At 43.4% G+C, this 144,179-nt stretch overlaps 3 protein-coding genes across 5 annotated transcripts in view; 1 reads left to right on the forward strand and 2 right to left on the reverse strand.

The window, feature by feature from the left end:
* Positions 1-3,959: 3,959 nt before the first annotated feature.
* NLRP11 (NLR family pyrin domain containing 11) lies at positions 3,960-49,387 on the reverse strand. Of its 2 annotated transcripts, XM_033224527.1 has the most exons (10): positions 49,262-49,293; positions 39,320-39,660; positions 27,682-29,251; positions 26,790-26,951; positions 20,487-20,654; positions 14,680-14,850; positions 11,119-11,289; positions 7,735-7,905; positions 7,326-7,496; positions 3,960-4,416 (listed from the first exon to the last, which is right to left on the reverse strand). In XM_033224527.1, exons 2-10 carry the CDS (start codon positions 39,594-39,596, stop codon positions 4,170-4,172), a joined length of 3,108 nt encoding a protein of 1,035 aa, XP_033080418.1. In that variant the 5' UTR covers positions 39,597-39,660; positions 49,262-49,293; the 3' UTR covers positions 3,960-4,169. The 2 variants fall into 2 exon arrangements, with proteins under 2 accessions (XP_033080418.1, XP_033080419.1); XM_033224528.1 differs by lacking the exon at positions 39,320-39,660 and having other exon boundaries at positions 3,961-4,416; positions 49,262-49,387.
* Positions 49,388-53,375: 3,988 nt separating this feature from the next.
* On the forward strand, positions 53,376-95,767 carry NLRP4 (NLR family pyrin domain containing 4). Of its 2 annotated transcripts, XM_033224529.1 has the most exons (10): positions 53,376-53,763; positions 64,819-65,163; positions 70,931-72,506; positions 74,762-74,923; positions 75,367-75,534; positions 81,056-81,223; positions 84,461-84,631; positions 90,491-90,661; positions 92,439-92,609; positions 95,387-95,767. In XM_033224529.1, the coding sequence occupies exons 2-10, from the start codon at positions 64,884-64,886 to the stop codon at positions 95,523-95,525; spliced, it is 3,006 nt and encodes a 1,001-aa protein (XP_033080420.1). In that variant the 5' UTR covers positions 53,376-53,763; positions 64,819-64,883; the 3' UTR covers positions 95,526-95,767. The 2 variants fall into 2 exon arrangements, with proteins under 2 accessions (XP_033080420.1, XP_033080421.1); XM_033224530.1 differs by lacking the exon at positions 90,491-90,661 and having other exon boundaries at positions 53,696-53,763.
* Positions 95,768-110,819: 15,052 nt separating this feature from the next.
* Positions 110,820-144,179, reverse strand: part of NLRP13 (NLR family pyrin domain containing 13) — a 44,299-nt gene continuing 10,939 nt past the window's right edge. Inside the window, exons 5-11 of the mRNA XM_033224526.1 lie at positions 129,976-131,563; positions 127,842-128,012; positions 124,625-124,789; positions 121,020-121,190; positions 118,111-118,281; positions 114,655-114,825; positions 110,820-111,010 (exon numbers count right to left, since the gene is read on the reverse strand). Of these exons, the coding sequence (XP_033080417.1) occupies positions 110,836-111,010; positions 114,655-114,825; positions 118,111-118,281; positions 121,020-121,190; positions 124,625-124,789; positions 127,842-128,012; positions 129,976-131,563 (2,612 nt within the window). The 3' untranslated portion in view covers positions 110,820-110,835. The remainder of the gene's footprint in view (positions 111,011-114,654; positions 114,826-118,110; positions 118,282-121,019; positions 121,191-124,624; positions 124,790-127,841; positions 128,013-129,975; positions 131,564-144,179) is intronic.

The raw sequence follows: 144,179 nt of genomic DNA on the forward strand, positions 1-144,179 counted from the left end.
ACCCTATCTTCAAAAACAGAAAAGAAAATGTGACATATATACACAATGGAATAGTATTATCCATAGAAAAGAAGAAAGTCCTGTCATTTGCATCTACAGAAATGAACCTGGAATACACTATGCTTAGTGAAACATAGAGCCACAGAGAGAAAGATATCACATGATCTCATTCACATGGAGAATCTTAAAAAGTGATCTCACAGAACTAGAGAGCCAGACTGGGTGCAGTGGCTGATGCCTACAATCCCAGCGCTTTGGGAGTCTAAGGCAGGTGGGTCACCTGAGGTCAGGCGTTCAAGACCAGCCGGCCAACATGGTGAAACCCCACCTCTCCAAAAAATACAAGAACTAGCTAGGCATGGTGGTGCACACCTGTAATCCCAGCTACTCGGGAGGCTGAGGCAAGATAATCGCTTGAACCTGAAAGGTGGAGGTTGCAGTGAGCTGAGATTGTACCACTGCACTTCAACCTGGGGGACAGAGTGAAATTCCGTCTCAAAAAAAGGAAGAATAAAAAGAACTAGAGAGCAAAATGCTGTCACCAGGGGCTGGGGCAGTGAGGAGGGAGGGTTAGGGAATGGTTGGCCAAGATACACACAATTTCAGCTAGGCAGGAGAAATAAATACAACATGGCAACAATAGTTAATATATTGTAATATTCTTGAAAAATGGTAAGGGAGGCAATTTTCAGTGTTTTCATAAAAAAGATGACAACTTTTCGAGGACATGCATATATTACCTAACTAGATTTACCCATTTGGCAATGCATCTACATTGCAAAACACCACGATGTACACAATAATTACATATAATTATTCTGACAATTTAAATAAAACAAAATAAGAATCAAAGTTTACATGTTAAAGATGTTCCATTTTACCTCAGTGAGATCTCAAAAATTGTAATAAAAAATAGTTCTGTTGAAACTCTCTCGTGAATTTTCCTTTCAGTTATTGTACTTCATTGCCCCTAAATTGCTTACTGGTTCCTTCTTACATTTTCTCTTTATTCATATTCTCTATTTGATGAGGAGTCATTCCTCTGGTTTTAGTTCTTCTGCCCTTGGTTTTCTTGAGTTCTTTGTGCATATTTAAGACAATTGAGTATTTGGAGAGGAAGCCCAACGTCTTGGCTTGCTCATAGTGTTATTTTTTCTTACGACTATTATACTTCCTTGTGTGTGCACCTCATTTTTGTGTGAAAAAGTGGACGTTTTGTGTGGCAAACCCTGGAAATCAAATTCTCTCCCCTGAGCAGGCTTTTTTTGTTGCTGCTGGTTGTGAGTTGGCGTCTTGTTTCATTTTTTGTTTTGTTTGAACCTTTGTAAACTCCCGTGTAAAGGTTTTCCCCTTTCTTCTGCATGGCCACTGAAGTCTTTGCCTTCTGGTCTATTAACAATTTGATGGAAATAAAAAAATGCCTGAGCCCAAACCCAAAATTCTCTCAAGCTCTTTGCCATGGGATCCCTCTAGGGGGCTCAGCCAGGATTTTTTCTGGAGACGGAGTCTAGCTCTGCTGCCCAGGCTGGAGTGTAGTGGCGCGATCTCGGCTCACTGCAAGCTCCATCTCCCGGGTTCACTAGCCGGGATTTTTACAACTCAGCCTTCATTTCCTGCTTGCCTGGAGCCTCGGGTTCATCAGGGGTAAAACACAGGGTTTCTCAGGTTTTTATAATCTTGCATCCAGTAGTGGGACATGTGTGATGAACTCAATCCTTGGTATTCCTCAGTGCTTTTCAAAGCCCTTATTATCTCAGGTAATTCTTCCCCCAGATTCTTCCTTAATAGGCTCTTCATTCTGCCATCTGTTTTCCCCGTTAGCCCTTACCTAGGCAACTTCAGCAAGTCTGTTAAGTGCTTTTAATGACACTGGCAACCCCAAGAAACTGGCTTTCGTCTGTGTAGATCTGAAAAAGGTGGCATAAAGGCAAGCCCTTGTGCCAGCCCTTCAAGGAACCACTAAAATAGATGGAGGCACACAACCACAATTCTTTGAGAACCAAGATCCTTCATCCTGTGGCATCAGCCGGCCTGGGAATGAGGGATGCCATGTTCTCAGCAGCCATCAAGCTTCAGAGTGGGCAAGAGTAGGCGGGTGAATTAAAATGCCACAACTCAGCCGGGCACAGCGGCTCACGCCTGTAATCCCAGTACTTTCAGAGGCCGAGTTGGAAGGATCGCTCAAGACCAGCCTCGGCAATACGATGAGACCCCTTCTCTACTAAAAGTACAAAAAATTGGGGGGGGGCATGGTTGTATGCATCTGTGGTCTCAGCTACTGGGGAGGTTGAGGTGGGAGAATCACTTGAGCTCAGGAAGTCAAGCCTGTAGTGAGCTGCGATTAGTGCCACTGCACACCGGCCTGGGTGACAGAGTGAGACCCTGTCTCAAAAAAAAAAAAAAAATTGTGATGATCTTATTTCAAAAACATGTCAGAAAAATCAAAGAATATGCCCAGTTGAAACTACAGTAAGATCCTTTGATTCACCTTCAAGGTTTCCTTCCACAGCTGATTATGACTTGATTCTGAAGTCAGAGTTTTGAAAAGGAACATAGAAAACTCTCAGCCCTTTTCTTATCAGGATCTTCACATCATGTCCAGAAGTTGCATTTATCAGAAGTGGCTGAGGTTTTGCATTGGGAATAAAATATTCTCATCAGAGAAGCCCCAGACTCACTGAGGTAATGTCACTGAATACTACAGATGACAGGATCATGGCATCTCTGTGGAGAGATCAGGTCCAGGAGCCTGTCTCTGTAACTAGGGACTCAGGTGTCCCAGCTTATGGTGACTGACACTTCCCTGTACAGAGCTTTTTGCCAAGACCACCCCAGTGAGTGCTTCTGTATATTTAGAGCAAAAGGCAGAACATAAAGATCTCAAACAGGAGAAGACCTCAGAGCTGAGGATGAGCAATAGCATTGGGCAAAATAGGTTTACCCCTGCCTGGCTCTGAGCCACACCATCCATGCCCCGGCTGGACCAAGACAGTGGCACATTGAACCAGGTGCTTGCCTTGAGCTCCTGGCTCAATGTGGGACCAGAATGCTCAGGTTTACTGTATATCCCTGTGTCCTAGAAACACTGTCAAAGGAATAAATTAGGACAGTCTCCTTAGAAACTGAGCCAAGGATCACTTGAGGTCAGGAGTTCAAGACCAGCCTGGCCAACACGTTGAAACCTCATCTCTACTAAAAATACAAAAATTAACATAGTGAGGTGGCGGGCGCCTGTAGTCCCAGCTACTCGGGAGGCTGAGGCAGGAAAATTGCTTGAACCCGGGAGGCGAAGGCTGCAGTGAGCTGAGATCGCACCACCGTACTCCAGCCTGGGCGGCAGAGCAAGACTCCATCTCAAAAAAGATTTTCAGCACGTAAAGACCCTAAAACCTACCCAATCTGAGTACGTATCCCCTCACCTATGGAGGCCTATTAGGTACAGCCACCAGATGCTTAGCCATGGGGCATGGTAAACACAGTGTCAGGGTTGGAAACATTATCAGAGGATGCCCAGTTCGACTCCCTGTTCTGAAAGAAGGTGAAAAGGAGAGGCTTTTTCTGAGGCCACACATTTCTTACATTTCTCCACTGCTTAGAGAGGTCACCCTTCACCCCATGGAACACACACAAGTTTGTGAGCAAAGCTGGCTGAGAGAGAGGGAGATACAGAAACGAATGCCAGTTATGGCGTTAGGTAGATCCGGGATGAACATGGTGCAGCAGGACTACAAAGCCAGGAGAGAAGAAGAGATAAGGATTTCATTTCAGAGGATTCCTAGAGATACCTTCTAACAACTCTCCCTAGACCAAAACAAAAACAATAACAAAAACCAAAAACCAAACCAACAAAACCACCAAAAACCAGAACAAAAAACAAGCAACAAACAAATCATGAAAGGATCCTAGTTTCTTTCGTGTTACTCCACAATGCCCACTGAGAAAAGAATCATGCCTCACACTTTTTTCCAATGCATTTTCTCATTTATTACTTTATATAATCCTTTAAATACTCTTGAGAGAGTGTAGGAATTTTAAGAAATGGTTGACTGGATCAAGGTCACACACACACACACACACACACACCCCAAATAGGACAATTATAGCCTTAATTCTCTTTCATTCCAGTCACAGTAATAATTTATAACAAATATGGTTTACGTAGAACATGATCAAAGGCGTTGCCTAGATCCTGTATTTGACATTCTCATGGCTGTAGACATTCTGGGAAATTTAAAAAACATGTAATCCAAATTAGAATTAGGTATTACTGAACCTGGCTGAGAAGCAGGTATCACACCAATTTCTCTGCCTTCCTTTACAGACCAAGTTTCAGACAGAAAGATCAAATTGGGTTTTCTTTCCTTGACGGTCATCACCATCCGCTGGGTTTCTGCGCTCACGTTGTTTAACGGAAGCCTGAGGGAAAGCAGAGGGCGAACTCTATTAATGCTCCATGTGAGGTCTCGGGTTTGTGGCATCAATGACTAATTCCCCACATGGCATCCTTCGGGCATTCTTGGGAGTGTCTCAAGCCATCTGAGGAAAGAAAAATCTGCTCCAGACTAAAAACCCTGAGAGCGTGATTTCTCCGTTAAGTATTAGAAGGTAAGGCAAGATTTCCATTGGGAGAACCGTTTGAAGTCATATTAGCAGTAAGCAACACTACTGTGCACTCAGTGCTTTACATGCATCTCACAGTACATCCTCACAATGGGGAACGCCATCCAAGGCTTTATAGGTTCCAATACTGAGGGGTCAAAGTTTCCAACTGAAATATGTTTACAGGCTGGACCCAGTGACCCACATCTAATCCCAGCACGTTGGGAGGCTGAGACAGGCAGACTGCTTGAACTCAGGAGTTTGAGACCAGCCTGGGCAACACGCCAAAGCCCCATCTCTACCAAAGATATAGAAACTTAGCCAGGTGTGGTGGTGCGTGCCTGTGGTCCCAGCTATTTGGGAGGCTGAGGTGGATTACTTACACCTGAGAGGTCAAGGCTGCCGTGAGCCATGATCTCACCACTGCTCTCTAGCCTGAGAGAACAGGACCCTATCTCAAAAAAAGGAAAAACAAAATTTACATAGCTAGAGAACAGAAGCACACACCACCGCCCATGCTCACGTTTCTTTCTCCAAATCGAAGAGGGGGATTCAACCACTTATTTTGTGCCTTCTTTATATGTGAGTGTCCCAATTAGCACGTAGGTACAAATACCTTTATAACCTGAAATACAGTCATTTCTGCAGTTTACTTTTGAGCACCTATAATACTGAAAGAAACATATCCCTGGCATCATGGAGCTCATGTTCTAGTGGAAGGAATTAGATAATAGAACAAATGCATTATACATTTGAAGGTGAAAAGAGCCCTGGGGGAAAAAATAAAGAGAAGAAGCAATTTGGAAAATTTGTCATATTGATGGATTTTTCCATGCATCTGAAAGTTGGACTCCATATCCACATTTATGAAAAAAATCATCATTTGGAGATGACAAGGGAAAATAACTCATCGTAGGGTCTCCAGCATATTGAGTCTGTGAGCTCATTTAGGCTTTAAGAGTTCTGAGATGATTATCCCCATTTTCCATTGAGAAAAATTGGCTATGAGAGGGAAATGAGTTACCCCGCCCGTATTTTATCAATGGGTCACCAGGAAGCTTATACTTCATCTCGAATGCTCAGTCACCTGAATATGGTTTTCCTTTAATAAGGCAGGGAGAAACGGAATGCTAGATATTGCCAGATGTTTCTACATATGTGGACAGTATGAATGGAAACTGATAGGCAGCTTCTAAATGGCTTCTAACAATCCTCACCTTGTGTCAATCATACCCTTGTATCAGCTTCCCCTCTAGCGTAGGCGAGGTCTGTGATTTGCTTCCTTTGAGAAAGAGTCTCGCTCTGTCGCTCAGGCTGGAGTGCAGTGGCGTGATCTTGGCTCACTGCAAGCTCCGCTTCCCGGGTTCAAGTGATTCTCCTGCCTCAGCCTCCCGAGTAGCTGGGATTACAGGTATGCACCACCATGCTGGGCTAACTTTTCTATTTTTAGTAGAGATGGGTTTTCACTATGTTGGCCAGGCTGGACTTGAACTCCTGACCTCAAGTGATCTGCCTGCCTCAGCCTCCCAAAGTGCTGGCATTACAGGCATGAGCCACAGCACCCGGCCATATTTGCTTCTATCCAACAGGCAAATACGGTGAGATGTCACTTTTTTGGCAGGCCCACATAGAATGGCTACTTCTGCCTTGCTAACAAACTCACTCTATTGCCTTGAAAAACTTGACAAAGAGTCACTGTTTGAGAGTTGGAGAGTGAGTCTCTTTGGTGTTTCATTGCCGATAACTGAGGGCCTCTTCCAGCCAACAGCTGTCAAGGTACTAAGACCCTTAGCCCAACAGCACTACAGGAACTGAATTCTGCCAACAACTACATGATCTTAGAAGCACACTGATTTTTCCTTTCCCAAATAGACCTTCAGATTTGACCCTAGCCTTGGATGACATCTTGGCTGCAGCCTCATGAGAGATCCCAAGGACGACCAACTAAGCCGGGATTGGAGTCCTGACACTCACATAGACTGAGATAATCTGTCATTTAACCCCCAAGTTGGTAACATACTTGGCGACAGTTAGCTAACACAGAAAGGAAGAGGACTTTTCTTTATGAGAGGAATCTAATGGATCTGGAAACATGAAATAGCAGACTGAGAACTGCCTATTTTTCTTCTCTGGTAATGAGGGGCACATCCAAATGGAGGAAAGAAAATAGAAAATATTCAAACATAGAACCCTTTTTGTCTACGTCAAGTATAATATCAATTGTCATCTTTTACTCACCATTGAATATGCCCTCTGCTGTAAGAACTAGCCATACATTTTCAGTCTCCCAAAATGAAAGACTTTTTTTTTCTTTTTTGTATTTGAAGTTGGCAAGAGGGTTTCTCATCATCTCATAAGTCCTAGACCATCTCAACACAGAATTTTCCCCATCACAGCTGGGCGTGGTGACTCATGCCTATAATCCCAGCACTTTGGGAGGCCAAGGTGGGCAGATCACAAGGTCAGGAGATTGAGACCATCCTGGCCAACATGGTGAAACCCCGTCTCTACTAAAAATAGACAACATTAGCTGGGCGTGGTGGCAGGCACCTGCAGTCCCAGCTACTTGGGAGGCTGAGGCAGGAGAATCACTTCAACCTGGGAGGCGGATGTTGCAATGAGCCAAGATCAGCCTGGGCAACAGAGCAAGACTCAGTCTCTCCAAAAAAAAAAAAAAAAAAAAAAAAAGAATTTTCCCCATCACCAAGGAAAAATAAGCAACTTACCCAATTATCTGAAGTACACAGTCTGGGAGGATCAAGCTCTCAAGAAGTTTTACAATTCCTTCATCACCCAGTTGATTTTGAAGTATGTTGAGTCTTTCTAGTGTTTTGTTGGTGGTAAGAACAGAGGCAAGAGACTCACAGCAAGCACCAGTTAACATGCACTCTTCTAGCCTGTAACAAAATGCACAGGTAAGATGGGGCCAAATCCTTGAGGAAAAACGGCAGATGAGATGGGTAAGAACTGGACGTCTACTAAATCCCTCCCAAGTTTTGGTCAAAAGAACTAACTGCGCCATAACAGCCCCATTTCAAACATCCGAGGTATCGTATTTCCCAATCCACTTCTTCTTGTGCTTTACTTCAGCTGTTCCTAGCTAAAAACAAGGATCTTTCTCCACCAGGCACCTACCCAATATTCACCAACATACAGTCGGGATGTCTCAAACCACCGCATAGCAGCTGCATTCCTGCATCTTCTATGCTGTTGCTCCCAATCTCCAGGCTCCTTAGTGTTTCATTAGTAGCAATAACTATGGCAATATATTGACAGATATCGTTGGTAAAGAAACAGCCAGACAGACTGCAAAACAGAAACATGAGCTCGAGTCATGACCACCTGTCTCCAAAGGTTTATTTCACAGTGTTAAGCATTTTTGGACCCGTCTTGTGACATTCATGACTAAGGGACTGGTTACAGAAACAAGAGCAGTGTTAACATCTGCGGGTCACTTATAACATACCAGGCATTATTCAAAACTCCTAATGCACATTAAACTCACAATGACCACAAGGCTCTTATCCTGCTTTTACAAGCAAGGAAACTGAGGCCAGGATGTTTTAAGCATTTTGTCCCAGAAAGCCACACACATTCAACCCACACCTTTGCGATACTGAGCTTGAATTCTGAAGAATTATGTTAGGCAACCTCCTCTGAAATTCACATTTCTACCTGTCAGTACTCACGTCAAAAATCCAACATTGAGAAGGGCTAAATACATTCTTTCTAGAAAGAGAATTTTACCAAATGGTCCTTCCTCTCAAAGCAAGCAAAGTACTCACGATTGTCCATGTTCTCCCATGTGACGTGCCATCTTGTTTTTCCATTCACATCTCCCCCATTGTCTGCTCCTACAATCCTACTTCGTTGCCTCACCACACTGGCTGGCCTTCATGCTGATTCTCAAGCATAGTTGGCTGTTTCTATGTTAACAGCTCTGCACTGACTATTCATTCTGCTTGGAAGCCTCAGTCTAGTGATCTGTATGACTCCATCCACAACCTTCTCCCAGTCTTTGCTCAAATGTCTCCTTGTCAATGAGGTGACATTGACCTTGCTTAGAGATGGCCACACCCTACCCTCGCACTCCCGATTACGTACCCCTAGTATTGAATAAAAAGTTTCCATAGCACTTTTTACTGCCTGATACGGGAGTTGACAACCTTTTTCTATAAGGGGCCAGATAATAGTTTAGGCTTCACGGGCCATGGTGCCTCTATCACACCTACTCAGTTTTGCCATTGCAGCACAAATGCATTCATGAAACACATGTAGATGAATGGTTATGTTCCAGTAAAATCTTTTTTTTTTTTTTTTTTTGAGACGGAGTCTTGCTCTGCCGCCCAGGCTGGAGTGCAGTGGCCGGGTCTCAGCTCACTGCAAGCTCCGCCTCCTGGGTTTACGCCATTCTCCTGCCTCAGCCTCCCAAGCAGCTGGGACTACAGGCGCCCGCCATGTCGCCCGGCTAGTTTTTTTTTGTATTTTTTAGTAGAGACGGGGTTTCACCATGTTAGCCAGGATGGTCTCGATCTCCTGACCTCGTGATCCGCCCGTCTCGGCCTCCCAAAGTGCTGGGATTACAGGCTTGAGCCACCGCGCCCGGCCTCCAGTAAAATCTTGATAAAAACAGACAAAGGACCAGATCTGGCCCCTGGGTAATGTCATTTGCTGACCTCTGGCCTAACAATAGGTAAGTTTCTTATGTCCCCTAGTGCCAATACAAGATCCATTAATACATGGATATTTATTCTGTTCACTGAGGCATCCCAGCCACCTAGAGGAGTGCCTGACATTTAACATACACTCTACTTTTGTTATAGAATGTATATTAAATACTGAATAATCAGAGATTAAAGCAGATTCCAGAAAATCCTATTTTTCATTGAGTAGTTATGAAAGCTGGGTGGTCCATGCCTGTAGTCCTAGCTACTCAGGAGGCTGAGACAGAAGGATCACTTGAGCCCAGCAGTCAGACTGGCCTGGGCAATATAGCAAAACCCTGTCTGTAAAATATATAGGACATTAATGATGTGCCAACCACATCCATACTTTAAAACTTAGAGGAAAATAAAGGCTGATAAATAATACGGGGCTTCACCTGCCCTATGGGAGCTCATAGAGAGGGTCCCTATCCAGGTTTGGGTAGGTAATAGACAAAATGGACAGTTATACTTAAGATAATTCTTGAAGGATGACAAAAGAATGTATTTGGAGTCTACAGCAAGGTTCAAACTATGGTCTGAGAGCTAAATCTAGACAACTTTGTTTTTATAAATAAAGTTTTATTGGAACATAGCCACACCCATTTGTTGACATTTTTCATGGCCTCTCTTGAGCTATGGGAGAGTTAAAAATAGTTACGACAGGGACATTATGGCCCACAAAGCCTAGAGTATTTACTGTCTAACCTGTTATAGAAAAAGTTTCTAACCCCTATTCTACAGTATGAGTGAATTTGTCTCAACCTACTAAGTACAAACTAAGGTCCATGGGAAAAAAAAGGAGGGTGTGTTATATTATTTTCCCAAAGGCAGTTTTCCCTAAACTACCTTGTCAAAGGAAGCAAGATTCTAGAAAGAAAAGATATCCCTAGAATTTCCTATTTCACCTGCCCATTTGTACCAAATGACAATGGTAACAAGGATTTAACTTATAACGAGACAGAAATAAACTTAAAATAAGATACCATACTGCTGAGCATATTCTTATACAGTCTCGTAAGCACTTCAGGAACTCACAAGCCATAGTGTTGCTGTTTTATAAACAGGAGATGCTTTTAGGATATCAGTTTCTTGTATTTGAGCCAAAAAAAAAAAAAAAAAAAAAGAGACATTTGAGGTAAAACATTTTCAAAAGAGTTCAAATTAAACAACTCCAACGAATTTTTTAAACAATTTTTTTTCAGGCAAGTGGGAGGCTCATTACTTCTGAGAAAATATGAGAAGTTTGATTATTCAGCATCATTGATGAGGCACACTCAGAAAGCTGTAGTGACTTGTTACATATTTTTTTCTGAAAGTTGCACCAGAAGCCATTGCATCATGCCTAAGTTAGAGGACTTTGGCCAGTACCAGGGGCTTGGATATGGCCACCACCCCCAGTGCATCCCTTTTCCAATAAAGCTATTTCCCAACAAAAAGATGCCCCTATGATTGCCCACCCCAAAAGATATTCACTGCCTCAGACATTGTAAGCCAGGCCAGGGCGGGATCTTTGGGTCCCTTCTCCTGTGGCATTTTCCCATACTATGTCCACCTGGGAGCAGGGAGAGGAGCCTGGTCCAGGCACCCTTCTCTATGTGATAAGGATCAGAGATTTTGTGAACTCTGCTCCTTCTGAGCTAAATGGTTTTGCCAACGAATCTTAGCGTGCTTTCATATCTTGGAGAGCCCATGCTCCCATACCCCTCTCACCCATGATGCCATCATTGGAATCTTATCCCTGTCACCAACCCCACCACCCGAGGCCTTACTGCAGTAGAAACATGGTCATCCAGGACAACTGTGGGAGACTTACTACAGCTCCTCTAACTGACAGGTTGGAAACATCAAGGGAAACGTCACGTGCAACGCTCCGTAGTTTTGTAAGTGATTCACACACAGGTCTAGTTGTTTTAGGGTTGGGCTGAGCAGCAGCACTCTTCCAAGGGAGCTGCAGCATTTTTCAGTGAGACAGCAGAAGACTAACCTGCATGGGGACCACACACACACAGAAGAGTGAGTCAGTAACGCAGTGTGAGTGCCAGACAGGGGAGCACCCGAGACCACCCACCCCACGCCCATGAACGCCTCGATGCCCTCTGTTACCATTGCCCAAAATCTCTACCAATGACTTTCTTATTTGGAAAAGGAGATTAACAGTACCCCAAAGAGTGCAGAGGACAACATATAGAATGGATAATGCAGAACAGGACATGAGAAAAATCGAACTCCAACTTCCACTAACGGAATAACCTTATAGAAGTTACTTCTAGAACTTGGATTCTCCCATTGTTTGATCAAGTATATTTGGATCAATTGAATCCTAAGATTTTTCAGTTTAAAAACTCACATTGAAAGAGTTACTTTGTTATTTATAAGTGAATATAGGAACTGTTGAAGATTGTTTAAACTAGGAAAAAGTAAAGACAGACAACACACCAGAAGCCCTTTTGGAAGCCCATTTTGTGGTATCCTGTTTTGTCTGTCCAGGTTTAGCTTGTTGCCAATATATGGAAGTTTATTCAATCCTAATCTGGATTTCCAGCTTCTATTTTTTTCCATTATTTATTTTTAAATGATTTTTTAAATAGAGATGGGGGTCTCACTGTGTTGCCCAGGCTGGTCTTGAACTCCTGGGCTCAAGTGATCTGCCTGCCTTGGCCTCCCAAAGTGCCGGAATTATAGGTGTGAGACACCATACCTGGCCAATCCTCTATTTTTTTTAAACCGTTTTCTGTTTGCCCTGGGAATACTGCATTTTTCTAAACATGGAGAACATTTTTCTAAAATGCAGTGAGCTGCATTTTTTTCTAAACACGGGATGGGCTAAAAAGTTGGAAATAGGCCAGGCATGGTGGTTCATGCCTGTTATCCTGGCACCTAGGGAGGGGGAGATGGGAGGATCACCTGAAGTCAGGAGTTCAAGACTAGCCTTCAACATGGTGAAATCTTGTCTCTGCTAAAAATACAAAAATTAGCCAGCATGGTGGCACACGCCTGTAGTCCCAACTGCTCTGGAGGCTGAGGCAGGAGAATTGTTTGAACCGGAGAGGCAGAGGTTGAAGTGAGCCAAGATCTCACCACTGCACTCCAGCCTGGGCAACTCTGTCTCAAAAAAAAAAAAAAAAAAAAAAAAAAAAAAAAAAATTGAAAATAACCAATTTATTGGTTGGAAATACTGAATCTTGGCTCTGGTATGGGAAAAGGGTAGACTAGACCAGAGGTTGGCAGCAGACCAAACCTAGTCCCTCCCTGCTTTTGCATAGCCTTGTGCAAGCTTAGAATGGTTTTTGTGCTTTAGAATGATCAAAAAATGTATATGTAATTCTATTAATTTGGGTTTGACAAGTGAAATGAGCTATGTTTTCCTTTGTATACTAATGCGTGCTTATTTTAAATTAATATGTACAAGTTAAGACTAAGAATGAGCTAGAGAGGTTTCCCTGTTGTCCTCGTAGAAACCAGTCCTACCAACTCATTTGCATACTATTTTCCAGCTGTCAGATTTGGTCACGACCATAAATTTGGCCTTTTATAGGCATTTTCCTCAGACTACTGATTTCTTTCATGTTTAGGCTTAGAAATTCCTTGCCTACTTAAAATATGTTACCAAAACAAACATTTTTTGCTTAGTATATCGGGATTATTTTAAATACAGGTATGAACTACGAAAAACTCCACACCCAACAATCTAAGGTGATAAAGATGTTCTAAAAGTTATATCGTAGTGTTGTGCAACTCTAAATACACATTAAGAAAACATGAAATGTGTACCGTAAGTGGATGGATTTTCTGATATGTAAATTATACCTGGAACCAGTAATAAAAAAAAGACAATCTAGCAGGTTTTGTCTTGTAGATGTGAAATGAAACTTGTAGACATGAGATGAAAAAAAAATACCTACTTGGAGTCTGGTGATTGAGCCAATGGTCTGTCTTTTCATGAGATCTTTTACAACAAAATTAGCTCATATTGACAATCACTTACTGCATTCATCTGGGGCCAGATAGATCCTAGAACAATTTGAGATTTTAAAAACATGGCTGGGACTCTGTCTCAAAAAAATTAAAAAAGAAGATAAAAACATATATAATGCGATATTATATAATATGAACAGGAGTTTGTGGTGTCACCCTGCAATCAAACAAGTATTTTTACAGAAAATATATAAAGAATATTATATCAGTTTGTGTGTTTTGGAATCTAGCAAGTCCTAAAAAGGGGCTAAAGGGGGCCAAGAAAAATACGGGCCAAAAAAGGGCAGAACAAAAACAAAAGATGACCTACTGCATTCTTGTCTTTTTGGAATTTGGAAGCGTGAATGGGGAATTGTGTCCTTAAATACACTGAACTGCTTACTCCGTTTTGTTTTCTGACCATGTTTTACAGATCTCCACCCTTCGTTTTTGTACCTTTATGCCTCACTTGTCCCACTTTTTTGCTGTCTTTCATTGTGTTTGCCGCACCCGAACCTTCTGGAAGACTGCCTTTCTAGCAACTTTCCCAGAGCAGAGACAGAGCTTACCTACGAGTAACCCACAGGAGGCACAGATGCAAGGAGAGCCTGTCTTCCACCTTCTTGAAAGGAGACTCAGGGAAAAAAAAAATCCTATTTCAAGGCAATCTAGCATCACACCTTTCCTTTGCTTTTCGTCCTTTTCGTCCTTGTGTTCTCAGTTACGTCTCATCCCACATGACACCCAGTTCACGTGTTCATTGTGAGAACAATATAGGTTCCCTGCTCTTAGAAAGTCAGTTGCTATGGTCTAGGTGCTGTGTTTGGAATGTGGTGACTTTTTTTTTTTTTTTGAGACAGAGTTTCGCTCTGTCACCCAGGCTGGAGTGTAGTGGCGCAATCTCGGTTCACTGCAACCTCCGCCTCCCGGGTTCAAGCAAGTCTCCTGCCTCAGCCTCTCAAGTAGCTTGGACTACAGGCACCTGTCACCATGCCCAGCTAAATTTTTTATGTTTAGTAGAGACAGGGTTTCACTGTGTTGGCCAGCCTGGTCTTGAACTCCTGACCTCGTGATCTGCCCACCTCGGCCTCCCAAACTGCTGGGATTACAGGTGTGAGCCACTATGCCCTGCTGTGACCACCATTTTTAACTCTCTCTCCAAAGATGGACGTTTGGTTGTGTTATGACCCCACTGTCCAGATTGAGAAACTCAAACTGAAAAAAAATCCAGAAACATTTCTGCCAACGTTTCGCAAATCAACTGTCAACCCAGAGGATGAACCCAGAGCTACTGAGCTCCAAAGACCGTGCTTTCGGCTGCTTTCCTGTCCCTTTCCCTGCCAACCACTCTTTGATCGTGTGTTTAGACAGTCAAGTCAATCTGAGCTGCTACGTGGTGAACTTGTCCGAGCCAACTTACGCCAGGGATGTAAGAGTGCAGTTGGGATGAAGCAAGGCATGGCACAGTATGTTCACCCCGTCGTTCCTCAGCGGATTGTTGGTTAAAGTCAGTTTTCTCAGACTCCCGCCGTTGACAAGGAGCGAGGCGATTTCTCCGCATTCGCTGGCTCGCAAGTCACATTTCATCAAGCTGTAAGAGGAATCCAGAGATGAAAAGAGGCTCCCCCGTTTAAGCCATTCCCTCTTTTAAATTAAAAAAAAAAAAAATCAGACCCAATGAAGTGAGATGATATCTACTTGGAAATCAATAGATCGCTCTGCTTCTAACCTTCCTCTCCCCATGCCACTTCTCAGAGTTCACATTTGGGCGAGGTTACAGATTCAAGAAGGGCTTTGAGTAGGCAGTTCCTTCCCCTTCTGCATTCGTCTCCACGTGGCTTCCAGGGTGATGGTTCAGAACGGGAAGTCAGGGATCAAGCAGCCCCCCTGACCACGGGATGTGGGTACGATCACATTTAGAAATCTGATCGAGATCCTCAACTTACCATCACATTTACAAGGACTTCTGATGTTTTTCTGCATAACCTTGGGTGCCCCACATGCTCTGGTTCTCAACTATCTGTCTACTTTTTTTTTTTTTTTTTTTGAGATGCACAGATACAACCCAGGCTGGAGTGCAATGGCATGATCTTGGCTCACTGTAACCTCCGCCTCCCAGGTTTAAGCGATTCTCCTGCCTCAGCCTCCTGAGTAGCTGGGATTACAGGCATGCATCACCACGCCTGGCTAATTTTTGTATTTTTAGTAGAGACCGGGTTTCACCATGTTAGCCAGGCTGGTCTTGAACTCCCAGCCTCAGGGGATCCACCCTCCTCGGCCTCCCAAAGTGCTGGGATTACAGGCATGAGCCACTGCACCCAGCCTAACTATTTGTTACTCATTCTGTACCATCCTCCCTGATGTCCTCACTCTCCCTCAAGTCCACAAGCACATTTTTACTTTAGTGTCTAGTACCCTCATCTCCACTTAGTGATTTTCCCCATGGGACCCTCTTTCAAAAAAAAAAAAAAAAATTTTTTTTTTTTTCCTTAAATTATCCAGGAGTGGTGGTGCACATGACTGCAGTCCCAACTACTTGGGAGACTGAGGTGGGAGGATCTGTTGAACTCGGGAGTTCGAGGCTGCAGTGAACTATGATCATACCAATGTACTTCAGCCTGGACAACACAGCAAGATCCACTTCTTAAAAAAAAAAAAAAAGAGAAAAAATAGGTAAAATAAAAATAAATGATCTTTCCCCAGATAGCTGCATGGTTTGCTGTCTCGCTTCCTTCAACTTGTCATTCAATATTCTCTTCTTTAATGAGGACTTTGCTAACCATCATTCAACTAATATTGTCTACCATGTTTCAGGCATTGTACGAAGTTCCTGGGATACAGCAGAGAACTGGAAGAAATACGATGGAATTCCAGCATTGTAAAGACAGGGCTGAACGTATAATGTGCCTAGTAGATGATCAATTCTTTATAGAAAGTAAATCAGAGTAGGTCAGAGAAAGAAAAGGATGTATTCTACTTCCTTACGGGTCAACCACTGAGAGAAGTCTGAACTCCTGTCTCACTGAGCCATTGTACCTGGCCTGTGTATTCTATTTTGAATGAAAATGGAAGCCATTGAGGGTTTGAAGATTCGAGGACAGAAGAGGCACAAGATCTGACTTAAATAAGGTAGAATTTTAGCAGAAACTTGAGAGAAGAGGGCAAGCTCTGAACCTCTAGGACAAGAGAATTTCTGTTAGAGGAAATGAGTGGAAAGAGTCTGAAACAGGAGGTTTGGTGTTTTAAACATCTACCACAAACAGCGCAGCCGCAGCACGGTACATAGACAGGAAATGGGGAGAGGGTTAGCCAGGGCCACCCAGCGTGAAATGGTCTATTCTACATTATTTTTTGAGACAGAGTTTTGCTCTTGTCACCCAGGCTGGAGTACAATGGTATGATCTCGGCTCACCGCAACCTCTGCCTCTTGGGTTCAAACAATTATCCTGCCTGAGCCTCCCGAGTAGGCATGCACCACCACGCTTGGATAATTTTGTTTTTTTTTTTTATTTTTTTTATTTTTGAGATGGAGTCTCGCTCTGTCGCCCAGGCTGGAGTGCAGTGGCCGGATCTCAGCTCACTGCAAGCTCCGCCTCCCGGGTTTACGCCATTCTCCTGCCTCAGCCTCCAGAGTAGCTGGGACTACAGGCGCCCGCCACCTCGCCCGGCTAGTTTTTTGTATTTTTTTTTTAGTAGAGACGGGGTTTCACCATGTAGACCAGGATGGTCTCGATCTCCTGACCTCGTGATCCACCCGTCTCGGCCTCCCAAAGTGCTGGGATTACAGGCTTGAGCCACCGCGCCTGGCCAATTTTGTATTTTTAGTAGAGACGAGGTTTCGCCATGTTGGCCAGGCTGGTCTCGAATTCCTGACCTCAGGTGATCTTCCCGCCTCAGCCTACCGAAGTGTTGGGATTACAGGCGTGAGCCAACGCGCTGACCTGTGTATTCTATTTTGAATGAAAGTGGAAGCCATTGAGGGTTTGAAGATGAAAGGACAGAGTCATCAGATCTGACTTAAATTGCCACTATCCTTAGCAAACTAAGGTAAGGACAGAAAACCAAATACCACATGTTCTCACTTATAGATGGGAGCTAAATGATGAGGACACATGGACACAGAGAGGGGAACAACACACAGTGGGGCCGACTTGAGGGCTGAGATTCAGAGGAGGGAGAGGATCAGAAAAAATATCTATGAGGTACTAGGCTTAGTATGTAGGTGATGAAATAATCCGCACACCAAACCCCCATGACACAAGTTTACCTACGTAACAAACCTAAACATGTATCCCTGAAGCTAAAAGTTAACTAAAAAGAGTTAGTCTACCCTTGTAATAAAGCTGCTATATCAAAATATAAACCTATGTTTTGCTTCAAACACAGACACACACCCCCCCAAAACAAAACAATACAAACTAGATGAAAGTTGCTCTTCTACACTCTCTTTTCCATGTAGCAAGCAAAGGTATGGACGGGTAGGAAGTTCTGAAGTACTGCAGGTAGGTGGGAGATGGGCTGGTCTACCGTGCTTAGCAGTAAAGGAAGCAGGAAGGAGTCAGATGGATCTACTCTAACAGACCTAGAAAAGTTGTCTAAGCCAAGCCACAAGAAAATCTGTATTTGAAATGCCTATTTAAATATCAAAGTAAGAGGCTGAGGTGGGCAGATCACGTGAGGTTGAGAGTTTGAGACCAGCCTAGCCAACGTGGCAAAACCCTGTCTCTACTAAAAATACAAAAGTTAGCTGGGTGTGGTGCTGCACCCCTGTGGTCCCAGCTACTTGGGAGGGTGAGGCACAAAAATTGCTTGAACCCAGGAGGTGGAGGTTGAAGTGAGCCGAGATGGCCCCACTGCACTCCAGCCTGGGCGACAGCAAGACTTCATCTCATAAATAAATATCAAAGTTGATATCTCTACAAGTACTTCATTGAGTCTGAATCCAGGAGAAATGTTTATAAATAAGCACCTGAGAGTCTTCATCACACAGAGGCTACTTAATGCCATGAATAAGAACACGTAGAAGGGGTATAGAGAAGACATTTAGAACCACTTGGAAATACCCCAAAGATAAGAGTCCAGGAAGATGAAAAATAAGCAAAGACAGCTGAGGAGGAACAATGAAGGTTTGGCAGAAACCAAAGACCCAGAGGAAATGTGTTCCAAGATGAAAGGAGTTTGGGATGGGGAGGCATTGAGGTAGGGGAGAAGTTACCTACAAAGTGGCGAGAGTTGGGATTTAGCTGGGAGAATGTGATATGGAGAAAGGATGCTGAGTGAGATGGAAGGCGATGACTCTCAAGAACCATGGAATCTGAAATATGTCAGAAAGAAAGTGAGGGGCTGGGTGCAGTGGCTTCCAGCACTTTGGGAGGCTGAGGTGGGTGGATCACTTGAGCTCAGGAGTTTGAGACCAGCCTGGCCAACATGGTGAAACCCCATCTCTACTACAAACACAAAAATTAGCTATATGTGGTGGCAAGCACCTGTAATCCCAGCTGCTTGGGAGGCTGAGGCAGAAAAATCGCTTACACCCGGGAGGTGGAGGTTTCAGTGAGCTGAGATCACACCACTGTGCTCCAGCCAGGGCAAAAAGAGTGAAACTCCATCTCAAGACAAAAACAAAAACAAAAACAAAACAAAACAAAAAGAAAGGGATGAGGGAGGTGAAAGGGTGAGAAGCTGCTGCTCAAATGGAGGAAGGACCCAGTAGGATTAAAGGGTGCGAAGATTTGCTTATAAGACAAAGTAGCTTGAGAATACAGGAGGCGCTGTTAGAGCATGAGGTACTTGAAATTCAGAGTACAAGCGAAATGCACTTATTGGAGATGAGGTCTAGCAAGTGGCATTATCCAATATTGAGTCACTAGCAAATAGTTACTGAGCACTCAAAGCATGGCTAGCATGACTGAGGCACTGGATTGTTAGTTTTACTACATTTACATTGGTATTTATTATTTATTTATTTATTGAGATGGAGTTTTGCTCTTGTTGCCCAGGTTGAAATGCAGTGGCGCCACCTCAGCTCACTGCAACCCCCGCCTCCCGGGTTCAAGCGATTTTCTTGCCTCACCCTCTTGAGTAGCTGGGATTACAGGCACCTGCCACCATATCTGGCTAATTTTTGTATTTTTAGTAGAGGCAGAGTTTCACTGTGTTGGCCAAGCTGGTCTCAAACTCTCGAATTCCTGACCTCAAGTGATCCACCCCCTCTGCCTCCCAAAGTGCTGAGATTACAGGCATGAGCTGCCAGGCTTGGCTAGTTTAAATTTAAAGGTTGATTTCAAATTATTGGAAGACTTAAGTACGTTTAGGACATGGGCATGTGAATTAGTTCTCTCAATTGTAAATTTTATGAAATCCATATGGAGGTCAAACAATTCTGATGAAAATGTGCCTGAGTGGTGATGTTCTCTGAAATACTGGGTTCTGCAGCCTTTATACAAAACGGAATATAAAATCACATCAATAGCTTTTTGTACTAATGACATACGGATATAATTTGATATGCTTTGTTAAAATACTGTTAAAATTAGTTTCAAGGCTGGGCACGGTGCCTCACGCCTGTAACCTCAACACTTTGGGAGGCTGAGGCCTGTGGATCACCTGAGGTCAGGAGTTCGAGACCAGCCTGACCAACATGGAGAAACCCCGTCTCTACTAAAAATACAAAATTAGCTGGGCATGGTGGTACATGCCTGTAATCCCAGCTACTTGGGAGGCTGAGGCAGGAGAATCGCTTGAACCTGGGAGTCGGAGGTTGCGGTGAGCTGAGATTCCAACATTGTACTCTAGCCTGGGCAACAAGGGTGAAACTCCATCTCAAAAAAAAAAAAAAAGAAAAGAAAATTAGTTTCACTTGCTTCCTTTTACTTTTTAATGTGGCTACTAGAAAATTTCAGTCTGTGGCTTGAATAATTTCCACTGGACAGTGTTTTAGGGTTTGACTAGTAGTCTGTACTTCAGAATGACCAGAGGAATTAGATCATTAGAGAAATATCAGTCAAGGGAGGGAGAAGCCATGTTATGTGAAATATCAATATAGAAATTCAACTCAAAAGACAGGAATAATGTTGGTGAGAGAAATCACATGCTAAAAAAAAAAATTGAGGAATGAATGACATGAAAAGGTAGGAGCAGGTAGTGTTATTGAAGGGGCACCTCTCTCCACCAACACCCAGCCATTCCCCTCACATTCACTGAGGTTTCAGCCGAGCAACGCCTCACCTCAGATGACTTATTTGGCATGTGGGCTTGTCCAGAATCTCACGCAGAAGTGAGAACATATTTAAGGAAATGGACGTACAGTTGAGGCTCAGGTATATCACGCTCCGGTTACGAGCCAAAGCCTTGAGTAACTCTTCAAAACCGGAAGCAGTCGAGATATAGGACAACCTGTGGAAGACAAAATAGCAGGAAAGCACCAGTGAAGGTTCAAACATCTTCTCCGCAATTTCTCCTGCCTGCCTCACTTCCTTCTGTAACAAAGATTCTCAGTGGATTACATCCTCACACGTGGATCCCGATCTTAAATTTTGAGTCAGGTCAGAAGACTAGTGCTAATTCCAAGGTCAGCTTGTTGACTTTGAAGTAATCCCCTGGGTCTTTACGCTGTGTTCACCTCATGACCTTTCTGAAGCGGGACCCACAAGTGGGATACTCAGAATACATCCACATGCACAAAGATACTAAGATACATCCACATGCACAAGTTTAACCATGTTTTTCTATACTGAGAGCAAAAGCCAAAATATGCTGATGGCTGATACAGCACAGGATCAACCACATGTAAATTATTCAGTTTCAGCAGTCCTAGCCAGAGCAATCAGGCAAGAGGAAGAAATAAATGGCATCCAAATAGGAAGAGAAGAAGTCAAACTATCCCTGTTTGCAGATGACATGATTCCATATCCAGAAAACCCCATAGTCTCGGCCCCAAATCTTCTTCAGCTGATAAACTGCAAAAGTTTCAGGATACAAAAAGAGAAAAATAAAATCAACATACAAAAATCACTAACATTCCTATACACCAAAGACAGCCAAGCTGAGAGCCAAATCAGAAGTGTAATTCTATCCACAATTGCCTCACAAAAAATACCTAGGAATACAGCTAACTAGAGAGGTGAAAGATCAAAAGGAGAATTACAAAACACGGCTCAAAGAGATCAGATGACACAAACAATGGAAAAAACCTTCCATGCTCATGGAGAGAAGAATCAATATTGTTAAAATGGCCATACTACCCAAAGCAATTTACAGATTCAATGCTATTCCTATCAAATGACCAATGATATTCTTCACAGAACTAGAAAAAACTATTTAAAGTTCACATAGAATCAAAAAAGAGCCCCAATAGTCAAGGCAATCAATCCTAAGCAAAAAGAACAAAGCTGGAGGCATCACGCTACCTGATTTCCAACTATACTATAGGGTTATGATAACCCAAACAGCATGGTACTGGTACAAAAACAGACACATAGACCAATGGAACAGAATAGAGCGCCCAGAAATGAGGCCACACAAATACAACAGTCTGATCTTCAACAAAGTTGACAAAAGACAAGCAATGGAGAAAAGACTTCCTTTTCAACAAATGGTGCTGGGATAACTGGCTAGTCATATGCAGAAGACTGAAACTGAATGCCTTCTTCACACCACATACAAAAACCAACTCAAGATGGATTAAAGACAAAATGAAATGCAAAACTATTAAAACCTTGGAGAGGCTGGGCACAGTGACTCATGCCTGTAATCCCAGCATTTTGGGAGGCTCAGGTGGGTGGATCACAAGGTCAGGAGTTGAAGACCAGCCTGGCCAACATAGTGAAACGCTGTCTCTACTAAAAACACAAAAATTAGCTGGGCATGGTGGTGGGTGCCTGTAGTCCCAACTACTCAGGAGGCTGAGGCAGGAGAATCGCTTGAACCTGGGAGGGGAGGTTGCAGTGAGCTGAGATCATGCCACTGCACTGGGGAACACAGCAAGATTCTGTTTCAAAAAAACCCAAAAAACCAAAAAAACAAAACAAAACAAAAAACAAAAAAACAAAAACTAGGCAATACCATTCTGGACGTAGGAATGGGCAAATATTTCAACATGAAGATGCCAAGAACAATTGCAACAAAAGCAAAAATTGATAAATGGAATGTAATTAAACTAAAGTGTTTAGGCACAGCAAAAGAAACTACCAGAGTAAACAGACAACCTACAGAATGGGAGAAAACCTTTGCAAACAATGCATCTGACAAAGGTCTAATACCCACATCTATAAGGAACTTAAATTTACAAGAAAAAAATAACCTCCTTAAAAAGTGGGCAAAGGATGTAACAGTTTTCAGAAGGTGACATACAGGCAGACAACAGGCATAGGAAAAAGAACTCGATATCCCTGATCATTAGAGAAATGCAAATCAAAATCACGAGATACTATCTTACACCAGTCAGAAGGGCTACTATTTAAGAATCAAAAAATAACAGGCCGAGCGTGGAGGCTCATGCTTGTAATCCCAGCCCTTTGGAAGGCCAACGTGGGCGAATCACTTGAGGTCAGGAGTTTAAAACCAGCTTGGCCAACATGGTGAAACCCCATCTCCACCAAAAATACAAAAAATTAACCTACTTGGTGGTGCATGTCTATAACCCCAGCTACTCAGAAGGCTGAGGCAGAAGAATCACTTGAACCTGTGAGGTGGAGGACCAGTGAGTCAAGATCGTGCCACTGCACCCTAGCCTGGGTGACAGAGCAAGACTCCACCTCAAGAAAAAAAAAATATGTATATATATATATATATATGTGTGTGTGTGTTTTCCATAAATAAAACCGATCCTGGCAAGGATGTTCCCATTGTTGGTAGGAGTGTTAATTAATTCAACCATTGTGGAAAGCAGCGTGGTGGTTCCTCAAAGAGCTAAAAGCAGACCTACCATTTGACCCAGCAATCCCATTACTGGGTGTATACTCAAAGGAATATAAATTATTCTACCAAAAAGATACATGCACATGAATGTTCAATGCAGCACTAGTCACAATAGCAAAGACATGCAATCAACTTAATGCCTATCAACAAGATTGGATAGATGTGATACATACATACCATGGAATACTATGCAGCCATCAAAAAGAACGAGGGCATGTTTCTGGTGTTTTTTTTTGCCGGTGGAGGGGGGCCAGGAATATGGATGGAGTTGGAGGCTCTTATCCTTAGCAAACTAACACAGGAACAGAAAACCAAATACTGCATGTTCTCACTTGTAAGAGGGAGCTAAATGATGAGAACTCATGGACCTGAAGAGGTAAACAACAGACACTGGGGTCTACTTGAGGGGAGGAGGGAGAGGATCAGAAAAAAAAATAGGTACTAGGCTTAGTACCTGGGCATACAGTCTTACAGTCTATATACAAAATATGTATGTCAAACCTGTGACCCGCGCTTACCTGTATAAACAAACTTGCACATGTACCACTGAACCTGAAGTTAAAAAATAATTCATGGCTGGGTGGGGTGGCTCATGCCTGTAATCCCAGCACTTTGGGAGGCTGAGACAGGTGGATCACAAGGTCAAGGAATCGAGACCATCCTGGCTAACACAGTGAAACCCTGTTTCTATTAAAAATACAAAAGTTAGCCAGGCATGGTGACGCGCACCTGTCATCCCAGCTACTCGGGAGACTGAGGCAGAAGAATCATTGGAAGAGTCAGAGCAAGACTCTGACTCAAAAAAATAACAAATAACAATTCACAGTTTCATTGAGGAAAAAAAAAGTTGTCCTAGAGCCCCACCACCACCACTGGCCCTCACTCCCCACCCCGGAGTGAACGTTTCTCATCACTCCCTTGGAGTTGAAGCAGGACATCAGGGCAACAGCTTTGGTCATTGTCTCTAAGGGCCAGCTAGAGAAAACAGGAATCTCCAAGTCAACATTAAAGGAGACAGACAGGAAGGGAAATGTGGAAGCTGGCCAACCCTTGGAGGAATAACTGAGGACTGAGGATCCTATGGTAAATCCAGACGTAGAACACACAGGCAGCCCTTTTAATTTACTTCCCAGCCTATGTGGCTACTTGGTGGAAGACTGGATGTTTTCCATGTTGCTGTATTTCCAGAGTCCTTTACCCAGTGATTCTCTTGATCCCTGTTTTACACCAACAACTTCTCTCCCATGTCTTTGCCTTGTGTTGCAACAAAACTGTTTAAGGTTTTTTTAAACACACACACACACACACACACACACACACAAAATGGAGTCTCACTCTGTTGCCCAGGCTGGAGTTCAGTGGTGCAATCTCGGCTCACTGGAAACTCCGCCTCCTGGGTTCAAGCGATTCTCCTGCCTCAGCCTCCCAAGTTGCTGGGATTACAGTTGCATGCCACCACACCTGGCTAATTTTTCTATTTTTAGTAGAGATGGGGTTTCACCATGTTGACCAGGCTGGTCTAGAACTCCCGATCTCAAGTGATCCATCCGCCTCAGCCTCTCAAAGTGCTGGGATCACAGGGTTAAGTCACTGTACCTGGCCTAAAATTCTTCAGTTCTCCTCTCCATTTTCAAGTAGGCTTTACAGCTCTCACTATCCTTCCAGAACTGTTGTTGGCCAACAATGACTTCCACCTTGCTAATGTCATTGGTCAATTCTCAGTCTTCAGTCTCCTTGAATAAGGACCGCCATCTGACACAGTTGACCTTTCCTTCGTTAGTAAACGTGCCTCACTGGGATCCGAGGATACCACACACCGTTTACTTTTCCTTCTAGCCTAATGACTCCCTCAAAGGCCTTCGCTAGTTTCTGCTTTTCTCCCCAACCACTTCATGTTGGAGAACTCCAGGCGACAGTCTTGGGATCGTTTTGCTTCCTGAGCAACATTCCTATCCTTGGTGAACTCAGTCCTTGGCTTTAAATATACATGTGTGTCATACACATGTATCTATGAATGACACTCACATTTTACCTTCAGTTCAGAAACATTCCACACTGCTCTTTGGACACCTAATAGACATCGCAACTTTAGCTCAGACAACTTTAGACTGACCTTCCTCAAATTCTTGCTCCCGCCATCGTTTCCCATCTCAGCGGCAATTCTCACGTGGCAGTTTCCAAAACAAAGATCTTGGGGCCATTCTTCTATCTCCTAGTCTAGATTTAATCAAGGAATTATCCTTTATCAACATACGCCCCAGAGTTGGCACCTCACCAACCTCTACTATTCATACCCTCAGAGGCACCACTGATCCGTACCTGGCAAACACCAAGAAAAGGAGCCTCCTCTGAGCTTTCAGATTCTGTCCTACGGTCCCTGATTGGCCATTTTTAAACATAGTATCCAGAATGAGCTTCTTAAAATACAAGCTAAATTATGGCATGTCTGCTCAAAACCCCTCAAAACTCCTCACCTCTCTCCAGAAAACCCAGTCCCGACACTGATTTACAACACCATGATCATGCCATACATACTTGTGAGCCATTTCCGTCATACCCTTCCTGCCTCACACTGGTCTAACCACATAGGTCTCTGAACACAAAGCCTTCGTTTCATGGATCCCCACCCCTCCCAGGGGATGACCAACAGTTTATTTGGCTAATTCTTTCACCTCATTCAAGCCCTTGCTCAAATCTCACTTTCTCTATGGAACTTATTTCTACGGCTTGTACCCTCCCATACCCCTGAATACCCATTTATGCACCCTGACCTTGCCATTCTTTTCCCCATCACATCATTACCCTAAAATACTTTAAAATGCATGTACTTATTATGTCAGCCTATATTCTGTCTCATCAGATAGCAAGCAAGGAAATTTGTCTTTTTTCCCCATCGATATATCCTAGTGCTTAGACAAGCACCCCAAACAAAGTATGCATTCTTCTCGAATGAAAATAAAGCTAATTCCTGGGCTTCCGGAATCCTAAGATCATATATGTTGATGTGTACTGAATAATTTAGTGACATTTCCTATAGAGCTATTATAAACTCAGATAAATACTCATTTTCCCAATGACTGTTTAGGCAAGTACAGCTGTTTTTCACCTGATTCTAATGCATTCCCTAGGAAAGAAACTGCTGGACTCCTACCCTGACCCATTTTTGCTTTCTTCCTTAGGATAAATCCAGTTGTTACTATTTCTTCCTGATTGCAAGAGACTACTTTCCCAGTCCACCTTTGTAGTTATATGAAGCTGCGTGAGGACAAGGTAAACAGGTCAATGAGATGCAAGCAGAAGTGATACAAGAAAGAGTTTTGAAAAGGCTCCATCAAGGAAGCTCCTGAAGCTTCTAGATCAACCTTTCCTTCTCCCTTCTGTTGCTTCCTGCCTTGAAGGCAGCCATGATGACTGGGACCTCAGATGCCATTGTGGCCCAAGGTCATCTTTATCATAGACACACTAAAGATGGTTGAGAAGTACAGAAGGAGCCTAGGCCCCGAAGAGCCTGACCTGAAAGTGTGTTTTGTATATTATCTTCTCCCAGAGAAAGAAAAAGATCACTGTTATTCCTGGGGGAACCTCTAAGGCAGAAGTTGATATAGTACTTACTTGAGTGTACGAAGTTTACAGCTAGAATGCTCCAGGGCTTTAGACAGAATCCTTTCTGAAATATCATTAAGGTCACTGTCAAAAAGATGCAGCTCCCAGAGGGTGTCCATTGTACAAAAAAGAGAGCAGATCTCTCTCCAGTAGACAAGGCTCTTCATTTGACTACATAAAAGAAAAATTGAGTTTTCCAATGGAATTGATTCAACTCCAGCAATTTGTAAAACACGTATCTTTTGAGAGTGTCTGTTGTCTGACCCAGACTTAATACCAGGCAGCAAGAAATAAAGTAGGGTCAAGCATGAAAAAACAACATTCAGATCCACTAAAGTAGTTGGTGACTCCATATTCAGGTAAGATACATCTGAGTGCAGGGCCTTTAAATACAAGAATATTTTAAAACTTCAATATTAAAAATCAATGTTGCATGTTTTGTGCTATCATGAACATTCCTATAATGTAACAATACAAGGTTTATTTCTGTTTAATCTATACAACAGATCTGAAGAAATTAGGTTAAACCACTGGTTTGCAATGAGGCAATTCTGCCCCTCAGCAGACATTTGGTGATATAGATTTTTGTTGCTGTCACAAGTGGGGAAAAAGGGACCCTACTGGCCACAGGAGAGACCAGAGATACTGCTAAACCACTTACAATGTGCAAGATAGATCCCCCCACAAAGAATAGCTGGCCCAAAATGTCAACAGTGCTGAGGCTTAACTCAAAGTTTGAGTTTAAACAGAAGCAGAGAGATTTAAGTCACTGGTCTAATTAGAAGCGCGATTGGAAATGAAGTTCATGGCGCCGAGTTTGTCTTGTTCTGGTCAACAAGCTCTAGAATTATGGGCAGGTCTTAGGAAGACAGAAAAGAGGATTTATTTTTTAAAGACTCACCTAGCAGTTGGCCTTACAAGTGGCTCTTTGTATTCAAAGATGCGCTGAACACTCAACTTAAATGTCCTCAGGTGACAGCAGTACTCCAGACAGTATAATGAGACCATCATATCCTTGTTCGATTGAAGGTAAACGGTAACCTCCTTGAGAGGGTTCACAACCTTCTTCACAAATTCTTCTTCCTGATTCTCAAAGAGACAGTAAAACAAAGACCCATGGTGCGTCAGCTTTTCCTGGTCTCGGCCCAAATGCTTCATGTATTCCACCGAGTACCTCCTGAAGCTCTCTACCATGGGTAACTGGTAGCCAAAGGTTGTCTCAAGAATCTTTCTCCTGTTTTTATTTAGAAGACCAAAAATGAAAGTAAACACTTGATTAAAGTCACAGTATTGTTCTCTCTTCTCTTTGTACTCTCTGCTGCCCGAGGGGATCAGACAGTTGGGTACTGCCATCAGAAATGCAATGGCTGCACAAAACTCCTGGACGTTCAAGTGTATGAACTTGTAACGGTCTTTATGAGTGCTGCTCGGCAAAAGAATATTCACGGCCTGCAACACAGAGACATCAGCCTCGGTAAACCCAACACATCTGAGGTCTTCACCACTGAAATTGAGGGTGCTCAGAAACAGTCCTCCTGCAGCCAGCAAACACAGACGTTTTAGGAGACCTAGGTGATACTGATTGGCAGTGAGTCTAGCCTCTGAGGTCAACGCATCAGCAAGAAAGTGGGCGTGTAGATCAGTGGGTGTTTCACAGCAGTGTTGGGGGTCACGCCCCTTGTCCATCTGCCGATTCAGGACAGTACATGTGATCCAGCATAGGATGGCGACTCGGCACAGACTCGTGAGTATTTCATTGTCATGTACAAGCATGAGGGCTGTCGACGCTCTCTGGCGGTCGTTAAAGAAAGAGTGAAAATATAGCTCCCTCTTCTCATTTGAGAACTGCAAGGTCACGTAGCAATCTGTGGTTTTCAAGAACATTTTGATGTTTTCCTCCCTCGTGGGCCTTGAGGAGATGAGGAACCAGCAACCTGGAGCCATTTGTCTCTTCAGCAAACTGACCAGGAGAACTGGAATTGGAACTTTCTGGGTGCTGTTACTACACAAAGCATGTTCATTGACATTTAACTCGAACCTTAGGTTGTCCACGTCCTCGAGGATGAAAAGGAGTTTCTTGGGATCAGACAGGATGTCTGCAATGGGAGCCTGGCCATCAGGCCAGTCCTTGGCGATCAGCTCAGCCAAGCTGCTGTCGGTCATCTGGTTTATTTCGTGAGAAGTGAGGTGAACGACGTACGAGATCATGTTCTGCCACATCTCGCCGTTGATCCACTTCATTACAGCCAGGTTTATAGTCATAGTTTTTCCAGATGCTCTATCTCCCATCAGGAACACATTGAGATCGTTGGCTGAATAACAGCTGGTAGAATCATAGGCTAATTGAAGGATGTAGAACACATCTGATGCAACGTTACAAAAAAAATTATAATGAAATTCTCCAAAAGTGTGATTTTCCCATTGCAGGGTGACTTTTCTCCTCATGAGAGCCTTGCATGCCTCCTGATTACCTAATCCAGTGAGTATGGGGCAGAAAATAGAACAAAGATAGAAGTTCAAGATGTAACAACAGTTTTAGCTTCTTTTCATGTTTACAGGAAAAGTGTAGTAGAAATTTTTTACTTACTATATCACAAAGATATAGGTACAAAGATATTTACTATCATGTTGATTTGTTTTTGAGATGGAATTTTGCTCTTATTGCCCAGGTTGGAGTGCAGTGGCACGATCTGGGCTCACTGCAGCCTCCACCTCCTGAGTTCAAGCGATTCTCCTGCCTCAGCCTCCCGGGTAGCTAGGATTACAGGCATGCACCACCACGCCTGGCTAATTTTTTGTATTTTTAGTAGAGGGTTTCGCCATGTTAGCCAGGCTGGTCTCGAACTCCTAGCCTCAGGTGATCCACCTGCCTCGGCCTCCCAATGTGCTGGGATTACAGGCATGAGCCACTGCACCTAGCCCATGTTGCTTTAAAGGAAAAGGGTTGAATAAAACCTATTCAACCCATACAATGGAGTTGACAGATCAGTTTGAGCATTGCTCTTTATCCTGCAAGGGCTTCCCTCTCGTATGTTGGCATCAAGGACATATTTCTTTCCTTTTTGGGGGTTCCCTAGCATTTTATGTAGCCTTCAATTATAATGTTTCGTTTCACAGCCAGTTTTTCCTTTGAGGCAATAACTCGAGTTTAGGGACTGTTTCCTGGTATGTATTCAGCTCAAAGTATCTACCTATTACATCTTGGCCTGTCAGTCATGAGTTACACATTCATCTTTCCTTCTATTTTCTTGTTTACGCATATTATTACTTAAATCCAGATCATTTAATGAACTACTTAAGATAAATGAAGTGATACATGGAATAAAGTTAAAATGTATCATAAAGGGAGTCTTATTTCTTGAGAACACACAAGAGTACACTCCCACTGCAAAAACAAAAATGTTAAGACATAAGTATAAAGCTATCAGAGGTACGATACAGAAATGATCCAAATAAGTGAATTCCTAGAAGAAGATGACTTCTTCCTCAGTGAACAGATACCTGAAAATGTTTTTATCCCTGGGTAAGGGCAGGCAGAAGAGGGAGCCCGGCAGCCTGGAAGACTTTAATGGGATAAATAAAAGCCAGCGATTAACAGCTGCAGCAGGGCTGGTGAGGTGGACCCGAATGTAATGGAATGTAACACACTAGCTCCCCGCTGTGGAGATGAGCCTGATGGATAAACGAACCTGATCCCACCCTCAAGACTACCAGGGCTGCCCAGTTCCGATTCATCACATCCCAACAGCCTGGCAGACACAGGACTTTCTCCTTACTGTTTTTATATACGATGTTCAGTATACAATAAAAAACAGAAAACCATGATGATGATGGTGAATATTGTTCGTAATTATAAACCATGATTTACAATCAAGAAAAAAATCTTTGGAAGATGTCTATTTAGGGGTTTTTTTTTTTTTTTTTTTTGGGCCAATTTACTGATTGGGTTATCTGCTTTCCTGTTACTGAGTTCCTTATATATTTTGGATATTAGTTCCGTATCATACATAGTTTACAAATATATATTCTCCTAGTCCAGGGGAGAATAAGTATGTGAGACAATAGATTTGTTAGCTTCATGTCAACATTCCGCAATGGAAGCATATCTAAACATCACATTGTCCCTTATAATTATGCAAAACTATTTGTCAAAAGTAAAATAAAAACTGAATAGAAGCATACGTACATATAACCCAGCTTTTGGAATTAGGAGGTAATAATTTTATACGTTTCATAATATATTACATATATAGCCCCATATATTATGTATATAGAGTATAAGAATCAGATGGATGCTCTGTAACTTAAAATATACACTCTGCAAAACAAAGAATTCACTGGAATGGTTGAATGGCAGATGGCACACACAGAAGAAACGATGAGGGGCACCAGCACAGATCAATAGAACTGACCTGACAACCACAGCGGAAAAACAATCACAAAACCAATCCGACCATCAGGGAACTGTGATACAATATCTAAGAGTGAGTATAAAATACATGTAATTACAGTCCCAAAAGGAGAGGAGATGAGAAGGTATTCAACATCACGAATCAGAAATGCAAATAAAAATCACAATGAAATATTCCCTTCACACCTGTTAGCATGGATATTATCGAGAAGACAAAAGGTAAGTGTGAGTGAAGATGTGGAGAAAAGGGAAGCCTTGTGCACGGTGTGTGAGGCACTGTCAATCAGAGGAGTCATTACGAAAAATGATGTGGAGGTTCCTCAAAAAATTAAAAATAGAACTACCCGATGACCCTGAAGCTCTTTCCTGAGAATGCTTTGTGGTCAGAGAAGCCTGTCAAGGACCTTTGTATTTTCTACAAACTTAGTTCAAAACCTTAAGTTTATTCTTCAGTCCATTCCTCCCTCGTCACTTTTTATGATGAACAAAACCACCACCACCAGGCTGCATCTTTATTCTCTCCCCAAATCTCCTTATCTTCTAGTTCATAAATGTGCATTTTCTACTGTTATTTCGGGGAACAACCTTGCTAAACTTTTCACCTGTTAAGGTTCCCACGTGATCAAGTCCACTGAAGGTCAAAGGCATGTTGAAAACTTATTAAAATGGTAGAGGATGGCCAGGCGCAGTGGCTCACACCTGTAATCCCAGCACTTTGGGAGGCCAAGGCGCGTGGATCCCTGAGGTCACGAGTTCGAGACCAGCCTGGCCAACATGGTGAAACTCTGTCTATACTGAAAATAGAAAAATTAGCCCAGCATGGTGGCAGGCACCTGTAATCCCAGCTACTCAGGAGGCTGAGACAGGAGAATCACTTGAACCCAGGAGGCGGAGGTTGCAGTGAGCCAAGATTGTACCACTATACTCTAGTCTAGGAGAAAAAAAATTCTAAAAAGCAGAGGAAAGAAACTATAGGTGAAGTAGTTTCTTGACCCGTAGTTTCCTCTACCCTTTAATTACTTGACTTGTAGTTTCTTTCCCCATTGAAAACTTCGAGGCCCATCAGGCATCTACCAATTCCCTGTCCCACATCCAAGTCTCCATTTGAGTTGTTTTTCCACTGGGAGCAATCTATGTAAGTACTAAGACCTTTTGTATTTACTACTGCGATATGTGAAGCCACCCCAGAAGAGGTACTGGGTGAAGAAAGTGAAGAAAAGAAACCACATCTGACATTCTCTTAAATATCTGCAATTTGAAGAGAAGTAAACAGAGCAGGTGAACATGTACCACATGAGGAAGGGACAGCACAACAGTCTTGAGAATAAGATCATCAAGAGAAGCAGGAAGGATTTCTATTTTCTCAGGGCACTGGGCAGAACAGGAAGGGAAGGGCATTGCAATGTCCATGGAATTGAGAAACTCACTGAGTGGACTCAGCCCTGCTATTGACATTTAAAGGGTCTCCATGGAGGACACAGCCATGGTCTCTAGGAAAGACATCTCTCAAACTCTGGTTCACTCCCCCTGCCATGGACACCCTCAGCAGATAGTGGTAAAAATGTAAAGGGTAACAAGAGATTACAATGTGGCCTAGGAAGCATGTTCAGGAGACTTTACGCCAGACCGATATCAGCCTGTGGCCTGTTAGGAACTGGGCCCCACAGCCGATGGTGAGTGGTGGGTGACTGAGCCCTCCTCTGTATTTACAGCCGCTCCCTATTGCTCACATTACCACCTGGGCTCTGCCTCCTGTTAGATCAGCGAGAGCATTAGATTCTCACAGGAGAGTGAACCCGATTGTGAACTGCACATAGGAGGGATGTAGGTTGCACTCCCCTTATGAGAATCTAATGCCTGATGATCTGTCACTGTCTCCCATCACCCCCACATGGGACTGTCTAGTTGCAGGGAAATGAGCTCATGGCTCCCAGTGATTCTACATGATGGTGAGATATAGAATTATTTCATTGTATATTACAATGTAATAGAAGTATACAATAAATGTAATACATTTGAATTATCCCCAAACCATCTACCCCACCCATTCTGGTCCATGGAAAAATTGTCTTCCTTGAAACTGGTGCCAAAAAGGTGGGGGACTACTACTTTACACTATACCAGGACATGCTGTACATTTTGGACACAGTTGTCCTTGATAAGCTTGAGCTAGATAAGAAAAGAGAAGTGAATGACAGGATAACCATGCAACATAAAAGTAAAAAGTTACTAATTCTGGAAGAAAACACTCAAGGAAGGAAAACAAGTTTACCACCATGTCGAGGTACTTAAAGTATAATTTTTAAAATATCTAAAATATAAAGTGAGGCATGGTTAGAGAAGATGGTGGACCAGAAGCTGGTAGCGTGTACTGCTCTCACGGAGAGAGAATAGAGTGGCAACACCAACTGTTCTACTGGATTATCTAGGACACATGAGATTCATCAAGGAAGCCACACAACCCATGGAGAACAGAAGAATGAGACAGGACAGCCACCAGCCCAGGACTGGCACACAGCCCAGGAAGACCCCCAACCACAGGGAGATGGTGGGTGAGCAAGAATCCCCATGGATCGTTATTTTACAGTATATATCAAAACATCAAGTTGCACACCTCAAGTGTATGTAATTTTTATTTGCCAATTACATCTCAATAAAGCCAGAAGCATGTAGGTATGGAAGGAAAAGGTCCAAGAAAATTGTATGGCCTCAAAATAGAGAATATAGACAGAAAGATCAAATTCAGATTACAGAAAAAAATCCTTATAATTATAGAGTATATAAATATGGGTGACAAGTGTTTTAAAAAAGGAGACCATCCTGGCTAATATGGTGAAACCCCGTCTCTACTAAAAGTACAAAAAAAATTAGCTGGGCGTGGTGGCGAGCACCTGTAGTCCCAGCTACTCAGGAGGCTGAGGCAGGAGAATGGCGTGAACCCGGGAGGTGGAGCTTACAGTGAGCTGAGATTGCGCCACTGCACTCCAGCCTGGGCGACAGAGCGAGACTGTCTCAAAAAAAAAAAAAAAAAAGTCACATTGTCAACCTGCTACTACTAATAACCTAGTTGATGTTTAGGAGTCTAGTTAAATATTAATTCTAGTTATATTTTGAAGGTGTGGTTTGAAATGATCTTTTAAAAAGATTTGTCGTAGGTATTTGAGGTTTATAACATGGTGTTATGGGGTATGTATAAATGGTAAAACAGTTACTGTAGTGGGATACGTATAGATGGTAAAACAGTTACTGTAGTGGGAGAAGCAAATTAGCATTATCGCAGTTACTTTTGTGTGTGACAAGAACTGCTAAAGGATACTTATTTAACAGAAATCCCTAATATGATTTTATTAACTACTGTCCTCATGTCTTACATTAGATCTCTGGACTTGTTCATTGTACATAACTGCTACTTGTTGGAATGACCAGTTTAATGAATCCTTGTTTCTTGACTTATTAAAATACTGAGCCTGTAGTGCTTTACATTAGAAGGCATATAAAAAGCAGCTTTGCCAAGGCTCCATACCTGTTAAACACAGCTGGGGTTCGAATGCCAGTATAGGCAACTCATGTGTCTGTGCTCTTAACCAAGAGAGTGTCTGAGCAGCATCAGGCAGAGAGGTTCTTGGGTTCTCTCCTTTTCCCACCACTGACCCTACCCAGGAAGCAGGTAATAGAAAGTGTCATTTGAGGCACTGGCCTGTCACCATCCACACTACATGGGGCTTATGGCCTCACCCTCAGGAAAATGGAGTGTATCAACCTGAGCAAATTGTAGAGTTCAACAGCTGACTCTTCATCCGAGAAGACACCTGACTTCGAGTCCCCAGACTCATTGAAGCAAAAAACAGTAACAACAACAACAACAACAACAACAAGCACCAGGTTATCTAAAAGGACTTACCATGTGAAGGTTTTTATAGATCATACCTCTGTTTCAGTATCCTTTTTTTTTTTTTTTTGAGACGGAGTCTTACTCTGTCGCCCAGCCTGGAGTGCCGTGGCATGATCTTGGCTCACTGCAAACTCTGCCTCCTGGGATCAAGCAATTCTCCTGCCTCAGCCTCCCAAGTAACTGGAACTACAGGCACCCGCCACTACGCCTGGCTAATTTATTGTATTTTTAGTAGAGATGGGGTGTAACCGTGTTAGCCAGGATGGTCTCTATCTCCTAACCTTGTGATCCACCCGCCTCGGCCTCCCAAAGTGCTGGGATTACAGGCGTGAGCCACCGTGCCCGGCCTCAGTATCACTTCTTTATCCATTATAGATTACTTCTTCCATTCCAATTGTTCTCCTATCTAGATATGCTGATATAACTCACTTGTAAAAACCTTGGACAGATACCCATGAAAACTGATAAATCCTTACTCCTTCAGCAGGAGCCCCACAATAGGGATGGCTTAAGATGTTTTTAACCTTATCCAAAAATGCTTAGGTAAAAATTTGATAAATCAAAATGGGCCTAAGTATAGTATAGAGTGTGACTTTTTTTTTTTTTTTTGGATACAGGGTCTCGCTTTGTCATCCAGGCTAGAGTGCAATGGCGCAATCATATCTCACCACAGCCTCTGCCTCCCGGGTTCAAGCAGTTGTCCCACTTCAGCCTCCCAACTAGCTGGGATTACAGGCACATGCCACACCTGGCTATTTTTAAATTTTATTTGTAGAGACATGTTGGCAAGGCTGGTCTCAAACTCCCAGCCTCAAGCAATCCACCTGCCTCGGCCTCCCAAAGTACAAGCGTGAATCACTGCACCTGGCCTGACTATTTTTACACATTTGTATCTGTGACTAGAAAGTTCCTGAAGGAGATAGCTATTAACGTTAGGTATAGCTCAAGGTTGTGGGATTCCAGGTGACTTTAGTTTCTTTTTTTGTACTTTTTGAATACTGTATGCTATGTAATATATTTTTTCTGGTTGTAAATTTATATGGGAGAAGATGTGAAAAAGCAGTTTTCAGCTTTCAAATAAGGTGGGTAAGTGAAGCATGCTGGCCAAATTTCCCTACTGCTCACCGTATTCTGCCTCAGACTCTGTATCCTCTCATTTTGTGCTGGAGGTTTAAATCCGGGACCAAACCTGGACCTGGTCCACGAGATGGTTTTACTTAAATTTCAAGCCATTTTTTAATTTGAAATCGCTGCCAACCATTAAATGTTAAAAAGAGGCAGACACTCCAGATCTCTGGTTTCTCATCACATCAGAAGGGCTGGTAGTCCTGGGGCCTCAGTACCATTTTCAAGTATCAACAGCAGTTTAGTAGATGTTCAATCATTTGTTTTAGGCTATGACTGGCGACAACCTGAAATCTTTTTCTCCATATGACCAATTAAGGGACAGTAGTAAACCTGAACATATATTTTACCTAGAGCTGGGCAGCCACTTTGTACATGTTCAGTACCTGCCTGGCTAGTTCCTATGAGTCCTTCTAGATGGCTAGAGGGTACACAATGGATAGGCCCAGGCAGAGTGGCTCATGGGGTCAGGAGTTCGAGACCCGTCTGGTCAACATGGTGAAACCCCATCTCTATTAGAAATACAAAAAGTTAGCCGGGTGTGGTGGTGGGTGCCTGTAATCCCAGCTACTCGGGAGGCTGAGGCAGGAGAATTGCTTGAACCCAGGAGGTAGAGGTTGCGGTGAACTGAGATCAGGATACTGCACTCCAGCCTGGGCGACAGAGCGAGACTCATAAAAAATTATGTATATTTATGTGTGTATATATTATATATGATATATCATATAAATATATATGTGTATAAATATATATGCACATAAATATATATAATTTTTACATACAAATGTATACATATACATTTATATACATATAAAAATATATAAACATATAACTATAAACACATATATATGTATATTTATATAAACATATATGTATATATATATTTCTATAAACATATGGAAATATATATTAAGATATAAATATAAATAGATATATAAATAAAATAGATAGAAAAGACATGACAAGACAAAAAAGCCTGGTATTTAAAGTCAGTTATGTCCAGGCCTGGTGGTGTGTACCTGTCATCCCAGCTACTCAGGAGGCTGAGGCAGGAAGATTGCTCAAGCCCAGGAGTCAAGGCTACAGTGAGCTATGATTGCACCACTGCACTCCAGCATGGGCAACAGAGAGCCTGTTTTTTTGTTTTTTGTTTTTTTTTTGTTTTGTTTTTTGAGACGGAATCTTGCTCTGTCGCCCAGGCTGGAGGGCAATAGTGTGATCTCAGCTCACTGCAACCTCCGCCTCCCAGGTTCCAGGTTCCAGCAATTCTCCTGCCTCAGTCTCCCGAGTAGCTGGGATTACAGGTGTGTGCCACCACGCCCGGCTAATTTTTGTATTTTTAGTAGAGACAGGGGTTTCACCATGTTGATCAGGCTGGTCTCGAACTCTTGAATTCAGGTAATCCACCTGCCTCAACCTCCCAAATACTACTCTCCATGATCTTTACACAGAGCCCCCTGCATTTCTGTAGCGGGATCTTATGATAGGAGGGTACCCGGGGTGTTAACCCTCCTTGATCTTTCCACAGAGCCCCCTACTTTTCTGTAGCTGGATCTTATGGTAGGAGGGTACCCGGGGTGCTAACTCTCCATGATCTTTACACAGAGCCCCCTACATTTCTACAGCTAGATCTTATGGTTCTAGGACAGAGCTCCATGCTGGGAAATCTGCTCTAGCTTAAATACTTTGAGTCTAATCCTTTGGCTGGCTACTTTCATATAAGCTGGTTAGCATAATAGAAAATAAAGGTAGAATCAGAAAGCCACAAGATAGAACACGACCCTCATCCAATCCATCCCTGGTCCCCACGTGACTTCCAGTTCTGAAGACAGGTTCTTTGGGCTGGAAAAGTCAAGTATCAAAACCACCAAGCTAAACAATTCCATCAGCAAGTAGACTAAGGACAAGAATAGATGCTTCTCAAAAGAAGATACACAAATGGCCAGTATCTGATAGTCCTTGAAAAATGAATATGAAAAAAAAGCTCAACATCACTAATGATCAGGGAAATGCAAATCAAAACCACAATGCAGTCCCGCCTTACTCCTGCAAGAATGGCCATGATAAAAAAACAATTAAAAAGATAGATGTTGGGCCGGGCGCGGTGGCTCAAGCCTGTAATCCCAGCACTTTGGGAGGCCGAGACGGGCGGATCACGAGGTCAGGAGATCGAGACCATCCTGGCTAACACGGTGAAACCCCGTCTCTACTAAAAATACAAAAAACTAGCCGGGCGAGGTGGCGGGCGCCTGTAGTCCCAGCTACTCGGGAGGCTGAGGCAGGAGAATGGCGTGAACCCGGGAGGCGGAGCTTGCAGTGAGCTGAGATCCGGCCACTGCACTCCAGCCCCGGCGACAGAGTGAGACTCTGTCTCAAAAAAAAAAAAAAAAAAAAAGATAGATGTTGGTGTGGATGTGGTAAAAGGAAACACTTTTACACTGCTGGTGGGAATGTAAACTGCTATGAAAACCAGTGTAGATATTCCTGAAAGAACTAAAAGGAAAACCAACCATTTGATCCAGTAATCCTACTACTGGGTATCTACCCAGAGGAAAATAAGTCATTATACAAGAAAGACATGTGCACACACGTTTATAGTGGCACAATTTGCGATTGCAAAAGTATGGAACCAGCCCAAATGTCCATCAGTCAACAAGTGGATAAAGAAATTGTGAACACACACACACACACACACACTACTCAGTCATAAAAAGAAATGAAATAATGGCATTTGCAGTAACCTGGATGGGATTGGAGACCATTATTCTAAGTGAAGTAACTCAGGAATGGAAAACCAAACATTGGATGTTCTCGTAAGTGGGAGCTAAGCTATGAGGATGCAAAGGCATAAGAATGATACACTGGACTGCAGGGACTCAGCGGGACGTGTGAGAGGGAGGTGAGGGATAAAACACTACACACTGGGGACAGTGTGCACTGCTCGGGTGGTGGGGACACCAAAATTTTAGAAATCACCACTAAAGAACTTACTCATGTAATCCAATACCACCTGTTTCCCAAAAACCTATTAAAAAAAAAAAAAAAGGCCCAACACCCAGCTTCCTGTGAAGTGCCCCGATTTCTACCCACCCTTCTTATGACCCCACTCACGATTTCGTCTGCCAATGATCTTCATACAATGATCTTCCTTACGCATCATTAGAAATATGCTGTATAGCATATTCCATATATACTGTCCCTCATAAGAGATTGGCAACAAGTTAGCCAGTTCTTCTTTTGTCGCCCTTAAATTAATCAGCGGAACCTGTGGCAGTTTGAAATCCAGAATCTTGCGTGCCAGATACTTCTTAAAACTCTGAAATTCCTTGTCACTGAGATTCTCCAGATACCACAGCAGGTCGAAGTCAGTAGAATTCGATTCTGCCATCTTGCTTCTCCAGGGAAGGCAGACTTCAGAGAGAAGGGATTTTGAGTCACCAGAAATAGGAGATCTAAAACACAGATGTGGAATCAGACAGTCAAACCACACGGTAATGCCAATTCATCCAAAGCTGACATCCTAGAAAATTCCTGTGGTGTGATAGAAGCTCCTTTCTGATAGACCATCAATGATAGGTCTGAACTCTTTCTGTCTGGGTCAATGGCCTTGTCAACCGATCTTGGTAAATTTCTAGGTTCTGTTAAGGTAGAATATCAGTTGTGTTAGAAGGCAACATTCTTATGGTAAAAGTTATCCCTGATTAGCAAATAGCATATAGGTTGAAAATTGAGTATCATATAGAAACTTTGGAGGGGAAGTGTTTCTTTTGAAATTGTCACCCCTGTGCAGATTGGAAATCTATGCTTATGGTCTGTTATAAGATAGGCTGTTGTATATGAAACTGCTCTACGCTAGAATAATCTGTATAGCAATCGGCTGTATTTACAATGACTATACTCCTTGGAGGTATGTCATTGATACAGATAAGGACTCCTAATGAAGAGGCAACTGTTATAATAAGCAAATAGGCTGTTTGTGGTCTTGTATGCTGCTGAAAAGAAATCTAAGTTATGATGTATTCTGTTCTGTCTCGTTACTATATAAATGAGCCAAAGACAGTCCCCAGGTTATTTTTTTACTGTAGGCTGAAACCTGTTAGTGCATAAAGCCCACTGGCTTCAAACTTTTTTTATACATCCAATTGTTTCAAACACAGCCCAAATAAGCAGATTTTTAGTCATGTACAGCCTGCCTGCTTTGCATACCTCACAGAACTGCTCCCAGCATCTGCCAGCAATAGGTAAGTCCTCAGGGTCAAGATGACTGCAAGGTGTCCTGCCCTTTGGAGCTCTCGGACCCAGGAGCTGCTCCTCCCCACTGTACTGAGTGGTATCGCCTACACACAGACACACAGACACATACACACACAGACACACAAACACAGACACACCCACAGACACACAGATACACACACAGACACACCACACACAGACACACCACACACATCACACACACACACCCCACACACCGACACAGACACACACAGACACACAGACACACACGCACATACACACACACCCACCACACACAGACACACCACACACACACACACGCGCGCACACACACATGCACACACAGACACACACCTACACACATGCACACACACACACCCACCACACACACCACACAGACAAAGACACACACAGACACAGACACAGACACACAGACACACACACAGACACACACACCACACAGACACACACACAGACACACACAGACACACACACAGACACACACACCACACGCACACACACACAGACACACACACACACACACACACACACACACACACACACAGACACACACACACAGACACACACACACAGACACACACACACAGACACACACACGCACACACACACACACACACACAGGTCGCCTCTCCAATTCTACCCCACCTCTGCAGGGGTTCCCCATCTTCCTCTCCTTTCGAGTAGGGACCCACACACTGTAGTCCCTGGACAGGCTGGGGACATGCCCCACACACAACCTGTGAAAACGCCACCCAAAAAAGCGTGTGTGCAACTGCCACCTTTGGTTATCTTTTCCCTTGACCAATTTCTAAACCCTGTGAGCCTCCTACACCTGTAAGTTTCAATGTCAGTCTAATCCTGATATCATTACACTCAGTTATGAGAAGTTGAGATTGCAGAGTTGTGACTGAAGAATCCATACCGGAGCCTTGACCCAACACTGTCAAGGCACTCAGTTGGTGACGAAGGTGGAGAAAGAAGATCTGATCAGATATGAGTGGATGTGGATTGGCCAACCTCTCCATGGGTTTACTGCAAATGCTTTGACGCAGAGAACAAGGGATAAATAGTCCCTTTGGGGGAGTAAATGCCTGTTGGAGAATGGCAGGTAACTTCGAGGCTAGACTGCTCCATCTCCAACCACGAAATAAACCTAACTATATACTCAACCATCACTAGGTTGTTGGACGTAAAGAAATCGCTGGCGAAGCTGATAAGATGTACCAAATACAAGACAGAGAGTCAGTGGTATTGTAGACACACTCAACAGTGATGCCTACCTGAAGGGCAGAAGTAGGCACATTAAGCTTGCAGACCTCACATACCGGGTACCGTGTTAGAGGATAGAGCCACTGGGTTGGACTGGACTACACCATGGCCATGAAGTACCTGGAAAGATACTCATGATCCGCCAAGAAAGGGGTAAAAAAATGAGCCTATGGCACCTGAGTTTTGCAGCAGGGCTATGCAAATCCCCAGTGCCCAAGGTAAAAACTATGACACCATCATTCCGGAACATTTTCACGTCCCCTAAAGTAGGGCCTGTAACTAGTAAGCAGTCACTCCCTGTTTCCCTCTCCTCCCCTAAAGGAGCTTTTAAATGCATGGTTGAACTGGCAGAAAAAAATAAGGAAGTCAATGAGTTTCAGAAGGCAGACATGCACCCAGGGAGTTGCTTTAATGTTAGGTCAGGTGAAGCTGAGCAAACTTTGGCAGCCTAGAGCTCAGTTTTAAGAAATCATATACAATTTTAGGGCAACCCTGGGGCACACTGAGGTGGGAGGACAGATGAAAGGCCACCACTCGGTGGCAGGGGAGAGGCAAATGAGAAGGTTAACTAGAAAATCCCGCTGAACAGAGGGTGGTGTGGAATTCTTACTCTGTTCAGCATCGGGTCTGAGGAGGAAAGGGCAAACAATGGTACCCTTTGAGTTCCTAAACCTGAGCTGGACTTCGGAGTCATCATTTCATAGCTTTTCGTCTCAGGTTCATTTTTGTATTTTGGACCTAAATGCACAAACATACTACGAAATCTTTCCTAAACCTTCGTTTTTCAGAAATGTCTTAATCTCTCAACTCTGAAAAAAAAAAAAAAGTTACATGAATAAAATGGAACATGAAACCATAAAGACTGGTCCTAGGTCTGTATTTGCTGGACCCAGAAAGATATTTATAATACACTATTAAGATGAAAAGCAATGAATGGGACAGTTACCCTGACATATGTACATACAGGCGTCATGTCAGCTGAAGCCAGGATTTCAGGGTATACAGAAGAGTGTTAACATGACAGGTCTGAGACTGCTGTCTTTAGGATCTGCCTGCTGCATTGGCCACTGGCTAGAATCTGGAACATGGATGTGGAGGGCGCTCTCCACCCCCATTCCCAGAGCTGATAAGAGTAGCTCACATGCCTGTATGGCTTATACAGACAACATGGCTTATGCTAAAGCTTTGCTGTCCTAGAAGCCTGGAAGCTTGCGTTTTCCTTCCATCTAAACAGTGAGCCAATTTTCTCAGCACCGTTTAACGCATGTTTTGGAATATGCTAGGGAGAGGATGCCTATGTGACCAGTTCTCTCTCTCTCTCTCTCTCTCTCACACTCACACACACACACACCCGAGCACTGAGTTTGTAATGATCTTCCACAGCAGACAACAACTCATGTGTTTTTCACCACTTGCTGCTGGGGGAATTCCGCATGTCCTGGGTGACTCTGCCGGGAGAGGACACTCGGGAGCCTGGTTTCCTCTGGATTTTGTCCCATGTGCCTCTTCGCTTTGCCAATTCTGCTTTGTAGCCCTCATTGTAATAAGTCACAGTTGTGAGCAGGACTGTGCCAAGTCCCAAATCATCCCACCTAACCCAACTAGGGGATGGCATTCAACACCTGACACACAGGGTAACAGGAAGTAACCTCACAACATTGAATGACGTCCTCCTAAACTCACATGACCATCTCTTACCTTGCAGCAGGCAGTCCCATTAACGTTGTTAGTTATGGGAGATTTGCTTTCAGGTCTAATTACTCCCTTAAATTGAAGTATCCATCAGGGCAGGACCACTGTTTCTTTTTCTCCCCAGTGTTCTCAGCCTCTGCATCCATAATTGGCCCTTAGCATATTTGCTAAGAGGTCAATTCTTTTCATGCTCATATGGTTAACAAGATTGCCTTAGTTGGCCAGGCACAGTGGCTCACACCTGTAATCCTAGAACTTTGGGAGGCTGAGGTGGGCGGATCACCTGAGGTCAGTAGTTCCAGACTAGCTGAGCCATCATAATGAAACCCCATCTCTACTAAAATTACAAAAAATTAGCCAAGCATGGTGGTGGTGTGGTGGGCACCTGTAATCCCAGCTATTTGGGAGGCTGAGACAGGAGAATCACTTGAACCTGGGAGGCAGAGGTTGCTATGAGCTGAGATCGTGCCACTGCACCCCAGCCTGGGAAACAGAGCAAGACTGCCTCAAAAAGAAATAAAAGATTGCATTAATAGTCTCAGTGGAATTTCTCTTCTCTCTCACCCTGAAATGATATCTTTATGTCATGACTGAAGATAAAGAAAAATTTTGGAACTGAGGCTTAGAATTTTATCAGACTGCAAAATTAATCATTAAGTCAATTAAAGTAGATCTGTACTTCTCATGGAGAATACTCATTGCAACAAATTTTAAATCCCATGAGAGCTGCTATGTGCGCACATGTGTAAGGCCACTGCAACCCCAATTAAGTACGTAATAATTATGGTATCACAAATCCACACTGATATGAAATATGCATTAAATGGTGCTGAGAAAATGGGCTCACTGCCTAGATGGAAGGAAAATGCAAGTTTTCCATCACTATGCAAACAAAATTCAGTAAATAAGATTGGGTGGTATTTTTTAAGGTATGATTGGGACTTAATATTTAATTAAGAAATATTTAATCATGCCCTTGTTTCTGATTTTATACTTATAGAATAAGGAATGTTCCATAAGCTTTATGCGTCGTGACTCTGGGGCTTAATGAAAACAGATGTGTGTCTGACCTTTGAAGAAAAACATGTAGACAGAATCAAGGGATGAAGATAACGTAGAAAAACAGACAAGGTTTTAAAGTTATTGGTTTAAGAACTCGGTTCACAATCATTGAGGAAATAGCAATTAGATATAAAACTTTAAGAGACAAGAAGTTATAAATGGCTAACACGTGTGTGTACAATACTGCCACCTTGGAGTTCAGTCAACAGCAACTTCCAGCAATCAATTTAAGAAGCATTACACTGTGGTCAGATGAGGGTATGAAATGTTGGTGTAAAACAGTGTTTTACCTTTCGGGAAAAGTAATAGGAGCTTTTAATACACACTGACTCAACATTGCTTTTTTTTTTTTTTTTTGGAGGAATCTATGAAGCAGAGTCACTAGGCATAAAGCTCATGGAATACTCTTTAAATTATCCTATATAATAGTATAAAATCAAAAACACCTGAAGCCTGACAAGGGCATGATTAAATATTTCTGGTGCACTATTATGTATTATCAACCCACTTAAAAATCATTCTTTAGGGCAGGCACAGTGGCTCATGCCTGTAATCCCAGCACTTTGGGAGGCCAAGGCAGGTGGATCACGAGGTCAGGAGATCGAGACCATCCTGGCTAACACAGTGAAGCCGTGTCTCTACTAAAAATCCAAAAAATTAGCTGGACGTGGTGGCACGTGCCTGTCGTCCCAACTACTCGGGAGGCATGAGGCAGGAGAATCACTCGAATCCCAGAGGTGGAGGTTGCAGTGAGCCGAGATTGTGCCACTGCACTGCAGCCTGGGCAACAGAGAGACTCTGTCTCAGGGAAAAAAAAATTCATAATTTAAAGAACACAAGAAAAAGCTCATACAACAGTGTTTAGAGAAGTGTGAACTGTTTGAGTCTAAAGGTAACTCCACTTTCTTAAACATATTAGAGGGAAATAAAGTTGACTCCTGAACTCAGAAGTCAGTGGTGCCAGCCCCTAGGCAGCCAAAAATCCAGGTATAACTTTTGACTTCCAACACTGATAGGCTACTATTGACCAGAAGCCTTATCAACGAAGTCAATTAACACATCAGTAGACGAACATCTGTATTGTATGCGTTCACGACATATCTGACTTTAATTTTTTAAGTATTTCTAGGCTGCCTGGTTCATCTACAAGTTGTCATACATCTCCCCCAAAATTCTCCAATATATTTATTTTTGAAACGTCATGTATAAATGGACCCATGCAGTTCAAACCTGTGTTGTTCACGGGTCCACTGTGAATTCGTTAAACACATTTGTGTGACACAAGTGTTTTCTTCTTTTAAATCTTGTGTTGGTGTTTTTCCCCCCAAGTGAACACAAGTAGATTAGGGATTAATAAGCCTCACCAAGTCCAACCCTTCCCCAAATTCTTCCCTCCTTTGACTTCTATTTCACCATTGCCTTTCTCTGAGCCCTGTCCTTGTAACCGAGACTTATTCGAGAGACTTCTGAGTTCAGGAGTCAACTGTATTTCCTTCTAGTGATATGTTTGTCTAAGAAAGTGGAGATACCTTGAGACGCAAACAGTCTGTATTTCCCTAAACACGGTTGTATGAGCTTTGCTTGTGTTCTTTAAAGTAGGATTTTTAAGTGGGTTGGTAATAATGCACCAGAAATATTTAATCATGCCCGTCTCAGTCTTCAGGTGTTTCTAATTTTATACCATGACATAGGATAATTCAAGGAAAATTCCAGAAGCTTTATGCCTAGTGATGGCTTCATAGCTTCCAAAAAAAAAAAAAAAAAAGCAATGTTGAATCAGTGTGTGTTAAAAGCTTTCACTACTTACTTTTCCCGAAGAGCAAAACACTGTTTACGCCAACATTTCCTACACTCATCTGACCACACTGCAATGCCTTTTAAGTTGGTTGCTGGAATTTGTTGTTGACTGAGCTATAAGGTGCCAACTGAACTATGAGGTAAGCTCCAACACCTGCACAAAAGCTTCCACAAGTCGGCATTGCATCAGAATAGCTGATCACCGCACAGCTGGACACTTCAAGCACCTTTGACCAGACCTTCCCAAGCACTGAGACACAAGGCAATCACCTGGGGAGTCCTCAAAAACCCCAGTGTCTGGAAATACAGACACTGATTAAATTAGAGACTTTGGAGGTTGGGCCCAGGAATCAGTAGATTGTTTCAGTCCCCACTGTAAATTCAGCACTCGAAGTTAAGAATCAATTTGTAAACTAAAAATAACATGTTAAGACCTCCCCATTCCCCCACCCAACCAACTGAGTGGACCACCTTCCTCCTGGCCAAGGGGACCTGAGAGATACTTGAAAAACAGAATTATTGACCACGGCAGGAAGGGAGGTCAAACCTCCTCCCATCTCTTTCCTTTGATAGCCAGCACAACTCACGGGCATTAACATTAAAATAGAGCTCAGGGCCAGGTGCGGGGGCTCACATCTGTAATCCCAGCACTTTAACAGGTCAGGAGTTCGAGACCAGCCTGGCCAATATGGCAAAACTCCATCTCTACTAAAAATACAAAAATTAGCCAGGTATGGTGGCGTGTGCCTGTCATCCCTGCTATTTGGGAGTCTGAGGTGGGAGAATCGCTTGAACCCGGGAGGCAGAGGTTGCAGTGAGCCAAGATTGTGCCACTGCACTCCAGCCTGGGTGACACAGCGAGACTCCATCTCAAAATAAAATAAAATAAAATAGAGCGCAGAAGATGGACAGAATAGATTCTTTGTGGCAATAAGATACCAGATTATAAACAAGACCTAAGGCAATGCCAGGCAAGGATTAAGTCTTTCTCATGTGAAAAAAATCTCATGAAATGGCTAAGAAGAAAAAAACAAGAAAAACACCTAGTGTAATGTGGCTTATGTTCCAACCTGACTCTGGTATCCCATCACATGACAGACAGCAGCCCAACCCCCTGCCCCAACTGAAGCATTCCTTTCTACTGACTCCAAGTCTCTGGACAAAGCTTAACTCTTTCAACCAATTGCCAGTGAAAGAATCCCTGAACCCCCCCATGACTTGTAAGCCCCCACTTCGAGACATCCCACCTTTTCGGGCCAAACCAATGTACAATCTCCATTTACTGATTTATGACGTTGCCTGTAACTTCTACTTCCCCTAAATATACACAAATAGTTGTGACCTGACTGCCTGGGGACCATTTCCTCAAGGCTTCCTGTGTGCGCGTTTTTCCCTGGGCCATAGTCGCTCACACTGGCTCAGAATCAACCTCTTTAAAGTATTTTACCGAGTTTGGTTTTTCTGTTAACAAATCAATACCTTAGAGTTGAGCATTTTTTTTTTTTTTTTTTTTTGAGACAGAGTCTCGCTCTGTCGCCCAGGCTGGAGTGCTGTGGCCGGATCTCAGCTCACTGCAAGCTCCGCCTCCCGGGTTTAGGCCATTCTCCTGCCTCAGCCTCCCGAGTAGCTGGGACTACAGGCGCCCGCCACCTCGCCCGGCTAGTTTTTTGTATTTTTAGTAGAGACGGGGTTTCACCATGTTAGCCAGGATGGTCTCGATCTCCTGACCTCGTGATCCGCCCGTCTCGGCCTCCCAAAGTGCTGGGATCACAGGCTTGAGCCACCGCGCCCGGCCGAGTTGAGCATTCTTAAAAGCAGGGAAGCTACCTGAGTGATTAAAGTAACCTTTCCTCCCGCCATTTGCAGCCACATGGGTGGAACTGGAGATTATGATGTTAAGTGAAATAAGCCAGGCACAGAAAATACATGTCGTGTGTTACCACTCATGTGAAAGCTAAAAACGTTGACCTCATGAAGGTAGAAAGTGGAGATAGTTACCAGAGGCTGGAAAGGATGTGAGGACGCAAAAGAAGTTGGTTAATAGGCACAAACATGCAGTCAGATAGAAAGAGTAAGTTCTAATGTTAACAGAGAAGGCTGACTATAGTGAAGAATGTATTATTTATTTCAGAATAACTAGACAGAAATTGAAATGTTTCCAACACATGGAAATAATACTTGAGGTGATGGATATTCTAAATACCCTGACTTGATAATTACACATACTATGCCTGTAACATCACATGTACCCCATAAATATTATGTATCAATTTACATTTAAAAAAATTCTTGGCCAGGCCTGGCAGCTCACACCTGTAATCCTGGCACTTTGGGAGGCTGAGGTGGGCAGATCACGAGGTCAGGAGATCAAAACCAGCCTGGCTAACATATTGAAACCCTGTCTTTATTAAAAATACAAAAAAATAGCTGGGCGTGGTGGCGGGCACCTGTAGTCCCAGCTACTTGGGAGGCTGAGGAGGAGAATGGTATGAACCAGGGAGGCGGAGCTTGCGGTGAGCCGAAATTGTGCCACTGCACTCCAGCCTGGGCAACAGAGCGAGACTCTGTCTCAAAGTAAATAAAAAATAATAAATAAAATAAAAACATTCTTTTTGTCTCTAACACTTTATACATCGCATGGAAGAATGGCATCTATAAGGCTACGATGATGAGTTAGCTACGTTTAACCACTCCACCCACAACGCACATACACTTCAAAACACCATGCTGCACACAATACATGCAATTTTATCTGTCACCTTAAATAAGTTTGCAAAAAAAAAAAGCATGACACAAGTTTACCCATGTGAACTTGAAAAAGGTCAAACAGCTTGGCCTGCCCTTAATAACTTTAGTCATTGTATTCCCCCACCATATTATTTCCAGCTCCTAACCAAAGAGAAAGCTAAAGAACCAATATCATGTAATAAAAAAGACCTTAAAATTCAAAGAAGCAAATCGGCCAGAAAGGTAACTCACCACCCCTGCCACCAGGTCTCCTTGGCTGGTCGAAAGCAAACAAGCCAGGAAACGGGAAGAAAAAGGCAGTGCCTGCCCTGTGATTAGCCAGCTGGTTCCTCTCTTGATTGGTCAAGGTGGGTTCTTGATGACCTTCACGATGGAGGGGAAATACTGCTGCACCTGCGTGTTTCTGCCCCAGATGCCCCAATTATCTTTCTCCACCCAGGACTAAACAGGGTCTGCGGATTAGAAGACAGCGCAGACCCCGTTTATGATGTTGGAGCTCATGGGGCATCTGACCAAGAACCTCCAAAACAATTGATTTAGGCAGTGCCGGGGGAAAGAAGTTCTCCACCAATAATCTGCATTTTGGATAACCATCTACACAGTAAGCTCCATGAGGGGAATACGCTGTTCAGTCTACACCACCACCTGGCAAGGATCCTTTCAAATCTGAGGGAGGCCATAAATATTTGTGGAATGAATGCAACCAAAGGGATGTTTAACAGGTGATAGGATTTGCAGAGACACTTCCTAGATCCTCCACCCAGGGCGCCCGGCTTGGCGGCCTATTGGAGTCACCTGGAGGCCTTTAATGATTGCTAACTCACTGCTATGTGCAGGTATCTGCTTTGGTCAGGAGGGAGAATGCTCTGGGTATGACTGATCAATATAGCTCCTCGTATTGAACAGATTAAAGAAAAACATGGCATCTTCACAGGTGCGAAAGGGGAAATAGAAAAGAGTCTACATCTCTTCATGCTTTTAGATGTGTCTTTGTAAATTAGGAAATAAAAACATTTCCTTCACCCAGTAAAGCATTCCAAAGAAGCAAAAGCCACCAAAACTCTCATAATGGATGGGAACATGATGAAAGAATATCTTTTACAATAAGACGCAAAACAAACACGGCCTCCATCCCCATTCTTGTTTCAACATAGTGCACCTGTTCACTGGGACAAGAAAACGGATCTGAAAGAAAGAGGCGAAATTATCATACTGGAGATAATTTGAATATCCATGCAAACTCTCTCCCCTTAAATCTATTGATAAATTGTTAGGATTCAAAGCAGATTTGGTGAATATAAATCAACATACAAATCTGATTGTATTTCTCTGAAAAAAAACTAATTGGAGTTTAAAATTTTAAAGGATGCCATGTGCAGTTCCAAGAAAAATATAAACTAGAAATAATTCTTATAAGAGATTGTAAACCTTAATGAATGTGATATAGAATGTTACTGCCATATACAAGATCCTTATAAATGAAGAATAGCATTACATTCTTGTACAGGAATTATTATTAAGAAGATGTCAATATGCTCCCAAATAGACCTTTATATTCAGGAAAACAATAAAATCCCAATAGAAATGTTCATATCAAAATATAATTCTGAAATGTATGTGGAAAATAGAAGGGACTAGTACAAGCCAAGAGACGCCTGAAGAACACAGGTGGGTGGGAGGTGGGAATGTTGATTGAACTGGATCCACCCTATAAAGATTTAATTAAAAACTATGGTAATTAAGACTTATTGGTTAGCCAGGCACGGTGGCTTATGCCTGTAATCCCAGCACTTTGGGAGGCCGAGGTGGGCGGATCATGAGGTCGGGAGATGGAGACCATCCTGGTTAACATGATGAAACCCCATCTCTACTAAAAATGCAAAAAATTAGCCAGGCGTGGTGGCAGGTGCCTGTAGTCCCAGCTACTCAGGAGGCTGAGGTGGGAGGATTACCTGAGCCCGGGAGATGGAGGTTACAGTGAGCCAAGATCATGCCATGCACTCCAGCCTGGGCGACAGAGCGAGACTCTGTCTCAAAAAAAAAAAAAAAAAGACTTATTGGCACATAGAAGAACAAATAAATAGTGATACAAAACATAGAACCCAGAAACAAATGTAGGCAAATATGAAAAGATGGTTTATAACAGATTTCTGGGCAGTAGAGTAGGTGAGCCGCTCATTAAATATTTCATTTGTATTTAAATGGCAAAAAAAAAAAAAAAAATGGATCCCTTCTCCCTACCTTAGAGAAAAGTCATGACAAGTGACTTAATATTTCTGTGTGAAATTCAAAACTCGATCCTATTTTAAAAGACAATATTAGATATCATCATGAGTTAGAGCAGGAACGATTTTTGTCAACAAGGCCCTCACATTTATAAAACATGAAGTACATTTGGATCAATTTGATTTCATTAAAATAAAAACTGTTCAGTGAATGGTTTTTACATAAAGAAAGCTACAAACCACAAACTGGGAGGAGATATATGAAAATACATAATTGACCACACCACTCTTTCAGAATATGTCAAGGACTTCTGCATGCAAATGAAAACAGAAAACAACCAATAGAAATATAAGGAAAACAATGAAAAGGTATTTCACAAAAGAGGCAACAAATGGCTCACAAACATGAGAAAAATGCTCATGTATAGTAATCACATAAAAGCAAATGAAAACAACAAAATACTTTTTCCAACTAATATTTGGGGACTACTTTAAAATGTTGACAACATCAGGAGTAGGCGGTGAGGTGCAGCTGTGGGAATATTCACCTGGGCCTGATGCTAATATAATTGGTGAAACCACTTGTGAAGAGGCAACTGAAGTCACCTGTGCTCACGGACCCAGCCATTCCACTCAAGTAATCCAAGAGTCCTGTGGGCTCACGGATGTGTGCAAGAAGGTTCAAAACAGCCTTGCTCATATTGGCAAAAACTGAGAAATAACCCAAACATCTATCAGTGACAGAATGGGTCATTAAATGGTGACCGATTCATACATTTAAATACGGTGAGGCAAGATCTAGAAACGAACCGCAGCTAAAACAAATTACCATTGATTAATCTCAAAAACATAGTCAAAAGAATCAAGTCACAGAATGATACATTATAATTTGAAGATGAGGGGAACGTATATCACTGGGAAAAATAAAAAGAAAATCGAAGGGAATGAAGTTCACTTCACAACTGGAAATTCACTTTGGTGGCAACGCCCGAGGGTGGAACGGGTATGCTGTAAACGGCTACAGGAGTCTGCAAAGGTCCCCATCATGTCCACTTCTCAATCTAGATTCTGGATCACGGAGACTTGTGTTATGATTACGGTAATTCCTTAAAGTTTTCATTATGTTTTTCTACACTCCTTGATGTGTATATTTCAAAACCAGGGTCATCACGATCATCATAGCACTGAACTCAGGATTCTTACAAGGAGGAAGTAAAATTGTGGTTGTAAAAGGATAGCTCCTAGGACACTGAGGTTTGGCACGAACTCAGATGACTGTAATGATTGTAGGGAAGCTGGAATAGAAGGAAAACCATGCCCAAGGATGAAATGTTAACCTCGTGTCTAAAAAACTTAGCACCTATTCTGCCTATGCAGAAAGAGAGTAGCCGATATCCATTAAGTTCTTCTTGCACGCCAGGCACAGTGGCTCACACCTGTAATCCCAGCACTCTGGGAGGCCAAAGCGGGCAGATCACTTGAGGTCAAGAGTTCGAGACCAGCCTGGCCAACATGGTGAAACCCTGTCTCTACTAAAAATACAAAAATTAGCCAGGCATGGTGGTGGGTGCCTGTAATCCCAGCTACTCAGCAGGCTGAGGCAGGAGAATCTCTTGAACCCGGGAGGTGGAGGTTACAGTGAGCTGAGATGATGCCACTGCACTCCAGCCTGGGCCACAGAGTGAGACCGTATCTAATAATAATAATAATAATAATTTCTTCTTGCACGATAGGTTTAGTTACGGCAGAAAGATGTTGTGCCACATGGACATCCTTCAAGGAGTTTAGGATGTAGGAAGGAATTAAGCATTTTAAATTATGAACCGAGTCACCTCAACTCTCCAAATGAACCATTTTGCAGAGACTGGTGGAGCATATCTGCAGTCGGGAGCCCTGGGAATCCTAAATAGGAACCTCAGCCTGAAACATCCCCCGCTCTAGAGGACACCAGGAGCCAAGGTCTGGAACAGGCCCTCAAGGGGCGGTGGGAGTTTCGCTTCACATCTTTTCTGGATCTGTTCATCAAAAGCCCTCCTGAGCCAATGGGAAGGGAGCAATTCATTGGCCAATCAAATGGCACCAGCGATCTTTTCCTCCCGCTTCCAGCCGCCAATCATTAAGACCAGGAAGGCGTGGGAGCGGTGAGTCAGCGCCTCGTGCTGGGCTGTGCTTCTCTTCTATTTTCCTTGGTTACTTTGGGTCTTCCTTTTCTTTCTCCTTTTTCCCCTGTCTCCTTTCTTGATCCTGATTGAGCACAGCCAGGCTTCTCCATCCTGTTTACCCAGCATTTTCCTTCTCTCCGGTTAGTGGGGTCGATGAACGCCCTGTGTTTATAAGGTGCCTCCCAGTTGAGCCTGAGACCTGGGAGAAGAACGGGGAGTGGAGGTGGGGGAGACTCGTCACGAAGGGAGACCTTGGAGCTTCGAGAGTGGGAATGTTCTTATTAGATTCTTCATCTCTGTTGACACAAACATGTCGGAGAAGCTGGAGGACATAGACGGGGATGAGGTAAGGGGGGCCCTGCCCATGAACGGTGAGACCCAAGTCCACTCTGCTCTTGGGAGCTTGCTCTCTGACCTAGGGCAGCAACATCTTTGATACTGTAATTCCAGGATGTGATTTAAAAAGAAAATCACACTTGTAGTTGACTCACACTAATTGTGTATATTTATGAGATGCAGAGTGATGTGTTGGTACATGTATAGGTATCATTAAATCAGGGTAATTAGCATATCCATCTCCTCATGTATCGTTTCTTTGTGTTGGAAACGTTCAGAAACCTCAGGTGGGAGGAGGGAGAGGGTCAGAAAAACATAGCTGTGGGGTCCTCTTCTTAGTACCTGGGAGACGAAAAAAATCTGTACACCAAACCCCTGTGATACGAGTTTACCTATGTAACCGGTGTACATGTACCCCTGAACCTAAAATAAAAGTTAGAAAAACCCTTGAAAAGACACATTAAGATATCATTAACTGTATGCAACCTACCGTGCTACAGAACACCAGCGCCCATTCCTATCCCCAGGTGTAATTTGGTATCCATTAGCCAACCTCTTTTCATCCCCCTTCTCCAATGATGCCATTTGTTTAGACTATGAAATAAACGTGTATAGAAAGAGTATCTATCTTTCTATATCAATAAAAGTTGGTTTTTTACTGTTAAGGGTTGAATTGTGTCCTAACCCTGAAAACACGCACACAAAATCAAAAACAAAAACTAAAGTCCTAACGCCTTCATAGGGTGACAAAATAAGGTTGTTGCAGATGTTATTAAGATGAGGTCATACTGGAGTGGATAGGCCCCCTAACTTAATGACAGGTGTCCTTGTGAAAATGGCCACATGCGGCTGGGGGTGGTGGCTCACGCCTGTAACCCCAGCACTTCGGCAGGCTGAGGTGGGTGGATCACGTGAGGTCAGGAGTTCAAGACCAGCCTGGTCAACATGGTGAAACCCTGTCTTTACTGAAAATACAAAAATCAGCTGGGCGTGGTGGCAGGTGCCTGTAATACCAGCTACTCACGAGGCTGAGGCAGGAGAATCGCTTGACCCAGGAGGCGGAGGTTGCAGTGAGTCGAGATGACATCATTGCATTCTAGCCTGGGTGACAGAGGGAGACTCTCCAAAATAAAAGGAAAAATGGCCACAAAGCTGGGCGCAGTGGCTCACGCCTGTAATCCCAACACTTTGGGAGGCCGAGGTGGGTGGATCACCTGAGGTTGGAGGTTCAAGACCAGTGTGACCAACATGGTGAAATACAAAAAATGAGCCAAGTGTGGTGGCACAACCCTGTAATCTCAGCTACTCGGGAGGCTGAGGCAGGAGGATTGCTTGAACTTGGGAGGTGGAGGTTGCAGTGAGCCAAGATTGCGCCATTGCACTCCAGCCTGGGCAACAAGAGTGACACTCTGTCTTAGAGAAAATGGCCACATGAAGATAGAGACAAGCAGAATGGTATGTGACAGTCAGAATGGAATTATATAGCTGCAAACCAAAGAATGACATAGATTGCCAGCAAACCACAGAAGCTGTAAGAGGCAAGGAAGGGCTCCCCTGGGGTTTCAGAGAGAGCACTGCCCTGCCAACACTTTGATTTTGGACATCTAGGCTTCAGAACCATGAGGCAGTAGGTTTCTGTTTGAAGTTACCTAGTTTGTGGTACGTTGTCATGCCAGCCCAAGGAAACTAGTACACTATTAAAAAAAAGTAGTGTGATTTTACCCTTAGAGAACAGCTTCAAGAATATATCCTTTACTTAGGCTCACCAGATGTTAAAGGTTTACCTTATTTAGTGTCTCTCTACACTTACGTGTTTTTCCTGATCTGTTCAAGATGTGTACACATTGTACAAATTTACACCTAGTACTTTACCCTAAATGCTTCAGGGTTTATGTTCTAAAAGTAAAAATAAAAGCAAGCTCTTTTGATAAGCACACTATATAAAACAGGAAATGAATAGTACATTATCTAATGTACAGATCTTACACTTAATGGACTTTAAAAAATTTTTGCATTTGTTTTCACAAGTGGACTTAACATGCGAATTCTTATACTAAGCCTGTTGTGTTTTGTTTTACGTTCTGGGATACATGTGCTGAATGTGCCGGTTTGTGACATAGGGATACATGTGGCATGGTGGTTTGCTGCACCTATCAACTGGTCATCTAGGTTTTAAGCCCTACATGCATTAGGTAGTTGTCCTAATGCTCTCCCTCCCTTTTCCTGCCTCTGCCACAGGCCCCGGTGTGTGATGTTCGCCTCCCTGTGTCCGTTTGTGTTCTCATTGTTCAACTCCCACTTATGTGTGAGAACATGTGGTGTTTGGTTTTCTGTTCCTGTGTTAGTTTGCTGAGGATGATGTAAACTGGTTTTCATTATCCCACCTATGCCTCAGTTTGAGACTGTTGCGTTCTCTCTCACATTCCCACACATACACGTGCTTATGCTCTCTCCCATACCCACACCATGCTCTCTCTCTTAGATTCTGGAAAAAAATAATTTTTATTTAAATTTTGAAATAATTTGCTGATGAAGACGTTTGAGACTGAAGTCTTCTCTGGGGAAAGGATTTCACATGGTTTTTGTTGTTGTTGGTTTTTTTTTTTTTTTGAAACGGAGTCTCACTCTGTCGCCCAGGCTGGAGTGCAATGGCTGGATCTCAGCTCACTGCAAGCTCTGTCCCCCGGGTTCACACCATTCTCCTGCCTCAGCTTCCCAAGTAGCTGGGACTACAGGCGCCTGCCACCTCGAAGCTTTCACAACTTCACACACAAAAAATAGATGAAAGTTGTCATTTTCTAAGAATTTATATATTTGAAAAAAATTACCAGTTTTATTGGCATAAAAATGGTAATAGGCTCTATTTTTTATCTCTGTAGGATACACAGTGGTGTCTCCTCTTCTGTTCCTGGTATTTGTTGCTCATGTCTTCTTCATCAGACTTGTTGGGGCTTATCCAGTTTGTATTATCAAAGAATCTACTTTTGACTGAGTCTTGTATTTTAATTTTTATTTCATTGATTTTTTTTCTACTTTCTTTTGCTGTGTTTTGCTTTTTAGCTCAATGTAGAATTAGCTTATGAATTTACAACCTTCCTTATACCTTTGAAGTAGCACATTTTTCTAGGTCCTGATTTAGCTGCATTTCACTCTATATGTAGCATTAAATATTCAGTTCAAAACCTGATATTCGATATTTTCCCTTTATTCATAGGTTACTTAGAAGTATGTTTCTTAAGTTTGGAATGTCCTTTTCATTGTCAATTTCTGACATAAACTGTGATCCAGAATATTCTGTGTAACTTATTTGAAATATGTTGAAGCTTGCCCTGAGGATCAGCATATGGCTGACATTGGTAGATGATTCATCTATCTTAATGTATTTTTTCTATTTATTGGATGAAAAGGTCTGTGTCCACAAGGTAAAATTTATCCATTGTCTTTAAACCTTTTATTTTCTTTTTAACTTGTTTATTTAATTATGAGAACAAATTTATAAAATATCCTATGATTAGGGACTTGCCTAATTCTTCATATGGTGCTGATGGTTGGGTGGAGTGTGTGTGTGTAGACATATACACATATACACATACATACATACATATACATACATACACATGTACATATATACACACATATACACACATGCACATACACATACCCACATATGCATACATATAAGCATGTGTGTGTGTGTATATATATATATTTATTTTGAGATGGAGTCTTGCTCTGTTCTGGGCTGGAGTGCAGTGGTGCTATCTTGGCTCACTGCAGCCTCCGCCTCCCAGGTTCACACCATTCTCCTGCCTCAGCCTCCCCAGTAGCTGGGGTTACAGGTGTCTGCCACCACGCCTGACTAATTTATTTTTTATTTTTAATTTTTTTTGGTGTTTTTCGTAGCGACGAGGTTTCACTGTGTTAGCCAGGCTGGTCTAGATCTCCTGACTTCAATGATCCGCCCACCTTGGCCTCCCAAAGAGCTGGGATGATAGGCGTGAGCCACCATGCCCCGCTGACCATTGCTATATTTTAAGGCCATGTTATTGTTGCATGTAGGGTTGTAATTGTTCTCTCTTCCTGGTAATTTGAGCCCTGTGGTTATGCAGCATCTAGATTTATCACTAATGTTTTGGCTTGGGGTCTGCTCTTTTCATATTAATATTGTTAAAACAGATTTTTTTTTTAAACCTGGAATAATTTAATATCTTTTGCCTCTAATTCAAGTCATGCAATAAATGGAATGGATAGAGCTTGGTGAGTAAGATTGGTTATAATACCTTATGCATGCATGACATGCTATTTTGTTCAGATTTCCCATTTAAAAAAATTTTTAATTGACACATAATTGTACATATTTATGGGGTATGGTGTGATATTTTGACACATGTATCCATTGTATAATGATCAATTTTGACGTATGTATCTATTGTATAATGATTATATCTGTTTCTTGAGACATTTATCATTTCTTTGTGGTGATACTCAAAATCTTCTAGCTATCTTGAAATATCCACCACACTGTTACTTGCTTTAGTTACCCTCATGTGTGAGAGAACGCTAGGACCTGCTCTTTCTAACCGTCAGTGTGCCTGTTGACCAGTCGCTCCTGGTCTCCCCTACTCTCCCATCCCTTCCCCAGCCTCTAGTAACCGCTATTCTACTCTCTACTTCTAGAAGTTCTTTTTAGATGCCCCACATAAATGAGATCATATGGTAGTATTCTTTCTGTGCCTGCCTTATTTTACCTCATATCCTCCACATTCATCCAGGTTGCCACAAATGGCAAGATTTCATTATTTTTTATGGCTGGTATTCCATTGAGTCTATATACCACATTTTCTTTATGCATTCATTTATTGACGGGCACTTAGGCTGCTTCTATATCTTGGTTATTAGTGATAGTGCTGCAGCCCGGGCGCGGTGGCTCATGCCTGTAATCCCAGCACTTTGGGAGGCCGAGGTGGGTGGGTCACCAGGTCAGGAGATAGAGACCATCCTGGCTAACACGGTGAAACCCCGTCTCTACTAAAATTAAAAAAAAAAAGAAAAAAAAAATAGCTGGATTTGGTGGCGGGCGTCTGTAGTCTCAGCTACTTGGGAGGCTGAGGCAGGAGAATGGCGTGAACCCGGGAGGTGGAGCTTGCAGTGAGCCGAGATCGAGCCACTGCACTCCAGCCTGGGTGACAGAGCAAGACTCCATCTCAAAAAAAAAAAAAAAAAAAATGTGCTGCAATAGACATGGGAGTACAGATATCTCTTTGACATCTGAATTTCCCTTCTTAAAGATATATATACCCAGCAGTGGAATTACTGGGTTATATGGTAGTTCTATTCTTAATTTTTTGATAAATTTCCATACCGTTTTCCATAGTGGTTCTGCTAATTTACATTCCTACCAGTGGAATGTAAGAGTTGCCTTTTCTCTGCATCCTTGCCAACGTTTGTTATTATTTTTTTTTTTTTTTAGTAGTAGCTGTTCTAACTGGGGTGAGTTATGCCAGATTTTTTTAGGTTCAAATTTGCATGTTGTTTAGTCTTTCAACTTTTGTTTTTTCGTTCTTAGTTACCTCTTTAAAGAGCAATTATTTGGTTTTTGTATTTATTCTTACCAGCTTTGCTTCTGTACCATGGAGGCAATTATTTTGTGTAATTACTAATAAGAGTTTAAATTGACCATCCCTTTTTTATTTACCCTATATGTTCTAGGTTCTTATTTCTGTCTTTGTTATTTTTTGGATTAGTTTGACATTTTTCCTCTTTATCTACTTTGGCAGACATACTTTTTTATGGCTATATCAGAATTCTATCAGTGGGTGTATCAGAATTTCATATCAAAGTTTTACTTCTGTCATCTTCCCGGAGAAGAACATTAGATCTCTTGATGTCCTTTCTCTCTCTTTTTTTTTCATTTTATTTACGTTCCAGCTGTGATAAATTTTAATTCTATTTTCTGTCTCACAAGACTGACTCCATAAAACAACTTTTCTTCTAATTCACTGTGGCATCTCTTAATTTTCACCTGGAATAATTTTCCTTTTCTCCAGTGGTCAATTTTCAGAATTTCCTAGAGTGTAAGTCCTGTGTTAGAAAATTTGTCATTTATATGCAAATACCTGTTTTTACTTACTTTATTTTTGAGACGAAGTCTCACTCTGTTGCCCAGGTTGGAGTGCAGTGGTGTGATCTCGGCTCACTGCAACCTCCGCCTCCTGGGTTCAAGTGATTCTCCTACCTCAGCCTCCCAAGTAGCTGGGACTACAGGCACCCGTCACCACGCCTGGCTAATTTTTTAGATTTTTAGTAGAGACGAGGTTTCACTGTGTTAGCCAGGATGGTCTCAATCTCCTGACCTCATGATCCACCCACCTCGGCCTCCCAAAGTGCTGGGATTACACGCGTGAGCCACTGCGCCTGGTCTTATTTCTTAAAGATTATTTTATTCTGGTTAGACTTGAGTCGGCAGCTATTTGTTTTGGGCACCTTCCATGGTTTGCTGCTTTAGTTTCTTCTTTCTGTAGTATTTGATAGGTCAGCTGTCAACATAATGGCACAACCTTTCGAACAAATTATTGCCCTCCCCTTGCCTTAACCTCACTCTGGAATGCTTTCAAAATTTTCCCTTTTGTCTAATACCTTTATGTTTTAATGTCATTAAGTTTCCCTGTAATGTGTCTAGGTATGGGTTTGTTATTGATACTCTTGGACTTTATTGGGCTTCTTAATTAGTAGATTGATTTTTTTTAATTGGTTAATAGAAACATCCAGGTCAGGCACAGTAGCTCATGCCTGTAATCCCAGCACTTTGGGAGGCAGAGGCGGGTGGATCACCTGAAGTCAGACGTTCGAGACCAGCCTGGCCAACATGGTGAGACCCCGTCTGGCGTGGTGGTGGGCACCTGTGATTCCAGCTACTTGGGAGGCTGAGGCAGGAGAATCACTTGAACCTGGGAGGTGGAGGTTGCAGTGAGCTTAGATTGTGCCACTGTACTCCAGCCTGGGCAACAAGAGTGAAACTCTCAGTTGAAAAAAAGTTTTAAAAAGAAGCATCCTAGTAGCAATCTTACATTAGGTTGGTGCAAAAGTAATTGCAGTTTTTGCATTATTTTTCATGGCAAAAACCGCAATTACTTTTGCATCAACCTAATAAAACATACTACATCTGGTCCACAGTCTCTTTTCTCCTTTTGGGGAGCCAGTAACAAGTGTTAGCCCTTTTCATCCTCAGTCTCTTGTCGTCTTTTATGATTTTAGTCTTTTTTCTCTAATTCTCCTTGGATGACTTCTCTTTACTTGTCTTCTAGACCACTAATTATCTCTGTCAAATCTGATACTAACACATTGTATTAATTTCCTGGGACTGCCATAACAGTGTACCACAAAACAGCTTATGCAACAGAAACTTACTGTCTCACAGTTCTGAAGGCTAATAAGTCCAAAATCAAGGTGTTGGCGGTGTAATTCCTTCTGAAGACTGTGAGAGAGAATCAGTTTCGTTCTTCTCTATTAACTTCCACTTGCTTTAGGTGTGCTTTGGTTAGTAAGTGGTATTTTCCCTGTGGCATGATATCCTCTTCCCTCTATTCATATGTGTCTAGATTTTCCCCCTTTTTATTTTTTGAGATGGAGTCTCACTTTATTGCCCAGACTGGAGTGCAGTGGCATGATCTCGGCTCACCGCAAGCTCCACCTCCCGGGTTCAAGTGATTCTCCTGCTTCGCCCTCCCGAGTAACTGGGATTACAGGTGTTTACCACCACGTGGCTACTTTTTGTATTTGTAGTAGAGACAGGATTTCACCATGTTGGCCAGGCTGGTCTCGAATTCCTGACTTCAGGTGATTCGCCCACCTCGGCCTCCCAAAGTGCTGGGGTTACAGGTGTGAGCCACTGCGCCCGGCCAGATTATCCCCTTTCAATGAGGTCACCAATCATATGGGACTGGGGGCCCACCCTGCTTTAGTATGACCTCATCTTACATGTTCCAGGACAGCTAATTACATCTACAAGGATGCTGTTTCCAAACAAGCCCAGAGTTCAGTCGCACTTGATGACCTCCAGTGTGGCTCATTGTATCTACAAGGATGCTGTTTTCAAAAACTTCATACTTCAGCATGTAACTTTTGCAGGGGGACACACATTGGATGCGGAAAATATTCCCTGGGGATTTTTGTGGTGGTGGTGGTGGTGGTAGAGGAGTGTGTGTGTGCGCACGCATGTGTGCCCGTGTGTGTGTGTTTGGGGGAATATTGAAAGTGCGATCTGTAGCAAATCTGAATGCAGTCTTTCCCTTCACTTTCAGAGTATCTCTTCCCAGAGCAGGAGGTATCAATATTTCAGCCTGTGGCAAGAGGCTAAACTCTGATCTTGACACTGTCTCCACATCAAGAAAAGGCCAGCTCTAGTTGCCTGCTTCTCCAAGACGGTTTCAGAACAAAGCACTAGCAATGTTCTTGCCCAACGTCATTCTTTAAGTCAGTGGTTTTCAAACTTGGGCACGTGTCAGAATCAGCTGAAGGTGTAACAGATGGCTCTGCCCTACCCTCAGCATTTAGTATGTCTAGGGAAGGAACTGGGGGTTTCCGAAGCGAGTTGCCAGTTGGTGCTGATGTTGCTTGGAGAAGCATTGCCTTAGGCCTTGCTCAGTGGTGGCCTCGGGACTCGGATACGTGTTCCTATAATTAAGATTTTTACTAAAAGTAGACTTTAAAAAACTATTGGCAAAAGCACCCAGAGGAGAAGCCATGAAGGTCACCTTTCCATCATCGTATTCTCATTCTGAATACTGCTTAATCATTTTCCCTAATTTTTGTTTGGGTTTTTTTGTTTGTTTCTTTGAGACAGTCTCGTTCTATCGTCCAGGCTGGAGTGCAGTGGCGTGATCTCAGCTCACTGCAACCTCCACCTCTCAGGTTCAAGCGATTCTTGGGCCTCAGCCTCCCAAGTAGCTGAGACTACAGGTGCCCGGCTACTTTTCTCTAATTTCTGGATCTTAGATGCTATTAAATTGTTTTTTAAAGATTTTCTCCAAATTACCTAGTTTATTCGGGGCAACATTCTGCCTAATGGCCACCCATGAATAAAACAGTTTTATTTTTATTTTCCACTGTATAACTTAAGCCTTTTATTGACTTTACTACTGAGCTCTAATTTCATTGCCTTTAAGACAAAAATGACCTCGCTACTGTTGGCTTTTCTTTTTGAATTATGATTTGCTTTACAGCTCAGAGCTCAATTGATTATCATGAATGTTCCACGTATGCTTGAAAAGAATGTGCTGTTGTTTGTATAAATATCCATAAGGTAATGTGTTGATTTTTTATTTATGTATTTATTTATTTTTTGAGATGGAGTCTTGCTCTGTCGCCCAGGCTGGAGTGCAGTGGTGTGATCTCGGCTCACTGCAAGCTCTGCCTCCTGGGTTCACACCATTCTCCCTCCTCAGCCTCCTGAGTAGCTGGGGCTACAGGTGCACACCACCACACCCGACTAATTTTTTCTATTTTGGTAGAGATGGGGTTTTGCCATGTTGGCCAAGATGGTCTCAATCTCCTGACCTCGAGATCCACCTGCCTCGGCCTCCCAAAGTGCTAGGATTACAGGAGTGAGCCACTGCGCCCGGCTATACTATATTGTTTAAAAAGTCACTATGTACAACCCACATGATATGGTTTGGTTTTGTCCCCACCCAAATCTCATCTTGAATTGTAGCTCCCATAATTCCCACATGCTGTGGGAGGGACCAAGTGGGAGATCATTGAATCATGGTGGTTTCCCCCATACCATTCTCACAGTAGTGAATATGTCTCATGAGACCTGATGGTTTTATAAGGGGAAACCCCTGTCTTTTGGTCCTCTCTCTTGTCTGCCGCCATGTAAGATGTGCCTTTTGCCTTCTGCCATGATTGTGAGGCCTTCCCAGCCACATGGAACTGTGGGTCCATTAAACTCCTTTTTTCTTTCTATAAATTACCCAGTCTTGGGTTATGTCTTTATCAGCAGCGTGAGAACAGACAAATACCCACACTTAAGAGGTGGGGAGTTATACCGCATCTCCTTAAAGGGGAAGAATCCATCCAGCTAAGCTACTTGGAATTCTTCTTGCTCAAGTTGTTATAGTTTTAGCTATTGGAGGCTCTTTCAGCCTGCGCTGGGTTTCTGTTGTTAGGAAGCAGTCTTAGAAACCAAGATGTGATCTGGACACTGGGTGTATCGATTGCCACTAGGGTATCTGTTGTACTTCCAGGCCTCTGCATGAGTGTGACCATAACAAAGTACCATAGATAAGACTGTACTTCCAGGGATCATTTCTCTAGTTCACTACAAAATACTGCAGACTGGATGGATGACCAACAGAAATGTAATTCCTCTAGTTCTGGAGGCTGGAAGTTCAAATCAAGGTCCAGCAGAGTCCGCTCTTGATGAAGACTCTTTCTGGACTGTACACGGCTGCCTTCTGTGTCCCCACGTAATAGAGTCAGAGGAAGAGATGGGGAGAAAGAGAGCTAGGGAGGGAGTTCCAGTTGTTCCAGCACTGTTTACAGAAGAGACAATCCTCCTTCCCTCCTTCATTGTGACTTTGTCAAAATCAGTTGGCTACATTTGTGGGGCATGCCTTCTCTATTGTTTACTGAGAAAAATGTAATTTCTATATTTACAATGTAATTTCTATATTAAAATGTAAAAATGTAATTTCCCTATTTACAGTGTAATTTCTAGATTTAAAAGTAAAAATGCAATTCCCATAGCTACGGTGTAATTCCCGTGGCTACAGTGTAATGCCTGTAGTTACAGTGTGATTTCTAAAAATGTAAAGTCTATATTTGCTTGGATATTGAGGCCATGTCGTGTGACTATAGGATTCTCGGATCTTCTAGATTATTGGATCTGATTACCCCATCTATTATTGAGACTTTGCATGACCATTTCAATGAAAAGGTGAAATGAACCTAATAACGTTCTGCCTTCATCATCATGCCCCCAATACTAGCAAGATACTATATAAGAAAACGGTAATCTTGATCCATTTATTTTTAATAATTTGGCACTATCCTGAATTTTCCACAGGTTTTATTTATTTATTGTTCCTGGTCACTGTCCCTTTGAGGATTGGTATTGCTGCTCCGGACAAGATGGCGGCCTCTTTCTTCTCTGATTTTGGTCTTCTGTGGTATCTAGAGGAGCTCAAAAAGGAGGAGTTCAGGAAATTTAAGGAACACCTCAAGCAAATGACTTTGCATCTTGAACTCAAGCGGATTCCCTGGACTGAGGTCAAAAAAGCATCCCGGGAAGAACTTGCAAACCTCTTGATCAAGCACTATGAAGAACAACAAGCTTGGAACATAACCTTAAGAATCTTTCAAAAGATGGATAGAAAGGATCTCTGCATGAAGGTCATGAGAGAGAGAACAGGTGAGGGAGTCTGGGAAGGGGGCAAGGCTTCTTTTTTTTTTTTTTTTGAGACGGAGTCTCGCTCTGTCACCCAGGCTGGAGTGCAGTGGCCGGATCTCAGCTCACTGCAAGCTCCGCCTCCCGGGTTCCCGCCATTCTCCTGCCTCAGCCTCCCGAGTAGCTGGGACTACAGGCGCCCGCCACCTCGCCCGGCTAGTTTTCTGTATTATTTTAAGTAGACACGGGGTTTCACCGTGTTAGCCAGGATGGTCTCGATCTCCTGACCTCGTGATCCGCCCGTCTCGGCCTCCCAAAGTGCTGGGATTACAGGCTTGAGCCACCGCGCCCGGCCTGGCAAGGCTTCTTATGATGACTGTGTCCTAATTTGGTAAGTGGTCTCTGCCTGTCTACAACAGGCAGAGTGTGCTATGGGAAAATATTAGTCGGGTTTTCTTTTTTTTTTTTGTTTTTGTTTTTGTAGATGGAGTCTCACTTTGTTGCTCAGACTAGAGTGCAGTGCAGTGGTGCGATCTTGGCTCACTGCAACGGTAACCTCCACCCCCCAGGTTCAACCGATTCTCCTGCCTCAGCCTCCTGAGTGGCTGGGATTATAGGCACCTGCCACCATGCCTAGCTAATTTTTGTATTTTTAGTAGAGATGGGGTTTCACCATGTTAGCCAGGCTGGTCTTGAACTCCCGACCTCAGGTGATACACCCACCTTGGCCTCCCAAAGTGCTGAGATTACAGGCATGATCCACCACACCCAGCCTGAAAATACTGTCCTTATAGGCAGGAAATGGTCTCTTAGACCTGGTGGTTATATGTGGGTAAAATGTCAGTGGCTATTGTGTCCTGACCTGTATTGTACCTTTATCTGGGTCACCAGTGATTTTTTACCCTAAGCTGAGAACTTGCAGCCAAGCCAGAAACTCTCTGAGGTGAAGTTGTAGCATAGGAACTATGCACTTGACTTATTTGCAAGAGCAACCAACACCTGCGGCAGAGGTTACGGTGAACTGAGGCTGACTGTTGTAATCATGCGTTTAGCCAAAGTTCACATCAGAGAAGCTGTGATCTATAAGCAGTGTGGCTTTTAGAGTCACATTTATATTTATCCTGGCATGAGGTGTTCACCGTGACTTTGCAGATTTGTGATATCAATGGCAGGAGATAGCTCTTTCGAATTGACTGCTAAATTGTTTCTCTTTGTCGTTGTTCAGTGTTTTACTGTGATGTGCCTGGATGTGGTTTTGTTTTCATCCCGACTGGGATTCTTTAATATTCTTGCAACTGAGATTCAGTAACTTTCTTCAGTTCTCAATTTCAGCCATTGTCTGTGTATTCCATTCTTTTGTTTCTTCTTCTGGGACTCCAGTTACACCTACTGGACTTTCTTGTTTGTTCAAGATAGGGTCTGGCTCTGTCACCCAGGGTGGAGTGCAGTGGCGTCATCACGACTCCCAGCAACCTCAACTTCCTGGGCTCCAATGATCTCCCACTTCAGCCTCCCAAGTAGCTGGGACTACAGGCGTGTGCCACCATGTTTGGCTAATTGCACACCTGGCTAACTTTTATAAAAAATTTTGTAGAGATGAACTCTCACTATATTGCCCAGGCTGGTCTCAAACTCCTGGGCTCAAGTGATCCTCCTGCCTTGGCCTCCAAAAGTGCTGGGATTACAGGCATGAGCCACCATACTGGCCTAGACTCTTTATGATTATGATTATGATTATTATTTTATACAGAGTATCACTCTGTTGCCCATTCTGGTGTGTAGTGGTGTGATCTTGGCTCACTGCAACCTCCACCTCCCAGGTTCAAGCAATTCTCCTGCCTCAGCCTCCTGAGTAGCTGGGATTACAGACACCCACCACCATGCCCAGCTAATTTTTTGTGTTTTAGTAGAGACAGGGTTTCCCCATGTTGGCCAGGCTGGTCTCGAACTCCCGACCTCAGGTGATCTGCCCACCTCAGCCTCCCAAAGTATTGGGATTACAGGCATGAGCCACCGTGCCTGGCCTTGATTCTTTTTCTTTTTCTTTTTTTTTTTTGAGACAGAGTCTCGCTCTGTCGCCCAGGCTGGAGTGCAGTGGCTGGATCTCAGCTCACTGCAAGCTCCGCCTCCCGGGTTCCCGCCATTCTCCTGCCTCAGCCTCCCGAGTAGCTGGGACTACAGGCGCCCACCACCTCACCCGGCTAGTTTTTTGTATTTTTTTAGTAGAGACGGGGTTTCACCGTGTTAGCCAGGATGGTCTCGATCTCCTGACCTCGTGATCCGCCCGTCTCGGCCTCCCAAAGTGCTGGGATTACAGGCTTGAGCCACCGCGCCCGGCCTGATTTCTTAAATTTAGTTCACATGTTTTGTTTATGCAGTTTGCCTTTTCACATACTTCCGTTTTTTCTCAATATTTATTCCATCTTCTATTTTATTGAGCGTTTTAAATTACTTTAAAATCTGCCTGAAGATTTTAACATTTACAGGTCTCTTTCTACTGTTCCTTTTTCTCTTTATCTGGTCATACAGTCTCCCAGTATATATGGTAATTTTGAGTGCCAGATTTTGACTATGAGACATTGAAAAGATTGAGGATCTGTAGTATCTCATTCCAGTGAAATTGGAATTGGTTCTGGTAGTAGTTGGGGGGAAAGTTCCTTAATAGTGAGGAATTAAAATAATTGGTTTGAAATAAGATAATCTGAGAGTTTCCATTTTTGGTGATGCTAGCCTTTCTTGTACATTTTCTTGATTTGGAACATTACTTGGAAAAAACCCTTCCCAGTCCAATTTTTTTTTTTTTTTCGTTTGAGACGGAGTTTCACTCTTTCACCCAGCCTGGAGTAAAGTAGCATGATCTTGGCTCACTGCAACCTCACTGAGTCCCCCAGGTTCAAGTGGTTCTCCTGCCTCAGCCTCCGGAGTAGCTGGGATTATAGGCGCTGCCTGCCACCACGCCCAGCTAGTTTTTATATTTTTTGTAGAGACAGGATTTTGCCATGTCGGCCAGGCTGGTCTTGAACTGCTGATCTCAGGTGATCCGCTCGCCTTGGCCTCCCAAAGTGCTAGGATTACAGGTGTGAGCCACCGTGCCCGGCCCCCCAGTCCAAATTTTTAAGCAAATTCCCCCATGTTTCCTGGAATGTTTTAGTGTCACATGCTGCAGTCTGAGCTACACTGGAAGCTGAGGCAGGAGGATCACTTTAGCCCAGAAGGATGAGGCTGCAGTGAGCTGTGATCCTCCTGCCTTGGCCTCCCAAAGTGCTGGGATTACAGGCATGAGCCACCATACTGGCCTAGACTCTTTTTTTTTCATCATTATTATTTTATACGGAGTCTCACACCACTGCACTCCAGCCTGGGTAACACAGCGAGACCCTGTCTCAAAAAAGTAATTTATATAAAGAAGAACATTCTTTGCACGTGGAACTATTTTAGAATATTGCTAAAATAAAATGTAAGCAGGTCTGAAGATAGATCTTCCACTGGGTACTTAGGCCTCTATCTCTTCACAGTTGGTTTGAGGTTGTACCCACTTAATTCCCCTTAATGAGCAGTGAAACATGTCACGGAAATCTCCAGAACAGCTGAGAGGACCAGGAAAGCAGGAAGCCACTGGGGAATGGGCAGACAACTTACTGAGCTTAAGATGCTAATGGGATCCTACCAATGTCAGATGGCATTTTTACCAGTTAGGAACTTCAGGGGACTGAAAGATTGGGAGAATCCCTCGTTCTCCCCAATAACTTAAGGTAGCGTTACCTATAGTCACACCCAGCAGTCTATGGGCATTGGATTATATCTTTCACCTGCATCCAATCAAATCCGTAACCATTATGCAGGGGCATAGGGAAAATTTCTCACCTACAACTGCCCCCCACATCTCCAGTCCATCAGCAACCACTCATCTGCAGAATATAAACATCATACTAGTTATTTAAGGAACAGATAACTGTAAGGGAGTTTTCAGCCTGGCTAAAGGATCTGGCTCTAGGCTGGTGCTCCAGAGATGACTCTAAGAACTGTAGCACCAGGGAGCTGCTACCTCTCCTGCAGCAAGGAAGGAGGGAGATGGGAAGCCCTCTGTTAGAACTGTGACTTTAGAAATACACCACAACAGCTATGATTCAGAAATTGGGAAGCTCACCAGTGCAGCAGCTGCCTAAAATCAATGACCACAGAAACTGGTTTTTGTTTTTGAGACAGTCTTGCTCTATTGCCAGGGCTGGAGTACAGTGGTGTTAATCTCTTCTCACTGCAACCTCCACCTCCCGGGTTCAAGTGATTCTCCTGCCCTGGCCTCTCAAGTAGCTGGGATTATAGGCCTGCACCACCACACCTGGCTAATTTTTGTATTTTTAGTAGAGATGGGGTTTCACCATGTAGGCCAGGCTGGTCTCGATCTCCTGACCTCAAGTGATCCACCTGCCTCAGCCTCCCAAAGTGCTGGGACTACAGGTGTGAGTCACTGCCCAGCCAACTACCGCAATTGGAGACAAGGCTTCTGTTACAGAAGAACCCAGTGTCTGTATGTTCATGGAAGCTGGCAGCAAACAGACAGAAGATAGACTTCAGTCTCCTTCTCCTTCACGAGAGTGAGGGCAAATCGCAGAACTTCATCTGTACCTTGATCTTAGCTACAAGGGGTTGTGGGATGTGTAGGGCTTGGTCATATTGTTGCTGAAATTTTTTTTTTCTTTTTTTTTTTTGAGACGGAGCCTCGCTCTGTTGCCCAGGCTAGAGTATAGCAGTGCCATCTCAGCTCACTGCAACCTCTGCCTCCCAGGTTCAAGTGATTCTCCTGCCTCAGCCTCCCAAGTAGCTGGGACTACAGGCGCCCGCCGCCATGCCCTGCTAACTTTTGTATTTTTAATAGAGACGGGGTTTCACCATGTTGGCCAGGATGGTCTCGATCTCTTGACTTCATGATCTGCCCACCTCAGCCTTCCAAAGTGCTGGGATTACAGGTGTGAACCACCACACCCAGCCTGTTGGATTTTTTTGCTTGGTTTTTCTTTTGAGAATTCTGCCATCAAAAGAAAGCTCACTGGCATAAAGTTGGAATGGATGCGAGGTGCCATTCTATCCTATCTACTGCACCTTGTCTCTCTTCTAGAGGCAACTGCCTAGGTCAAGTCCTTCTTAGGTAGACTTTCAGATCTAGTCCCTATATGTGAAACCTATATCTGTATCTAAATCCCTCATTGACACAAATGAGTAAATGCAATAGACACTGTCCTGTTATTTATCCACATGAGATTATTCCATACTTTTAATATCTGTATAATAGTTTGTATAATATCTGTGTAATAGTTTGTATAATATCTGTATAATAGTTTGTAGTTTCATAGTTACTTTCCAGTTATTTTGCTATCATAGTAGCAATGAATACCTGTGAAAGTAGAAGTTGTCAAACTTTACATAGTAGCAGTGAATACATGTGTGCGTGTGTATGTGTGTGTGTACTGAAAGAAGTTGTCAACCTTTTTTGTGTAGAGGACCACACAGTTTTCCATTTTAGCCTTTGTGGGTCATGCAGTCTCTCACAGCTATTCAGCTCTGCTATTCAATCACGAAGGCACCTGTAGACAATACACCCGTGAATGGCGTAGTGAGTTCTCATGAAACTTTATAAGAGCAGACTGACCAGGTTTGGCCTGGGGGCCACATTGTGTAGACCCCTGGAAAGATACATCCTTAGAGGAAAAAAATTTTCAGGGGCAAAGAATATATACAGGAATGCTTAACTTTGTGGGTTTTTTTTTTTCTCCTCTTGCCCTCACTGACTCAGGATACACACAAACCTATCAAGCTCATGCAAAGCAGAAATTCAGCCGCTTATGGTCCAGCAAGTCTGTCACTGAGATTCACCTGTACTTCCAGGAGGAAGTCAGGCAAGAAGAATGTGAACATTTGGACCACCTTTTTGCTCCCACGGAAACTGGGAAACAGCCGCGTACGGTGGTCATTCAGGGACCGCAAGGAATTGGGAAAACGACACTCCTGATGAAGCTGCTGATGGCCTGGTCAGACAACAAGATCTTTCGGGACAGGTTCCTGTACACTTTCTATTTCTGCTGCAGAGAACTGAGGGAGTTGCCAGCAACGAGCTTGGCTGACCTGATTTCCAGAGAGTGGCCCGACCCTGCTGCCCCTATAACAGAGATCATGTCTCAGCCGGAGAGACTCTTGTTTGTCATCGACAGCTTCGAAGAGCTGCGGGGTGGCTTGAACGAACCCGACTTGGCTCTGTGCCACGACGTGATGGAGAAACGGCCAGTGCAGGTGCTTCTGAGCAGTTTGCTGAGGAGGAAGATGCTCCCGGAGGCCTCCCTGCTCGTGGCCGTCCAACCCATGTGCCCGAAGGAGCTCCGGGATCGGGTGGCGATCTCAGAAATCTACGAGCCCCGGGGATTCAACGAGAGCGATCGGTTAGTGTATTTTTGCTGTTTCTTTAAAGACCCGAAAAGAGCCCTGGAAGCTTTCAATCTTGTAAGAGAAAGTGAACAACTGTTTTCCATATGCCAAATCCCGCTCCTCTGCTGGATCCTGTGTACTACTCTGAAGCAAGAGATGCAGAAAGGAAAAGACCTGACCGTGACCTGCCAGAGCACTACCTCTGTGTACTCCTCTTTCATCTTTAACTTGTTCACACCCGAGGGTGCCGAGGGTCCCACTCCGCAAAGCCAGTGCCAGCTGAAGGCCCTGTGCTCCCTGGCTGCAGAGGGCATGTGGACGGACACGTTTGAGTTTCGTGAAGACGACCTCCGGAGAAATGGGATTGTTGACGCTGACATCCCTGCACTGCTGGGCACCAAGGTTCTCCTGAAGTACGGGGAGCGTGAGAGCTCCTACGTGTTCCTCCACGCGTGTGTCCAGGAGTTCTGTGCTGCCTTGTTCTATTTGCTCAAGAGCCACCTTGATCATCCTCACCCGGCCGTGAGATGTGTACAGGAATTGCTAGTTGCCCATTTTGAAAAAACAAGGAGAGCACGTTGGATTTTTCTGGGGTGTTTTCTAACTGGCCTTTTAAATAAACAGGAACAACAGAAACTGGACGCGTTTTTTGGCTTCCAACTGTCCCAAGAGATAAAGCAGCAACTTCACCAGTGCCTGAAGAGCTTAGGGGAGCATGGTGATCCTCAGGGACAGGTGGATTCCTTGGCGATATTTTACTGTCTCTTTGAGATGCAGGATCCTGCTTTTGTAAAGCAGGCAGTGAACCTCCTCCACAAAGCTGACTTTCATATTATTGACAACGCAGACCTGGTGGTTTCTGCCTACTGCTTAAAATACTGCTCCAGTTTGAGGAAACTCTCTTTTTCCATTCAAAATGTCTTTAAGAAAGAGGATGAACACAGCTCTACGTGAGTCCATCCTATGACGTGTTATCTCTTTTCAGAATCTGTCTGTATTTCTGAGTGGGTTTTGCTGATGGAGTGTTTAATATAGGATCATGGTTAGAAACTCCCTTTTTCTATCACAAAACCTCAGCTCACATCCTGGCCCAACCCTTTAGGAGCTCTGTGACTTTGTGAGCCTTGCCCTTCTGTGGCCGCAGTTGCCCCATGACAGACGTGGGAATAATAACACATGTATTGTGAGGAGTGAATATGAGGACCTGTGTGCAATGTTTCCCACGTTCTCAAGTATTAGCTGATCAGTGCTGTAACTGATATTATTTCCATAGCACCACACGCATGTGTCTTGACCTCTTAGCTGCAAATTACCTTTGAAAACTTACTGTAAAAAAAAAAAATGATACAGCCCAGGTGTGGTGGCTCATGCCTGTAACCCTGCCACTGGGGGAGGCCGAGGCAGGTGGATCACTTAAGGTCAGGAGTTCAAGACCAGGCTGACCGACATGGTGACACCTCGTCTCTGCTAAAAATACAAAAATTACCCAGGTATGGTAGCACACACCTGTAATCCCAGCTACTTGAGAGGCTGAGGCAGGAGAATCACTTGAGCCTGGGAGGCAGAGGTTGCAGTGAGCCAAGATGGCACCACTGCCCTCCAGGCTGGGTGACAGTGAGACTCCCATCTCCAAAAAAACAAAACAAAACAACAAACAAACAAAACTCTACATAAACAATACTAATTTTTTTTTTTTGAGACTGAGTCTTGCTCTGTCCCCCAGGCTAGAGTGCGGTGGCAAGATCTCGGCTCACTGCAAGCTCCGCCTCCCGGGTTCACACCATTCTCCTGCCTCAGTCTCCCGAGTAGCTGGGACTACAGGCGCCTACCATCACACCCGGCTATTTTTTTGTATTTTTAGTAGAGACAAGGTTTCACCGTGTTAGCCGGATGGTCTCAATCTCCTGACCTCGTGATCCGCCCGCCTCAGCCTCCCAAAGTGCTGGGATTACAAGTGTGAGCCACCCCGCCTGGCCAAATCATACCAATTTTAATTTATGGCTCATGCCTATAATCCCAACACTTTGGGAAGCTGAGCAGGAGGATGCTTGAAGCCAGGGGGGGCTAAGACCAGCCTGGGAAAAATAGTAGGACCCCACTTCTACAAATTTTGTTTTTAAACTAGCCAGGTGTGATGGGACGTGCCTATAGCACAGCTACTTGAGGGAGGCTGAAGTAGGAGGATTGCTTGCTTGAGCCCAGGAGTTAGAGACTGCAGTGAGCCATGATCGTGCCACTGTGTATCCCAGCCTAGGCAACAGAGCAAGACCCCATCTCAAAACCCAAAAGAATCACGTGTGGTGGATCCTATTATCCTGTTACAGGTGAGGAAACTGGAGGTCAAGTGAGCTGCCAGGATCTCATAGTTAGAACGTGGAGAGTTTTAGGGCTGAGTTTAGGGCTAGGCTGAAGATGTCAACTTAATGGCTGGGCTGTGCTGCCTCATCATTTATTATAAACCAGCCTGGCCAACACGGCGAAACCCTGTCTCTACTAAAAATACTAAAATTAGCCGGGCATGGTAGTGGGTTCCCGTAATCCCAGTACTTCAGGAGGCTGAGGCAGGTGGATCACCTAAGGTTAGGAGTTTGAGACCAGCCTGGCCAACATGGAGAAACCCTGCCTCTACTAAAACTACAAAAATTAGCCAGGCATGGTAGCACACACTTGCAATCCCAGCTACTCAGGAGGCTGAAACAGGAGAATCGCTTGAACCTGGGAGGTGGAGGGTGCAGTGAACCGAGATTGCACCATTGCACTCCAGCCTGGGCAACAAGAGTGAAACTCTATCTCAAAACAAAACAAAACACAACCTGTTTTGGATATAAGATAGGGTTTCTCAACCTTGGCACTGGTGATGTTTTGGGGGCTGGCTGTCCTGTTACAGTGGGGGGCTCTCCTGTGCATTGTAGGATGTTTAGAAACACCTGGTCTCTACTCACTAGATGCCAGAAGCACTCCTCCCTCAAGCTATAACACCCCAAAAAGGCCTCTAGACATCCCCAAATGTCCCCTGGGGGGAAACATCACCCCAGGTTGAGAACCACTAACATAAGGTGAGCTTACCTGAAGGATCTCCTTCTGACTGAAGGAGGCTCTGCCTCAGACGTCTTCTGTTTGAGAAGACAGCGTAGTGCGTGTGCATGTTACAAGTGGCTTGTGTTGACCGCCTGCCCGTGGAAGGCTCATCCTTTCTTGACCACAGGTCGCATTACAGCCTCGTCTGTTGGCATCACATCTGCTCTGTGCTCACTACCAGTGGGCACCTCACAGAGCTGCAGGTACAGGACAGCACCCTCAGCGAGTCGACCTTTGTGACCTGGTGTAACCAGCTGAGGCATCCCAGCTGTCGCCTTCAGAGGCTCGGGTAAGTGGAGAATCGACCTTGACTCGAGTATGTCACGGAGATGACATATTCATCTCACCTCTAGCTTTCAGTCGAGGCTAATTGCACAAGCAGAGAATTAACACCCAGAGCAGCTTCTCAACCTCAGCACTTCTGGACATCTCATTGCAGCTCATTCTTCATCATAGGGCTGTTCGGTGCATTGTAGGGTATTAAGATGCATTCCTGGTCTCTACCCTCTAAATGCTAATAGCTTCCCCTTGTCCAGATAACCGAAATAGTGTCCAGACACTGCCAGCTGTCCCTCGTGGGGCCAAAATCTCTCAAGTTGAGAACCACTGAGCTGTGTCACTGGGCTGTGAAATCAGAATGAGTTCATTACGGATGATAAGAGACAAACATAGGTGTGCAGGCTGTGCTCCCGTTAGATGCGACTCATCCAAACTTTTTTTTGTTTTTTGCAGAATAAATAATGTTTCCTTTTCTGGTCCGAGTGGTCAGCTCTTTGAGGTGCTTTTTTATCAGCCAGACTTGAAATACCTGAGCTTCACCCTCACGAAACTCTCTCGTGATGACGTCAGGTCCCTCTGTGACGCCTTGAACAACCCAGCGGGCAACGTAAAAGAGCTAGCGTAAGTCTCCGTTTACTGAGACCACTGATGCGATTTCAGAGAAGACTATGCATTTCTTTTGGTGGGGAGGGGCTGCATAGTTTTCGCACATCCACCTTTTCCTTCTAGGATTTGTGTGCAAACGTAGTTTCCTGAGAACTTGAATAGGGAGGTTAAAGTTTCTCAATGGATGCAGTCCTTTTGGAAAACTGTGTGTTTGTCTTCAGCCTTCATGGATTCTGGCAGATTGTGTAACCGAGTAATTCCACCTGGAGGTGGACCGAGGGAATGTCTCAGTTTGCTGAAAGACAGGCACTAAAGCATTCCCAGCAGGCGTTCGTAATCTCTGGGAAGTAGAAATACCACTGACAGTAAGTTGGATGAGAAACCCGTGGTTAAATGCTCCTGTTCTGTGAGAATGAATACTCCCGGCCACAAGCAAAAACTGGGATGAGTCTCAGACATTGTTGATGGCCATGAGCCAGACTCAAGAGTACATCCTATGGCTTTATGCCTGTGAAGTTCAAAGATGGGCAAGGCTCTGGTGTTGGAGGTTCGGGAAGTGTATTGCTCCATTCTCGTGCTGCTGTAAAGACATACCTGAGACTGGGTAATTTATAAAGAAAAGAAGTGTAATTGGCTTATGGTTCTGCAGGATGTACAGGCTTCTGCTTCTGGGGAGGTCTCAGGAAGCTTGCAATCGTGGCAGAAGGCAAAGGGAAAGCAGGCATGTCTTATGTGGGGGAGCAGGAAGAAGAGAGAAAAGGGGGAGGTGCTACACACTTTAAAACAAGCAGCTTGCATGAGGACTTTCACAGGAACAATGCTAGGGGATGGTGCTAAACCACTAGAAACCACCCTCATGATTCCGTCATCCCCCCTAGACCCCTCCTCCAACACTGGGATTACAGTTCGACATGAGAGTTGGGTGGGGACACAGCCGAATCATATCTGACAGCAGTTACCTTTGTTAAGATCATGACCCTAAAGGGATACAGGAGATGATGAACCCACTCTGTTTCTTCACATGCTGGTAACTCAAGTACCTTAAATTCATGACAGTCCGTTGGCTGGCACTTAACCATTGTGTGTGCTTTCCAGTATGTATGTTTTAATTCAAGCATTTTTTTTTTTTGCAATTAAATAAGGGTTTCCTCTAAATACTTACCCTCTACTTATCTTTGCTGGTACTCACACATTCAAATACTTCTCTATACTAGTCTTTGTCGGCCATTTTTCTGAGCTTGCATCAACCAAACACAAAAAGACCCAAACCCCTTTTTTTAAAATAACAGCTTTATTGTGATATCCACATACCCCAAAACATACTTTTAAAGTATGTACTTCATATGCTTTATACTTTAAAATGTGCTTTTAAAGTATAATTATATATTTTAAATGCTTTTAAAGTATAATTGTACACTTTATACAGTTTAGTGATCTTCATATATATTCATGAGGATGTACAACCATCATGACTGTCTGATTTTTAGAATGTTTTCATTATCTCAGAAAGAAACCCCATACCCGTTAGCATTCGCTCCTCATGCCCTTATCTCTCTGGTCCCTGGGAATTACTAATAAACTTTCAGTCCTATTGGATTTTCCTATCCTAGGCATCTCATATAAGTTGAATCACTTGTGGTCTTTTGTGAATGGCTTACTTTCACTTGGCAGAATGTTTTCAAGGTTTATCCCAATTACCATGTATCAGTACTTCATTCCTTTTCTTGGCTAAATAGTATTCCACTGTACAGATATTCCCCATTTTGTTCTTCTAGTCATCTAGTGATGAACACTTGGGTTGTTACCACCTTTTAGCTATTCTGAATAGAGCTCTATGAACACTCATGTTTGAACACCTTCTTTCACTTCTTTTGGGCTTGTAACCAGGAGTAGAATTGATAGGTTATATAGTAATTCCATATTTAACTTTTAGAGAAACCACCAGGTTATGTTTTCCTCAGTGACTGCACAATTCTGTATTCCCACCAGCAATGTCTGAGAGTTCTATTTTCTCCACATCTTTGCTTACTTTTTACTTATTTACTTACTTTTTTATTACTTATATTTATTTTTTTATTATACTCATCCTAGTGGGTGTGAAGGAGCATCTCATTGTGGTTTTGATTTGCTTTTCCTGGATGACTAATGATGTTGAGCATCTTTTCCTGTGCGTTTTGATTATTTCTATATCTTCTTTGGAGAAATGTATTTTGAAGTCCTTCACACATTTTTAAAAACTTTTATCTTACATTCAGGGGTACAGGTCCAGGTTTATTATATAAGTAAATTGCATGTCATGGAGGTTTGGTATACACGTTTTTTTGTCACCCGTGAATAAGCGTAGTACCAGATAGGTAGCTTTTTCTTCCTCACCTTCTTCCCACCCTCTGCTCTCAAGCAGGCCCTGTGTCTGTTTTCCTCATGTCTATATGTACTAGGTGTTTAGCTTCTACTTATAAGTGAGAACACGTGATATTTGGATTTCTGTTCCTGCATTAGTTTGCTAAGGATAATGGCCTCCAGCTCCATCCATGTTGCCACAAAGGATTTTCTCTTACTCTCTTTTATGGCTGCATAGCGTTCCGTAGTGTATATGTACCACATTTTCTTTATCTAGCCCACTGTTGACGGGTATTTAGGTGAATAGTGCTGTGATGAGCATACAGGTGCCTATGTCTTTATAATAGAATGATTTCTATTCCTTTGGGTGTATACCCAATAATGGGATTGCTGGCTTGATGGCAGCTGTATTTGAAGTTCTTTCAGAAATTGCCAAACTGCTTTCCGTCATGGCTGAACTAATTTACATTCCTACAAAAACGTAGAAGTGGACACTTTTCTCTGCAACCTCACCAGCATATATTATTTCTTGACTTTTTAATAATAGCCATTCTGACTTGTGTGAGATGGTATCTCCTTGTGGCTTTGATTGGCACTTTTCTAATGATGAATGAGCATTTTTCATATGGTTGTTGGCAACACCTTTGCACATTTTTAATTGGGTTCTTTATATTTTCTAATTACAAGTTATATATGAGACATGCTTTGTGAATATTTTCTGCTATTCTGTGAGTTGTCTTCACTTTCTTAATGGTGTCCTTTTGAAGCACAAAAGCTTCTAATCTGAGATACACTTTATTTTTTAATTTTGTCTCTTGTGCTTTTGGTGTAATTGCTACAAAACCATTGCCTAACCGAAGTTCATTAAGATTAACTTCCTTTTCTTTTTTTTCCCCCCAAATTTGAGATGAGTCTCACTCTGTTGCCCAGGCTGGAGTGTAATGGTGCAGTCTCAGTTGACTGCAACCTTCACCTCCCAGGTTAAAGTGATTCTTCTACCTCAGCCTCCCGAGTAGCTGGGATTACAGGTGTGCACCACCATGCCCGACTACTTTTTGTATCTTTTTTTTTTTTTTTTTTAGTAGAGATGGGGTTCACTATGTTGACCAGGCTGGTCTCAAACCCCTGACCTTAGGTGATACGACTGTCTTGGCCTTCCAGAGTGATAGGATTACAGGTGTGAGCCACTGTGCCTGGCCGTTTGTTTTCTTTTAAAAGTTTTGTTTTGCCTCATATATTGAAATCTGTATGATCCATTTTGAGTAAATTTTTGTGAATAGTGCGAAGTAGGCCACATTGTATTTTTTTCACTCCTTGAAAATAATACTGGGTTGGTGCAAAGGTAATTGCAGTTTGTGCCATTAATGGCAAATTACTTTTGTACCAACATATATACACACACACACACATGTGTATATATGTGTGTGTATATGTATATACATATATATGTGTATATATGTGTGTGGATATGTATATACATATATGTATATACACATATATATGTGTGTATGTATATATATAGAGTTGTTGTTGTTTTTGTTTGTTTTGTTTTTTAGAGGGAGTCTTGCTCTGTCACCCAGGCTGAAGTGCAGCGTTGTGCTTTCTGCTCACTGCAAGCTCAGCCTCCCGGTTCAAGCGATTCTCCTGTCTCAGCTTCCTGAGTAGCTGGGACTACAGGCGCCTGCCACCACGCCTGTCTAATTTTCGTATTTTTAGTAGAGACAGGGTTTCACCATGTTGGCCAGGATGGTCTCGATCTCTTGACCTCGTGATCCACCCTCCTTGGCCTCCCAAAGTGCTGGGATTAAAGGCTTGAGCCACTGCACCAGGCCGCACCAACCTATATCTTAAAGCTAGAAACAACATTAAAAGCATGCATGGCCACAGAACCCTCCTGCAGAGGCGTGAGGAGCCGTGGACTTGGTTACTTGCCAATTCCACGTTTATTTCTTGACAACTCCCATGATGGCTTTCATCTTTATTCTGTTGTCTCTGAGTTTAGTTTATTTTTTTGTGGCAACCAGAGGTAAGGAGTGTGGTTGAGGTAATAGAAAACCACAACTACTGGCAACACAAATCAACTCAAGCCACCAAAAAAGGAGTCCTATGGGACTCAGGTTCAAGGCTTCTTCCATGTTCTTTGAGGAGGTATTACTTGAGCAAAGACCTGAATGATAAGGATGTGTCTAACCACAGGCCAGAAAAAGCATTCCCCTTGGGGTGCACACATGCAAAATAGTCCAAGTTTGGTAAAGGAGCCGCTAAAGATGAGCTTGGGGAGGATCAAACATGAATAATACCTTAGAGAATGAAACTGGTGTTGTCAAGCAACTGAAGAGAACCAGGGTGACTGGGACACGGGCTTGGGAATGGGTAGGACCCTCGTGGATCATGTTATGTATTTTGGGATTTTCTCCAAGTGCAGTGAGATAAGTTACTGGGGGAGGCTAAGCCAGGCATGCATATAACTGAGATGGTGCATCTCAGGTTGGCCATCTCTGTACCCCAGAGACCGTAAGCCAAGCATGCGTATAATTGAGACGGGGCGTCTCAAGTTGGCTGTCTCCGTACCCCAGAGACCGTAAGCCAAGCATGCACGTAACAGATGGTGGGTCTCAGGTTGGCCGTCTCTGTACTCCACAGACCGTAAGCCAAGCATGTGTATAACTGAGACAGTGCGTCTCAAGTTGGCTGTCTCTGTACCCCAGAGACCGTAAGCCAAGCATGCGTATAACTGAAACGGTGCATCTCAGGTTGGCCATCTCTGTACTCCAGAGACCGTAAGCCAAGCATGTGTATAACTGAGACGGTGGGTCTCAGATTGGCCGTCTCTGTACCCCAGAGACTGTAAGCCAAGCATGTGTGTAAATGAAACGTTGCATCTCAGGTTGGCCGTCTCTGTACCCCAGAGACCGTAAGCCAAGCACACGTATAACTGAGACTGTGCGTCTCAGGTTGGCCATCTCTGTACTCCAGAGACCGTAAGCCAAGCATGTGTATAACCAAGACGGTGTGTCTCAGGTTGGCCTTCTCTGTACCTCAGAGACCGGGTTGACAGGGATCAAGAAAGGGGTTGGGAGGCAGTGAGTCTCTGAAGGACGGCAAATGTGGGCTTCCCGACTCTTACAGGATTAGCAAGAGGAACGAGTCCGGGAACTAGAAACCAACAGAATGTGACATTTTCCTTTTCCTGCAGGCTGGTAAATTGTTTCCTCTCACCCATCGATTGTGAAGTCCTTGCCTTCCTTCTAACCAACAACAAGAAGCTGACGTATCTGAATGTGTCCTGCAACCACTTAGACACAGGCTTGCCTCTTCTGTGTGAAGCGCTGTGCAACCCAGACACGGTCCTGGTATACCTGATGTGAGTGGATGTCGGGGGAGGCGGGGGGCCATGGCAGCAGTTCAAACCTGGGCCTGTTGACAACAATCTGCTCATTGATGGAGGCCACATAGCAGAGGTTTAAAAGCTCGTGCTTAAGAATCAGAAAAGACTTGAGTTCTATTTCGGGATTTACCACGTATGCACTGTCTTCTTGAGCAAAATATTTAACTTTGAATGGAGGGAGAGATCCTGTCTTAGAGGTCTTATGGCTATCAATTGAGATTGTCTATACAGAACACGTACTACGTTTCAAAGCTGTGAGGAGGTTGGATTAATGCACCCGCAACACACATGGTATTTCCTGTGTTGATAACGGTTACTTCAGGCATGTAGAGTGGACTCGGTAGGTACTTGGGACAGTAGCAGAGCAAAATGTCTGTGGGCCTCTTGACCCCAGTTAATACTACATGTGATGTTCTTGCAGTAATTGGATGAGAAGAGACTATTCAAGCCAGTTTTAGGGTACGTAAAAAAAAGAGAAGGAAGACAGATGAGTAAAGTGGTAAAGGCCAGTTGATTTACCGATTAATGGAATTCTAATATCTTTAGGCAATACTTATTAAAAAAAAAAAAGCGGGGGAGGACAGAAGAATATATATGCATTTGTGTCTTTTTTTTTTTTTTTGAGACGGAGTCTCGCTCTGTCCCCCAGGCTGGAGTGCAGTGGCGCGATCTCGGCTCACTGCAAGCTCCACCTCCTGGATTCACGCCATTCTCCTGCCTCAGCCTCCTGAGTAGCTGGGACTACAGGTGCCCACCACCTCGCCTGGCTAATTTTCTGTATTTTTAGTAGAGGTGGGGTTTCACCGTGTTAGCCAGGATGGTCTCGATCTCCTGACCTGGTGATCTGCCCGTCTCGGCCTCCCAAAGTGCTGGGATTACAGGCGTGAGCCACCGCACCTGGCCTTTTTTTTTTTTTTTTTTTTTTGAGATGGAGTTTTGCTCTTGTTGCCCAGGCTGGAGTGCAGTGGCGTGATCTTGGCTCACCGCAACAACTGCCTCCCAGATTCAAGCAATTCCCCTGCCTCAGCCTCCCGAGTAGCTGGGATTATAGGCATGTGCCGCCATGCCCAGTTATTTTGTATTTTTAGGAGAGATGGGGTTTCTCCATGTTGGTCAGGCTGGTCTCAAGTGTGTCTATTTTTTAATACACAAATATCATTGGAAGAAATAGTATATTATAGGCTGCCTGTGAGAAATAGAACTGGGAAGCTGGGAGATAGGGGAGGACGGAGATTTTTCCCTCTTTATACTTCTGGGCGTTTTGAAACATGAACAACATGAAAGTGAGACTGTTCTGAAAATGTCAAGAAAATGAGAGGATTGACACCTCAAGCTAAAACAGAGGGATGGGGACAGGACTTAACCTCCCACCCAAAACAGCCAAAAATAACCAACTAAATAAAGCAACTGTTTAAGACCTCAGACATCAGGCAATGAAGGACAGTGACTCCTGAGCAATGAGGGGCAACCACGTGAGTCTTGTATTTGTCCTGGGTTACTACCTGGGGAGAGATTTCAGGATGCAGTTCAGGAAGGGGAACCCAGACGGAAGTGGGTAGACTCCCAGAGTTGGTGAAACCCCGTCTGTACTAAAAATACAAAATACAAAAATCAGCTGGGCCTGGGGGTGCATGCCTGTAATCCCAGCTACTCTTGAGGGAAGCTGAGGCAGGAGAATCGCTTAAACCTGGGTGGCAGAGGTTGCAGTGAGCCAAGATCACACCACCGCACTCCAGCCTGGGAGACAGAGCGAGACTCTGTCTCGAAGGAAACAACAGCAAAAGCCCACAAATGCCTGGATGGATGTGCCAGAAAATTGAGATCCATGGAACAAGCAAGCTGGGTGAGGCCTGCGTGGAAATGCGGATCTTGTGTCTGTCGACAGGAAGCAGTTGCCTGTTCTGTCCTAGCCTGTTGGATTTCCATGTAGGAATGTGACTCCTTATTGCCAGATAGCCCAGTTTTCAACAGAGGTTGAAATCTAGATTTCATATAAAATGTCAATGATGGTTATAGATTGCCAACTGATTTTGTTAAAAAACACGAAAATGCCAGAAAATTTAAATATCTGTAGGCCATGTGTGGTTCATTCATCACTAGCTTTCACCCTCTGCTTTTTTGTTTTTCTCTACTCCACACTTTTTTTCAAAGCAAACATGGATCCTTAAAAAAAAAAAAAAAAATTCATAAACTGGCTGGGAGTGGAGGCTCCCACCTATATTCTCAACACTTTGGGACGCCAAGGCAGGTGAATCGTTTGAGCCCAGGAGTTCAAGACCAGCCTGGGCAACATGACGAAACCCTATCCTGACCAAAAAATAAAAAATTTGCTTGGTGTGGTGGCACACACCTGCAGTTTCAGCTACTCAGTAGACTGAGGTACTGAGGTAGGAGGATCCCTTGAGCTCGGGAGGTAGAGGCTGCAATGAGCTGTGATCATGCCACTGCACTCCAGCCTAGGTGACAGAGCCAGACCCTGTCTCGAAAAAAAAAAAAAAGTTTTGAACCTATTATTATTTTAAAGAATAATGAATTGAAAAAGTTGAGGATACTACACACGAGGTAATCAATACACTTTACCAGTCCATGAGAGAACAGTCTCAGAAGGCCCATGTCTTGTCTAAGGACATCATCAGATGAAGAATTACAACCAAAATTAAAGCCCTATTAGAGTATTAGCTATGCCATGTAACACAATACTTTTTCCTTCTACCTTACCCTCTTTCTAATTCTTCTATCATGCAAGTAAGAAGAAATGAGAGGGTCAGACGCGGTAGCTCATGCCTCGTAATCCCAGCACTTTGGGAGGCCGAGGTGGGCAGATCACCTGAGGTCAGGAGTTCGAGACCAGCCTGGCCAATATGGTGAAACCCCGTCTCTAGTAAAAATACAAAAATTAGCCAGGTATGGTTTTGGGTGCCGGTAATCTCAGCTACTTGGAAGGCTAAGGCAGGAAAATCACTTGAACCCGGGAGGCGGAGGTCGCAGTGAGCTGAGATGGCGCTGTTGTACTCCAGTCTGGGTGATGAGAGCAAAACTCTGTCTCAAAAGAAGAAATGAGAGAGGGTGTTTTTAGATAATCCAGAAGTTCATCTCAGTTGGGGAGTTTGTAAGATTATAGAAATACTACCCTCAATATGAGATTAAGCAAAGCTCCCTGAGATGATCCTTCTTCACTCTCCTTCTTTTCTTCTTGTGGTTTTGTCCCCATAGGCTGGCTTACTGCCACCTCAGTGAACAGTGCTGCGAATACATCTCTGAAATGCTTCTGCATAACAAGAGCGTGCGCTATCTAGACCTCGGCGCCAATGTCCTGAAGGACGAAGGACTGAAGACCCTCTGCGAGGCCTTGAAACGCCCAGACTGCCGCCTGGATTCGCTGTGGTGGGTGTTTTGCTGTTTCTTTGAAGACCAGGCCGTCTTTTCAAGGGCATGCGCTTCTGAAAATAGGGCACCTGGAACTGAGGAAGGCCATAGTGTCTGTGCCTGGGAATGTGAAGGTTTAAAAAATAGTTGCCTCAGATTCTTGTAGAGACGTTCATGTAAACAAATCTGCACCCTGACTTCTGTGTCACAGATTTAATATGTTGTAAATCGTTCTCCAGAGGCCTAAGAGAGCCAGAATTAGGTCTGGGACCTGAGGGGCAATTTTATGGCTAAGATGATATTTGGTGTGTGTTCTACAAGATGAATAAACTTCATCAGGTGCAAAAATAAAGCCAAAATTCCAGGAAGAAGGGTAAAATGTGAAGGCGGGAGATCCAAAAATACACGTGAGTATTAATGTGTGTAACAGATAATGCTTTAGAAGAAGACAAAGGGTAGCATGAGATCAGCAAGAAAGGAGATAGTGCAAAGACTTAATTTCGTGTTATCACATAGAGAAATATCTGGGTAACCCCTGTAGCATCAGTGTCAGTGTTGTAGAGTTACCAGTTAGGATAACATGTTACGCTCTTTCCCTGAAAAATACAGACTTTTGAAATTTGGCAGCATGATTTTTACCTAATCCATTAGGAAATCAGAGTTTAGAGTTTGTATTCCTCACTTAGAGTGTGTTAAATAACATAACAAAAACACAAAATGCATTCATTCTTTCCCGATGGTGTGTTAGGCTATCTGGGCCAATCATTGACCCTAAAAGACACCAAAAATGTCAGATACAATATTAAGAAAAAATTTAAAAGCATCTAGAAGCTAAACAGAAATATTCTTTTTTTTTTTTTTTGAGACAGAGTCTCACTCTGTCACCCAGGCTGAAGTGCAATGGTGCGATCTCAGCTCACTGCAAGCTCTGCCTCCCAGGTTCCCGCCATTCTCCTGCCTCAGCCTCCCAAGTAGCTGGACTACAGGTGTCTGCCACCACACCCAGCTAATTTTTTTGTATTTTTAGTAGAGACAGGGTTTCACTGTGTTAGCCAGGATAGTCTAGATATCCTGACCTCATGATCCACCCGCCTCAGCCTCCCAAAGTGCTCGGATTACAGGTGTGAGCCACTGCACCCAGCCTAAACAGAAATATTCTTAAGTAACAGGCTAAGTAGATAGCACTTAAGGCTCTCCAAAAATCCTTAAGACATATTTTTAAAAAATACAACATAACCTTAAACTAGTACTGAACCAGACACCTGAAAGAAACAAGAGCAAATTATCTCTGGAGGTAGGTAATAGGATGACATGATCCTTGACCTTGGCTTATTTCTAAAAGGAATTTTTAAGGTCAGTAAATACCACACAGTTAAAATAACCCAAACCACAAGGAAATAAAGCACATTGAGCCGAGGACAAGCCAAAATACAAACACCTACCAAACTTTATCTAATTATCTATAAAGCAATTATACTTACTATGTTTACAGAAACATAACCAGTTTGAATCTTAGGGGAAAAGGAGATTAAATGAGCAAATAATACAACTAGAAATTATAAATATAATAATATATGGGGTGAATAGTAGATTAGACATAATTAAAGAAAAAATAGTAAAATAGAAGATAGGTTGTAATTACCTAGAAAGCAGCATGCAAACAGAAAAATAGGTAAACTTAGAATTAGCTTATAAGACTTAGATGATTAAGACATTCTAACACACTTACTGGGAATCCCAGAAAGATAAAATATTTTAAGGCTAAAATTTTTCTATAACTGATGAAAGATTCCAGTTCAGATTCAAGCATCCAAATAAATGCTTAACAGGATAAATAGTGGAGAAACTGCAGAGCACCCAATATAAAGATGTTGGCCTGTAAAGGTTTAACAAGAGGCTGGGAGCTGGGGGAAATGATCTACAAGAAAGGACAGACAGACTTGGGTGTGAGGATAAAACACCTTTTCAAATAAATACCAATTTCTTACCACCAGATCCTTCCTAAAAGTAATTCTAAAGACTGTTTCTTAGACGAAGTTAATCATTCCAGATGGAAGAGAGACAGCAAAGAAAGTGGTAGATGTCTGGATAAATCTAAACAAAATGTGGTTTGTGTATAAAAATAATACAGTCTTGAAGATTTAATAGAAAAAATACACAATCACCATAATAAAGTATAAAGGGGTAGATTAAAGTGAATACTCAAATTAGCAGAAAAGAAGAGACGGAATGATTAAAAATATCCAATCCAAAAAAGAGCAAGGAAACAAAAACTGAAGGAACAGATAAGAAAATATAAAACAAGATATATATTTGAACTCAAATATACTAGTAATTAGATATAAACAGATGAAATGTCTCAGCTAAAAAAAAATTACCATATTAAAACATAACTAATGTTTACAAGTTACTTATTAAACCGTAAGCTCATGGTTGTACAACATTGTGAACTGTAGTAAATGCCACTGAACTGTTCACTTAAATATAGTTAATCTCATGTAAATTTTACCTCAATAAAACGATGAAAATGAAAGGATAGAAAAAAAGACCATGCAAATATTAAACCAAAGGAAGCTGATGAAACTGTATGAATCAGACAAAATAGAATTTAAGACCAAGTATTATCTGATTCATTATTTGGTTCCTGCTAATTTTTAAATTATCTTCCTACTCAATTGAACTTTAAATTTTATGAGGTGAACATAATTACTTCCCATATGCAGTCCAGGAATCCAAGGAGAGAAATCATAATGGAAATTAGAATGTATGTTGAAATGAAAAGAGAATATACTTTGCAACAAACTCGGATGGAGCTGTAGTACATGTATATATTTTAAAAGGAATCTAAAGAATAATGAACTTAAGATTTTTTTTTTAATGGTAAAATAAACCCCCTAAAGGACAGAAGGAAATAAAAATAAGGACAGAAACTAATGAAACGAAAATCTCAATGGAAAAGATGAGAAACCTGCAACGTGGTGCTTTGCAAAACCAATTTTTGTTAATGCCATCCTATAGAGTATAATGCAAGCCACACATGTAATATTAAATTTTCAAGTAGTCATATTAAAAAATGAAAGTAAATATTTGAAACTGATTTTAATGATATAGTTTATTTAGCCGTATATCAAACTTCAATATGTAATTCATATATCACTTCAATATGTAATCAGGACAAAAAATTACCAATGAGATTTTACTTTTTTTGTATTAACTCTTTAAGATTCACTGTTTTATACTATGGCACATCTAGATTCAGACAAGCTACTTTCCAAGTGCACAGTGGTCACACGTGGCTGGCTATCACGTTGAACAGCACAGGTGTATATCAAGAATGGGCAAAGAAACGTTTCTACAAATGCTACAGATATTAAAAAGATTCAATATGAGCAACTTTACACAATAAACTTGAAAATTTAGGTATTTTCAAGACTCAATAAGCTTCTAAAATGTACTCAAAAGAAAAATGTATCAATCAAATCTTTTTATATAGAAAATTTCAGACTTAGACGCTTTCATTGGTGATTCTTACCAGATTTTCAAAGAATAAATAATTCCACTCTTAGAAATCAACTTTTTCAGGATCAGAAGAGAAGGAACTCCCCACCTTTTTTTTGTGACTAGCATAATCTTAATGCCAGAAACCAATAAGAATTTTATCAGTTGTAATATAATCCTTACAATTTTTGTAAGAAAGCAGAATTAAAGGCTAGTGTCTTTCATGAAATGCAAAAGCACTAAACAGAATATTAGCAAGCAGAATCCATAAATGTATTAAAAGAATAAACATAATAACTAAGTTGGGCTTATCCCCAAAATGTAAAGTTGCTTTAACATTAAAAAGATTAGTAAAAAAATCAATGTAAATCACTTGACCAGTTAAAAATAAAAATCATGATCTAAAATGCAGAAAAGTTTGAATTAAAACATAGAACTCTTGAAAAATTATTTGGGAACTTCCTTGATGATCTAAAGATTATGTTCAAAAAAATCTAAAACATTTGTCTAATGATAGAAAAGCTTTCTCTTCAATATCAAGAAAAAGATAAGAATGGTGGCTATAATCACTTCTAGTTAACAGTGTCCTGAAAATCTTAGCAAATGCTTCAAGGTAAGAAAAACACGAAACCTGTAATCCTTGAAGAAACACCTAAGTCTATGCAGATGATTTGAATGTACATAGAAACATCCAAGAAAATCTATAGCTAAATTATCAGAATTAGAGTCTAACAAGGTTGCTGGAAACAATACATCAGAAACGGTTACCAATATATCAACAACAAGTAAAAAGCTAGTGGAATTAAAGTACTATTTACAGTAACATAAAAAAGAAATGACCTAGAAATAGCCACTGTGATATATGTGAGACTTTTGTAGAGAATATGAGCAAATTATGGCATAAAACAATATTATATTCAAAGATTGAAATATTCAACATCTAAAAAGTCAGTTCTCCTTAAGTTGAATTCATTTGCTTTCATGAAATCCCAGTGAAAAGGCAATATTTTTGTTTGGCGATTGAATTGAACTTGAGAAGTAAATTTGACAGTGTGTATGGAATTTGCAAGAGGCCAATAATACCTAAGAAATACCTAAAATATAAAAAGTAGGGCCAGATATGGTGACTCATGCCTGTAATCCCAGCACTTTGGGAGGCTGAGGTGGGTGGATCACCTGAGGTCAGGAGTTGGAGACCAGCCTGGCCAGCATGGTGAAACCCCATCTCTACTAAAAAAAAAAAAAAAAAAAAAAATACAAAATTAGCTGGGTATGGTGGTGGGCGCCTGTAATCCCAGTTACTCAGGAGGCTGAGGCAGGAGAATTACCTGAACCCGGGAGGCAGAGATTGCAGTGAGCCGAGATTGTGCCATTGCATTCCAGCCTGGACAACAGGAGTGAAACTCCATCTCAAATTAAAATAATGTAGGAGCCCTTGCTCTAAATGTATCAAGACTTTCTAAAGTTTTAGAAATTAAAGTGTGAAATTCACACAGGGATAAGCAGATAGACCAGAGACACAGAATAGAGATCTCAGAAACAGACTGATCCACGTGTGTTCAGATGTTGCATCATGAAATAGTTTATCACTGGTGCAAAGAGAGGACAGACCTTCAGTGAACGATGCTGAGGCAATTCCAGTTGTCCATCCATATCTGCAGGAGGTTGGCTACAGATTTCCTCTGAGGATTCCAAAACTGGCAGATGCTCACGTTTTTTATGTAAAATGGCATGTGTTTGTTTTGAGACAGTCTCTCACTTCGTAGCCCGGGCAGCAGTCCAGTGGTGCCATCTCAGCTCACTGCAACCTCTGCCTCCCGAGTTCAAGTGATTCTCCTACCTCAGACTCCTGGGTAGCTGGGACTACAGGCACACACCACCATGCCCAGCTAATTTTCTGTGTTATTATTATTATTATTAATTTTTTTTTAGTAGAGATGGGGTTTCACCATGTTGGCCAGGCTGGTCTCGAACTTCTGACCTCAGGTGATCCGCCCGCCTCGGCCTCCCAAAGTGGTGGGATTACAGGCGTGAGCCACCGTGCCTGGCCCATAGTGGTTGCATATAACGTACAGGCATCTTCCCATAGTACTGTAAATTGTCTCTAAGTTACCAGGATAGGTAATACCATGTAAATGTTGTGTGAAGTGTTGTTATGCTCAATTGGTTTTTTCATTTGTATTTTTTATTGTTGTGTTATGTGTTATTGTTTTAATTCTTGAATAATTTCAATCTGCCTGTAGTTGAATCTGTGGATATGGAGGACTGACGGTACCTAGCCACATGAATGACAAAGGCTGTCATGCTTTGGTGTCTGTTTTCCTGATATTAGACTGAGGTGTGATAGCCTTTCAGCATGGTACCCTTCCTCTTTTGCAGTTTGGTAAAATGTTTTATCACTGCTGCTGGCTGTGAAGACCTCGCCTCTGCTCTCATCAGCAATCAAAACCTGAAGATTCTGCAAATTGGGTGCAATGAAATCGGAGATGTGGGCGTGAAGCTGTTGTGTGGGGCTCTGATGCGTCCGGATTGCCACTTAGAGATTCTTGGGTGAGTATTGCCGAGCTCCTGGTTATGTTTTCATGAGTGGCAAAGATGGAGAGTGGATGGGAAGAAGGAGAAAGAGGAAGACTCCAACAGGACCACATAGCAGCTAGCCGTGGTTGCATAAGGAACCAGCGTGAAACTTCAGGGCTTAAGGCAATGAGCAGTTAGATTGCTGCTGGCTCTGCTTGTCTGGGCATCGCTGACCTCAGCCAGGTGTGCTTAGGAAGCTGGTTTAACTGAGGGGACTGGCTGGTTTGGGTTGACCTTGCTATATGGTATGGAGGTTGGCTGGCTGGGCTGGCTGTCCCCTTGGGGATGACAGGTGTAACTGAGCCAGTCATCTAACTGGTTGGTCTGGGCTCATTGACATGGCATCTGTATCAGTTTGCCGGGGTTTAAAAAGTACTATGGACTGGGTGGCTTAGATAACAAATTTATCGTTTCACGGTTATGGAGGCTGAAAGTCTGAGATCAAAATGTCAGCAGAGTTGGCTCCTTCTGAAGACCATGAGGGAGAATTTGCTCCAGGCCCTTCTCCTTGTCTTGTCAATGACTGTCTGTCTCCTCCCTGTGTCTTCATGTTCTCTTCCCTCTATGTGTGTCCAAATTTCCTCTTTTTTTTTTTTTTTTGAGACGGAGTCTCGCTCTGTCGCCCAAGCTGGAGTGCAGTGGCCGGATCTCAGCTCACTGCAAGCTCTGCCTCCCAGGTTTATGCCATTCTCCTGCCTCAGCCTCCCAAGTAGCTGGGACTACAGGCGCCCGCCACCTCACCTGGCTAGTTTTTTGTATTTTTTAGTAGAGACGGGGTTTCACCGTGTTAGCCAGGATGGTCTCGATCTCCTGACCTTGTGATCCGCCCGTCTCGGCCTCCCAAAGTGCTGGGATTACAGGCTTGAGCCACCGCGCCCGGCCCCAAATTTTCTCTTATGAGAACACCAGTCATATGACTAGGGCCCCCCCGCACAGTGTCCTCATTTTAGCTTAACTGCCTCTATAAAGACCTTGTATCCAAATATGATTACATTTTGGGGTACTGGGGGTTAGGACGTCAACACATAAATTTTGGCAGGGACAAAATGGAGCCTATAGCATCTCAGCAGTTGGGGAGATGAAGTATAGAAAGCATCCAAGATCACCAGGTGTGATGGCTTATTCCTGTCATCCCAGCACTATCAAAGGCTGAGGCAGGCCAACAGCTTGAGCCTAGGAGCTCAAGACCAGCCTGGGCAACATGGTTGAAACCCCGTCTCCACAAAAATTAGCCAGGCGTGGTGCATGCCTGTAGCCCCAGCTACTCAGGAGGCTGAGGCAGGAAAATTGCTAGAACCCAGGAGGTCAAGGCTGCAGTGAGCCATGATCATGCCAGTGCACTCCAGCCGGGATGACAGAGACCCCATCTCCAAAGAAGAAAAATATCCAAGACGGTGGCTCAGAACTCTCCTAACCTCGCTTCCGTTGTGTTATATTATCCAAATCAACGTATGAAGCTGGCTCAGATGTTATATTATCCACAGCAAGGTATGAAGCCGGAAACAGACTCTCTTAGTGGAATGAGCTGCAAAGTCACACTGCTGTAGGCAGGGCTACAGAGAAGAATGGACAGTCATGGCCACTTTTACCACCTACCCACAGATGCATGTTCTGATGTCATAAACACTGGGCTGTGAGATATTGCACTTGAGGCAATGGGGTGTGCCTCATCTAGACGTCTAGCTCACATCCCATCCTATCTCCACCCTGAGGCTGGAGTCACTTCTTGTCATGTGTCTTTTTATTGCAGGTTGGAAGAATGTGGGTTAACGAGCACCTGCTGTAAGGATCTCGCGTCTGTTCTCACCAGCAGTAAGACCCTGCAGCAGCTCAACCTGACCTTGAACGCCTTGGACTACGCAGGGGTGGTTGTGCTCTGTGAGGCCTTGAGACACCCAGAGTGCGCCCTGCAGGTGCTCGGGTGAGCTGGGGTCTGTTGTGCTCTATGGGCTAAGAAGGGATTGGCTGGGACCTGCAGTGTAATCACATTGCATTTAAAGTGCAAATGATGTTCCTTGTCTCAGGGTTGTTGCAGGAGTAAGAATCAAGCAGGTGAGGATAAAACTCTGACCACAGTAAGTGGTGAATGGTGAGTGCCCAACAAATGGAAGCATTTGTGGAGTGGCCTCATTGTCTGGGGTAACACCCGAGGTTCGTTGTCCCGGGGCTGTGGAGATCCAAGGACGCAGACACACAAAGAGTGAGGTTAAGATAAGTTTAATAGGCAAAAGAAAGAAGAGCTGTCTGCTACAGAGAGGGGTCTCAGAAAAATGGATTGCAGGATCCATGGTGAAATGCAGAGAGTTTTAAAGACCAGCCAGTGGGGAGGTGGTGTCTGATCGACATAGGGCATGAAAAACTGTTTAGGACCAGGTGTGCCATTGGCACAGGGTGTGAATTTCTGGCAGCCCCCACCCCAGTCTTTTTATTAAGCAGGCAGGTTCTCTGCCTGAGCTGCACCATGTTGCCCATTTTTTTCTTACTGTACCCATGCTAATAAAAAAGGGAAGATGGTGCTTTCATGGTGAACAGGCCTGGCCCCCAGGTAGCTCTTTTCACTGGTGCAGCTGCTGGCCTTCCCCCCGTGCAATCTTCCAGCTCCCTTATTTATGTTTGCAGCTCAATCTTTCAGGATGTTCTTTGTTAGAAATGAAATGATTTCTTGGGCTGCTTTTTGTTAGAAGGGAAGCTCTGCTGAGGACTCTTTGGCCCTCACTATCTGCTTAAATAATTTTTTTCCTCCTGTATCACTTGTTACTATTATAATACAAATTATGATACATATTTATATTTTAAATATTTATTTGTAAATACAAGTTATATGTATATTTGTAAGTATAACATTTATAAATACAAACATTTTTATATAAACATAATTTATATTTGTTGTTATATTTATAATTACATATAATCCCACAAACATTATTTTACTAGATAACTATAGAATCCTTCCTTAACACTTATTTTTCTCATTCATTTTCCCCTACTGTTTTCAAACCAATATGAGATGAAGGCAATCATAGGCAGTTATTGCTAGGCTGTTCATTTCCAGGAAAGGGAAATATAATGGGTTAAAACTGTTATAACTCTAACACTAAAGAACATTCACTGATTTTTTTTTTTTCCCCTTTTGTGCTGATAGTTTTGTTTTCTCGAAGTCTATCCTTATAAATCTCCACCTGGAAAGGCTGAGTGCTCAACATTATTTCCTTTTCTTTCTTTTTTTTTTTTTTTGAGACAGAGTTTCCTTTTTGTTGCCCAGGCTGGAGTGCAATGGCTCGATCTCGGGTCACTGCAACCTCTGCCTCCTGGGTTCAAGTGATTCTCCTGCCTCAGCCTCCTGAGTAGCTGGGATTACAAGCAGGGGCCAACCATGCCTGGCTAATTTTTTGTATTTTTAGTAGAGATGGGGTTTCTCCATGTTGGTCAGGCTGGTCTCGAACTCCCGACCTCAGGTGATCCGCCTGCCTCGGCCTCCCAAAATGCTGGGATTACAGGCGTGAGCCACCACGCCTGGCTCTTTTTCATTTTAATGTTTGCTAAAGATTCAGAATGTAGACTACCAAAGTAGACACGTGATTAAGGGGAAGGACCCGATTGTCTGCGTTCTGAGTCATGGAGGTCTGTGTTTGTCTTCCAGCCTTGCCATGTTTGACCCTGTAACCCAGGGCAAAGCATTTGTCCTCTTTGATGATCAGCCTCCTATCTAAAAAATAGGGGTGATGATTTGGCATGGTAATGATGAAAGTATGCATCAGATAATGTGATAAATAGGACAGAACTAAATAAGTGAGTTTTCATCTTCCTCCAGCCCCGGACCATAGATCCTCTCACAAAGATGTGTATTAAGATACATAGTTGCACTAAAGAACATAGCTTACCCCAGCGGTGTGGGACAGTTGTAGGCAAACAGCTGCCAAATGGAGACAAGAGGCATTCTCCATGGTGACACTTAATCCTGGTGTGTGATTCAAAGCAATGATACAATGTATGGAGGCTCCAGAAACAAACAGCTTGAATTCGGTATCCAGACTATCACCATCTGGTTTTGTGACCTTTTAACATTGTTTATTCTCATTGTCTTCATCACAAGTTAGGACAATTATGCTACCTTATAAGGCAGTCGTGAAAATTTAATGAGAGATGCATGTAAAAGCCTTAGCAGAGGGCCAGGACCCAGGTACTCAGATAATGGAAACTATTAATAATTTATCTTTGAAAAAAATTGCTTTAGGCTTTCTCCCTAACGCTCACTGACTTCTTGTTGCAAATCCAAATGTTTATGTGGAGTTCATGCTCTCTCTAACCAATTCTGGACACTTATTTCTGTCCAGTGACATGTTGGAGCCAGCTCCTACAAGCTGGTGAGAGCCACTTGTGTGTGTACCTGTCTTCTGTAACTCTGTTTAGTGATAGCAAGTGGGCAGCTCGAAATTGGCCATGATTGGCGTGGAGAATTGACACCACAGAAATTGGCAAAGCTATAAATGGGGACTTTTTAAATTTATTTGTTTTCTGGAGATCCAGGGGTAACATTTATCAGCATACCACTGCATTTGATATGTATGTCTTTCCTCTTGGAGGTAACACCAGGGTTTCCTAGGCTTGTCCTGGGATGAATTAGGGAGAAAGATGAGCTGCAGAAAAGGGAAAAAAATATGTGGATTAAAAATAGAACCTTTAAAAATATTTTACCAGGCTGAGAAAAACTGATTTTGATGAGGAAACCCAGGCACTTCTGATGGCTGAGGAAGAGAGAAATCCTAACCTGACCATCACAGACGACTGTGACACAATTACAAGGGTAGAATCTGATTGCGAGGAACCTGGGCTCTGACTCGAACACCTGCAAAGGACAGGGACTGGGGCCCTTACGTTACGCTGCACCCAGGAGGTACAAATCATGGACACTCTAAGTCGTGAGATTTCTGGCACCCCATTCATAGATTTTATATGATATATGTGGTTTTTATTTGCTCTGTGGCCTTGGACGAGCCACTGAAAGGCCTTTCATGGTCTCTGTCTCACAAGGACATCTTAACCCCTCAATAAAGTGTTACATTTCTAAACATTGGAAAATCCTTTTTTGCCTTATTTGTATACATTTAAGGGGTTTCAGTACGTGTTTTGTTATATGTATATATTGTGTGGTAAAATCTGGGCTTTTGGTATACCTATCACACAGATGGTGTACATTGTACCAATTAGGTCATTTCTCAACCTGCACCTCCCTCTCACCCTTCTGAGCCTCCGATGTCTACTGTTCCACACTTTTTTTTTTTTTGAGATGGAGTTTCACTCTTGTTGCCCAGGCTGGAGTGCAATGGCATGATTGTGGCTCACTGCAACCTCCGCCTCCTGGGTTCTAGCAATTCTCCTGCCTCAGCCTCCCAAGTAGTTGGGATTACAGACATGGGCCACCACGCCCGGCTCATATTGAATTTTTTTTTTTTTAAGTAGAGACAGGGTTTCTCCATGTTGGTCAGGCTGGTCTTGAACTCCCAACCTCAGGTGACCCACCTGCCTCAGCCTTTCACAGTGGTGGGATTACAGGCGTGAACCACTGCACCCGGCCACTCTTTATATATTATGTAGCTGTCACGTACAAGTAAGAACATGCATTATTTGACTTAGTTTCTGAGTTATCTCACTTAAGATCATGGCTTCCAGTTCCATCCATGTTGCTGCTAAAGACATGATGTTATTCTTTTTATGGCTGAATAGGATTCCATTATATATAAATCATGTTCTCTTGATCCACTCATCTGCTGGTGAACACTTATGTTGATCCCAGGACTTAGCTATTGTGAAGAGTGCTTCAGTAAATACATGGATGCAGGTATCTTTTTAGTATGATTTCTCTTGCTTTGGGTAGAACTCGGTAGTGAGGTTGCCGGACAAAATGGTAGTTCTATGTTTCATTCTTTGGGAAATCTCTATACTGCCTGGAAAATCTTGAAACGGTGTTTGCTACTGTTGAATGCCTGGCATAGCAGTGCAGGTTGAAGAAACTGTGGCCCCTCCCCATATTGACCTGGAAAGACGCTGGGCACACTGAAAGCACTAGAAAGGCTGGTCTGACTTGGGCACCCTTCCTTCCGTCGGTCCTACTAGGATTCCAGCTTGGGCTCTTGATCTGTGCTTGGCTGAGGAAAGCACCTTTTTTATTGGTACATAATAGTGGTATGTATTTGGGGGTTCATGTGAATGTTTGGGTAATTTCCATGGCATTGCTAATATTACCTCTCCTCGTGGTCTTGGCCTCTCATTATTCTTCCCCAAACTCCCCTCTGGCTCTCCTTTCCTCACTGGGCCTCTTGAGTTCTGAGGCTACCCTGTCTCGCCTCCCATTAAATAAAGATCTCTTGGGAGTGGGAGCTGAAAGGAAATTTTAGGGATGGGGATATTTCACTTCTGAACTTTTTATTTTATTATATATATTTGCTGAGGATTTTTTTTAAAATTCTAGGGTACATGTGCACAATGTGCAGGTTTGTTACATATGTATACATGTGCCATGTTGGTGTGCTGCACTCATTAACTCGTCATTTACATTAGGTATATCTCCTAATGCTATCCATCCCCCCTGCCCCGACCCCACGACAGGCCCCGGTGTGTGATGTTCCCCTTCCTGTGTCCAAGTGATCTCATTGTTCAATTCCTACCTATGAGTGAGAACATGCGGTATTTGGTTTTCTGTTCTTGTGATCGTTTGCTGAGAATGATGGTTTCCAGCTGCATCCATGTCCCTACAAAGGACACAAACTCATTTTTTTTTTTTTTTTGAGACTGAGTCTTGCTCTGCCACCCAGGCTGGAGTACAGTGGTGCAATCTTTCCTCACTGCAACCTCTGCCTCTCAGGTTCAAGCAATTCTCCTGTCTCAGCCTCCTGAGTAGCTGGGATTACAAGCGTGTCTCACCATGCCCGGCTAATTTTTGTATTTTCAGTAGAGACGGGATTTCACCATGTTGGTCAGGCTGGTCTCGATCTCCCGACCTCGTGATCCACCCGCCTCGGCCTCCCAAAGTGCTGGGATTACAGGCGTGAGCCACTGCACCCAGCCTCATTTCTGAACTTCTATGCCACTGATTTAGGAGTGAAGATTGAGAAAATAAGCAACCTTGAATGTCCATCAATGGATGAATGGATAAATAAAATGGGGCATAAAATGAAATAGAGTCTTCAAAAGGAAGGACATTCTGATGTATGACACAACATAGATGAACCTTGAGGACATTATGCTAAATGAAACAAGCCAGCACAAAAGAACAAATACCATATATTCTCCTTCTATGAGGTACTTACAGTAGTCAAATTCATAGAGGCAAAAAGTAAAATGGTGGTTACCAGAGGCCAGGGGAAGGGGGAGAAAACAGTTATTTAATAAGTACAGAGTTTGTTTTGCAAGATGGAAAAGTTCTGGAGATGGATGGTGGTGATGGTTGTACAATGTGTGTGTGCTCAATGTCACAGGGATGTACACTTTAAATGGGTTACAATGGCAAATTTTGTTCTGCATGTTTTACCACAGTAAAAAAAAGTGGGAAGGCTAGGTGCGTTGGCTCATGCCTGTATCCCCAGCACTTTGGGAGACTGAGGCAGGTGGATCACCTGAGGTCGCGAGTTCAAGACCAGCCTGACCAATGTGGAAAAACCCTGTTTCTATTAAAAATATAAAAAATTAGCCAGGCGTGGTGGTGCATGCCTGTAATCCCAGCTACTCGGGAGGCTGAGGCGGGAGAATCGCTTGAACCCAGGAGATGGAGGTTGCAGTGGGCAGAGATTGTGCCATTGCACTCCAGCCTGGGCAACAAGAGCGAAACTCCATCTCAATAAAAAGTGTGGAAAGAAAAATAAGGGAAAGAAAGAGGAAAATTGGGAAAGTCATTGAGTCTGTCATCTGTAAACTGGTGATGGTTAAGGACTTCCCATCTGGGTGAGATAGATGTGATAAAATATAAAAGCAGCTTGAAGAACCAAATAACCTATTCTCCCAGCTACTTTAATTAGGTTCATGAGATATCCACTTCCACCCCCAGAAGGAACATGAACATTTTTCTCCTAACAGTTTTCCCTCCACTAAAAGTAGAGGTCAGAAAAGAGGGAGAAGGAAGTGCTGACAGAACAAGCTGACAGAACAAGTGCTGACAGAGCTGCCAGGCACAGTGGCTCATGCCTGTAATCCCAGCACTCAGGAGGCCAAGTCAGGAGGATCACTTGAGCCCAGGAGTTAGAGACCAGCTTGGGCAACATAGCGAGACTCTACCTCTACTATATATATATATATATATAATATTTATATATAATATTTATATATTATTATAATATATAATTATATGTAGTATGGGTATATAATATATATTACTATAATATAAATATATAATATAATATTTAATATATATTAATATATTTATATATGTAATAGAGGTAGGGTCTCGCTATGTTGCCCAAGCTGGTTATATATATATATATATATACACATATATTTTTAATTACCCGGGCATGGTGACTCATGCCTGTGGTCCCAGCTACTCAGAAGGCCAGGGAAGGAGGATCACTTGAGCCTGGGAGGTTGAGGCTGCCGTGAGCCACGATCACACCACTACACTCTAGTCTGGTGACACAGCAAAACACTGTCTGAAAAACACTTTTTTTAATCACAAAAAAGAGGTACTAAGCTATAAAAAGTCTAAGTTACAAGTAAAGAATCTTAATGACAGAATTGAAGGAGATAATTCACCTAAGAGCTATTAATACATTGACAGGTGCTTACCACACACTGAATATTTTATATGTGTTCTTTTAATTCTTGCAAAATCTTTGAGATTGATGTTATAAGACCCTTCTTGTCAGGGGAAACATTGGCTTAAAGAGTACAAGTAACTGCTACCAAGCTAAAAAGCTACCACTCTGGCTGCCCTCACCCTGGGAATCCTTTTCCACTCAAGTTTCCTCCATTCCTGGAATTGCATCTCTGTCTCTTCTTCAGAGGATCTCCTGGGCTGTTTCAGCATCGACCACCTCTGTCTCTTATCACCTGCGCTATGCACCAAGCTTGACTCACCTCAGTCACACACTAGTCCTGGGCACATCTAGCCAAGCTTTTAACATTGCATGGTAGGCTGGGTGCGGTGGCTCATGCCTGTAATCCCAGCACTTTGGGAGGCTGAGTCGGGTGGATCATGAGGTCAGGAGTTCGAGACCAGCCTGGCCAACATGGTGAAACCCCATCTCTACTAAAAATACAAAAATTAGCCAGGACATGGTGGCACACACCCATAGTCCCAACTACTCAGGAGGCTGAGGCAGGAGAATGGCTTGAACCCGGGAGGTGGAGGTTGCAGCGAGCCGAGATCGCGCCATTGCACTCCAGCCTGGGCAACAGAGTGAGACGATCTCCAAAAAAAAAGCAAGGTGGTGGGTAAGTGAGGAAGTGAGTGTCGAAAAAGACAGCAAGCATGGTGGGTAAAAGGAGTGGGAGGAAAGGTGAGTGAAGCTGGAGACATAAATAATCCTTCTACCTTCCTCATAAACAGAGGCTTGAAGTTAGACAATTGGTCACAAGCTAATTGGTCTGTCTTGGTTCATGGGCTTCATAATTTGGAGGCAGCCTAGAAAAAAAGTTCAGCAGTCAAGGTACACTGGAATCCCTTCTATCTCATCTCTTCTCCTGAACCACCAATTATTCGTTCCAGACAGGCAAGACCTATTATGAACCCCCTGAGTCCTGCAAAGTAACATTGGCCTGACTGTACAGTGGCTTTGAAATCATCTGACTACTGTAAAAAAAAATGTTGCTTTAAGATACTTTGATGTAACTGAATTCAAGGACAAACTTAGAAACTGTAGAACAACAACAAAAAAAATCCCTAAATACAAAATTTAGTAATTGAGTAGATTAAATAAGATTGAGTTATTATTACTAAAAATTTAGTAATTGAGAATTTGTGGATTAAGCATTAAACAGAGGATATCCCTGTGTTTTGTTTGTTTTTTGAGATGAAGTCTCGCTCTGTCGCCAGGCTGAAGTGCAGTGGCATGATCTCAGCTCACGGCAACCCCTGCCTCCTGGGTTCAAGCAATTATCTTGCCTCAGCCTCTTGAGTAGCTGGGACTACAGGTGCCCGCCACCATGCCCAGCTAATTTTTGTGTTTTTAGTAGAGATGGGGTTTTACCGTGTTGGCCAGGATGGTCTCGAACTCCTGACTTTGTTATCTGCCCGCCTCAGCCTCCCAAAATAGCTGGGATTACAGGCATGAACCACTGCACCCAGCCATCCCTGTTTTGTTTTGTTTTGTTTTTTGTTTTGTTTTTTCTCTGAGACAGAGTCTCGCTCTGTCACCAGGCTGGAGTGCAGTGGCACGATACCTGCTTATTGCAACCTCCACCTCCTGGGTTCAAGCAATTCCCCCGCTTCAACCTCCTAAGTGGGACTACAGGCACGTAACACCACACCTGGCTAATTTTTTTTTTTTTGTATTTTTTGTATTTTAGTAGAAAAAGGGTTTTACCATGTTGGCCAGGATGGTCTCAATCTCCTGACCTCGTGATCTGCCTGCCTTGGACTCACAAAGTGCTGGGATTACAGGTGTGAGCCACTGCACCCAGCCCATCCTTGTTATTTTTAAAGAAACAATCACGAAATCTTGGGATAGTCTTTATCTTGTCAGATTATCAGAAATAACATGGTTGGCCAGGTGTGGTAGCTCACGCCTGTAATCCCAGCACTTTGGGAGATCAAGGCTGGAGGATCAATTGAATTCAGGAGTTTGAGAGCAGCCTGGGCAACATGGCAAAACCCCATCTCTACTAAAAAAAAGAAAATCACATGGTGGCACACACCTGTAGTCCCAGCTACTCGGGAGGCTGAAGTGGCAGGATCCCTTGAGCCTGGGAGGCAGAGGTCGCAGTGAGCCAAGATGGTGCCACTGCACTCCAGCCTGGGTGACAGAGTGAGACCCTGTCTCAAAATAGAATATGGCACATTTTAATAGCTGGCAACTGAATATGAATCAATGAGATGAAGATTAAGGCAATTAACGTTTGATTTTATTTTTAATCTTTATGGCCTTGACAACATTTTCTAGATTAGTTCACATACTAAATTAGTTTCTATACCAGATTTCATCTACAAAGGGCAGTAAAGATAGAGATAAAAGGAATAGAATGAAGTATTTCAAGGACTCTAGGTTTTACTATGTCTAATAGAACATGGATGGATAGAAGGATTACAGCCTTCAACTTATTGAAAGGTCCCACTGGGTGTTGTAAAGTGGGCCAGATCTTAAAATAGAAAAGTTGGATTTGTAGGCCAGTTTGACCTATCTCTGTAATCTGCTGTAAAGCATTTTCTTTCAGTGTCTTTGCTTCTAAATCAGTCAAGTAAGGCTGTCCTATCCTACAGGGCTTTGATGAGGATTTAGACCCTGTGGGAAGGTGTTTTATAAGCTACGAAATGCTAGATGGATCTCCAGCTATTCCGTAAGACTCCTTCTGATTGCGTCTGCTTATTGAATAATAGTACAAGAAAGACTCTTGGTGTTAGGGTGGGAGAGAGAAAATTATAACTTATTGAGATCTTATTCTTCATAGAGAGGTCCATCCGTGACACATCGATTTCACATACCCTGTGCAGGATACAGTTTTATATTTTCAGGTGAGTCAAGTACATTTTAGAAATGTTACACAGCCACAAGGCAGAAGTGAAAGCCAAAATTGGGTCTAATTTAATTACAAATTGTTTCTGCCCTGATCATTTTGAAGATGAGGTAATTAGGTCCAGAGAGGGGAAGTGACCCAAAAGTAACAAAATAAGGAGTTATCCTGGGGTGTAAAGACAGAGTCTGTAGCCAGAGGCAGACCATCATATTTCCGTGCAAATGGGTAGGACAGAGTGGTGGTTAGTTTGTAGAGGAAGGACGGAAGACCACATCGTTGGCATCTAACAACCAAAATGATTAAGAAAAACTATTTCAGCTGGGCGCAGTAGCTCACACCTGTAATCCCAGCACTTGGGGAGGCCAAGGTGGGCGAATCAGAAGGTTAAGAGATCAAGACTATCCTGGCCAATGTGGTGAAACCCCATCTCTACTAAAATATAAAAATTAGCTGGCATGGTGGTGTGCACCTGTAATCCCAGCTACTCAGGAGGCTGAGGCAGGAGAATCGCTTGAACCTGGGAGGTGGAGGTTGCAGTGAGCTGAGATCACACCACTGCACTCCAGCCTGGCATCAGAGTGAGACTATCTCACAAAAGAAAATGAAAAAAATACATATATTTCAGATGGATAAAATAAGCAAAAGGGTGGTCCTTACTTTTGTATTAACCTGAATATTATGATTGCTGTAAACAGGGTCATATTCTACTTCTATGTCCTGCACATCTGCAGAATAGAGAAGGAAGACTTTTACTTTCCAGAGAAAACTTATTTCAAGTCTTCTTGAGCAGCAGTCTTAAGTCTCGACCCATAGCATCCAATCTTTTGTGTATCAGAGGGTTTGCCTCTCTTGCCCTGCGGTTAACTCAGATTGACACTTTCTATGCCTCAGAGCCTTTATTTTTGTCTCATCAGGGCACAGGTGCTGGTAGATGTGGCAGTGGGTACTTGTGGAAGATCCCGATTCTTATTTCTTGAAGAAAGATGTCAAATCAACTGAGTATGAACATAGAGAACTATGAGGAAGACAGAAGTTGAGTAGAACAGGTTAAACCAGGATGTAACGGTATCGTGAGTAATGGTAAGAAAACTCGTAGGATTAGTCATAAATTTAAGCAGGGTTGAACATCCTTCTTCAGTATGTTAGCATGTTCAGATATATGGATACAAGTGTGGAGTACCTAGAACACTGGAAAAAGTTTTGTGGTTTTGTTGAGTGCATAGGACAAAGTGAGAGGGGCAGGCAGAGCATGGAAGACGTTGACTAGACAAATTTGAGGGGCTGTTTGGAGTAGTGTCAGCTAAATAGATAAACTCTAAGTGGGGTGAAGTATAACGAAAAGGCAACTATCTTCAGGAACTGAGAAGGGTTTGGGATTTTATTCTACTTAAGAGCCAAAAAGCTAGCCTGTTCCTGTTTCATGGAAGCTAGCAGAAGATATGAGACTCCTGACTCAGAAACAAAGAATTTCATCCATGACAAAAGCATGAGTCAATATTTCTTGTTGCTTTTAATCAGTTCCTCATACCTCCCAAGTCTCTCAAGTTTGGGCACCATAAGGGATCCATGATGGATGACTGTACCTGCTATAGACTGGATTAAGAGAAGCACACTGAGCTTAGGGAATTTGCCAATTTTCAGTAAGAACAAGCCTGCTTTTTATCTGGGGTAGAAAGTTACCTTATCCCTCAAGTTGGCTCAGTGCAAACACAACCTGGCAAAAGTCCTTGGCAAGAAAACTAAAAAAAAAAAAAAATTAAAAGTCAGGGTTGAACATTTTTTGCATACCCATAAAGGTACAGGGGTGCTTAGGGCCCATGATAAACAGCCTCTTGCTACAGTGTATCAGTGAGTTATCAATGGAATGTACAGATTAAACTGGTTGGAAAGAGTAAGTCGGGAAGATATGAGGTGGTGGTTGAAGAGGCAAATACCAATTAAAAGTGAAACTACTAGGCGAGGCGCAGTGGCTCATGCCGGTAAACCCAGCACTTTGGGAGGCTGAGGCAGGCAGATCACAAGGTCAGCTCGAGACCATTTTGGCCAACACAGTGAAACCTTGTCTCTACTAAAATACAAAAATTAGCCAGGTGTGGTGGTAGGTGCCTGTAGTACCAGCTACTTGAGAGGCTGAGGCAGGAGAACGGCTTGAACCTGGCAGGTGGAGGTTGCAGTGAGCCGAGATCGTGCCATTGCACTTGAGCCTGAGCAACAGAGGAAGACTCTGTCTTTAAAAAAAAAAAAAAAAAAAAAAAGGAAACTACAAAATAATTACAGTCATGAGTAATAATTTCTGGGATTTGAGTATGAAAGAGGCTTATGGCCGGGCGCAGTGGCTCAACCCTGTAATCCCAGCACTTTGGGAGGCCGAGACAGGCGGATCACGAGGTCAGGAGATGGAGACCATCCTGGCTAACACGGTGAAACCCCGTCTCTACTAAAAAATACAAAAAACTAGCCGGGTGAGGTGGCAGCGCCTGTAGTCCCAGCTACCCGGGAGGCTGAGACAGGAGAATGGCGTGAACCCGGGAGGCGGAGCTTGCAGTGAGCTGAGATCCGGCCACAGCACTCCAGCCTGGGTGACAGAGCGAGACTCCGTCTCAAAAAAAAAAAAAAAAAAAAAAAAAGCTATATACGGCAGAAGATACTATCAGTGAAGATGCAGTCATAATCTTTTGGTTTCCCTGGGCCACATTGGAAGAATTTGGGCCATACACTAATGATGGCTGATGAGCTAAAAAAGGAAAAAAGTCCATGCATACAAAAGTTTATAAATTTATGTTGGGACCTCATTAAAAGTGGCTCCAGGCCGTGGGTTGGACAAGCGTGGAGGTTAAAATTAGGTGTAAGGAATACAGGTTGAACATCCCAAATCTAAAATGTTCTTTTTGAACACTGAATGGATGCTCAAAGGAAATGTTCACTGGAGCATTTCAGAATTCAGAATTTTAGATTTGGTGTGTCCAGCCAGTAAGTACAATGCAAATATTCCAAAATCTGAAAAAAAAAAAAAAAAAGCAAAGTCCATGCATTTCAGATAAGGGATACTCAACCTGTACCACTGGATGGGCTGATGGCGGGGGGCCAGGAGCTAAAGTCTTTTAACTGAAGTCTCGTTGGCAGTCTGGAAGTGGCTTTGAAGAACAAGGTCTAAATCTAAAGACATGAGGCTAGAGGCTGAGCGGGAGACAGAGGGGTGGGGAGAATGGTCACAGAGCAGCAGGGGATTAAGAGACCACCCACCCAATTAACCACTAGGCTCCCTAGACAAGACAACCACACCCAAAAGTGCTGTAAGAGGAGCAATGTCCTCCGACGAGACGTAGGTTTCAGAGAGAAGATAAAAGGAATGTTTTCAACCTATTCTCTAAATACAGGTTTGTTGGTTTCCACAGAGCACAGTGAGGTTTCAGGTGAAGAAGGGTGGGAGATGGAATAAACTCAGAAAAGGACGTCGTAATGAGGAGTCGGAGCTAGGAATCAATGCGGGCTGGGCACAGTAGCTCACGCCTGTAATCCCAGCACTTCAGGAGGCTGAGTCAGGTGGGTCACTTGAGGCCAGGAGTTCAAGACCAGCCTGGGAAACATGGTGAAACCCCGTCTTTACTAAAAATACAAAGATTAGCCAGGTATGGTGGCGGATACCTGTAATCCCAGCTACTTGGGAGGCTGAGGCAGGACAATCACTTGAACTCGGGAGGTGGAGGCTGCAGTGAGCTGAGATGGTACCACTGTACCACTCCAGCCGAGGTGACAGAGTGAGACCCTGTCTCAAAAAAGAAAAATAAATGTAGAGTCTAATACTTCTTGGGGAAATCAATATAAGTGAAAATAAAAGCATATTAGGAGTTCTAGATGTCTATGTGGCTTAATCCCAGTATAATAATTATGGAATTATAAACATATCAATCCCACTTCTCAATCCTTGAGAAATAAGGCTTTGGGCTTTCCTGAGGTATTTTTATATCCTTTGCTTTATTGAATTCTCTCAACACCTCCAAGAATTAAAAACATACCAAGGAGGACATAGTCATCTTATGACCTTGGGACCAGACACAGTATTAGACTAGCATTCCAGACCTGGGTGTGTAATGAGCTGCCTCCCACAACTGTGACAAAGCCTCCGGCAGGGAACAGCTCAGTTGTCCCCACAAATGGTGACAGAGTGACACACAGGCCAGGATGTCCTGGTGGCGTTCCCCCAAGATCCATGGTCAAGCCACGTGACATCCGATCCGTGGACTCACCACCACCACTTGTCTTCAAGGTCATTAAAATCCCAAGCACATTTGAGTTTCAGACAGAGCTCCTCCTGTGAGGTCTGTATCTCCTCTCTCACTACGCTGTGCAAGTCTTTTTGAATCCTGCAGAAAAAAAGAAGTACTGAAGTTTAGAAGCAGTGAAGCAATTTAGAAGTAATGATTTTTTTTTTTTTAAAGGTTGAGGGGAAAATGTGCAGGTTTGTTACATGGGTCTATTGTTTGGTGTATGAACGATCCCATCACCCAAGTGAATATAGCACCTGACACGTAGTTAAACTTGCTTCCCTCCCACCACCCTCCCTCTAGTGGTCCCCAGTGTCTACTGTTAACACCTTTTTTTTTTTTTTGAGATGGAGTCTCACTCTGTCACCCAGGCTGGAGTGCAATGGCATGATCTTGGCTCACTGCACCCTCCACCTCCCAGATTCAAGCAATTCTCCTGCCTGTCTCCAGAGTAGCTGGGATCATAAGTGCCTGCCAGCATGCTTGGCTAATTTTTGTATTTTCAGTAAAGACTGGGTTTCACCATTCATGTTGGCCAGGCTGGTCTTGAACTCCTGAACTCAGGTGATCCACCTGCCTTGGCCTCCCGAAGTGCTGGGATTACAGGTGTGAGCCACTGTGCCGGGCTACTGTCACCATCTTTAAATCCACATGTACTGATTGTTTAGCTCAAACTTGTGAGAATATGTGGTATGTGGTTTTCTATTCCTGCATTAATTCACTTGGGCTAATGGTCCCCGGCTGCATCCATGTTGCCGCAAAGGACATGGTTTCATTCCTTTTTAGGGCTGTGTAGTAGTCCATGGTGTATATGGACTACATGCTTTGTGTTCCTCACAGCACTATTCACAGTAGTATTGACATGGAACCAACCTAGGTGCTCACCAACAGCGGACTGGCTGGAAGCAGTGAAGTACAGGCAGGGTGCAGTGTAAAGGGGCTAACTGACATAAAGCAACAAAGGTTGAGGCAAAAGTAATTGCCATTTTTGCCATTAACAGTAATGGCAGCCGGACACGGTGGCTCACGCCTGTAATCCCAGCACTTTGGGAGGCCGAGGCGGGTGGATCACCTGAGGTCGGGAGTTCTAGACCAGCCTGACCAACATGGAGAAACCCCGTCTCTACTAAAAATACAAAATTAGCCGGGCATGGAGAAGCACGCCAGTAATCCCAGCTACTCGGGAGGCTGAGGCAAGAGAATCGCTTGAACCGGGGGGGCAGAGGTTGCAGTGAGCAGAGATCACGCCATTGCACTCCAGCGTGGGCAGCAAGAGTGAAACTCTGTCTCTCAGAAAAAAAAAAAAAAAAAGTAATGGCAAAAACCATTACTTTAAAACCGCTGCATTCAAAGTAACAGCAAACACCACGATGACTTTGGTACCACCCTACAGAAAGACTAACAAATGAAGGTAACTTTTGTTTACCCTTTGATTGGGACCTCCCACCACCCGAGCCTAACCCACAGATGTCAGGGAGAAGATCTGATGGCACAGGAACTCCTTTCCATAGAGAAAAGGCACAACCACAAAGGCAAGGGATGAGAAAACCATGGTGCAGATGACACAAGGGACCTCGTGGGCAGGCCAGGGTAACTCAGGCCATTGTCACTGCATATGAATAAATCCACACACTTCTCAATCTGCATCTAGCAATTTTTGAAAAACAAAATCTGAGCATTCTACAAGAGGAGGTGAGGGTCTGGGCACCCAGTCATGAGTCCCTTCTGTACACATGCATGACAGACAGCAGAGAGGCTTCATCTTTAATGATCACTGTCCCAGAACCCTTTTTAAAACGCACCACTGAAGTGTGAAGTTGGCAACATCAAATCTTCAATCTAAAAGGTGCAGCTTGTGACTCACTTCCAAAGAAGGCAAGGTTCCTTGGCATCTGAGATGACTTCTGCTGAAATGTACCTAATAACTGTTAACTGCTTGGCCGGGCGCGGTGGCTCAAGCCTGTAATCCCAGCACTTTGGGAGGCCGAGGCGGGCGGATCACAAGGTCATAAGATCGAGACCATCCTGGCTAACATGGTGAAACTCCATCTCTACTAAAAAAATACAAAAAACTAGCCGGGCGAGGTGGCTGGTGCCTGTAGTCCCAGCTACTCGGGAGGCTGAGGCAGGAGAATGGCGTGAACCCAGGAGGCAGAGCTTGCAGTGAGCTGAGATCCGGCCACTGCACTCCAGCCCGGGTGACAGAGCGAGACTCCGTCTCAAAAAAAAATAAAAATAAAAATAAATAAAAAATTAAAAAAAACTGTTAACTGCTTACCTTTCTCCATGCCCCCCCCCCCCCAACTTTTTTGTTTTGAGACAGGGTCTTGCTCTGTTACCCAGGCTGGAGTACATGATCATAGCTCACTGCAGTCTTGAACTCCTGGGTTCAGGCAATCCTCCCACCTCAGCCTCCCAAGTTGCTGGGGCCACAGGTGTGTGCCACCATGCCAAGCTAATATTTTTTAAATTTTTGTAGAGATAGGATCTCCCTATGTTGCCCACACTGGTCTTGAACTCCTGGCCTCAAGTGATCCTCCTGCCTTGCCTCTCAAAGTGCTGGGATTACAGGCATGAGCAACCGCAGCCAGCCTGCTTACTTTTCTGATTTCCTTAGAATACTGGATGGGGTAGAGAGTATTCTAATTGTTGTTCTTTCAGTGCCTCAAAGGGGCAACGTAAGGCTTGGTGCCACCTCAGGGCCTTTGCACATGCTACTGAAACATCCGTAGCACATTCCACCCTTCATCTCTAGCCACCTCTCACGTTCCCTTCCTGATGTAGGGACTCCCTCCTTCCAGCTTCCTTGGGGCTCAGGATCAATGGCACCACCTCAGGCAAGCCGCTTGCTATTCTGGTCACCCTCCTGTCTCATGTCAACCTACAGTTTCTTTTGCAGCATTCATGACAACAGAGATTGCTTTTATGTCTCAGACCCGTTATCTCCTGGAGGAGAACTCGAGACTTGTGAGGACAAGGCTCACGTTCATTTGTCTGTCTACCATGGCCATGGTGCTTGGCCTAGAGTCGGTATTGAAAAAGAAGCTATGAGTTAATGGCTGTGAAGTGAAATGTAGAGTAGGTACAAGAAAGATAAAAACGAGCAGGCTCTCAAAATACCCAGAACTCTCCAGGACTGCACCATCCAGTACGATAATCATTAGCCCCATGTGGCTGTTAAGATTTAATTATTAGGTTGATGCAAAAGTAATTGCCCTTTTTGCCGTTAAAAGTGATGGCAAAAACCATTAGTTTAAAACCACTGCATTAAAAGTAATAGCAAACACCACAATTACATTGCACCAACTTAATAAAACTAAACATTTAAATGTAAAGAAAACAGGCCACTAGCCAGGAGCCATGGCTCACACCTATAATCCCAGCACTTTGGGAGGCTAAGGCAGGTGGATCACCTAAGGTCAGGAGTTCTAGACCAGCCTGGCCAACATGGTGAAACCCTGTCTCTACTAAAAATACAAGAACAACAACAATAAATTAGCCAGGTGTGATGGCATGCAGCTGTAGTCCCAGCTACTGGGGAGGCTGAGGCAGGAGAATTGCTTGAACCAGGAGGAGGAGGTTGTAGTGAGCTGAGATCATATCACTGCATTCCAGCCTGGGTGACAGACTGAGACTTCATCTCAAAAAAAAAAAAGAAAAAACACACACAACAACAGTCTGAGCACAGTGACTCACATCTGTAATCCCAGCACTTTGGGAGGCCAAGGCAGGTGGATCACCTGAGGTCAGGAGTTCAAGATAGCCTGGCCAACAAGGCAAAACCCTGTCTCTACAAAAATAAAAAAATTAGTTGATCATGGGGGCGGGCACATGTAACCCCAGTTACTCGGGAGGATGAGGCGGGAAAATTGCTTAAATCCAGGAGGTAGAGGTTACAGTGAGTCAAGATGACACCATTGCACTCTAGCCTGGGTGACACAGTGAGACACTATCTCACAAAAGGAGAAAGAAAAAAAGAAAACTACTAATTCAGTTCCCAGTCACACTAACCATGTTTCAAGTTCCCAATGATGAGATGCTGCTAGTGGCTACGTGGCAGGTGCACAGCGCGGATAGATCACTCCCACTCTTACTGGGAGTTCCATTGGCCAGCACTGCCCGAGGAAGCTGACTGCAATGGAAACCTGACGCGTGCTCTAGAAGCCTAGTCAATCTAGCCTTGTCCCTGTACGTTCTTGCCCGTGGAAAAGTCAGTGGGGATTACCCGAGTTTCTGCAGCCTGCATGTCGACTTTCTCAAAGCCTTACATAGCATCTTGACACCATCAGGATCCAATTCATTGCCTAGAAGGTTCAGACTGACCAGGCTTTTACTGCTGCTGAGAACCGAGGAGAGATGCTGGCAGCAAGCAGTTGTCACATTGCATTTTGCCAACCTAGGGCAGGCAGGAAGAAAGCATAACAGATAATCCTCTGAGACTGGGAAGTTAGAAAAGAGATATCACATCTACAGGAAAACGATTACTAAAACAGACTGCTTAAGAGTGGAGCACTTGCCCCGGCGTGGTGGCTCATGCCTGTAATCCCAGCACTTTGGGAGGCTGAGGTGGGCGGATCATGAGGTCAAGAGATCAAGACTATCCTGGCCAACATGGTGAAATCCCCTCTCTATTAAAAATACAAAAATTAGGCCGGGCGCGGCGGCTCAAGCCTGTAATCCCAGCACTTTGGGAGGACGAGACGGGCGGATCACAAGGTCAGGAGATCGAGACCATCCTGGCGAACACAGTGAAACCCCGTCTCTACTCAAAATACAAAAAACTAGCCGGGCGAGGTGGCGGGCGCCTGTAGTCCCAGCTACTCGGGAGGCTGAGGCGGGAGAATGGCGTGAACCCGGGAGGCGGAGCTTGCAGTGAGCTGAGATCCAGCCACTGCACTCCAGGCTGGGCGACAGAGCAAGACTCCGCCTCAAAAAAAAAAAAAAAAATACAAAAATTAGGGCCCTGCGCGGTGGCTCAAGCCTGTAATCCCAGCACTTTGGGAGGCCGAGACGGGCGGATCACGAGGTCAGGAGATCGAGACCCTCCTGGCTAACACGGTGAAACCCCGTCTCTACTAAAAAATACAAAAAAATTAGCCAGGCGAGGTGGCAGGCGCCTGTAGTCCCAGCTACTCGGGAGGCTGAGGCAGGAGGATGGCGTGAACCTGGGAGGTGGAGCTTGCAGTGAGCTGAGATCCTGCCACTGCACTCCAGCCTGGGCGGCAGAGCGAGACTCCGTCTCAAAAAAAAAAAAAAAAAAAATACAAAAATTAGCCAGGCGTGTTGGCAAGTATCTGTAGTTGCAGCTACTCAGGAGGCTGAGGTAGGAGAATTGCTTGAACCCGGGAGGTAGAGGTTGCAGCGAACTGAGGTCACACCACTGCACTCCAGCCTGGTGAGAGCAAGATTCTGTCTTTTGGAAAAAAAAGGGCTGGGTGGGTGCAGTGACTCACAACTGTCATCCCAGCATTTTGGGAGGCCGAGGTGGGTGGATCACAAGGGTCAGGAGTTCAACACCAGCCTGGACAAGATGGCAAAACCCTGTCTCTACTACAAAAAAATACAAAAATTAGCTGGGTGTAGTAGTGTGCGCCTGTAATCCAATCCTAGCTGCTCGGGAGGCTGAGGCAGAGAATTGCTTGAGCCCGGGAGACGGAAGTTGCAGTGAGCTGAGATTGCACCACTGCACTCCAGCCTGGGCAACAGAGTGAGACTCCATCTCACAAAAAAAAAAGAAAAAAAAAAAAAGTGGAGTACTTATTCCATGCTGGTCACCTTTTAAATACTGACACGTAACTCATCTAACCCATCCATCAATCCCATCAAAGGCAGATACTATTTTATTTTATTTTTTTTTTTTTTTTTTGAGACGGAGTCTCGCTCTGTCGCCCAAGCTGGAGTGCAGTGGCCGGATCTCAGCTCACTGCAAGCTCCGCCTCCCAGGTTCACGCCATTCTCCTGCCTCAGCCTCCCGAGTAGCTGGGACTACAGGCGCCCGCCGCCTCGCCCGGCTAGTTTTTTGTACTTTTTAGTAGAGACGGGGTTTCACTGTGTTAGCCAGGATGGTCTCGATCTCCTGACCTTGTGATCCGTCCGTCTTGTCCTCCCAAAGTGCTGGGATTACAGGCTTGAGCCACTGCGCCCGGCCTAAGGCAGATACTATTTTAAACTGTATTTGATTGAGGAGGAAACAAAAATTTAACCTGCCAGAATGTGAAACAAACCATTTTAGTATACAATGGATATGAGTTTATTAGATCTCTGAAAACGGAAATAGCACTATTATTCCTGATTTCCACTTTTTTTTCCATCTTATTTCTAAATTCAACAATACAAAATTTGAACATTTGGGTTGGCTAGCTACTAGAAACACAAAGACAAAAGTGAGAAAGTACATTAGATCAGTTTAACACATCAGGAATCTCCACCTGAATTTCATAAATAACTGTGATACGCTGGCCAGGCACCGTGACTCATGTCAGTAATTTCAACACTTTGGGAGACTGAGGCAGGCAGACCACTTGAGCTCAGGAGTTTGAGACCAGCCTGGGCAACATGGTGAAACCTCATCTCTATAATAAATAGAAAAAAATAGGCGAGTGTGGTAACGTGCATCTGTTGTCCCAGCTACTCAGGAGGCTGAGGTGAAAAGATGGCTTGAGCCCAGGAGGCAGAGGTTGCACTGAGCTGAGATCGCACCACTGCACTCCAGCCTGGGTGAGAGTGAGAGACCCCATCTTTAAAAAAAAAAAACAAACAAACAATAAAGCCCTTCTTTTAGAAAGAAAAAGGTCAGAGTGAGTCTCTCTCTTAAGGAAATAGTTCAGTAAGTTGCTTCATTAACTGATTTTTTTTTTTTGAAGACGAACTTGGTTCAGAATGCATTTATGCCAAACTGTCTTAAATTTGGCACTGCAAATAACATTAACCTATTCATGTCTCTTTCAGGCCTATGAGCGAACAAGTCTAGTTTATGTTTAAACCAATGATTATTTGTGGTGTCTATAGAGTAGATTTAACAATCTCTGAATAGAGGTTTGAGGTGGCTGGTAAACCCCAACAATGCTGGAGGTGGTTTACAGTTTGAGTCGGTTCATTTGATACTAACAAATCCTAACACACCTTTTCAGAAAACATCACTGAGCTATTGTATTAACGAGCCCTGGAGCCATTCCCTACATGAGAAATGGCTGTCATTTAAGCCACATTTAGCAAAACCTCCTACGTTTCAGAGCAACTCATCTGAGTCTGCTGAGTCTACATTGCATGACGGTTAACAACTGTGAAGTGGAGATTCACAGTGCGGAGAGAGCAGGCTGCACCCACCCGCAAGTACCTGCCACCCACCGTGGACAGATTGGGAGGAATAATACTTGCAGTGTACCGAGGATAGTGGTAACAAGAGTAAAACGCTTCTCTAAACGCGAAAAACTTCAAGCTTACCATCTAGCAGGAGAGATTTCTTTTTTGTTTGTTTGTTTATTTTTTGAAATGGATTTTCACTCTTGTCTCCCAGGCTGGAGTGCAGTGGCACGATCTTGGCTCCCCGCAACCTCCACCTCCTGGGTTCAAGCAATTCTCCTGCCTCAGCCTCCTGAGTAGCTGGGATTACAGGTGCCCACACCTCTACACCTGGCTAATTTTTGTGTTTTTTAGTAGAGACAGGGTTTCACCACGTTGGCCAGGCTGGTCTTGAATGCCTGACCTCAGGTGATCCACCCACCTCAACCTCATCGTATGCTAGGATTACAGGCATGAGCCGCTGCTCCCAGCTAATTTGTGTATTTTTAGTAGAGATGGGGTTTCCGCATGTTGGCCAGGCTGCTCTCGAACTCCTGACCTCAGGTGATCTGCCCACCTTGGCCTCCCAAAGTGCTGGGATTACAGGCATGAGCCATCACACCCAGCCGAGACTTATTAGAGGAGGGCTTGTCCTTACTTTGTCTCACTTTCTAACCGCTGATGGGATCCTGTCATTTTATCTCCATACCCGCAAACGTAGGGAAGGAAGACTCTGCGAGGAGAACAGCATCAACTCACCCAAGTGTGTGCAACGCACGATGTGCAGGTTTCAGAGCCTCACACAGTAGCTTCACTCCATCATCCTGAAGATCATTTTGTCCCAAATCCAAGATTTTCACGTTACGATTATGCCTGAGGGCATTAGCCAGCTCTCGACAGCCCTCTCTTGTGCAAGAACAACCTGACAAACTGCAAAATAAAAACGTACAAAGAGGGGAAAGTAATGGTGTCCTGAAGCTGTGCTGTGTTTACGCCTGCCCATCTCACGTCCAGGGAAAGGAGACACCGAAGCCAGACTGTTTACACCTGACCATCTCACGTCCAAGGCAAGGAGACACCCTGAAGCCAGACTGTTTACACCCGCCCATCTCACGTCCAAGGCAAGGAGACACCCTGAAGCCAGACTGTTTACACCCGCCCGTCTCACGTCCAAGGAAAGGAGACACCCTGAAGCCAGACTGTTTACACCTGCCCGTCTCACGTCCAAGGAAAGGAGACACCCTGAAGCCAGACTGTTTACACCTGCCCATCTCACGTCCAAGGCAAGGAGACACCCTGAAGCCAGACTGTTTACACCTGCCCGTCTCATGTCCAAGGCAAGGAGACACCCTGAAGCCAGACTGTTTACACCTGCCTGTCTCACATCCAAGGCAAGGAGACACCCTGAAGCCAGACTGTTTACACCTGCCTGTCTCACATCCAAGGCAAGGAGACACCCTGAAGCCAGACTGTTTACACCTGCCTGTCTCACGTCCAAGGAAAGGAGACACCCTGAAGCCAGACTTCTGTCCCAAGCCTGAAATGAGGAGGAAGCGAGTCAGGAGGGCCAAAACACCTGCAGGTGCTCTGTTTGCCTGAGATAGAAAGAAAGCAGAGAGTACAGCAGTCCAGCCCTGTCCCTCCCACGCCCCCCGCAGGTGCATGAGTGTGAAGTGCCTCTCTGTGATGGTTACCCCCCAGCACCCACAGTTGGCTTGGTTATCACAGTGCACCATTCTCAGCCCTCGAGCTCAACAGTTGAGCTGAAGATACCAGAAATCTCCTATAATGGCAGGTCTGAATTTCCCAGAATAAATTACTATACCATAATAAGTTCAAGATAGTTAATCCAGGTGACTATTTGGAGAAAATATGGGATGAGGTGGGGAGGGATGAGGAGAGGAGGGACAAGGAAGAGACAGGAGGAGAGAGAAGAACATTGGAAGGCTGATACCCTTATGCGGAGAAGGCGCATGGCAATCCAAAATCCTTAAACCCCCTCTTCCCTGCAAAAAAAGGTTTGGCCGGGTGCGGTGGCTCATGCCTGTAATCCCAGCACTTTGGGAGGCCGAGGCAGGTGGATCACGAGGTCAGAAGATTGAGACCAGCCTGCCCAACATGGTGAAACCCTGTCTCTACAAAAAATACAAAAATTATCCAGGCATGGTGGCAGGCGCCTGTAATCCCAGCTACTCGGGAGGCTGAGGCAGGAGAATCGCTTAAATCCGGGAGGCGGAGGTTGCACTAAGCCGAGATTGTGCCACTGCACTCCAGCCTGGGCAGCAGAGCAAGAGTCCATCTCAAAACAATAAATAAATAAATAAATAAAAACAGTTTTGACTATGTGAACAATGTCCATGTGGCTAAATCCTCAAAGGCCAAGTGTAAGAGAACTGCCAGCCTGATAAATGATACATACAAATCAAACCAAAGACAGTTAGCTCTCCCTAGAGTTTAGACATGGTGGTCAAAGGGTACAAAAATCTCAGCAGGAATATGATTTTTTTTTTTGAGATCTATTGCACGTCATGGTGAATGTACTTAATAGAACATGGTACCTTTCAAAATTGCAAACATAATTTCAAATATTGTCACCACAAAAAAGTATTTGAGGCGATGGACACGTTAACTAACTTAATTATTCCACTTTGTATTCATAATTGTAACACTTTGCACACCCAAAACATATACAGATGGTAAATTTACAATAAAAAGATTAAGCTTCTAAAAACAAGAAAGAATTCCCTACAAGTGAGTACGGAAAAAAAACAATGCAACTGGTAAAAAAAAAAAAAAAAAAAAAAAAAAAAAAAAGTTTTTATCAATGGTTGTCAGCATTTGAAAACATACTCAACTTCATTCTTATAAATGCAGATGCAAATATAAAACTACTTTGTGTTTACAAAGGAAGAGATATCACCCACAGGATGGATGGGCCTCAAAATCATCTTAGAGGGAGAAATTAGTTCAACCATTGTGGAAGACAGTGTGGTCATTCTTCACTCTAGAACCAGGAATCCCATTTGACCCAGCAATCCCGTTACTGAGTGTTGGTGAAGCTTTAATCAAAGGAGATAGGTCATAAATCAGTAATTGTTGAAGTTTGAGCATGGATTGGAGTATATGCTCTTCTCTCTACTCTTGGTTTCAAATTCCCCTGGAAGAATAAAAAATCCATTGACCGGCCAGGTGCGGTGGCTCACGTCTTGGTACACGCTAGGTCACACATCACCAGCACCCAGTAAAAACCCTGGGCAGAGGGTCTCCAATGGGCTGCCCTGGTAGACTGCACTTGGCATGATTGCCACAGCTGGTGGCCGGAGGAATTGTGTGTCTTGTGTGATGTTGGAAATAAAGCTTGGAATCTTAAGGAAAACGAGCACTCAGACAAAGGAGTTCTCAGCCAAGCCAATTTACTTCTGCCCAGAGGGATCACTCTCTTTGGCCAGTTGCCCGGAGAGCACCCAGAACAAAGGAAAATGAAATTTTTTATCCGTGATGCAAATCCTGACCCCGTGCCCTTTCCCCATTGGCTGGGGTCAAACTGCACCATCTAAACTAGACCTGATTGGCTAAACATGTGAACGTTCTCTTAGATAACGTGGGCCCGTAAGGGAGAAAGGGGAGAAGGCAAAGAAGTCTTCTGCGATGAGCTAGAGAGTGAGTTTTCTTCCCAAATAAGGAAAGGAATGTGAGCGAATACTGAGAAGCCGCTGGTGCCTCAACATGTAAAGGCAGAAAGAAAAAGAAGAAAAGGGAAGGGGAGGGCCCTGTGGATGAAAGAATAAAGGATAGATGAGGCTATTTGAAGAGAAACCTTGTCACATCCCACATGTAACTACATGGGGAAGAGGACTCTTGGGAGCTTATGTCTGGTTTCCTCTGGACTTTGTCCCAAGTCCCTTCTCTTTGCTAATCTGCCTTGTGTCCTTTCACCCTGATGAAGTGTAGCCGTGAATACAACTCCGGACTGAATCCCAAGTCCTCCCATTGAAACATCAAACCTGGGGGCTGGTCTCGAGGTCCCCCGGACACATACACATTCACAGTCATCCCACTTTCCCCATCCCACACCCCCAACAAAACCAGAAGCTCCTCTATGGCAAAGAGCTCGTCCACACCTCACTCAAACCCCATCAGGAACTCAGGCATGGGTGGGTCAATTCCCATCGCTCTCCTCCAGCCACTCACTGCGAGAGAGCCAAGAAAACTTACTTCAGGCTCTGCAGGTTACAATCCGGGCGACCCAAGGCCTCACACAGGAACTTGACTCCCTCATCTCCCAGGCGGTTCTTGCTCAGATTTAGGTGTGCCAGGCTCCTGTTCTGCAGGAGAGCATCTGACAAGTACCTGCAACTGGGTGCTCCCAGCTGGCAAAACCAGAGCCTGCAGGGTGAGAGCCACAGAGACGGATGCTCAGGGAAGCAGCCCAGATGGAGGCTCCCGGGGCACAGCCTCAGGCCGCCTCCGAGTCTGCACATGCAGCAGCTCCCTGGACCACATGGTCTTTCTTTTCCGCTGGACACCAACCCAGTCTATGCTAGTACCTTGCGTATCATAACCCTCCCTCGGTCCAGATATCTACAGTGGGCACATCACGTGTGTGCTTCTCATTAGTGATTGGTTTAGGAAAAAATAGAGAAAAAACTTTCAAGGCTCCAAGGTTCTGGAGCCAGTTGGGCATGGGTCCAAATGGGTTTGTCTGTCAGCAGCTAGGAGACCCTCAACAAGCTCCTGCACTCTTTTCAGCCTTCATTGCCTTCCAAAGTGCAGTAGGATGGTCTAGCAGAGAGCTGCCAGTGAGCCCATGAGCAGTGCATGTGCTTGGGATGGCACTTGGCAAACAGGCAGTGTGCAGGTTATAGAAGATTATTATGTCACTAATAGAGATGGCATATGTTAGATATGTATGTATTGCATAATATGTTTGTGTTAACATGTAAGTTTTAAAATATACGTAGTTATATAGTATACATTAATATATTAAATATTAACTATATATTACATATATAATACACATATTACATAATATATATCACTAAAATATATAATGAAATATATGTTACAATTATACATGTATATACATATAATTACAATAAATATACATTATTATTTAATAATTTGTTATACTATATAACTATATTATAATTAGTTGTAATTATATAATTACAATAATTGGTTAAAATTACAATATGTAATTATGTGTGTATGATGTTATAACGGGTAGAATTAACACAATTATAATTAATTATTATTAGGGTTATAGTTATATTAAGGTTCTACTACTAATTATAATAATAATGGCGTTACAGTTCTACGCATATTATCATACACATAATTACACACATGTATGATTAACTCACATTATACATATGAATCACCTATCGATATTCCTGTTCTTGCAGACTCAGTGCTCAGTGGGCACTGGCCCTTTGCTCCTTTGCCAGTTCAGAGTCCGTGGTTCTCCAGGATCATGAACTTGGTGACACCTAAAGGCCCTTGGCCTTTCTGTTTTTTATACTCAGTCTCAGGAAGTTGTCCAGTCTCTGCAAAACCCAGCTTTCCCTCTATTCCACACCTGCACCACAGCAGCACAATGCAGCTAGAGAAGAGGAGATCTAAAGAATCTCACGATGCGTCCACACTGTATGGGGTCTCTCATCCTCACACAGCAATCCTCTGGATTCCCGCAGTCCTGCCTACAACTGCTCACAGAACATCTCTGCGTGGTTATTCGATAGGTATCTCAAGCTCCTATATCCCCAACCCAAACTCTTTTCACCCCGACCCAGCTCTGCCCCCATCTTCCCTGTGTTGGAGAATGATCCCATCCTTTACCTAGCTGCCAACCTCACCCTTTGGGAGGTATTCTTGGTACCCTCCCTCCTAAACTACCTTGAATCTATCAGCAAACCCCATTGGTTCTACCTTCCCATCTATCCTGAAATCCTATAACCTCCCCGTGGGCCACTCTCTCCTGGTCGATAGGAGTCCCATCTCTTGCTCATACTGGTCTTTTTGTCCCGACTGTCCCGACTGGTATTTTGTCTACCTGTCAACAGCGGCCTGCACCATCTTTCAAAGTAGGTCAGATTAAGGTCATGTCCCACTTCCAATCCAAGGATGACTTTCTATCTCACCCCAGACAAAACAGATTCTTACACAGCCCAGCATGTCCCAGGCACCTCCATCTCCTCCCACTATCACCCTCACTCACTTTACTCCAACCATGCTATCTTCCTCATTGTTCTTCCAACATACTGTGCTCATTCCAACCTCACGCCTTTTTTTGAGACAGAGTCTCACTGTCGTCCAGGCTGGAGTGCCGTGGTGCGATCTCTGCTCACTGCAACCCCCAACTCCTGGGTTCAAGCCATTCTCCTTCCTCAGCCTCCTGAGAAGCCGGGATTACAGGCACATGCCACACACCCGGCTAATTTTTTTGTGTATTTTTAGTAGGGATGGGGTTTCACCATGTTGGTCAGGCTGGTCTTAAACTCCTGACCTCGTGATCTGCCTGCCTCAGCCTCCCAAAGTGCTGGGATTACAGGCACAAGCCACCGTTCCCGGCCCAACCTCAGGCCTTTCACTCTGCTGTTCCTTCTCTGCATACTGCTGCCTCCCCTTGCTTCATCTGAGTCTCTAATTTTAGTATCACCTCTTCAAATAGGTTGGTGAGAGAAGACCCTGCTGGGAAATCAACCCCATCCCTGTCATTCTATTCTCGTTCTACTTTGTTTTTCTTTATATCTATTGTTTTGTTTTTATATGTCACTCATGAAACTGTATCTTCCATATGGGCAGGAAGTAAATGTCATAGTTACCACCCCAGCCTTGAGGCCTTGTTCTCTCTCTGCTAAGAGCTCACGTATGGGTTGACCAAAAAATTCATTATTTCCTGGGGTCCTTGTGGAAATTAATTTTCTTGGCATACACTCTAGAGATGGAATCAACAGACCTAGGATGCTACTCAGAATCTGTTTTAGAGCAATTCCTGGCACACAGTAATGACTCAGTGAATGTTACTTTTTAATCATGTAAATAGATAGCAGATGAAGAAACCATTATTCTTGATATCTGTGCCCATAGAGTCATTTCTAGAAACGGAACCAAGGAGAACTTACTCCAGTCTCTCTAAGGCACACTTGGGGTGAGTCAGGGCCGCACACAACAGCTTGATGCCGTCATCTTGGAGCTGATTAAATCCCAGGCACAATCGAGTTACGTGTTGGATGCTGGTGAGAAACAAGGCCAGGTCCTGACAGCTGGCCGCCGACAGGTTACATTTCTCCAGGCTGTGGAAGTTGCGGGTACAAGGTGAGCCTCAGCCATGATGCTCAGGTTCCTCTACTTTTCTCTCTCAACCCCTGAACCCCTGAGACCCAAACGTTATGGGAAGATTAAATTGGAGAAAGAACAAAAGCTTAAAGGAGAAAAAGGGCCAGGCACAGTGGCTCACGCCTGGAATCCCAGCAGTTTGGGAGGCCAAGGCAGGCGGATCACCTGAGGTCAAGAGTTCAAGAGCAGCCTGGCCAACATGGTGAAACCTCATCTCTACTTAAAAAAAAAAAAAAAAAGGCTGGGCATGGTGGTGGGCACCTGTAGTCCCAGCTACTCAGAAAGGCTGAGGCAGGAGAACTGCTTGAACCCCAAGAGGTGGAGGGTGCGGTGAGCCAAGATTGCACCACTGCACTCCAGCCTGGGTGACAGAGGGAGGCTCCATCTCAAAAAAAAAAAAAAAAGTGAGTCAAGGTAGGATTTTCTCAGCCCTGTTGAGGTGTGGGCTGGATCACACTTAGTTGCAGAATGACAGGACCACCTTGTGCATTACAGGATGTCAGTAATAACCAGCCTTTACCCACTAGGTGTTACCCACTAGTAGCATCCCCCGCACCATCGGGACAACCAAATATGTTGTCCACGCATTGCCAGATATCCCCTGGGGGAAAAAATCAAATCATCCCCAGTTTCAACTAATTTAATAGAATCCAGTTGAAAACCCCTAGATCTGGGGAGGATCAAAGAAGCCTAAGGAGATTATGCAAAGAAAGGCTGCTGGGTGAGATAGCTATGATCAAAGTGAGGGGAAAGCTGGCTGGAACTGAGACCTAAGGTGGTGGGAAGGAAGAAGAGGCCAGGTGCAGTGGCTTATGCCTGGAATCTCAGCACCTTGGGAGGCCAAGGCGGGTGGATCAACTGAGGTCAGGAGTTGGAGACCAGCCTGGCCAACATGATAAAACCCCATCTGTACTAAAATTACAAAAATTAGCTGGGGATGGTGGTGTGTGCCTGTAATTCAGTTATTCTGGAGGCTGAGGTGGGAGAACTGCTCGAACCCAGGAGGTGGGGGTTGCAGTGAGCTGAGATTATGCCACTATACTCCAGCCTAGGAGACACAGTGAGACTCCATCTCAAAAAAAAAAAAAAAAAAAAAAAAAGGATAGACGACCAATAGACAGACAGGCAGAGAGACAGACAGAAACAGAGACAGAAAGAGAGACAGAGACAGACAGACAGAAAGAGATATAGAGAGATACAGAAATAGAGACAGAGAGAGAGACAGAGAGAGAGAGAGAGAGATATGGAGAGAGAGAAAGAGAAAGAGAGATAGAGATAGAGGGATAGAGAGAGAGATAGATAAAAAGAGAAAAAGAATAGAGATAGAAAGAGATAGAGTGATAGAAAGACAGACATAGATAGATAGATAGAAAAATAGAAAGACAGAAACATAGATACATAGAAACATAGAAAGAGACAGAGATAGAAAGACAGAGATAGATATAGAAAGGGATAGAAAGAGATAGAGATAGAAAAAGATAGAAAGATAGAGATAGAGAGAGATAGAGAGAGATAGAGATAGAAAGGGATAGAAAGAGAGAAAGAGATAGAGATAGAGATAGAAAGAGATAGAGATAGAAAGAGATAGAGAGAGATAGAGATAGAAAGGGAGAGAAAGAGATAGAGATAGAGATAGAAAGAGATAGAGATAGAAAGAGATAGAGATAGAAAGAAAGGAAGGAAGGAAGAAAGAAATTAAGTATGTCAATGTGACAAGTAAAGAGTAGGGGGATCCCCGAGGTTCCCCAAAGCATACCCCACTGCCACCCCCGCTGTGCCACCCCAACTTGCAAGGAAGATGCTTTGAGAAGGCCGCAAGACTTACGACAGCTCCTTCAGGGGACACGTTGGTAGTGTGGAGGACTCCCTCAGGCTTTTCATATCAGAGAGATCATTGTCCCCCAGGCTGAGGAAGTTGAGACTCGTGTTCTCAGTGAGTTTGAGAAAGAGCTGACAAATCTGGTGGGTAAGGCCACAGGACTCCAACCTATCACAGAGACCCCGAGACAGACCATTACTCTTCAAAAGAGTGATCTGCATTTACAGACCCCCATGCTCCGTGAAGGAAAGCTTTCTCCCTCTGCCTCATCCCTTTCAGAGGTTGGATGGCCTACATGTCAATGCTACTCAAAGTGTGGTCCATGATCCAGCAAGGGCAGCATGACATGTAGCCTGTTAGAAGTGCTCATTCTCAGGTCCCACCCCAAACGTGCAGGATCTCTGCAGTTGAGTTCCTGGAATCTGCATTTTTTTTTTTTTTTGAGTTGGAATCTTGCTCTGTTGCCCAGGCTGGAGTGCAGTGGCACAATCTTGGCTCACTGCAACCTCTGCCTCCCAGGTTCAATCGATTCTCCTGCTTCAGCCTCCTGAGTAGCTGGGATTACAGGCATATGCCACCATGCCCTACTAATTTTTGTATTTTTTAGTAGAGACGGGTTTCACCGTGTTGGCCAGGCTGGTCTCGAACTCCTGACCTTGTGATCTGCCCACCTGGGCCTCCCAAAGTTCTGAGATTACAGGCATGAGCCACCGCACCTGGCCTGGAATCTGTATTTTAAAACACCCACTAGGTCGGGGCAGGCACAGTGACTCACGCCTGTAATCCCAGCACTCAAGAGGCCGAGGCAGGCAGATCGCTTGAGTCCAGGAGTTCAAGACCAGCCCAGGCAACATGGCAAAACCCCATCTCTACAAAAAGTAGAAAAATTCACTGGGTGTGGTGGCACACACCTGTGGTCCCAGCCACTCAGGGGCTGCAGTGGAAGGATTGCTTGAGCCAAGGAGGCAGTGGTTGCAGCAAGCGGAGATCACATCACTACATTCCAGTGTGGGCAACAGAGTGAGACCCTGTCTCAAAAACAAAACAAAATAGGCCGGGCGCGGTGGCTCAAGCCTGTAATCCCAGCACTTTGGGAGGCCGAGACGGGCGGATCACGAGGTCAGGAGATCGAGACCATCCTGGCTAACACGGTGAAACCCCATCTCTACTAAAAATACAAAAACCATCCGGGCGAGGTGGCGGGCGCCCGTAGTCCCAGCTACTTGGGAGGCTGAGGCAGGAGAATGGCGTAAACCTGGGAGACGGAGCTTGCAGTGAGCTGAGATTCGGCCACTGCACTCCAGTCCAGGCAACAGAGCGAGACTCCGCCTCAAAAAAAAAAATAAAATAAATAAAAAAATAAAAAATAAAAAATAACTTCCCCCAATGTGAGGCTGATATACATTAAAATTTGAGAACCACTGCTCCACACATAGGAACATTTTCCTTTGCTCATCTTTCTCTGTCTCCTTTTGCTAAAATGCTGAGTACTGTCAGCCCTCCCAATGGATCGTGGAAGTGAGGGGTGGTCTTGCAACCCCCCTTGACAGATCTAGGGAGCCAGAGACTTACCACAGATACTTGAGGTTGCAAGCTGAATGTTTCAAAGCTTTAAGAATCAGGGGGACAGTCGCTCCCAGCTTGTTAGAGCTGAAGTTCAGATGGGTCAGCTTGCTGTTACCCTGAAGGACAAGAATGAGGTCCTGCAGAACCCACTCGGGAGTTACCGATTTGCACCTGAGGAAGGGAAGGGACATGAAAGCTGGACTGGGGGAGAAGACTGGTTTCCAGCATCCCGTCTGCCTCCTCACCCAGCCTTCTACCACACGCACTGCCAAGGTTATACAGGGTACACAAGGCATCTAAAACCATGGCTGAGCCATGGTACTGGACCTTGAAAATGAAAACTAATATATACTCCTCCCAAAAATCAGTAAACTCGGTTGCACGTACGAAGTGAGGAATCCCTCCCCTCCCTCTCCACCTCTCCTAGAGATCTGCCATGAAGACGTCCTGGGGCCACCTACTCTTCTAGGAGTAGGTGTATTGTATGTGTGACCCCCCGCGACACACATACAATCCAACCTAGAAAGAATAACTCAAGCCCAGCAAAAATAACTGTCTTGCATTTTCTTGAACTTCTTTCTCCTTATCTTGAGAACTAAATAAGACCAAAATTTTAATATTAAAAGAAAAATTTAAAAAGACGACTGCCCAATCCCATTACTGGGTATATGCCCAAAGGAACATAAATCATTCTAATATAAAGTCACATGCACATGTATGTTCATTGCAGCACTATTCACAATAGCAAAGACAGGAGATCAACCTAAATGCTCATCAATGATGGACTAAACAAGAAAATGGGGTACCTATACACCATGGAATACTATGCAGTCATAAAAAAGAATGAGATCATGTCCTTTACGAGAACATGCATGGAGCTGGAGGCCATCATCCTTAGGAAGCTAATGCAGGAACAGAAAACCAAATACTACATGTCCTCACTTATAAGTGGGAGCTAAATGATGAGAACACATGGATACAGAGAGGAACACCAGATCCTGTTGGAAGGTGAAGAGTGGGAAAAGGCAGAGGATCAGGAAAAATAATTAATGGGTACTGGGATTAATATCTGGGTGATGAAATCATCTGTACCACAAACCCCATGACACACATTTACCTGTGTAACAAACATACACTTGTACCCATGAACTTAAATGTATTTTTAAAAAATAAGTGAAAGCCACAACCCCCTATGCCTGCCTCTCATGAGTTTGGTCCAGCTCACTCAGTACCACTGATGTCTGAGGAAAATTCTGATCAAACCTTTCACTCTTAACTGGTTGAATCAATGCACGCATCTAGGCTTTAGACCTGGAAAAGTGAGACCTAATGGTGGTGGAAAACCAAGGTAGAATTCATTGGCCTACATGCCAGATCATTCAAACAAATCCCACCTCAGATTCAACGCTATGCATTTCTCTATAGTTTTCCCCGCTTAATTGTTATGCAAGGTCCACCTCCATTTGCTCATTTCTTCCTATTTTCAAGCCAGATCTGACACCCTGTCACTCATTCCTCCTTGGATCATATTAGCAGGGGACCAGTACGCTTCTGTCCACAGCTGTCCTCCAGCTCTGGAGAGGACACGCCCCCTGCTCACCTTTATTTTAAAAGGTTCTGTTTTTAATTCACATACTTTTTCCCTTTTCTGCAGCTCATCTTTCTCCATAATTCATCCCAGGACAAGCCTAGGAAACCCTGGTGTTGCCTCCAAGAGGAAGGACATACACATCAAATGCAGTGGTATGCTGATAAATGTTACCCCTGCATCTCTAGGAAAAAAAAAAAAAAAAAAAGTCCTAATTTATAGCTTCGCCAATTTCTGTGGTGTAAATCCTCCAAGCTAGTCATGGCCAATTTCGAGCTGCCTACTTGCCGTCACTAAACAGAGTTACAAAGACAGATACACACACAAGTGGCTCTCACCAGCTTGTAGGAGCTGGCTCCAACATGTCACTGGACAGAAATAAATGTCCAGAACTGGTAATAGAAGTGCTGACGGCCTTCTTGATATCATTTGAATATCCTAAGTACATTCTCCTCATGGTGACTTCTATCTTGTTTTCTTGTCTTGGAATGTTTTCCCCCAGGTATCCACAGACACAGTCCCTCCTCCTTCCCTACATCGAGTCACGTCAATCTTTACCCAAATACCTTTTGAGTGAGGCCCTTTTGCCTTTCCTACCGAAAAAACGCAAGCCACCTTCCTCCTCACACATCCTTTCTGAGCCCCCAGTTTTCTTCAGGAGATGCCACCCTCTTGGGTCCTATTTTGATCATTTTATTTGCTTTCCTGACACAATGTAAGATCCCTGACAGCAGGAGTCATCTGTTGGCTTCACTGCTAGAACCTCCGAACTGAGAACAGAACCTGGCACACAGGAGACGCCCGGTACTCACGGAAGGCAGCAGTGTCCCATCAAACACTACCTACTGTTGCTTAAGACACGAAACAGTCTCAGACTACACGTGTCTGCAGCTCCTCTCCAGTGCTTTGACTCCACTATACCCTTGAGGTTTTCTACTCCTTCAAATCCAGCTCAAAACAGCAGGACTGAGGCCCTAGGGAAAAATTACTTTGTCTACAGGTACCTCTAGCCTGAGATCATTCGTGATAGATCAGCATTTTAAAATTTCAGCCTACTTTGCTTAAGTAGTAGTTTCATAAATACAAGCACAGTTTATTGTATCCTCCTGAGCACCTAGCTTGCCTTCTGGCAGACAGATAGCCAGAGGTTGGATGGCCTGCATGTCAACACTACTCTAAGTGTGGTCCACGATCCAGCAAGAGCAGCATGACATGGTAGCCTGTGAGAAGCGCTCATTCTCAGGTCCCACCCTAAACGTGCGGGATCTCTGCAGTTGAGCTCCTGGGAATTTTTTTTTTTTTTTTTTTTTGAGACAGTGTCTCACTCTGTCACCCAGGCTGGAGTGCAGTGCTGTGAACTCGGCTCACTGTAAGCTCCGCCTCCCAGATTTGCGCCATTCTCCTGCCTCAGCCACCTGGATAGCTGGGACTACAGACGCCAACCACCAACCCCGGCTAATTTTTTGTATTTTTTAGCAGAGATGGGGTTTCACCATGTCAGCCAGGATGGTCTTGATCTCCTGACCTCATGATCCAGAGAAGTTGTACTTCTCAAAAAAGAAGTACTCATCAAAAGAGAGAAGGTGGGTGATTTTCCCAGGGTATCCTCTTGAGCAGCTGGCATCTCACACTTACGTCAGTTTCTGGATGTTGCATCTTGGATTTTTCAGTGCAAGACAGAGACCCTTCACAGAGGAAGCATGAAGTTTGCTGTTACTCAGGTCTAGCTCATGCAGATTCTCATTCGTGACCAATGTAGAACAAATACTGTTCCATGCGTGCATCCTGGAATCAACCTCGCTTGTCCTTCATGAGGTAGAGAGAGAACATCATAAGAGCAAATTAGCCTCAAGCAGCACCTGGAACACAACCTATGGGACACAGAAAGAAGCCCTAACAAAATTATTACAATTTTCCTAATGGGGCTGGGTGCAGTGGCTCACGCCTGTAATCCCACCACTTTGGGAGGCCAAAGCAGGAGGATCACTTGATGTCTGGAATTTGAGACCACCATGGCCAATGGGGTGAAGCCCCATCTCTACTAAAAATACAAAAATTAACCAGGCGTAGTGGTGCATGCCTGTAATCCCAGTTACTCGGGAGGCTGAGGCAGGAGAATGGCTTGAACCTGGGAGGTGGAGGTTGCAGTGAGCTGAGATTGCACCACTGCACTCCAGCCTGGGCGACAGAGCAAGACTCCGTCTCAAAAAAAAAAAAAAAAAAATTTCCTAATGCAATGGGCACTGAATGTTATTAAGAGTAATCGAGCATTAAAGTCATAAATCAAGCTTTTTATTTCACAAGAGATGAGGGAAGTAAAATAGAAGAAACATTTCTTAAGTACCTAAAGGGTATATGCAGTTATACCCTGCAAGCCCACAGTTGCAGCACTGTTAAGAGTCATGTTTCCAGTTTTGGTGGGGGTGGGTGGGAGTGGGGTGGGGGGTTGTGCACACACTTGTCCATTTTCAGATAAAGATTTCTGGGGCCCATCTCATATCTGCTTAATCAGAATATCCCCAGGATAGGAATTGAAAACTGAAATCAATGTGCGGTTTAATGTCCCTGTACTCAGCCATCTGGAACGAAGCATACAGGCTTGTTTTTGTGCCAAATAATACTGGAATTGGACAAAAACACCTTCACTACCTGCTCCAGGAAAGAGCTGCTCTTGGTAGATAAGACTAGGAGCCAACTTCCTGACTTACGTACCCATGCTAATCCTCAACACTTGCTTCAAGACTCTGGCCTATCGATGCAAGGCAGTTATCTGAAACTCTGTCCAATCCAAACCAATTCTCTATCTTTCATTACCCACCCTAAAACTCACCCACCTTAAAAATCATCCAGCTCAGGTTCTAGAACTCTATACATGTCCTCTGACTTCCTGCTCCCGAGACATGACTAGACTCTGTAAGGTGTCTCTCCCTTACTGAAGTAAAAATAATAAGCTTAGTTTTGCAGGACCTCATTCTTGTCCTTCTGGGTTATAGCTGACCCATCTGAACTTCAGCTCTAATGAGCTGGGAATGACTGTCCCCCTGATTCTTAAAGCTTTGAGACATTCAGCTTACAGCCTCAAGTATCTGTGGTAAGTCTTTGGCTCCCTAGATCTGTTGGGTGGGGGGCATGAGGGTTGCAAGACCACCCCTAGTTTCCATGATCCATTGGGAGGGTTGACAGCACTCAGCACTGTAGCAAAAGGAGACAGAGAAATGAGCAAAGGAAAATGTTCCTATGTGTGGAGCAGTGGTTCTCAAATTTTAATGTATATCAGCCTCACCTTCGGGGTGGTTATTCTTTATTTTGTTTTTGAGACAGGGTCTCACTCTGTTGCCCAGGCTGGAGTGCAATGATGTGATCTCCACTCACTGCAACCACTGCCTCCTTGGCTTAAGGAATCCTCCCACCACAGCCCCCGAGTGCCTGGGACCACAGGTGTGTGCCACCACACCCAACTAATAACCACTCAGTCATGGGCATTCAGTTACATACAGGTAGATGTCTTAGCACAATGCCTGGTACTTAAACCTTCCATATTATACACCTAAGATATAAAGATCTGTAAGTAGATCAATTAAATTAGCTAGGAAACTAGATGATGCCTAAAGGACAATATTCTTTCAAGCTGGAGCTGCTCCAGACCGTTTGGTCAGAAATAAGCATGAATACATAAACGACAACACATCCCTGGTTTTGCATGAAAGAATTTGCACAGAGCCTGAGAAAATAGGAGAAAGTTGAGAAAGAAATGGTTTGTAATACTCACTCCAGAATTTCCAAGTCCTTTTCAAGGATGTGACTGCTAACAGAAAGCCTTAGCTTATCTAACCTTTTACAGTGCTTTAGACAAAATGAAGAAGCTTGGAGTTCTTCGTCCCCCAGAATATTAAGGTCAACTTCAAAGATATGACCCAGCATCTTCTTCGCAAAGTCTTCCTCCTGGGACTCATGTAGGCAGTGAAAAAGTTGTAGAACATGAAACTGGAGAGAGGCACTTTCAGCCTTAACTAACTCTTCTCCCCACTTTAATAATTCCTCCATTACCCTGGGAGACATTTTACAATGCAAAGTATCTTCCAGTTCTCTTGCTAGGTTTTTCTTTAAAAGACCAAAGAAGAACAGAACCACTGGAGTCCAATAGGCTTCTTTGTTAAGCAAGACATCTCGCAGTAATATCTTCATCTCTTGTGGCTTTGTGGAACGGGGAAGGAGTTCTCTAGGTTCCTCTAGCACGAAGGACATGGCTGCAAAAAACTCCTGGAAACTTAGGTGGGTGAAAGTAATGCAATCCCTACAGTCGTTGCCTTTTTGAAGAATATTGAACTTGTAGAGACAATCAATGAAAGGCACTTCCAGGCCCTCGAGTTCAGTGTCTTCTCTGTCAAATGTGAAGTTCATAGACCACAGCCCCTCTTTGGCCAGATTGCAGAGGGCCCTCCATTGTCCTGGCCAGCTTTCATCTGCCAAATCCACCTCCGCTGTGGAGAACAAGTTGGAGAAAAAATAGGCATACAGACTGGTGGTGGTCTGTGTGATTGACTGGAGATCATAATGCCTCACCTTCGACTGCTTCAGACAGGAACATACGGTCCAACACACCATGGGGGCACTGCAGGAATGAAGGAGATTTTCGTTTTTTCTTATCTGTTGCAGGATTTTCTCGACCTCCCTTGAGTCTTCAAAGTGTCTCATGAAATATACCCACATGTCTTCCCCTGTGAACCCTGTAATTTGTACAAAGCAGGGATTCACTAACGAGGGCTTAAGATCTGTCACAAAACAGGTCTTGATCGTGATCAGTAAGGTAGCCAGGGGAACCAATTCTTTCTTCACCAAGCTGAGTAGGATTTTGGTCACCGGGAGCTCCTGGTACCAATCTGTACATGGTGAGCCATCATCCAAGCTCTCAGAGCTTGGCTCAGATATGATTATTTCCTCAAAGCCATCGATAATAAACAGAAGCTTCTCTGGTTGAGACATGAACTCTTCAATGGGGGCATCGGAATCGGGCCAATCCAAAGAAATCAATTCAGCAAAGGTAGTTTCTTTCATGTACCTTATTTTATGGCAGCTGAGAAAGAAAACATAGGAGAATCTTTGCTGAAAGAGAACTCCATTTGCCCAGTGCAGCATAGTCTGCATTGCCAAGGTGGTCTTCCCAACCCCTGCCCTCCCCACCAAGACTGTCGTCTGAGCCTGGGTTCTAGTCCTCTTAGGATCCAGCAGGCGCTGCAGTTCCTCATGTTCACCCTCTGATGTATTACGGATATATACGTGGTCTTTAGGCCAATCGATGTTGTCCCATGTCTCCAAAAGTTTAGCCTTCATCTTCTCTCTGTATTTTCTTCTGTGGTCTAGAGATGGGGAAGGGGGGAGAACAATGGCAAGAATAAGTTTCAGAATTAGGAATGATTCAATTACAAAGTTCCTACCCCAAAGACTTGAATAAGACAAACCCTGCCTTCCCAGGTTTTGTGGGAATGCAGTGGTAGAAAGTTACAAAAGGAGGCTGAGGCAGGAGAACGGTGTGAACCCGGGAGGCGGAGCTTGCCGTAAGCCGAGATCGTGCCACTGCACTCCAGCCTGGGTGACAGAGTGAGACTCTGTCTCAAAAGAAAAAAAAAGTTGCAAAAGGTGAAGATAGTTAAATAATTTGATGGTATATACAAATGAAAAATAGAGAACAATGTCAGAGAGATCAAGAACACCTTTAGGAGAGGGCAGAGAAGGGATCATAGTGAGATGTCTCTCACTAGAGGAAAATACACTGAGAGTGGAGAAGAATCATCAGAAGAGAAGTCAGTCTGAAGTCCTTTCAGACAGGGTGGAAGGCCAAGGTGAATGCCTACCCAGAATTTTTTCTGCAAGCCCCTTGAGGGTGCCTACCCCATTCTCTGACCAGCTCAGAACCCCAGTAACACCTTCTAGCCAGTAGAGGGGACCCCATGAGCCCTCCTCACTCACCAGCTATCAGATTGTATCTCACTTCCTTGAAACACTTGAGGGCAGCAACGGATTTGGGCAGATGAGAGTCCCCCACTCACTGAAGACTGACCCAACTCACTAGGGAACCGGTAACTGTAGAGCCTGCCAGTTTCCCAGGTCCCTGTGCCCATACAGCTTCAGCTGGTGAGGGCTTGGACTCTAGGTTGCCCTGAAGATCAAGGCTTTGTCTCTCCCATTCTTCCCATTCCTGGGTTTCTTCCCAAAAGGACTACTGTGGGATCAGTCACAGCACAAGAGCCAGCATGTCTAGAGAGGCTGGGGTGAGGAGGGATTGAGCCTAGCTGTTCTTAGAGGCCTTCTGGGGCCTGTTAAATATCCTGAGACAGAAATGAGCATTCTAGAGTACAGTGACCAAGGCACGTGGTAGGAGGCTGGATCATGAATATCTTTGCTTCGAAAACCAAGGAATGAGACACCTTAATTTTTTAAAGCTCTTGGTTTTGTAAAGAATAGATTATGATGCATCAGTGTAAGAAAGAAGGCAGGGAAAACAGGCAGAAAGCTACTACTATCTTCATCTAAGTGAAAGTGGGCACCTGGTAGACTAGAATATATTCGTAGAATATACCCCATAAGGATATGTAACTATTACATATCTGTAAAAAAATTAGGAATGAGTGGTAATCACCATTCTACTTTCTACTTCTATAAGTTTTTTAGATCCCATATATTAGTGAGATGGGGCTGTAATTGCCTTTTTGTGCTTGACTTATTTCATTTACAATATCCAGGTTCATCCATATAGTCACAAATGATAGAATTTCCTTCTTTTTAAAGGCTAAATAGTATTCTTTTACATCTATAGGCCTTATTTTCTTTATCCATTCATCTGTTAATGGATACCTAGGTTGATTTCATATCTTGGCTATTTTGAATAGTGCTGCAATGAACATGGGAGTGAAAATCTCTCTGACATACTGATTTCTTCTTGCCAAGTGAAATAAGTCAGACACATAAAGACAAATGCCACTTGTATGTGGAATCTAAAAAAGTAAAATTCAGAAGTAGAGAGTAGAATGGTGATTACCAGAGGCTGGGGAAAAGGGTGGGAGAAGGAGAGAGGAAGAGGAGAAATTTTGAGCAAAGGGTACAAAGTTTCAGGTAGACAAGAGGAATGAGTTCTGTGATGTATTGCATAGCGATGTAACTGTAGTTAATAACAATGTATTATATAGTTCAGCATTTCAGAGAGAATAGATTTTAAGTGTTCTCACCACAAAGAAAAAGTAAGTGTTGTGGATTGAGGAGGTTCGAGATGGCTGACTAGAGACATTGGGTGCCAGTTCTTAGAACCAAACTTACAAATAGGTAATTACAACCATGTGCGGTGGCTCATGCCTGTAATCCCAGCACTGTGGGAGGCCAAGGCAGGTGGATCACCTGAGGTCAGGAGTTCAAGACCAGCCTGACCAACATGGTGAAATCCCGTCTCTACTAAAAATACAACAAGTAACCAGACGTGGTGGCACACACCTGTAATCCCAGCTACTCAGGAGGCTGAGGCAGGAGAATCACTTTAACCAGGGAGGTGGAGGTTGCAGCAAGCCAAGATCATACCACTATATTCCAGCCTAGGCAATGGGGCAAGACTGTCTCAAAAACAAACAAAACAAATAGATAATCACAATTCAAATAGAGTATCAGGAGAGAATACTCGAGCCCAACAGAGAACTCATAGGAAGAAGCTGGGGCACAGAAAAAGGAAGAGAGGCCAACTTGGCCAGCAGAGATCAGCTAGGATAGGCTTGCTTTGTCCAGCTGCACCCAACTTCACTACCACCCCTCCATGACTGATCATGAGCCACTATGCATTCCACAGATCAGCCCATTGCCTGATGCACAAGAAAGTTTCTCCTGGTGAACAAAGATCAAGCATAAAAGCTACTGCAACTGCTGCAGCTGGCTCTAATCTGCAAGGGTCATCTACTGGACTAGATGTCAAACTACACAACCCAATACAAAAGCTGCTGACACAAGTAAACAGTGCTTGGGAACCAGATAAGCTTCAAGACCTCACTAACCTGGCTCCACAGGAGACCAAGAGCCTACGCACACACCTAGTAAACCACTACTAAAACCACATTTAGAAAGCCACTGCACTAATCCTGTCTATAACCAAGGAATTCATACAGTCTTTGTCAATGAAAGCACTCAGAAAAGCCAAATGACCCTACTAAACATATGTTATAGTCACATCCTCAAGGGAAAAAAATAGTCCCATCTAAGCAGTAAATGCAAAAATAAGAAGTGATAGTTTCTTCACGTAAGAAACTAGTGTACAATTCTTGGCCTATGAAAAAACCCAGGGTATTATGACACTCCCAAAGGATTGTACTAACTCTCTAGCAATGGATCCTAACCAATGGACCCTAACCAAAATGAAAATGTAAAAAATGCCAGATGAATCATTTAAAATATTTTAAAGAAGTTCAGTGAGATCCAAGAGAAATCATAAAATCTGTACAAATAAATCAGAAAATAAATTCAGGATATGAATGAGAAATTCACCAAAGAGACTTTTGAGAGAAAAATAAAATAAAACTTCTGGAAGTGAAAATTAATTGAAGTTACAAAATATAGCTGAAACTTTCAACAATAGATTAGACAAAGAAGCGGAAAGAATCTCACAACTTGAAGGTCTTTCAAATTAATTTAGTCAGACAAAAATAAACAAGATTTTTAAAAATGAACAAAGCCTTCTAAAGGTATGGGACTACATACAATGTCTGAACCTATGAATCATAGGTATTCCTGAGGGAGAAGAAAAAGCAAAAAGTCTTAAAAACCTGTTGTGGTAATAATTGAGAAAAACTTCCCTACTCTGGCAAGAGATCTAGGCATCCTGATATAAGAGGCTTAATGAACTCCAAAAAAATGCATTGCAAGTAGGTCCTCACTATGATACTTATTCATCAGACTAAGTTTAATGTAAAGGAAAAAACTGCCTAAAATCAATAAGAGAAAAGAATCTAGTCACCTATGAAGCAAATCCCATCAGACTAACAGCAGATTTCTCAGCAGAAAACTTACAAGCTAGAAGGAATTGGAATTCTATTTTCAAAGATGTTTTGTTTAAAGAAATAAAAACTGTTATCCCCAAGTTATTGTATCCTCTACAATAAGCTTTATAAATGAATAAATAAAGTCTTTCTCAGACAAGCAAACAGTGAGGGAATTTGTCACCACTAGACTTGTACTACACAAAATACTGGAAGGAGTTCTAAACATGGAAATAAAAGGTTGATACTTGCCATCATAAAAAGACACAAAAGTATAGAATACACCAGTCTTATAAAGCAATTACACAAAGGAGAAAGAAAGAAATCAAATGATAGCATGACAGAATTCCATCAAATCACAAAGAAAAGGAACAACAACAAAAAAATCTGCAAAGCAACTAGAAATCAATGTTGTAACTGGAAAAAAGATCATATATCAAGATTAACCTTCAACATACATGGATTAAATGCTCTTCTTAAAAGATACAAACTGGAGGAATAGATTTTAAAACATAAGCCAAATATATGTTGCTTTAACATACCATGCTCATGGATAGGAAGAATCAATATCGTGAAAATGGCCATACTGCCCAAGGTTATTTATAGATTCAATGCCATCCCCATCAAGCTACCAATGACTTTCTTCACAGAATGGAAAAAAACTGCTTTAAAGTTCATATGGAACCAAAAAAGAGCCCGCATTGCCAAGACAATCCTAGGTCAAAAGGACAAAGCTGGAGCGTCACGCTACCTGACTTCAAACTATACTACAAGGCTACAGTAACCAAAACAGCATGGTACTGGTACCACAACAGAGAAATAGACCAATGGAACAGAACAGAGTCCTCAGAAATAATACCACACATCTACAGCCATCTGATCTTTGACAAACCTGACAAAAACAAGAAATGGGGAAAGGATTCCCTATTTAATAAATGGTGCTGGGAAAATGGCTAGCCATAAGTAGAAAGCTGAAACTGGATCCTTTCCTTACCCCTTATACGAAAATTAATTCAAGATGGATTAGAGACTTAAATGTTAGACCTAATACCATAAAAACCTAGAAGAAAATCTAGGTAGTACCATTCAGGACATAGGCATGGGCAAGGACTTCATGTCTAAAACACCAAAAGCAACAGCAGCAAAAGCCAAAATTGACAAATGGGATCTAATTAAACTAAAGAGCTTTTGCACAGCAAAAGAAACTACCATCAGAGTGAACAGGCAACCTACAGAATGGGAGAAAATTTTGCAACCTACTCATCTGACAAAGGGCTAATATCCAGAATCTACAAAGAACTCAAACAAATATACAAGAAAAAAACAAACAATCCCATCAAAAAGTGGGGAAAGGATATGAACAGACATTTCTCAAAAGAAGACATCCATACAACCAACAGACACATGAAAAAATGCTCATCATCACTTGCCATCAGAGAAATGCAAATCAAAGCCACAATGAGATACCATCTCACACCAGTTAAAATGGCAATCATTAAGAAGTCAGGAAACAATAGATGTTGGAGAGGATGTGGAGAAATAGGAACACTTTTACACTGTTGGTGGGATTGTAAACTAGTTCAACCATTATGGAAAACAGTATGGCGATTCCTCAAGGATCTAGAACTAGATGTACCATATGACCCAGCCATCCCACTACTGGGTATATACCCAAAGGATTATAAATTACTCTACTACAAAGACACATGCACACGTATGTTTATTGCGGCACTATTCACAATAGCAAAGACTTGGAATCAACCCAAATGTCCATCTGTGACAGACTGGATTAAGAAAACGTGGCACATATACACCATGGAATACTATGCAGCCATAAAAAGGATGAGTTTGCGTCCTTTGTAGGGACATGGATGCAGCTGGAAACCATCATTCTTAGCAAACTATCACAAGAAGAGAAAACCAAACACCGCATGTTCTCACTCATAGGTGGGAACTGAACAATGAGATCACTTGGACTCGGGAAGGGGAACATCACACACTGGGGCCTATCAGGGGGAGGGGGGAGGAGGGAGGGATTGCATTGGGGAGTATACATGACATAAACGTTATGCACATGTACCCTAGAACTTAAAGTATAATAAAAAAAAAAAAGAAAGAAAAAAAAAAGAACTAGAGTTTAAAAAAAAAAAAAACTCATCTTACTTCACTATAGACTGAAGGTAAAAGGCTAGAAAAAGATTCCACTTTTCCCCCTTTGCTTCACAAAAAGCAAACTGGAGTAGCTATACTTATATTAATTGAAAGAGACTTTCAACCAGCAATAGTTTAAGAAAAGGCAAAGCAGGTTATTATATAATGATGAAAGGATCAATTCAAGAAGATATAACAATCCTAAATATATATACATCCATATCAGAGTACCTAGATTCATAAAACAAATACTAGACCTAAAGACAGAAAAACATTAATAGTGGGAGACTTCGACACCCCACTAACAGCACTAGACAGATCAAGACAGAAAAATCAATAAAGGAAGTCTGAATTTAAATTGGACTTTAGACCAAATGAACCTAACACACATTTACAGAACGTTCTACTCAACAACTGCAGAATACACATTCTTTTCATCAGTGCATGGAACATTCCTTGAAATAGACCATATGTTAGGCTACAAAAGAAGGCTCAATAAATTTTTTAAAAATTGAAATTGTATCAAGTATCTTCTCAGACTACAGTGAAATAAAACTAGAAATCAATCTCAAGACAAACTCCCGAAACCATGCAAATGCATGGAAATTAAACAACTGCTCCTAAACAATCTTTAGGTCAATGACAAAATTAAGACAGAAATTAAGTTTTTTGAAACTAAAATGGAGACACATCAAAACCTCTGATACAGCAAAATCAGTTTAAGAAGTTTATAACATTAAATGCTTACATTAAAAAAAATACAAATTAACAACCTAACAATGCAACTCAAAGAAAAAGAGTAAGAAACAAATCAAACCCAAAGCTAGAAGAAAAATAACAAATCAGAGCAGAAATAGAGACCAAAAAAACAATACAAAGGATCAATAGAACCAAAGGTTGGTTACTTTAAAAGATAAACAAGATTGATAGATGGCTAGCTACACTAACTAATGAATGAAGAGAAGATTAAACAAACTCAATCAGAAATGAAGAAGGAAACATTACAACTGATACCACAGAAATACAGAAGATCAGAGACTACTACGGACAACTCTATACTCAAACTAAAAAATGAAGAAGGAATAAATTTCTGGGAATATACAACCTACCAAGATTGAATCAAGAATATAAATCCTCAACAGATCAAAAACAAGGAGTGAGTGAATCAGTAATTTTTAAAAAAATTAACAAAAAAATCCCAGTACCAGAGGTATTTCACAACCGAATTGTACAAGACATACAAAAAAGAACCGGTACCAATCCTACTGAAACTGTTGCAGAAAAAAAAGTTGAAGAGGAGGGAGTACCCGCTAACTCCTTTTATGAAGCCAGTATCATCCTGATACCAAAGCTCAACAAGGACACAAAAAGACAACTACAGACCACTATCCCTGATAAACATAAGTGTAAAAATCTTCAACAATACCAGAAAACTGAATCCAACAACACATAAAAAAGATAATATAGCCGGGCGCGGTGGCTCAAGCCTGTAATCCCAGCACTTGGGAGGCCGAGACGGCGGATCACGAGGTCAGGAGATCGAGACCATCCTGGCTAACCGGTGAAACCCCGTCTCTACAAAAAATTACAAAAAAAAAAAACTAGCCGGGCGAGGTGGCGGCGCCTGTAGTCCCAGCTACTCGGGAGGCTGAGGCGGGAGAATGGCGTAAACCCGGGAGGCGGAGCTTGCAGTGAGCTGAGATCCGGCCACTGCACTCCAGCCTGGGCGACAGAGCGAGACTCCGTCTCAAAAAAAAAAAGATAATATACCATGACCAAGTAGGTTTTAATCTAGGAATACAAGGACAGTTCAACACTCACAAATCAATAAATGTGATTCACCACATAAACAGAATTAAAAACAAAACTATATGATCATCTCCACAGATGCATAGAAGCATTTGGTAAGATTCAGTATCCCTTCATTAAAAACCCTCAACAAACTAAGCTTCAAAGGAACATATGTCAAATGAATAAAAGCCATATATGACAAACCCACAACCCACATTATACTGAATGTGAAAAAGTTGAAAACAGTCTCCCCAAGAGCTGAAACAGGACAAGGATGCTGACTTTCGCCACTCCTACTCAACACAGTACTGACAGTCACAGAGCAAGAGAAAGAAATAAAAGGTATCTAAATTGCAAAGGAAGAAGCCAAATTATCTGTTGATAATATGATCTTATATCTAGAAAACGCTAAAAACTCCTTCAAAAGACTCTTAGATTGATAAATGAATTCATAAAGTTTTAGTATTAAAACAAATCAATGTAAAAATATCAGTAGCCTTTCTATACACCATAATGATCAAGCTGAGGACCAAATTAAGAAGGCAATCCATTTACAATAGCATTAAAAAACAAAAAAACAAAAAAAACCCACCTAGGAATGTTCAACCAAAGAGGTGAAAGATCTCCACAAGGAAAACTACAAATAAACTTAAGAAATTATAGATGACACAAGGAATGCTCATGGATCACAAGAATAAATGTCACTGAAATGACCATACTTTCCCATATATCAATTCAATGCAATTCCTATCAAACTCCCAGCGACATGTTTCACAGAGTTAGAGAAAACAATCCTAAAATTCTTATGGAACCAAGAAAGAGCCCTAATAGCCAAAACAATCAGAAGTAAAAAGGACAAATCTGTATGCCACATTACCTGACTTCAAATTATACTACCAGGATATAGGAAACAAAACAGCATGGTACTAGTACAAAAATAAACATATAGATGAACATAACAGAATAGAAAGACCAGAAATAAAGCTATATGTCTACAGCTAGCTGATCTTCCACAAAGTCAATAAAAACATACACTGGGGAAAGGGCAGTCTATTCAATAAATGGTGCTGGGAAAGCTGGCTAGCCATATGCAGGAGAATAAAACTGGACCCTGTCTCTCACCATATCCAAAAGCTAACTCAAGATGGAATAACGATTTAAATGTAAGACCCGAAACTGTAAAAATCCTAGAAGAAAATCTAAGGAAAACTGTTCTGGACATTGGCCTTGGCAAAGAATTCATGACTAAGACCTCAAAAGCAAATGCAAGAAAAACAAAAATAAACCAGTGTGATTTAATTAAAAAGTGTCTACACAGCAGAAGTAATCAAGTGAACAGATATCCTGCAGGATAGGAGAAAATATTTGCAAAGTATACATTCAAAGGGCTAATATCCAGAACCTACAAGGACCTCAGTTTAAACAAAATAATCCCATTAAAAAATGGAGAAAGAACATGAGCAGACATTTTTAAAGAGAAGACATTCAAATAGTCAAAAAGCATTTAAAAAATGCTCATTACTACTAGGCAGAGAAATGCAAATTAAAGTCTCTGTCAAAAAACCCAAATGTTCGCAAGGATTCAGAGAAAATAGAACACTTGTACACTGTTGGTATGAAAGTAAATTAGTACAAAATCTATGAAAATATTAGATTTCTCAAAGAACTAAAAATAGAATTACCATTTGATCTAGCCATCTCACTACTGGGTATCTACTCTAAGAAAAAAAAAAAAATCAAAGATACCTGCACTCCTGTGCTTATTGCAGCAGTATTCACAATAGCAAAGATGTGGAATCAGCCTAAGTGTGTATTAATGGATGGCTGGATAAGTGTGTGTGTGTATACACATGAAGAGTATTCATAAAAAATAATGTATTTTTCGGCGGGCGCGGTGGCTCAAGCCTGTAATCCCAGCACTTTGGGAGGCCGAGACGGGCGGATCACGAGGTCAGGAGATCGAGACCATCCTGGCTAACACAGTGAAACCCGTCTCTACTAAAAAATACAAAAAACTAGCCGGGCGAGGTGGCGGGCGCCTGTAGTCCCAGCTACTCGGAGGCTGAGGCAGGAGAATGGCGTAAACCCGGGAGGCGGAGCTTGCAGTGAGCTGAGATCCGGCCACCGCACTCCAGCCTGGGCAACAGAGCCAGACTCTGTCTCAAAAAAAAAAAAAAAAAAAAAAAAATGTATTTTTCAGCAATATGGATAGAAGCGGAGGCCATTATCTTAAGTGAAATAAGTCCGACACAGGATAACGAATACCACGTTCTCAATTATAAGTCAGAGCTAAATAAGTGTACACATGTACATATACAATGGAATAATAGACATTGGAGACCTAGAAGGGTGGGAAGGTAGGAGGGAATTGAGGAATGAAAAATTCCTTTAATAGGTACAATGCAGACGGTTCAAGTGATGGCTCCACCAAAGCCCAGACTTTACCACTACATGATATATACATGTAACAAAAAGGAATGCAAAGTATGTATTGAGTCAAGATATTTCTATTAATTTGGCAAATATTTGAAATAATTTTTATTGATAGTTGGAAGGAAAAAGACACCCACAATATCACAGTGGATGACATTTTTTTAACAGCCTTTTAGAGGACCAATTTGACTATAAACTTTAGATTATATATATCTTTTTGTCTAGGAGTCCTACTTTAAGACTGTCTTCTACAGAAATATTTATGGATACGCACAATGTGATATGGACATTTATCAAAGTATTGCTTAATGTTTTTAAAAAAGCCTGGAAGCCTAGATTTCTGTCAACAGGAAAAGATTAAATATAAACCATGACATATCCATATAAAGGTATATGGTAAAAGAATAAATATTACTCGATGTGATCCCAGAAAAATGATTAAGGATCTGGAGAAGAGGAACTTACCCTGAATTATCTTGGTGGAGGTGGGGTGGCTAATACAATTGCACGGTATCCTCCTAATGTAGGAGCAGACGGAGATGAGGCACAGACACCCAGAGGAAAAGACATAGCAGGTGGCAGTGAGGCCACAGAGGTGGAGATGAGTCATGAGGCCACAACCCAAGAAATACTGGCAGCCACCAGAGCTGGAAGAGACCAGAACAGATCTACCCCCTAGAGCCTTACTACCAACACCTTGATTTCAGTTATTTGATGTATTAGTCTATTCTCACACTGCTAATAAAGATGTATCCAAGACTGGGTAATTTATCAAGAAAAACAAGTTTGATGGACTCACAGTTCCACATGGCTGGGGAGGCCTCACAATCATGGCAGAAGGTGAAGTGGGAGCCAAGACACGACTTACATGCTGGGAGGCGAGAGGGCGTGTGCAGGAGAATGCCCCTTTATAAAACCATCAGATCTCTGGAAACTTATCCACTATCATGAGAACAGCGAGGGCAAGACCCACCCCATGAATCAGTTACCTCCCATCAGGTCCCTCCCATGACACATAGGAATTCAAGATGAGATTTGGGTGGGGACACAGCCAAACCATATCATTTGGCCTCTCAAAGAGTTGTTTTGTTGGTTTTTGTTTCTTTTTTTTTTTTTTTTCTGAGATGGAGTCTTGTTCTGTCGCCAGGCTGGAGTGCAGTAGCACCATCTCAGCTTGCTGCAAGCTCCGCCTCCCAGATTGAAGCAATTCTCCTGCCTCAGCCTCCTGAGTAGCTGGGGCTACAGGTACACGCCACCACGCCCGGCTAATTTTTATATTTTTAGTAGAGATGGGGTTTCACCATGTTGGCCAGGATGGTCTTGATCTCTTGACCTCGTGATCTGCCTGCCTCAGCCTCCCAAAGTGCTGGGATTACAGGCGTGAGCCATCGTGCCCGGCAGATTTTTTTAAGCTATCCAGTTTGTCATACAATTGGTTGACAGTGGCCCTAGGAAACTACTGCAGCACACAACCTTCATTGCAAGACTCAGCATCCATTTATAGGCCCAGGATACTGAATGCTGAGGCTGCACACACAGGAGAAGTGATGTCATGGGAGGATAGAAGGGCAGAGAGATACCTACCATGACAAGAAGTCAGTAGGTAACTGATTGGAAAACTAAGAAATAGCAGGAAATATTAATCACTTACGACCATAGAAACAAATATCGGAAGTAGCCCCCAAGAGTAGTGGGTGGATGTCTTTGTAGAGCAGAACTCAAGAGCTGGCCTGGAGGATTGATGGTTTGCATTACAAGTTCTGTTTCTGTGACTCTTTGGGGCTTGCATGCATGCACAGGTATTTCTTTGATAAAACGAAACTGAGTACTAGAATGTGTGTTTTACTTTCTCAGTGTCACAATCTCCATAGGGCCACCGACACAAAAACTACAGATGCCTATTAATTCACCTGTTAATAGGTAACCCTCAATATCAGTTATTTAACAAAAGTACAAAGTCCAGAAGTAGACACCAGCGTGTGAGAACCTACAGGAAAAGCAGATAATCCAGTTTATAGTAACCTATTTTTCTGTAGGAGATTGGTCACGGTGGTGGGAGAAATTGTAGGAACAATGCAAACCTTGGAAGGCAGTGGGGTGTGGGGGGGGTTACAAAGCTTCAGCTAAGAATGAGTTGAGCAAGCCTGTAATCCCAGCACTTTGGGAGGCCGAGACGGGCGGATCACGAGGTCAGGAGATCGAGACCATCCTGGCGAACACTGTGAAACCCCGTCTCTACTAAAAAATACAAAAAAAAAAACTAGCCGGGCGAGGTGGCGGGCGTCTGTAGTCCCTGCTACTCGGGAGGCTGAGGCAGGAGAATGGCGTGAACCCGGGAGGCGGAGCTTGCAGTGAGCTGAGATCCGGCCACTGCACTCCAGCCCCGGCGACAGAGCAAGACTCCGTCTCAAAAAAAAAAAAAAAAAAAGAATGAGTTGAAGGCGGTGGTTCTTACCCCGGGGCAAAGGGTAAGAAGTAGGTACAAAAGAATGCAGGCGAGTTTGTCTGAATAGCTTGTTTATCATGTCTCCAGAAACATGGCCTTTCATCACCCACATGCAGGGGTGGGGTATGACCATGTGAATTGCCC

This window comes from Trachypithecus francoisi, unplaced genomic scaffold (assembly GCF_009764315.1).
Source record: "Trachypithecus francoisi isolate TF-2019V2 unplaced genomic scaffold, Tfra_2.0 Lachesis_group12, whole genome shotgun sequence".
Taxonomy (NCBI): domain Eukaryota; kingdom Metazoa; phylum Chordata; class Mammalia; order Primates; family Cercopithecidae; genus Trachypithecus; species Trachypithecus francoisi.

Bases quoted from the DNA above. Each gene is read 5' to 3' on its own strand.
- NLRP11 (XM_033224527.1), bottom strand. From the start codon at position 39,596: ATGGCAGAATCGAATTCTACTGACTTCGACCTGCTGTGGTATCTGGAG. The intron at 26,952-27,681 runs GTGAGTCTTTAA...TCTTTTATGTAG, and splicing joins CTTGTAAGGCCAACTGCTAG to TCAAATGAAGAGCCTTGTCT. The intron at 20,655-26,789 runs GTAAGTACTATA...TGTCTTCCACAG, and splicing joins TGTAAACTTCGTACACTCAA to GTTGTCCTATATCTCGACTG.
- NLRP4 (XM_033224529.1), top strand. From the start codon at position 64,884: ATGGCGGCCTCTTTCTTCTCTGATTTTGGTCTTCTGTGGTATCTAGAG. The intron at 72,507-74,761 runs GTGAGTCCATCC...TCTTGACCACAG, and splicing joins GAGGATGAACACAGCTCTAC to GTCGCATTACAGCCTCGTCT. The intron at 90,662-92,438 runs GTGAGTATTGCC...TTTTTATTGCAG, and splicing joins TGCCACTTAGAGATTCTTGG to GTTGGAAGAATGTGGGTTAA.